At 57.9% G+C, this 130,653-nt stretch overlaps 1 pseudogene; it reads left to right on the top strand.

The window, feature by feature from the left end:
- The first annotated feature begins 44,868 nt into the window (after window positions 1–44,868).
- LOC134429061 (Fc receptor-like protein 2) lies at window positions 44,869–114,130 on the top strand (annotated as a pseudogene).
- The last annotated feature ends 16,523 nt before the right edge of the window (window positions 114,131–130,653 follow it).

Here is a 130,653-nt window from a genome sequence, read left to right as displayed (position 1 = left end):
AGGGATGGGAGTCCCAGAGGAATGTGGGCTCCAAGGATTTGAGTTCATGGGATGGGAGAATGGAGGGTCCTAGGAAGATTTCAGGGGATGGAATGAACAGGAAGGGGTTCCTTGGGAATGTGGTGCTGGGCCATGGAGATCCTAGGGAATGTCAGTGTTGGGATGGGGGCTGCACAAGCAGTGGGACATAAGGAATGGAGGTCCCATGTTTCTGTTCCCGGGGAAATGGGGGTGCCAGGGATGGGCAGTGGCTGGGTGAGCCCATGGGTTGCAGCTCCTTCCCTGGGTGCTTCAGATTTTGGGGTGACCCAGAGCCAGCACCACCCCCACGTGGTGCTGGTGTCCATGGTGTCACCCCAGACAGATTCTGAGCTGCTCTGGGTCTGTGTCCCCCAGCCTCCAGTGATTTTTCCCTCTCTTTATTCCGTTTCCATCATTTTGCCGCTCAATTTCACAAGCCCCCAGTTTGTGCCTTGATGGTCCTTGGGGGCACCTGGAGCAGGGAACAGGCTGGGGGAAGCCCAGGGTGGGGGAATCCCAGGCTGGGGAAAGCCCAGGGTGGGGGAAGCCGGGGTGAGGGGTCTGAAGGGAGGGCTGGGGAGGCTCTGGGGGATGGGGGAGTGCAGCTTTTACCCCCCAACACTTTCACTTTCTGTCTCCCGCAGAAGAAGGAAAAGGCCATTTGACACCTTTCTCACATGGGGGGGAAGGGTTCTGTCCTTAGGGGGCACATCCAGGGGGCTCCTGTCCCGGGGGGATCCTGTCCCAGGGGGGACACAGGCTGGGGAAGAGGGTCCTGTCCTGGAGCTTGGCAGCTTCAGAGGGGTCCAGACTTCTCCATTCTTGCTCGTCCCCTGCTGGATCTGAGCCAGCAAATGCAGCTGGGGAATGGAACCCTGAGCAGGAAGGAGCTCCCGAACTCCTGCTCCTTGAAGCCAGTGGCCATCCAAGGGTGGGGCCCAGCCATGGCCCAGCCCCACTGCACAGGGATGGCCATTGCCCAGCCCTGCTCTAGCCAGCCCCAGGTGGCAGCCAGCACCTGAGGGTCCCCATTGGCCCCTTGGCTTTGATTCTGGCAGCTTTAGAGCTGCTGCAGAGGTGAGAATTCTGTGGGTAGAAACAGGCCTGCCTGTGGTTTGCTCAGCCCTGCAAGAAGCACCAACACCAAAAGGAGCCCAAGCAGTGGCTCTGTGAGGGCCTTTGATGGTTTTCAGAGCAGGGCTGGCTGGAAACCGCCCCTGCAGGGGCAGCTGTGGGGGAACCAGTCTGGAAATGCAGCAATTGATCATTTTGTGCCTTTGCCCAAGGGACTGAGAGAGTCCCATAACTACTGCAAAGGCAACAACAATTGGGCTCCCTTTGGGTTTTTGTGCTGCTTTAAGGCAGCACAGGCAGGGCCTTTTCCACCCACAGAATTCTCACCTCTGCAGCAGCTCTAAAGCTGCCAGAATCAAAGCCAAGGGGGCAATGGGGACCCTCACGTGCTGGCTGCAACCTGGGGCTGGGCAGAGCAGGGCTGGGCAATGGCCATCCCTGTGCAGTGGGGCTGGGCCATGGCTGGGCCCCACCCTTGCATTGACAGGGGTCCCCAGGATGTGCCACCCCTGGGACAGGCACCCGGCCAGGAATGTGCAGGGACATTTCTGGAACTGCCACCCCCTGGACAGGACCCTCCCATGCCAGGATGTGTAACCCCCTGGGACAGGACCCTCCCATGCCAGGATGTGTAACCCCCTGGGACAGGATCCCCTCAGGACAGGACCCTCCTGGATGTGCTCCCCAGGACAGAAACTCCCCCTTTTCCCATCTGACTTTTCGCACAAATGGCCTCTTCCTTCTTGTCCAGGAAAAAGAAAGTGTAGAGAGGGCACAGCCCAATACCTCCATCCCCAAAATCTCCCCCTCCCACCCTGAAGCCCCTGCTCCGCATTTTCCCTCTCCCCTGGGTGCCCCCAACCCCTTCGTTACTCAGGTGCTCCCCTGGATTGATGAGCCAGGAACCAGGGGTGAGGGGACATGGCACAAACGTGAAGAAAAAAAGGAAAAAAGAGAAATAAAGAGAGGAAAATTCAAAGGCAGGGGAGCGCGCAGAAGCAGAGGTACCCAAGGCCCCCATGTGATGCCTGCCAGAAAAGGAGTACCCCAGGAGGGGCAGTGCTGGGCCCTCGGTCACCCCAAAATCTGAGGGATTCAGGGAAGGAGCTGAGACCCCTGTGCCCATCCAGAAACTGCTCATCCCTGGCAGCCCCCATTGCCCTGGAAACCAACCATGGGCGCCCCATTCCTTAAGTCCCACCGTGCCGGGGACCCCCATCCCAGTACTGACATTCCCCAGGATCTCCATGGCCCAGCACTCCATTTCCAAGGAACCATCTCCACTTCTTTCCATTCTCCGAAATCTTCTTTCCTCCAGGACCTTGATTCTCCCAGGATCCCCATTCCCACGGGAGTCCCATTCCTCCAGTGACCCCATCCCATGGCCCCAAACCCCTGGAGCCCCCGTTCCCCTGGGACTCCCATCCCTGAGTCCCCCCAGCCCTGGGCACCCCCATTCCCTTGGCCCCCCCATCCCCAGTGATTCCCCCTCCTCAGGACCTCCATTCTCCAGGACACCCATCCCCACATCCTCAAACCCACCATGCCCCCCACTCCTGGGAACCCATATCGCACCTTGCCCCACCCAGCCTTGTCCCCATCCTGTCCCCAGCTTGGGGCCACCCTGCCCCCACCAAGGGCCACCTACGCGTGAGGTCGAGACCTGACCTCGCTTCCTTCCCCTTCATCCGAAGAGCCGCCAGCCAGGGGAGCGGTGGCCACAGCAGCGAGTGACAGCCAGTGCACATGGCTGGGGACACCGGGATGGCCGGGAAGGTGGCGCTGCTCCTGTGGGGTGAGTGCCCCAGGCATGGGCCTGACACCCTGGGGATGCGGAGGGGAGGGGGCACAGGGGAGCTGTGGGGGTCTCCTGACGTCCCCAATGCCAGCAGGGCACAGAGCCCAGTGTGACCAGAGTTGTGGGGTGGCTTTGGGGACAGGAACACAGAACAGGAACAAAGAACTCAGATGTGGGGACAGCGGGATGGAATGTGGGGACAAGGATGTGGCAGAAGGAACCTTGGAGCTTGAGCAGCTGTGGGGACAGGGACACAAAGATGTAGGGACAGGGACAACAGGACCGGTACCATGTGCTTGGGCCATGAGTCCAGGTGCCATTGGAATGCGATGATGGGCACAGGGCCATGGGGATGTGGGTATGGGGCTGGCAGGGGTAACCTGTGCTAGCATGGGGCCCCATGCATGAGCATGGCTTGACTGCTGTGTCCCTGTCCTTGAGACATCTGTGCCACACCAGTGCCCCCACAGAGACTGTTTGGCAACAGCCCCTAAACCCCATGCTCCTGTGCCTCTGTCCCTGCAGTGCCACCCCCACCCAGCCCTGTCCCTTCTCCCTTCCAGCCCAGACCCTCGGCCTCGCTGGTGAGTCCTCAGTGGATGCCATGGCCCCACCCTGCTGTCCCCAGCCCCACGCTGGCCCTGGCAGGCTGGTGTCCCCTGTCACCCACAGGTGCCCAGACCACCCAGCTTGTCGTGGAGATCCCCTGGAGGCCGGCGGTGCTGTGGGAGCGGGTGACACTGACCTGACAGGGCTCAGGAGCTGCTGGTGCCACCATCTGGTACAAGGATGGGCAGCGGTGGGGGCAGGAAAGGCGCGATCACTTCACTGTCACCGAGAGTGGCACCTACACGTGTGAAAGACCCGGCACCGGGCTCAGTTCTCCCGTGAGAGTCTCAGACGGTGAGGGGGATTTGGGTGTCCCAAGCCTGGCACCCACGGGTAGTCTGAGGGCTCTGCGTGGTCTGTGCTCCATGGGTCACCTGCTGTGTGACCAGAGCCTATCCCCTGCTCTTGGGAAATCCCAGAGCATCCCAGTGTAGAGGGACCCCCATGTTGGAACTGGGGACCCCTGGTGCTCTGGGTGTGACATAATGGTGGGGTCCTGGTGCCATTGGGTGTGACAGGACCCCTCTATCCCCCAGACCCGCTGGTGCTGCAGGTGCCGGCGTGGGCGCTGCTGGAGGGGGACACACTGACACTAGGCTGCCGGGGCCGGTGGAACAACATGGTCACCTCGGTGTCCTTCTACCACGAAGGGAAGAAGCTGAGGGGACTCCGTGATAGTATAAAGCTGTCCCTGTCCCCCCTGCAGCTGAGCCAAAGCGGCAAGTACAGCTGCAGGGGCTGGGTGAGATTCTGGGGGCAGCAGGAGTCACCGCAGGTGACAGTGGCAGTGCAAGGTGAGCATCCCAGAGCATGTCAGTGTGGGGGAACCCGTGTTGGAATTGGGGACCCCTTTTACACTGGGTGTGACCCAATGGGGGGATCCCCATGCAAATGGGACCGTGTTGTGACAGGACCCCCTGTCCCACAGCCCGGTTAGAGTTGCGGGTGTCAGCACGGGAGCTGCTGGAGGGGGACACGGTGACACTGCGCTGCCAGCGGTGGCGGGACTATCCTGTCACCAAGGTGCAATTCTTCCATGGAGTCAAGGAGGTGGAGGGGTCCCGTAGTGGGACCGAGCTGTTGTTGTCCCGTCTGCAGCTGCACCACAGTGGAAACTACAGCTGCAGGGGCTGGGTGGGTTCCGAAATGTCATCGTGGGCACAGTCATTGCCAGTGACAGTGACAGTGCACGGTGAGAACCCCCATGGCTGGAACTCCAATATCCTGACACCCAAAAAGCCACTTCTGAGCACACTCAGAGTCACAGTCCTCGCCTTCCCTCTCCTTCCCAGAGCTCTTCTCAGTGCCTGTACTAGAGGGTGCCCTCGAGCCCATCGTGGGGTCCCCCCTGACTCTCAGCTGCCTCAGCACCCCCAGCCCCCTGCGGCCCCGAGCCCCCCTCCTGCACGTGTTCTACCAAGATGGGCAGGTGGTGGGGGGCCCTCAGGGGTCCCCACAGCTGCTGGTGCCCACCGTGGGGGTCTCCAACTCGGGGAATTACAGCTGCCATGTGCACTCTGAGGGGGGGTCCGTGCGAAAGAGCAGCGCCTGGATCCACATCACAGTGCGCAGTGAGTGTGGGGATGGGCACAGGAAGCCCACAGAGACTCCCCGAGTGCCTTTGTTGGAGACCTCCAGGTCTCCCTGACACCTTTCTTGGGTCCCTCCACCTCTCTCCTGTGTCCTTCACCCCTCCCTGATGTGACCCCATCCCCAACATCCCCCATCCCCTTGTCCCTATCCCCCCATACCAGGTGCCAGCCCCTCCCTGTGGCCTCAGCCCTGTCTTTGTCCCCACAGTGCCTGTGGCCAATGCCACCATCACCCCCGGTCACCTGTCACACCAGATACATGCAGGTGACAACGTGACCCTGCACTGCTCGGTGCAGGTGGGCTCAGCCCCTGTCACCTTCACCTGGCTGCACAACGGGCAGGATGTGGCCTGGGGTCCCCTCCTGGAGCTCAGGGACATCGATGTGGGACATTCAGGCACCTACCAGTGCGTGGCCACCAACCAGCTGGGACAGGACGGGCACCGCGTGTTCCAGGCCTTCAGCCCTGAGCTGGCACTGGAGGTGACACCTGGCTCACCCTGGGTCATAGGTGGGTTCACACAGGGTCACCAGGGAGTGCAGGACCCCTGGGGTGATGGGTGATCCTGATGTGTCCCCCTCTGTTTCTTGCATTGGCTGCAGGGTTCGGTGGGGCCCTTTTGTTCCTGCTCCTGCTCGTGGCTGCCGTTGTGACCTGGCACCGGAGGCACCGTGTGGGTGGGTAACAATGGGGGTATGGGTGTCCCAGGGAGCTGAATAGGCCCCCAGATTTTGGGAACGATAGGGAAGCACGCACAGCCTAAAAATTGTGACCTTGTCTGGGCATTCTGTAGAGTATGGTTAGGTGCTGGAGAGTCCTGCATGGATGTTGGGGTTCTTTCAGGGGCCCTGAGGGTGATGGGTTTTCCTGTCCCTGAACAGCCTCGCGTTCTTGAAGCTGACTTGGGTGGGGGGGTTTGGAGAGGTCCATGATTTCTGGGGGGCATTGGGGATGATTGCAGGCCCCATGGGAGTTCAGGAATCCTGAGAGGGTTCAGGGTCCTGGGACCCCACAGTCACCTGTCCACTCCTTCCTTTGAAGCTGCCAGGAAGAACCAAGAAAGGTGAGTGGGGAGCTCAAACCACAGTCTTCCATTTTACCCCAATCCCCAAGACTCTCATTCCCTCCCCCACATTCCATTTATTCCCTCAGTGCTCCCCCGGATCCCCTGGCCCCCCCAGAGGAGGGGGAGGTGCTGTACACCCACGTCGTGGTCACCAAGAGGGCAGGGGGTGAGTACAGGGGGGACACACACAGAGGGACATGTCACCCACCAGTGTCACCCCACCTGACTCCGACAGCCCGTGTCTCTCGCAGCGTCCCCCCGTGCCACCACCCTACAGGATCCCCAGGTGACCTACGCGGAGCTGCGGGGACCCCAGGGGCGACCGCTGGAACCTGGTGACATCTACGGGAATGTGCTCTGACACTGGGGAGAACTGGGGGGCATTGGGGGTCCCCACCCATGGGCACCCACTCGTGTGTGTGCTGTCACCAAAACTGTCCCTCTCCCTCCTTGTGGAAGCACAAGGATCCCAAAGGGCTGAGAGAAGAACAATTTCCTGAAACAGCAAGGAGAGAGAATAAAACCAACAGCAACAGCAACAAGGTTCCGAGTCCAAGTGGTCACACAAGGAATGATTTCCAGGGAAAGCCACAACAAGGAACAAACCCCAGATATTTCCCTCAGCATGGCCTGGACCTTCCTTGCTCTGAGGGCCAAAGTGGCCTTCAGGAGGCTCTGGATTCTCTTGTTCCCTGTCCCAAACCCCTCCTCTGCCATGTTCCCCTACACGATGATGCCACAAAGGTCCTGCGGGGGTTGCGGAGCCTTGCCCTTTTCCCAGGGCAGTCGGGATCAGGCCATGGCACAGGGTGGGCTGCCAGAGACAAGAAAAGTTTGATGTCTGAAGACATTTTGGAACAGCTGTGTGTGGCAGGGGTGGGTCAGGCTTTGCTTTCGGTGAGACAGGGCCCTGTCCGTCCATCAGTCTGTCAGCCATGACACACTGGGGACAGTGTGATGCTCTGCCAAAGCCAGCCTCTGAGTGGACGTGTGACCAAAAGTGCCACCTGTGGAGAGGGCTCTTGGTGGCCCAACTGGCTTAAAAGGCAGAGTGTGAGGTGACTAAGTCCCTGACCCTGTCTTCTCTTGAGGGGTCGGACCTGGAACTCAGGTTTTGGCAACTCGTTTAAATGAGAAATATCTACCAAGGAAAGTGGGAACGTTCCTGGAATGGATAGAACACCCATCTCTAAATTTTTTTTTCATTTCAAAAATGATTTGGCTTTCAGACCAAAAGTGTAGGAAAAGGACTACCAGCTCTTCACGGGGAAATTTATAAACCAGAACAGAGCAAACAACAAAAACCCAGAACTTTCCCTCTCTCAGCACTGTTGGTTTTTGTGGCAGTTATAACCGCAGCCAGCAGGGGGCGCTGCAGGGAGCACTCCCGGCCAGCAAGGGGCGCCCCGGTCCAGCTCCATCCCCTCAGGGACCATGGCGGCCTTGGACGGGAGGCAGGAGGGGAAATCGCTCCTTTTGCAAACTCGCGGCCACCAATCGGTCCCGGCACCACCACGGGCAGCGGGCAGAAGGCGCCAAGGCAGCAGGTTGGATCCCAGTGCCCACTGGCAGCGGAGCAGTGTCCCGGGGTCAGGCACATGCCCTGCAAAACAGCCCGCAACCACTGTCTATGATCCTGAATGGAAGGAAGGCAACACCTGACCCCAGGCAGGTCTCGGGTCCACAGCAGAACCTCTGGTGGCTTTACACCACTATTCATTCAAATCCTCAGCATTTCACCCCCTTTTCCTCTTTCAGCCCTGTCACATCCACTCTGGAAATGTTGAATTGCCCTGGAATATTGAGGAAAGCTGGTGCTCAGTGCTGGCTCTGCCTGGGCTCCTCAGGGGCCTCCAGAGCGCATTTGGCATTCCTGCTCATCCTGGGCCACTGCTGGTCCCCACACAGCATCTGCAGAGGGAGGAAGAGGAGATGGAGAGCAGAGCCGCAGCTCCAAGGGCTCTGCAGCTGCCGCTGGAGTGCAGGGACAGCCTTGGCCGGGAGCTGTGCCTTGGGAGGGAAAAATGGGAAGAAAACTGGAGCTGGTTGCGCTAATGCCCCTGTTCTGCTCTGGGACCTGCAGGCCACTAAGGAGGTGCTATAATTGGTGCTGGGGTTCCTCAAGTTCAGCCGGGCTTCTAAAACATCCCTGTGCACAAACACAGGGTTCTGCTGCCTCTCCCAGGGATTTTGGGATCCTGCAGCTGAGGCAGCAGCATCTGGAGCAAGTGGGCCACTGGAACAGCACCTGGCCATGGAGAGGAGCAGGAGTGCCGGGAATTCCACAGGGTGCTCAGAAGAGGGCCAAAGGGCACCGCTTGCCATGCCTGCTTCCCCCAGATTTTGGGACAGAGCAGTGACACCCATCTGGCTCCCAAACCCCTCCGGGCTTGGGCACAACCTCACAGGAGGTCCCGGCCAGGCCTTGGGGATGATTTGGGTGCTCCAGGGATTGTTCCCAACAAAGGGCAGCGCTCCAGGAGCAGTGGGCACATCCCGAAGGAGCAGCCCGGGGCTGCTGGAGCCCGAGTGCTGTGGTGTGAGGGAGCCGGGCCCCGCTGAGCCGGCACTGCCCCAGGAACGTCTCATCCTGCAGGGGCTCGGCAGCCTCTGCTGGTGCCGGCCCCGGGGCTGTCGGGGGGCGCGGCCGGAGGGGCCGGGGGGCAGTGGGTGGGAGGGGCCGGGATGGAGGGACCGGGACCCCACTGGGAAGCCCCGAGCATGGAGGGAGCGAAACGGCGGAGGGGAGATCCCGGGACAGGGGGGAGCAGAGACCCTGCGGTGGGGTCTGTGGAAAGGGGGGACAGCAATGGTGGTCCTGGAGCACCAGGAAGGGGCCCAGCTGCCATCGCGCTGCGAGTGTCGGGACGGTCACAGGGTGTCTGAATCGACTGTGACAGCGTGTCCAAAGCCACTGTCGTGATGTGTTGGGACTGAGCGTTGCCAGGGTAAGGCCCCCACAGCTCCGGGAAGTGGAGGGGTACCCTGGAAGGTGTGCAGCAGGGGTGGGGCAGAGCTCTGTCTATTCTCTATGCCCTGTGCAGGTGAGGAGAGCAGGGATGGAGCAGCTTTGGGAACACCTGGAATCGGGATAGGGTCCCTTCCCACCACGGCCGCAGGTTAAAACCCCTGCTCGACATTTCCATCCTTTTCTCTCTTGTCTAAAGACTGAGCCATAACCCAAAAATACTTTTTGGGATGTTCTAAAGGGCTGCAGGTTTGAGACAGGAAGGAGGAGGAGGGTCCTGGTCAGATTGTTGAGCAGATGGTTGTTGTCTTTGCAGGATTTTCGGGTCTCTTCCAGTCCCTTGCCTAGAAGGACAAAGTGATCAATTGCTGCATTTCAGGACTGGTTCCCCCGCAGCTGCCTTTGTAGGGGAGTTTCCAGTCAGTCCTGCTCTGAAAACCACCAAAGGCCGCCTCAGAGCCACTGCTTGGGCTCCCTTTGAGGTTTGTGCTTCTTGCAGGGCTGAGCAAACCACAGGCAGGCCTTTTTCCCCCACAGAATTCTCATCTATGCCATATGTGAAAAACATGTTCTCTCTCCTGTGAAAATTTTTGAAGTTTAAAAAAGGACAATAGGAGGCAAGGACCATAGAACAAAGAGTAAAGGTTGTTATGAGCGGGTGCATTTTGGCACTCAGCCAAGAGCACACTGTTCTCTTCAGTGATACCTCTTAGATACCTTTTCCCTTACATCAGCCTGTTGCATATTCATCTACACTTTGTCATGGTTTTGGCCTGGCACAGAGCCAGTGCCCCCATGAGTATACCTTCTCCCTGGTGTCTGCTGTGAGAGTTGACCAGGAATAAGCAAAGCAGGCTCCAGCTTAAACATAAAGAAAACTTTATTGCCTAAAGTACACGAAAAGAAAAAAAAAAACAAAACTATAAGATAAAAAATTGAAAGCCTTACAAAAATCACTTTCCTCCTTCCCACCACCAAAATTTCCCAATCCGATACATTCCCCCAAATCACCAACTGCCCGGTCTGGCACCACCCTTTAGAATACTCAAACTTCAGTCCATGAAGAGGAGAGGAGTCTTTCTTGCACCATAGGCTTCCCCTGGAAACACGTTCAAACCTCGTGTGCTTCCATGTCACTCGGAACCCCCTGGAAAAAGTCTTTTTGCCGCTTGTGACATCTTCCTTCCGTGCCCAGTGCTCTCACCACTGTGCATGGACCAGAGTCGCTTTTAGAGTTGTCTTTTAAGGATGCCTTCTCTCACTCCAAAAAGGCACAGTCTCTGCTTTGGGACATCTGTCCCCCCCAATTTTTTCCAACCACCTGGGGCCGAGGGGTCCCCACAATGAACCCTCCTGGTTCTGAGGCACTGCCTCCCCCTAAGTGCAGTCTCTGTGTCACAGGAATAAAACTGAGTCTGTGGCTACACAAGAAAAGTCCAGCCAAAAGGCCACTCCAATCATCTCTCTCTCCACTCAGCCAGCCTTCTCCACGTCCTTCGGGCCAGGTCCTTGGTTATCTCATCTCTCATCTCTCTTCTTATCCAGCTCTGAGGAGTATCAGCATTTTTGCAAGGTCCCAGTCATGAAAGAAAGGGGTTAAAAATTCAGTCTCTGCCTGTCCCAGAGCTCCGGCACTCCCACACTTGCTGCTGCTCCGGCCGGGCACCTCCTCCCTCGCTGCATTTCCCCCCTTTCTCCTCCTGGGCTGGCTGCTATCACATTCGTCCTCACTGGCTGTCCCTCTCTCTCTCCTGGGGGGGGTACTGCCCGATGTCTCCTGAAGCTCCTCCACCCTTCCATCCTCAAGGGCCTCCTCCCCCCCCATCTCTGTCCAGGCCCAGGCCTACCACATGGCTGCCCCTCCCCCGCCCAGCAGCAGTGGCTGGACGGGGGAGGGCGATCCGTCCTCTTTGCCTCGAAGTCCCAAGAGAGCCTCCCAGGGCTGAAGCTCTGGTGTTAACCCCTGTGTGTTCTCGGAGGTGTGTCCAAACCCAACTGACCACCACAGGTGCCAATATCAAAATCCGAGCACCCATTGGTTTGACCACAGCATCCCAGAATTCCCACTTCTTCCTGGTCAAACCATCACACACTTATGCATAGAAAACTTTTTCCCCAAACTAATTTACATTCCAAGAATTGTTTAGCATGGCTCATCCTTGGATCCGCCTTTTTAGAGCATTATTCCTTGGTTGTGCTTTTAGCCGTTTCTTATCATCATCTTCATTTGTGGGCCTGGGTCCACACTGTCTTCGGTCGGTGAGTGCTGACGGTTGGCATATCTGTAGCAGGTGTCCTCATCCTGTGCTCATCAGATGTTATCCCATCCAAGCAGGCATTTGAACACAAGCATCCTTATATCAGCTATTTCACAAAGCTTAATTAACAACAGAAATAAATACTATATCTTTGTAAGAAAGTTACTTTAACATTACAGATATAAATTCCATTTTAACATTTGTGAAAATCCAGTAATATATCTATGTATTTCCAATACTTGGTGTGCTGGTTTGACCAGGAAGAAGTGGGAATTCTGGGATGCTGTGGTCAAACCAATGGGTGCTCAGATTTTGATATTAGCACCTGATGTGGCCAGTGGGGTTTGGACACACCTCCGAGAACACACAGGGGTTAAAACCAGAGCTTCGTTCCTGAGAGTTTCTCTTGGGACTTTGAGGCAAAGAGGTCGGATCTCCCTCGCCCGTCCAGCTGCTGCTGCTGGGTGGGGGAGGGGCAGCCATGTGATAGGCCTGGGGCTGGACAGAGATGGGGGGGGTGAGGAGGCCCTTGAGGATGGAAGGGTGGAGGAGCACCAAGAGACATCGGGCAGCAGACCCCCCCCCCCCCCCCCAGGAGAGAGGGAGGGAGAGCCGGCGACGGAATGTGATAGCAGCTGGCCCAGGAGGAGAAGGGGGGAGTGCGGTGAGAAGGTGCCCGGCAGGGCAGTGTGGGTGTGCCGGGGCTCTCCGAGAGAATGAAATTTTTAACCCTTTCCTTACATGATTGAGACCTTGCAAAAATGCTGATCCTCCTGGAGCTAAATAAGAAGAGAGATAAGAGATGAGGTAACAAAGACTAGGCCCGAGGGAAGTGGAAAAGACTGGCTGAGTGTAGGGAGAGATGACGGAGTGGCCTTTTGGCTAGACTTTTCTTGTGTAGCCATAGACTGAACCATTCTTATTCCTTTGACACAGAGACTGCATTTAGAGGGAGGCAGTGCCTCAGAACCAGGAGGATTCAGTGTGGGTACCCCTCGGCCCCAGGTGGTTGGAAAAAAATGGGGGGGACAGATGTCCCAAAGCAGAGACTGTGCCTTTTTGGAGTGAGACAAGGCATCCTTAAAAGACAACCCTAAAAGCAGCTCTGGTCCATGCACAATGGTGAGAGCACTGGGCATGGAAAGAAGATGTCACCATGGCAAAAGGACTTTCCAGGCGGTGCTGAGTGACATGGAAGCACATGAGGTTTCAGCATGTTTACAGGAGAAGCCTATGGTGCAAGAAGGACTACTCTCCTCTTCATGAACTGAAGATTGAATGTTCCAAAGGGTGGTGCCGGACTGAGAGTTAGTGATTTGGGAGAATGTATTGCATTAGGGAATTTGGTGGGGGGGGGGAGGAGGAAAGTGCTTTTGTAAGGTTTACATTTTTTTTTCCGTTAAAGTTTTTTCCCTCTTCTTTTCTTGTAGTTTAGTTAATAAAGTTTTCTTTATTTCAAAGCTGGAGCCTGCTTTGCTTATTCCTAGTCACATCTCACAGCAGACACTAGAGAGAAGGTATTCTGGTAAGAACACTAGCTTTGTGCCAAGCCTAAACCATGACACTTGGTGAGAGGGACAAAGTGATCAATTGTTGCATTTCTGGACTGGTTGCATGACAGCTGGCCCTGCAGGGGGGCTTTCCAGCCCGCCCCGCTCTGAAAACCATCAAAGGCCCTCACAGAGCCATTGCTTGGGCTCCCTTTGGGGTTTGTGCTTCTTGCAGGGCTGAGCAAACCACAGGCAGGCCTTTTTCCCCCAGAGAATTCTCACCTCTGCAGCAGCTCTAAAGCTGCCAGAATCAAAGCCAAAGGGGCAGGAGGGACCCGCAGGTGCTGGCTGCCACCTGGGGCTGGGCAGAGCAGGGCTGGGCAATGGCCATCCCTGTGCAGTGGGGCTGGGCCATGGCTGGGCCCCACCCTTGGATGGCCCCTGGCTTCAAGGGGCAGGAGTTTGGGAGCTCCTTCCTGCCCAGGGCTCCATTCCCCAGCTGCTCTTGCTGGCTCAGATCCTGCAGGGGACAAGCAAGAATGGAGAAATCTGGAAACACCAGGAGCTGCCATCCTCCAGGACAGGAGCCCCTTCCCCAGCATGTGTCCCCCCTGGGACAGGATCCCCCCAGGACAGGAGCCCCCTGTATTTACCCCCCGCCAGGGTAGAACCCTCCTCCCATGTGACACTCAGCACAAACGGCCTCTTCCTTTTGCTACAGGAGAGAGAAAGTGAAAGTGTAGGCAGGGGGAAAGCTGGACTCCTCTAAACCCCACAGCCTCCCCAGCCCTCCCTGCAGATGCCTCACCCCTGCTTCCCCCACCCTGGGCTTCCCCCAACTCATTCCCTGCTCAGGAGCTCCCCAGGATCATCAAGGCATGAACTAGGAGGTTGTGAAATTGAGGGATAAAAGGAAGGAAATGGAAATGAAGAACGGGAAATGCCCCTGGAGATTGTGCTGGCACAGACCCAGAGCACCTCTGAATCCCCTCTTGTTGCCCCCCCAAATCACGGGCAACCCAGCAGGCAGCGCCAGCCCCTGAGCCTTCCCAAAGTCTGAGGCACCCAGGGAAGGAGCTGTGACCAACATGCACATCCCATCACTGTCCATCCCTGGCAAACTCATTCCCCTGGGAAGCTGACCATGGGACCCCCATTCCTTCTCTCTCCCCTTCCCTGGGACCCCTATACTGGAGCTGTCATTGCCCAGGATCTCCATGGCCCAGGACCCCATTCCCAAGGAACCCTCTCCCATTTATTCCTTCCCCTGAAATCCCCCTTTCTATTGGGACCTTCATTCTCCCAGGTGCCCCCATTCCCCCTGCACCCCATCCCTGGAACAAAAATCCCCTGATGAAGGATTTATTACTAATAAATGTATTACAATTAAAATGTTTTCTATATACACTTTTAAACTTTTTAATCTACTTTACCTTTCTCCTAGTCTCATCTCAAAACAAAAAAGAAATAAATACTTTCTGATAAATGCCCTAATAATTAACTAACACTAAACCCACAACATTAATTATTACATTAACTGAAATATCTCAAATTAGCAAACGAAAACCATGACACCAAATCCCTGAAGCCCACCTTCCCCTGGGATTCCCATCCCTAAGTCTCCCCAGCCCTGGGGACCCCCATTCCCATGGCACCCCAACCCCCGTGACTCCCCCTCCTCATGACCCCAATTCCCCATGGACCAATTCCCTGGACCCCCATTTCCTGGACTCCCCATTCCTCTGGACACCCATCCCTGGCTCCCCAAACCCCCTGAGACCCCTGCTCCTGGGAAGCCCATGTCCCACTGACCCAGAGACAGCCTTGTTCCCAGCATGTCCCCACCCTGCCCAGAGCCTGTCACCAGCTTATGGCCACCCTGCCCCCACTAGGTGCCACCTACACATGGGGACAGACGTGACCTCGCTTCCTTCCCCTTCATCCGAAGAGCAGCCAGCCAGGGGAGCGGTGGCCACAGCAGCGAGTGACAGCCAGTGCACATGGCTGGGGACACCGGGATGGCCGGGAAGGTGGCGCTGCTCCTGTGGGGTGAGTGCCCCAGGCACAGGCCGCACTGGTAGTACCCCGGGGATGGGCGCTGGTGAGGCAGAGAGTGGTGGGGAGGGGGCACAGGGGAGCTGCAGGGTTCCCTGAGGTTCCCAATGCCAGAGGAGCCAGAGCATGAAGTGACCGGGCTCATGGGGTTGCCGTGGGGACAGGAGAGGGTGAACAGGGCTGGAGGGATAGGAATGTGGGCAGAGGCATCCTGGGGTTGGGGCAGCTGTGGGGACAGGGACACAGGGATGCAGGGATGCAGGGACAGGGAGAAGAAGACAAGCACAATGTGGATGGGCCATGGAGACAGAGGCCATGGGGCTGGCGGGGGAGACCAGTGCTAGCAAAGAGTCTCCATTGGGACATCTGTGCCACACCAATTCCCTCCGGGGGACAGTTCAGGGGCAGTCCCCATGCCCATTCCACAGTGAGTGTGGCATAACTGTCCCCATGGTGCCACACTCACTGAGCCCTGTCCTTTCTCCCTTCCAGCCCAGACCCTTGGCCTCGCTGGTGAGTCCTCGGGGGAGGCCATGGCCCAACCCCACTGTCCCCAGCCCCACACTGGCCCTGGCAGACTGGTGACCTATGTCACCTGCAGGTGCCCAGACCACCCAGCTCCTGGTGGAGCCCCCTGGAGGCCGGCAGTGCTGTGGGACCGGGTGACACTGACCTGCCAGGGCTCGGGGAACACTGGTGTCACCACCTGGTACAAGGACGGGCAGCGCTGGAGACAGGAGAGACACAACCACCTCACTGTCACTGAGAAAGGCAACTACACGTGTGAGAGACTGGGCTCAGCCCTCCTGTGACAGTCTCAGATGGTGAGGGGAGTTTGGGTGTCCCTATCCTGGCACCAACATTGACCCCGCGGCTCTGGGTGGGCTCTGCTCCATGGGTCACCTCCTGTGTGACCAGAGCCTGTCCCCTACTCTGGGGGCATCCCAGAGCATCCCAGTGCTGGCAGACCCTGTTTGTGGATTTGGGGATCCCTGGTATGCTGTGTGTGAGCCAATATGGGGGTTGCGATGGCATTGTGTCCCGCCAGGTCCCCGCAGTGTAACAGGACCCCTGTGTCCCACAGCCCCTTTGGTGCTGCAGGTGCCGGCACAGGCACTGCTGGAGGGGGACACGGTGACACTGCGCTGCCGGCGCTGGCGGGACAACCCGGTCAGCTCAGTGTCCTTCTACCACGAGGAGAAGAAACTGCAGGAGCTCCGCGATGGGACTGAGCTGTCCCTGTCCCCTCTGCAGCTGCAACACAGCGGCCGCTACAGCTGCAGGGGCTGGGTGAAATCCACGGTATCACGAGGATGGGAGAAGTCAGAATCAGTGACAGTGACAGTGCATGGTGAGCATTCCACAACTGTCACTCCAACCCCCCCACAGCCCGTCCCTAGGTACTCGGGCTTGCAAATCTCCCTCCCCTCTCCTTTCCAGAGCTTTTTATGGCGCCGGTGCTGGAAGTTAACTCTGAGCCCACCAATGGTTCCCCCCTGACTCTCAGCTGCCTCAGCACCCCCAGCCCCCTGCGGCCCCGAGCCCCCCTCCTGCACGTGTTCTACCGGGACGGGCAGGTGGTGGGGGGCCCACAGAGGTCCCCACAGCTGCTGTTTCCCGCTGTGGGGGTCTCCCACTCGGGGAATTACAGCTGCGAGGTGCGCTCCGAGGGGAGTGCCGTGCGGAAGAGCAGCGCCCAGCTCCATGTCACGGTGCGCAGTGAGTGTGGGTATGGGCACGGGGAGCCCTCACTGCCTCCTCGGGTGCCCTGCCTGGGTACCTCCATTACTACCCCATTCCCCCCATCCCTCACTGCGTCCATTCACCCATCTCTGAGTCAACCCCACCCCTCTCTGCTGTTTCCCTGCAGTCCCCAAGTCCCACCATACCCTCTCTGGGTCTCCATACCCGCACTGGTGTCCTCTCATCTTCCGCTCCACGTGTCCTGTCATTAAACCACCCATCCTTCCTTGGGATACCTATCCAACACCCCCCCGCCCCAGCTCTGCACCTCCTCTCCTCTCCCTCACTGGGCTCTCCCTGCCCCTCCCTTAGCTCCATCCAAGTCCCTCAATATCCCATGGTGTCACCCCCTCCAGCAGGGGTTCCACTCTCGGGGGTGTCCCTGTCAGCGCAGCCTTGTGCTGAGCTGCACGGTGGCCACATGGACAGGTCACCTGTCCATTTCCTGGTGCCCGGGAGGGCTCGGGGGCACCGCTTGGCACTGGCCCTGCCTGGAGCTGCACCACACTGGGGACAAGGGCAGCGGCCACTGCCAGTGCGGGGACAGCATGGCTGAGAGTGTCCCCCTGAATGTCAGTGTCCTTTGTAAGCGGGGCCCTCAGACTGGTGGTGACCCCAACCACAGCACTCCCATCCCACCTCACCAAGGTGCCAGCCCAGTCTGTGTCCCCACAGTGTCCGTGGCCAATGTCACCATCACCCTCAGTCCCCTGTCACTTCAAGTGCATGCAGGTGACCCCATGACCCTGCGGTGCTCGGTGCAGGTGGGCTCAGCCCCTGTCACCTTCACCTGGCTGCACAACGGGCAGGCGGTGGGCCAGGGTCCCCTCCTGGAGCTTGGAGCTGTTGATGTGGGACATTCGGGCACCTACCAGTGCATGGCCACCAACCAGCTGGACGGGCACCAGGCACACAGCCCAGAGCTGGCCCTGGAGGTGACAGAACACACACCCTGTGTCACAGGTGAGATAACACATGCTCGCCAGGGAGTGCAGGAACCCTAGGGTGATGGGTGACCCTGATGTGTCCCCCTCTGTTTCTTGCAGTGGCTGCAGGGGTCGGTGAGGCCCTTTTGTTCCTGCTCCTGCTCGTAGGTTTCATTGTGGCTTGGCACCGGTGGCACCATGTGGGTGGGTGACAATGGGGGGACAGGGTTCATGTAGAGAGGTGGGAAGGACGCCAGGGAAGTGGGGCCATAGGGCAGCACCCACAGCCCTTGACTTGGGAGGGGCTGAGTCCTCAGTGACAATGGCTCAGAGCTGTTGGAGGGTCCTGCAGGGATGTTGGGGGTTCTGTCAGGGGTCCCAATCCCTGCCAGGGTCGGGGCTCTGAGGGCTCAGGGTGTTGGTGCATGTGGGGTGGGTCAGGGATACTGGGGGGGCATCAGGGATACTGGGGTGCCTGGGGAGAATTGTGTGTCTGGTGGTGGTTCAGCATTCCCAAGGGTGGATGGGAGCCCCTGGGTCTCCAAAGTCACCCCTCCAGTTTTCCTTTGCAGATGCCAGGAATCACCAGGAAAGGTGAGTGCAGCCTCCAGCCATGATACACCTTTTACCCAAATTCCCAGCACCTCCCATCCCCTTCCACACACCCCCTTATTCCCAAAGGGCCCCCCCAGACCCCCTGGCACCCCCAGTGGAGGATCCTCAGGCGACGTACATGGAGCTGCAAAGGGAACCGTGGGAACCCAGTAACATCTATGACAATCTACACAAAATGTTGTGATGCTCTGGGAAGCGGGAGGCACTGGGTGACACTGGGGGTGCTCCCTCCATGGCTCCTGTGGTTGCCCATCCTTCCAAGGGAGGTGCTCATGAGTCAGGGGGAGGCTACACAGGGCACCCTGTGCTCCCCATTTCCTCTCCCTGTACCCCCAAGGGCTCCCCCATTCCTTTCCTTGTACCTGTCGGGGCTCCCCAGCCCCATCCAAGTGCCCGAGTACCGTCAGGGACTGCCCCATTCTCTCCCCACAGTGCTTGCAGTACACCCAGGGCTTCCCCATTCCCCCTCCCACTACCCCTGTCCCATCCCGCTGGAAAACGGGGAGTTGGGGAGGATTCTTGCTGTAAGGTTTCTAAGGTGAAAATGAAGCACAAATATGGCAATATTATATCAGAGAACTGTTTATTGATAAAGGAGGGTAAGTGTTCTTACTGAATGTGGAGAGAAAGGAGTAGAAAGGGACAAGGATAGAGAGAGAAACAGCAGACAGGGACAGCATTACCGCAAGGAGCCCGGGCACTCTGTGGGCATCAGCTCGGCAGATGGAGTGTGTGTGCTGCAAGCCAGGGCGAGCCCAAATGGCTTTTGTGAGTGGCTGGGCGTGATTTCCAAGGACGGCACCTGCATGTCTCTGGCATGGGCAAGCGATGGCTGCAGGCTGGCTGCTGCGGGCTGGCTGCGGGCTGGTGCTGCGGCACTGGTGGCTCTGGGCTGGCTGTCGCGGGCTGGGGCTGCGGTGGGCAGGTGCAGCAGGCTCGGTGCTGTGGGCAGCATGGGAAACACGGCAGAGGCAGTGGGTGGGTGCAGGCAGCATCTGCTCCATTGGGGAGTAATGAAGGAACACCCAGGATGAGCAGGAATGAGCTGCCTCATGGAAGCAGCGAAGCAGGGAAGAACGAGTGCGGACAGGGAAGAAGGAGCACCGGGAGGAAAAGGCGGTGTGGGGGTAGTATCAGTGGTATTTTTGCCCAACGACCGGGAGGAATGATGCATCTGACTCCATCTTTTCAGAAGCCTAATTAATTACTTTATTATACTATATTATTTTATATTATATTACATTACATCTAAACTGAATCTGCCAAGCACTCAGCTGCACTCCACTGCACACAATCTCATGACTGTCAGCCAACAGTCCCCACACACACACACCTGGATTCAATTGGTCAGTGAATCAAAACACTCACACCAGAATCCAATTACCAATTCCCTTCAGGTAAACAATCTTCCACCACGCATTCCACGTGTGAACAACACAGTAGCAGTAAATGAGAGAAGATTTATTTGGATCATTCTTTGCTTCTCTCACTGCTTCTCTCAGGTTCAGAGAATGTGAATCCCACAGGGGATGAGGGCCAAACTGACCCTCTGTGCAAGCCCCTGATCCCTGCAAGAAACCTAAAGCAAAATGCTCCTGTTGTGTCACAGTTTGCTGCTTTTATTTGCAAAGTCTCTTCTCACAGCCTGATTTCCTGGGCACTTTTTCCCATACATTTTTCCCAGGCTTCTGTCCCACCAGCCAGTGGGTGTCACTCACAGCCCGATCACTGAAGGTTTCTCTCTCCTGATCATCTGTTGCCTGAAGCCTCACCAGGGACAGGGTTCCCAGCACATGTACAACCACAGAGTCATTTTTCACCTCATGTGTAGCATATGTTGAGACATAAATCAAAATCAGATTTGTTCCTCTTAACCCCCATGTGCTTAGTGGCTCTGCAATCTCCCTCCCAGTGCTCCCACTAAAGTGGCTCACAGGTGCCCATCCCAGTTCCAAGGGGGCACAGGACCTGGTCCCTGCTCCTGGGACAAAAATGCAGCTCTTTGGTTAAACTGGCAGAAATGGTGTTTCTCCTTTAAGCTCAGTCAAGGAGGTGGGAACCTCCCTTGGAATGGAAAGTATGACCCCCTTCTCTCTGACCTATTATAACTTTGAAATTATGGGGCTTTTAGGCAAAGATGTGGGAGGAGGAATAACAGTTCTTTACTAGTATATATTGAAAGAAACAAGATATTGGAAGTTGTTTTTCACTAAATATTACATGAATTGATAATATGTTATTGATTATACTGTTTATTAAATATTGCAATATTGTTCGGATAGTGAAAAGTATTGTGGAGTGGCAGATGTTGTTGTTGTGGCCATCCAAGGGTGGGGCCCAGCCATGGCCCAGCCCCACTGCACAGGGATGGCCATTGCCCAGCCCTGCTCTGGCCAGCCCCAGGTGGCAGCCAGCACCTGAGGGTCCCTCCTGCCCCTTTGGCTTTGATTCTGGCAGCTTTAGAGCTGCTGCAGAGGTGAGAATTCTCTGGGGGAAAAAGGCCTGCCTATGGTTTGCTCAGTTCTGCAAGAAGCACAAAGCCCAAAGGGAGCCCAAGCAGTGGCTCTGTGAGGGCCTCCAATGGTTTTCAGAGCAGGGCTGGCCAGAAATCGCCCCTTGCAGGGGCAGCTGTGTGAGAACTAGTCCAGAAATGCAGCTATTGATCATTTTGTCTCTTGCGCAAAGGGTCTGAGACAGCCCCAAAAACCTTGCATATCTTGCAGCAATCCGCTCAACAACCTGACCGGTCCCTCCTCCTTCCTGCCTCAAACTTGCAGCCCTTTAGAATGGCCTGGGAAGAGTGTTTGGCTTTTGGGCGTGGCTGCCAGACAAGAGGGAAAAGTGTGGAAATATTGAGTTGTGGCTCTGGCTGCAGATGTGGTGGGGCTGTGGGGAGTAATCCTCTGTGAATTCCAGGTTTCCCCAAAGCTCAATCCCTTCCCTCCTCACCTGAGCGAGAGGGTGAGGGTTTGCAGGAATTGTTGTGTAAAGCCACCAGAGGTGCTGCTGTGGACCTGAGAACTGCCTGGGGTCAGGTGCTGCCTTCCTTCCATTGGGGATCATGGAGAGCAGTCACGGGTGTTGCGCAGGGCGTGTGTGCCTGGCCCTGGGACACTGCTACGCTGCCAGAGGGCACTGGGATCCAACCTGCTGCCTTGGCGGCTTCTGCCCACTGCTGGTGGTGGTGCCGGGAGCGATTGGTGCCCAGGAGTTTTCAAAAGGAGAGATTTCCCCTCCTGCCTCCCGTCCGAGGCCGCCATGGCCCCTGAGGGGATGGAGCTGGACTGGGGCGCCCCCTGCTGGGCAGGAGCGCTCCCTGCGCCGTCCCCTGCTGGCCGGGAGTGCTCTCTGCAGCCCCCCCTGCTGGCCACGGTTATAACTGCCACAAAAATCTATAGTCCTGAGCCGGGGGCATAAGAGCTGGGTTTGTGCGGTGTGTTCTGCTGTTTTATAAATTTCCCAGGAAAGAGCTGTTATTCCTTTTCCTTCACTTTTGCCTGGAATCTCCATTATTTTGGAAATCAAAAAACGTTTTAGGCATGGTTCTTTTGTCTGTTCGAGCAATATTCCCATTTTCCTTTGCAGACATTTCTCATTTAAATGAGTTGTAAACTCCTGGGTTCCAGAGCGGATAGGACAGGCACCCCAAGAGGAGACATGGTCAAGGCCTTGGCCATGTTATGCTCTGCCTTTTAAGCCAGTTAGGACATCAAGGGCCCTCTCCCCAGGTGGCACTTCTGGTCACACAGACGCTAAGGAGATGGCTTTTGCAGAGCATCACACTGTCAGTGTGCCATGGCTGGCAAACTTATGGACGGACAAGGCCCTGTCTCACCAAAAGCAAGGCCTGACCCACCCCTGCCACACACAGCTGTTCCAAAATGTCTCCAGACATCAAAGTTTTCCTGTCTCTGACACCCCACCCTGTGCCATGGCCTTATCCTGGCAAAGGGCAGGGGCTGGCAAAGTGAGAGGCTTTGGAACCCCACAGGGCCATTGTGACATCTTCGTGTGGGGAACACAGCAGAAGGTGGTTAAGGATAGGGGACCAGAGAGTCCAAAACCTCCTGAAGGCCACTTTGGTCATCAGAACAAGGTAGGTCCAGGACCCTGCAGGTGGAGAAAAGATGGCGGTACAGTCATCTGGGATTTGCCTCTGTTTTGGGGGCTTTCCCAGGAAATCATTCATTTTCTGACCCTTAGAACTCTGAACCTTGTTGCTGTTGCTTTTGGTTTTATTCTCTCTCATTGCTGTTTTAGGAAATAGTTGTCCTTTCAGCCCTTTGAATATTTGTGCCTCCATGGGGAGGGAGTCGGGCAGTTTTTGGTGGCAGCACACACACGAGTGGGTGCCCATGGGTAGGGATCCCCAGTGCTCCCCAGTTCCCCCCAGTGTCACAGCACATTCCCGTAGATGTCACCAGGTTCCTGCGGTCGCCCCTGGGGCTCCCACAGCTCTGTGTAGGTCACCTGCGGATCCTCGAGGATGGTGGCACGGGGGGACACTGCAAGAGACACAGGCTGCGGGGACTGGGTGGGGTGACACTCGTGGGTGATGTTTCCCTCTGCATGTGTCTCCTCCGTACTCATCCCCTCTCCTCTTGGTGACCATGACGTGGGTGTACAGCATCTCCCCTTCATCTGGGGGCGGGGGGGGGATCTGGAGGGGGGCCTGAGGGAATAAAGGGGATGTGAGGGAGGGAATGGGAGGTCTTGGGGGTTGGGGTAAAAGGGGAGAGTGTGGTTTGAGCCTCCCACTACCCTTTCCCATTCCTTTCTGGCAGCTGAAGGGAAGTGAGGGTAGGGGTGACTGTGGGGTTCCAGGGCCCTGACCCATCTCAGGATTCCTGAACTCCCATGGGATGCCCAAACATCCCTGAAGCACCACAGAATTTATTAACCTCGCCAGTTCCCCCAACCAACTCAGCCTTAAAAACCCAAACCCAGCTGGGACAGAGACCCCCCAAACACCTCCAAGGCCCTTGACAGAACCCCCAACAGCAACTACCCAAACCCTATAGGGCCCCCAGCCAAGGTCACAATATTGGGGCTTTGGGTGCTGTCCTATCGTTCCCCAACTCTGGGGGCCTCTGAATCTCCCTGGGACCCCCATCACCCCATTGTCACCCACCCACACTGTGCCCTTAGTGCCAGGCCACAATGGCACCCACAAGCAGGACCAGTAACAAAAGGGCCCAACCGACCCATGAGGCCACTGCAAGAAACAGAGGGAGACACATCAGGATCACCCATCACTCCAGGGCTCTTGCACCCCCGAGTATCCCATTGACCCTGTGTGTCTCTGTGTCCTGTGCTGTCACCTCCAGAGCCAGCTCTGGGCTCAGTGCCCAGAACACGCAGTGCCCGTCCTGTCCCAGCTGGTTGGTGGCCATGCACCGATAATTGACTGAATGTCCCACATCATTGTTCCTGATGTCCAGGAGGGGACCCTGGGCCACCTCCTGGCCATTGTTCAGCCAGGTGAAGGTGACAGGGGCTGAGCCCACCTGCACTGAGCAGCGCAGGGTCACGTTGTCACCTGCACACACCTGGTGTGCCAGGGGACTGGGGGTGAAGGTGACATTGGCCACGGGCACTGTGGGGACAGGGGTGGCACTTGGCAAGGTGGGATGGGGGTGCAGTGGGTGGGGTCACCACCAGCCTGAGGGTCCCGCTCACCCAGGATGGTGACATTAAGGGGGTCACTCCTGGTCACACTGACCAGTACCATTTTGGACTTGGCATTGGTACTGGCCACTGTCACTGTCCCCAAAGTGGCGCAGCTCCAGGTGGGATCTGGTGCCCAGCAGTGCCCCCGAGCCCTCCTGGTGCCAGAAGAAGGACAGAGGACCTGTCCCCACGGCCACCTCACAGCTCAGCACCAGGCTGTCCCCAAGTGCCACTTGTCCCCTGGGGGGCTGCACTGACAGGGACACCCCCGAGAGTGGGACCCCTGCAGGAGCGGGGAAAGAGAAGGAGACAGTGAGGGACCCAGAGATCAATGAGCAGGACAGGGATCCCAGTGAGGGAGAGGGGGTGCAGGGATTGGGAAGGCTTGAAAGCGACTCCAAGGAAGGACTAGGGGTTCAGGGAGGGGACACCTGGTGAAGGAGGGGGCTGACACTGGAGAGGGTACAGGAATCCAAAGGAGGGGACGGTGAGTCCTGGGGAATGTGATGGGACTACAGATAGGGGTGAGGTGACCTAGGGAGGTATAAGGGACTCAGTGTGGGATGGGGTCTCCTGGGACAGATGGAGGTCCCCAGATGGTGATGGGGGACCCTAGCAGACTGTGAGGGCTTCCCGTGCCCATCCCTGCACTCACTGTGCACCCTGACATGGAGCCAGGCTCTGCTCTTCTGCATGCCCCCCCACCTCCCACCTGCCCATCCCGGTAGAACACGTGCAGGAGGGGCGCTCGGAGCCGCAGGGGCCTGGGGGGACTGAGGCAGCTGAGAGTCAGGGGGGACCACTCGGTGGGCATGGGGGGACCCTCCAGAATCAGTGCCATGAAGAGCTCAGGGAAGGAGAGGGGAGGTGAGGACTGTGACTCTGAGTACGCTGGGTAGGGGCTTTGCAGGTGTCAGGAGATTGGAGTTCCAGCCTTGGGGGTGCTCACTGTGCCCTGTCATTGTCACTGCTGCTGACCGTGACATAAAGAACCTCATCAAGCCCATGCAGCCGTAGCGACTGCTGTGGTGCAGCTGCAGAGGAGACAGCAAAAGCTCGGTTCCCCTGAGGGAACCCCTCAGATCCTTCTCCACATGGTAAAATCGCACCCTGGTGACTGTGTTGTCCTGCTGGTCCCAGCAGCGCAGTGTCACCGTGTCCCCTTCCAGCAGTGCCCATGCTGACACCTGCAGCACCAGCTCATCTGTGGGACAGGAGGGTCCCATCTCACCGAGGGGCTTGAGACAGGTCCAAGAAGGGTGCCCATGGCACTGGGAACATGTGGGTGCACTGGGATGAACTGGGATGTTACTGTGTGCCGTGCACCACACAAGGGGTGTGAGGCCGCCCATGGAGTGGAGCCCACCCCGATATATCAGCGGCCACCCAGATGATTTAAGATCTCCACTCACCATATAAGACTCTAAAGGGGGGCCTACACCCACTGCCAGGTCTGTAATATGTGTAGATGCCATGCTTAGTGACAGTCAGGTGGTTGTGTCCCTGCTGCCCCCAGCACTGCCCATCCTTATACCAAGTTGCGGGACTGGCGGTCCCTGAGCCCTGGCAGGTCAGTGTCACCCGGTCCTGATAGTGGAACCCTGGAAAAAGTTAAAGATAGAATCTAAAATGTTAGACTTTGTCCTTTCCCAGATCAACTGCACCTGCGTAAGCAGTATGATAAATTATATAATTGTTAGATGTGATGATTGTTTAGTAATTAAATGTAATTACTATATAACCATAAGAAGAATAGTGAGAAACTATGTTGGAAATTCAGAGAGGGGCTAAATTTATGTATACAATAGAACAATATAAGTTTAATAATTAACAAGAAAGTTATGTAACGATAGAGTATAAAACATGATCATTTCAGATGTATGGTCGGAGTCAGATTGGGGTTGAATATACCCCGATTCCCAGAGCTCTTAATAAAAAGCACCGCATATAATGGCTCCGTGATTATGTGTTTTTGAACGCTAACAGTCCCACAGCACCACCGGCCTCCAGGGGGGCCCCACAAGGAGCTGGGTGGTCTGGGCACCTGTGGGTGACAGGGGACACCAGCCTGCCAGGGCCAGTGTGGGGCCGAGAACAGCAGGGTGGGGCCATGACATCCCCTGAACACTGACTAGCGAGGCCGAGGGTCTGGGCTGGAATGGGGAGGGGACAGGGCTAGGTGGGGGTGGCACAATGGGGACAGAGGCACACCAGGTTCCAGGGTGTGGGGGCTGTCCCGAAACTGTCCTTGTGTGACATGGACACCTTGGGGTCAGGAAAACCTCAACCACCCCTTATTCAGGCACGACACAGGGACACTGTGGACACCCCTGAACTGGGGACGCTACGGCCACCCCGTGCTGGCACAGGTCACCCCCACCAGCCCCATGATGCCACCCCAAATCTCGGTCCTCCTATTATTGTCCCCACATTCCTCTCTCCTCTCTCCTGTCCCCACAGCCATGCCATGGCTCCGGTCACCTCATTCTCTGCACTGCTGGCGTTGGGGAGCTCATGGGACCCCACAGTCCCCCTGTGCCCCCTCCCCATCCCCAGGGCGTCAGGCCTGTACCCGGGCCACTCACCCCACAGGAGCAGCGCCACCTTCCCGGCCATCCCGGTGTCCCCAGCTATTTTCACTGGCTGTCACTCGCTGCTGTGGCCTCCCCTGGCTGGTGGCTCTTTGGATGAAGGGGAAGGAAGCGAGGTCACGTCAGTCCCCACGTGTAGGTGGCCCTTGGTGGGGGCAGGGTGGCGACAAGCTGGGGACAGGCTGGGGACAAGGGTGAGTGGGACAAGGTGGGACATGGGGTTCCCATGAGTGGGGGACTCAATGGGTTTGGGGAGCCTGGGATGGGTGTCCAGGGGAATGGGGGGTCCCAGCGATGGGGTCCCTGAGCAATGGGGGTCCTGAAGAGAGGGAGTCACCTAGGATAGGGCGAGGGGGGGGGGCATGGGAATGGGGATCCCCAGAGCTGGGGAGACTCAGGGATGGGAATCTCAGGGGAACGTGGGCTCCAGGGATTTGGGGTCATGTGGTGGGGGTTGTCCGGATGTGGCAGGTTGGGGAATGGGGGTCCTGAGAGAATGAAGGTCCTGGGGGAAGGGAGAATTCAGGGGTTGGAATGAACAGGAGAGGGTTCCTTGGGAATGGGGTCATGGGCCATGGAGATCCTGGGGAATGTCAGTACAGGGATGGGGCACTCAGGCAAGGTGGGACATACGGCATGGGGGTCACATGGTGGGGTTCCCAGGGGAACGGAGGTTCCAGGAATGGGCAGTTGCTCGATGGACACAGGGATCTCAGCTCCTTCCCTGGGTGTCTCAGATTTTGGGGTGACTAAGGGCCAAAGACTATTGGATAAAAAAGCTCCCAATATTATCAGTTAGATTGTGCCTGGGCCAGTCTGACCCTCGCTGCCGGGCCAAAGGCAGCAACTGCGGTGTATCACCCCAGAGATACCTTGGCTTGCTGGTGGTTGCAGCTGGGCACTGAACAAGTCCAGGCTTGTAAGGAACCCGGTTTACCTCAGGAGGATAGCTTCAGGCGATGGTGAAGAGAAAAAGGAGATGGATTCTGCTGGAGGGTTTAATGTCCAGAGGTTTATTCCATGGTTACAGAGGTCTGAACGTGAGCAACTGCTCCAACAGAATAGGGACCGCATGCTCTGATCACCTTTTTAAGCTCAGGGACAGGGGGAGGGGAGGTACAGGTGAGCCACCAACCAGGTGAGAGGGGCAGGGTCTCAGGGGAAGATGACACCCAGACAGGCCAATGACCTCTGGGCATAGGGGCATCCTTTGAACTTGACCAACCACACGATGCCTTGCTGGAATGCTAAGTCTGACTGACAGGACTCACTCAGCATGGGGGTAAGAGGGAAGGCAAAGAGTATAGGCACACATGGGAAAGTGACCTGGAAGGCCAAAATGGGACATCACAGCACACCACCACAAAAGACTGTCCCCCTGGGGTGCTCATTTCATTGGTAGGCATCACATGGGGGTCCTGGATAGATCTGCCTCTGTGCCCTCCCCTGCCCTTGAAATTTTCCACTCTTTATTTCTTTTTTTTCCTTATTTTTCTCACTTTGAGCCAGTTCCCCTCACTCCTGGTTCCTGGATAAGCAGTCCTGGAGAGCACCTGAGCAGGGAATGGATTGGGGGGAGCCAGGGCAGGGGGAAAATGGGGAGCAGGATGGGAAGGGTGGGGAGGCTGTGGGGGAAGGAGGTGTTGGGCTGTGCCCCCTCAACCCTTTCACTTTCCTTTTCCTGAACAGGAAGGAAGAGGCTGTTTGTGCTGAGAGTCAGATGGGAAAGGGAGGGTTCTGTCCTGGGGAGGCACATCCAGGGGGGTCCTGTCCTGGGAGGAACCTGTGCCAGGGGGTGACACATCCTGGCATGGGGAGTCCTATCCAAGAGGGGGACGGTTCCAGAAATGTTCCTGCACATTCCTGGCTGGGTACCTGTTCCAGGGATTGGCACATCATGGGGACCTCTGTCAATGCAAGGGTGGGGCCCAGCCATGGCCCAGCCCCACTGCACAGGGATGGCCATTGCCCAGCCCTGCTCTGGCCAGCCCCAGGTGGCAGCCAGTACCTGAGGGTCCCCCCTGCCCCCTTGGCTTTGATTCTGGCAGCTTTAGAGCTGCTGCAGAGGTGAGAATTCTGTGGGGGAAAAAGTCCTGCCTGTGGTTTGCTCAGCCCTGCAAGAAGCACAAAGCCCAAAGGGAGCCCAAGCAGTGGCTCTGTGAGGGCTTTTGATGGTTTTCAGAGCAGGGCTGGCTGGAAATCCCCTCTGCAATGGCAGCTGTGAGGGAACCAGTCTAGAAATGCAGCAATTGATCATTTTGTGCCTTTACCCAAAGGACTGAGAAAACCATAAAACTTCTACAAATTTAACAACAATCTGCTTAACAACCTGACCTGGACCGTCTTTCTTGAGGGAAACTCCCAGAGAGAATGTTTGTGTCCTGCATGCGCACACTAGAAGAGAGGGAAAAGGGGCTGCTCATGAGTGGCTGGGAAACAGGGGTGTCACAGCAGGAGCAGGGAGTGCCCCGGCAGGGGAATTCAGGGCAGGCTGGAGTGGATTTACCAGGGAATCAGACCCTGAGGCACACAGGGGCATTTCCACAGATTCCTGTGTACTGTCCCAAGGATGGACAGTGCCTCCCTTTCTCCCTTCCTCCATGGGAATTCAGTCAAGTTTCAGTGTGGGAATGAGAAAAATGGGAAGAGTTCCTAAATGTGGCCCCAATAAAAAGCTTTCTTTAAGGCTGGGTTACTGCCAAGCAGGCAGGGAACAATCCCATGGGGCTGTTGGACACTCAGGGAGATTCCACACTCTGTGTTATCCACAAGCAAACACTGCTGTGGGATGTACCAATGGGCTCCTAAAGGGAACAAGAAAGTCTCATATTTTTGGGATTTGTTTTTGTGTATATTGTGCTAGATTGGTCAGGAAAGTAATGGATTCTCTAAACCAGAGCATTTTATACCTTGTCAGTTTTATTTTTGCTGAGTTTGTTCTTTATTGGGAAAATAATGGTGAGGGAAACATTTTTGCTTTTATTCTATGGATGTGTAATTTTGTGTCAAGCAATTGGGCATCCAATGTTTCATGGGATGGCTGACTCAGGAAATGAGGGGACCTTACCCAGAGGTGTGTGGGGCAGGAACACAGAGACTCCCAGGGCAGCCCTGGGGTGCCCTAGTCTGGGGACTGTGCTGGGCTCTGGGTCATCCCAAAATCTGAGGCATCCCATGAAGGAGCTGTGACCCCTGTGCCCACCCAGCTGCTGCCCATCCCTGGCACCCCCATTCTCCTGGGAACTCAACTTGGGACCCCCATTGCCTTGGTCTCTCCTCCCTGGACACCCCTATCCCAGGACTGCCATTCCCCGCTACCACCATTGCCTTGATCCCATCCCATGGGCTGCTTCTTCCCCCACAACCCCTATTCCCTAAGGTCCTCTTTTTCCCCCTGCACTCCCAACCCTGGCACCCACCTGCCATGACCCCAAATCCCTGGGGACCATGTTCCCACAGCACCCCCATCCCTGAATGTCCCCAGGCATGGAGAACACAATTCCCCTGGACCACTATTCTCCTGGACACCCATCCTTGGTTCCCCTCGATCCCTGAGACCCCTACTCCTGGTTGCACCAACCCCAACCATGTCCCCTGACTATCCCAACATGTCCCCAGCCTGTACCCAGCTTGTGGACACCCTGCCCCCACCAAGGGCCACCGTCACATGGGGACGGACGTGACCTTGCTTCCTTCCTTTTCATCTGAAGAGCTGCCAGCCAGGGGAGCGGTGGCCACAGCAGTGAGTGACAGCCAGTGCACATGGCTGGGGACACCGGGATGGCCGGGAAGGTGGCGTTACTCCTGTGGGGTGAGTGCCTGGGGAACGGGCCTGACACCCCGGAGATGGGGAGGGGAGGGGGCACAGGGTGGCTGTGGGGTCCCCTGAAATCCCCAATGCCAGCAGAGCATGGAGACCAGTATGACCAGAGTTGTGGGGTGGCCGAAGAGCAACAGGAAGAGTGGAACCGAGATGTGAGGACAGGGAGAGGAGGATGGAGTTGTGAGGACAAGGATGGGGCAGAAGGAACCTTGGGGCTGGGGCAGCTGCGGGGACAGCGACAGGGACAGGCATGCAGGGGCAGGGACAAGGGGACAAGTACCATGTGTTTTTACCATGTGACAGGTGCCAATGGAATTGGACCATGGGCACAAGGCCATGGGTGTGTGGCTGTGGCGCTGGTTGGGATAACGTTTGTGAGCATGGGGAACCCATGCCTTAGTATGGGTTGGCTGCTGTGTCCCTGTCCTTGAGACATCTGTGCCACACCAGTGCCCCCACTGAGACCTTTCAGGGGCAGCCCCCATGGCCAGGTTCCCCATGCTGCTGTCTCTGCAGTGCCACCCCCACTGAGCCCTGTCCCTTCTCCCTTCCAGCCCAGACCCTTGGCCTTGCTGGTGAGTCCTCGGGGGATGCCATGGCCCCACCCTGCTGTCCCCAGCCCTGCACTGGCCCTGGCAGGCTGGTGTCCCCTGTCACCCACAGGCACTCAGAACACCAAGATCCTCGTGGAGCCCCCCTGGACACCACCTGTGCTTTGGGACCGGGTGACACTGACCTGCCAGGGCTCAGGGACTGCCAGTGCCACCACCTGGAACAGGAATGGGAAGCGCTGGTGGGAACCAGGACTCGACCGCCTCACTGTCACCCTGAGTGGCACCTACACTTTTGACAGACCCGGCAGTGCGCTCAGCCCCCCTGTGAACATCTCAGATGGTGAGGGTGTTTGGGTGTCCCCAGCCTGGCACCCACGGGGACCCCGAGGGCCCTGGATGGGCACCACTCCATGGATCACCTCCTGGAGTTACCAGAGCCCGTCCCCTGCCCTGAGGACATTGCAGAGCTTCCCAGTGTGGGGAAAACCATGTGGGAAGTGGGGTCCCCTGTGTGACCTAATGGGGGCGTCCCAGTGCCAAGAAGTGTGACAGGACCCCTCTGTCCCCCAGACTGGCTGGTGCTGCAGGTGCTGCTGGAGGGGGTCACGGTGACACTGCGCTGCCGGGGCTGGCGAAACAACCCAATCACCTCAATGTCCTTCTATCATGAGGAGAAGGAACTGCGGGTGGTCTCCAATGGGACTGAGCTGTCCCTGTCCCCTCCGCAGCTGAACCACAGCGGCCGCTACCACTGCAAGGGCTGGGTGAATCCCTGGTGGTGGCAGGAGTCAGCACCAGTGACAGTGACAGTTCAGGGTGAGCACCCCACACCCCCCACCCCGACACCCCCAGAGCCCCTCCTCAGGCACTCGGGATCATCAATCCCCCTCCCCTCTCCTGCCCTGAGCTCTTCCTGGTGCTGGAGGGTCCTCCCAACCCCTCTCAGTGGTCCCCGTCTTAATCTCAGCTGCCTCAGCACCCCCAGCCACCTGCGGCCCCGAGCCTCCCTCCTGCGCGTGTTCTACCGGGATGGGCAGGTGGTGGGAGGCCTGGGGGGGTCCCCGCAGCTGCTGGTGCCCACCGTGTGGGTCTCCCCCTCAGGGAATTACAGCTGCCAGGTGCGCTCCGAGGGTGGGGCCGTGTGGAAGAACATCACCCGGCTCTACGTTGTGGTGTGCTGAGAGTGCAGGACTGGGCACAGAGAGCTCCCACAGCCTCCTTGAGTGCCCTGCCTGGGCACATCCATGTCCCCCAGACACCTTTACCAGGTCCTGCCATCACTCCCTGTGTGCCCTCGCTCCTCCATGATGTGACGCCATCCCGGACATCCCCACCACACCCATCCCCCGTTCACTATTATCCCATTCCTGGCTGCCAGCCCCTCCTTGTGGCATCAGCCCTGTCTGTGTCCCTGCAGTGCCTGTGGACAATGCCACAGTAACACCTGGTGTCCTGGAGGTGACACCGCCGGAAACTGCAACACACAGGGACACAGGTGGGGTCACACAGGGTCACCAGGGTGTGCAGGACCCCTGGGGTGATGGGTGACCCTGATGTGTCCCCCTCTGTTCTTGCAGTGGCTGCAGGGGTCGGAGGGGCCCTTTTGTTCCTGCTCCTGTTCATAGGGGTCATTGTGTCATGGCACCGGTGGCACCGTGTGGGTAGGTGACAATGAGAGGACAGGGATCATGGAGAGAGGTGGGAAGGCCCCCAGAGAAGGGGGGCCAAAGGGCAGCACCCACAGCCCCTGACTGGGGCAGGGCTCAGCCCCCAGTGACCATGGCTCAGAGACCTGTGGAGCTGTTGGAGGGTCCTGCAGGGATATTGGGGATTCTATCAGGGGTCCCCCTCCCTGCTGGGCTCGGGGTTCTGGGGATTCAGGGTGTTGGTGTAAGTGGGGTGGGTTAGGGATACTGGGGGGGCATCAGGGATACTCGGGTGCCTGGGGAGAATTGTGTGTCTGGTTGTGGTTCAGCATTCCCAAGGGTGGATGGGGGCCCCTGGGTCTCCAAAGTCACCCCTCCAGTTTTCCTTTGCAGATGCCAGGAATCACCAGGAAAGGTGAGTGCAGCCTCCAGCCATGATACACCTTTTATCCAAACTCCCAGCACCTCCCATCCTTTTCCACACACCCCCTTATTCCCATAGGACCCACCCAGTCCCCCTGGCATGCACAGTGGAGGATCCTCAGGCGACGTACACGGAGCTGCAAAGGCACCCATGGGAATGCAGCAACATCTATGACAATCTACACCAAAAGTTGTGATACTCTGGGAAGCGGGAGGCACTGGATGACACTGGGGGTGCTCCCTCCATGGCTCCTGTGGTTGCCCATCCTTCCAAGGGAGGTGGTCATGGCTCAGGGGGAGGCTACACAGGGCACCCTGTGCTCCCCATTTCCTCTCCCGGTACCCGCAAGGGCTCCCCCATCCCTTTGCTCGTACCTGCAGGGGCTCCCCAGCCCCATCCAAGTGCCCAAGTACCCTCAGGGACTGCCCCATTCTCTCCCCACAGTGCTTGCAGTACACACAGGACTTCCCCATTCCCCCTCCCACTAGCCCAGTCCCATCCCGCTATAAAATGGGGAATTGGGGAGGATTCTTGCTGAAAGGTTTCTTGGATGAAAATGAAGCACAGACGTGGCAGTATTACATGAGAGAACTGTTTATTGAAAAAGGAGGGTAATGGTTCTTACCAAAGGGGGAGAGAAAGGAATAGAAAGGGAAAAGGATAGAGAGAGAAACAGAAGCCAGGGACAGCGCTACCAAAAGAAGCCTGGGTGCTCTGTGGCCATCAGCTGGGCAGATGGGGTGTGTGTGCTGCAAGCCAGGGCGAGCCCACATGGCTTTTGTGAGTGGCTGGGCATGATTTCCAAGGACAGCACCTGCGTGTCTCTGGCATGGGCAAGTGATGGCTGCAGGCTGGCTGCTGCGGGCTGGCTGCGGGCTGGTGCTGTGGCACTGATGGCTCTGGGCTGGCTGCCGTGGGCTGGGGCTGTGGTGGGCAGGCGTAGCAGGCTCAGTGCTGTGGGCAGCACGGGAAACGCGGCAGAGGCGGCGGGTGTGTGCAGGCAGCATCTGCTCCATTGGGGAGCAATGAAGGAACGTCCCGGATGAGCAGGAATGAGCTGCCTCGGGGAAGCAGCGAAGCAGGGAAGAACAGATGCGGATAGGGAAGAAGGAACACCGGGAGGAAAAGGCGGTGGGTGGGGAGTGTCTGTGATATTTTTGCTGGATGACTGGGAGGAATGATGCATCTGACTTCATCTTATCAGAAGGCTAATTAAGTACTTTATTATACCATATTAGTCTATATTATATTCCATTACATCTAAACTGAATCTGCCAAGCACTCAGCTGCACTCCACTGCGCACAATCTCATGACTCAGCCCACAGTTTCCACACACACACACCTGGATTCAATTGGTCAGTGAATCAAAACACTCACACCAGAATCCAATTAGCAATTCCCTTCAGGTAAACAATCTTCCACAATGCATTCCCTGTGTGAAAAACACAGGCACAGAAAATGAGATGAGAATTTATTGGAGTAGTCTTTGCTTCTCTCACTGCTTCTCCCAGGTTCAGAGAATGTGCATCCCACAGGGAAAGAGGGCCAAACTGACCCTCTGTGCAAGCCCCTGATCCCTGCAAGAAACCCAAAGCAAAACGCTCCTGTTGTGTCACAGTTATCTGCTTTTATTTGCAAAGGCTCCTCCCACAGCCTAATTTTCTGGGCATTTTTTCATAGATATTTTTTCTCGGGCATCTGTCCCACTAGCCAGTGGGGGTTACTCATAGCCTGACCAGCTTTCTCTTCCCTGATTGTCTGTTGTGTGAAGCCTCGCCTAGGACATGGTTCCCAGCACATGTACAACCACAGAGTCATTTTTCACCTCAGATGTAGCATATGTTGAGACATAAATCAAAATCAGATTTGATCCTCTTAACCCCAGTGTGCCTAGTGGCTCTGCAATCCCCCTCCCAGTGCTCCCAATGAGACGGCTTACTGGTGCCCATCCCAGTTCCAAGGGGGCACAGGACCTGGTTCCCTGCTCCTGGGACAAAAATGCAGCTCTTTGGTTAAATTGGCAGAAATGGTGTTTCTCTGTTCAGCTCTGTCAAGGAAGCTGGACAAGGCGGGAACCTCCCTTGGAATGGAAAATACAATCCCCTTCTCTCTGAACTATTATAATTTTGAAATTATAGGGCTTTTCGGTAAAGATGTGGGAACAGGAATAACAGTTCTTTACTGGCATATATTGACAGAAACAAGTTAATGGAAGTTGACTTTTACTGGATATTATATGAATTGATATTACATTATTGATTATACTGTTGATTAGATACTGCGATGTTGTTCAGATAGTGAAAAGTATTGTGGAGTGGCTGATGTTGTTGTGGTGGCCATCCAAGGGTGGGGCCCAGCCATGGCCCAGTCCCACTGCACAGGGATGGCCATTGCCCAGCCCTGCTCTGGCCAGCCCCAAGTGGCAGCCAGCACCTGAAGGTCCCTCCTTCCCCCTTGGCTTTCATTCTGGCAGCTTAAGAGCTGCTGCGAAGGTGAGGATTCTGTGGGGGGAAAAAGGCCTGCCTGTGGTTTGCCCAGCCCTGCAAGAAGCACAAAACCCTAAGAGAGCCCAAGCAGTGGCTCTGTGAGGGCCTCTGATGGTTTTCAGAGCAGGGCTGGCTGGAAATCCTCCCCTGCAGGGGCAGCTGTGCAATAAACCAGTCCACAAATGCAGCAATTGATCATTTTGTCCCCTGCAGCAAAGGTCTGAGATAGCCCCAAAAGCCTTGCATATCCCGCAACAATCTGCTCAACAACCTGGCCGGGTCCCTGCTCCTTCCTGTCTCAAACCTGCAGCCCTTTAGAATGGCCTGGGAAGAATGTTTGGATTCTGGCCGTGGCTGCCAGACAAGAGGGAAAAGTGTGGAAATATGCATCTGTGGCTCTGTCTGCAGCTGTGGTGGGGCTGTGGGGAGTGATCCTGTGTGGATTCCAGGTTTCCCCAAAGCTTCTCCATCCCTGCTCTCCTCACCTAAGCGAGAGGCTGAGTGTTTGCAGGAATTGTGGTATAAAGCCACCAGAGGTGTGCTGTGGACCTGAGATGAGCCTGAGATCAGGCGCTGCCTTCCTTGCATTCAGGATCATGGAGAGCGCTCGTGGGTGTTGGGTAGGGCATGTGCCTGGCCCCGGGACACTGCTCCGCTGCCAGTGGGCACTGGGATCCAACCTGCTGCCTTGGCGGCTTCTGCCCACTGCCAGTGGTGGTGCCGGGACCGATTGGTGCCCAGGAGTTTGCAAAAGGAGCGATTTCCCCTCCTGCCTCCCGTCCGAGGCCGCCATGGCCCCTGAGGGGATGGAGCTGGACTGGGGCGCCCCCTGCTGGCTGGGAGTGCTCCCTGCAGCGCCCCCTGCTGGCTGGGAGTGCTCCCTGCAGCGCCCCCTGCTGGCCGCGGTTATAACTGCCACAAAAACCAACAGCGCTGAGCGGGAGGGAAATTTCTGGGTTTGTGTTTTTTGTTCTGTTCTGGTTTATCAATTTCCCAGGAAAGAGCTGGTATTCCTTTTCCTTCACTTTAGCCTGTAAGCCAGAACATATTTGAAATTAAAAAAAATTTGGAGATGGGTTTCTTTCCATTCTAGGATTTTTTCCCAGTTTCCTTTGCAGATAATTCTCATTTAAATGAGTGGCCAACTTCTGGGTTCCAGCGTGGAGGTTACAGTTACCCCATGAGCAGATAGGGTCAGGGACTTGGCTACCTCATGCTCTGCCTTTTAAGCCAGTTGTGTCACCAAGGGTCCTCTCCCCAGCTGGCACTTCTGGTCACCTGGCTACTCAGGAGCTGGCTTTGTCAAAGCGTCATGCTGTCCCCAGTGTGCCATGGCTGACAGATGATGGACAGAAGGGACCCTGTCTCACCAAAAGCAAAGCTTGACCGACCCCTGCCACACACAGCTGTTCCAAAATGTCTCTAGACTTCAAATTTTTCCTGTCTTTGGCACCTCACCCTCTGCCATGGCCTGATCCCAAATGCCCTGGGCAAATGGGAGGCTCAGGAACATCCTCAGGGCCTTTGTGACATCCTGGTGTGAGGAACATGGCAGAGGAGGGGTTTGGGACAGGGGACAAGAGAATCCAGAGCCTCCTGAAGGCCACTTTGGCCATCAGAGCAAGGAAGTTCCAGGACTCTGCCAGATTCCTCTGGTGGAGGAAACGTGATGCAGGGGAAGTGTTTGGGGATTGTTCTTTGTTGGTGGCTTTCCCTGGAAATCATTCATTGTGTGACAATTTGGCCTTGTTGCTGTTTCTGTTGGTTTTGTTCTTTCATTACTGATTCAGGAATTGTCAGACTGTTGGGATCTTTGTGCCTCCATGGGGAGCGGTAGGGAAAGGGGCAGCAGCCCTTGGTTTTAGTGGCAACCCAGAACTGGAGAATCCCATTCCTAAAGCCCCACAAAGCTGAACAAACACCATCTCTGCCAGTTTAACCAAACAGCTGCATTTTGGACCAAATACAAAGGAAATGGGTCCAGTGTCCCCTGGCACTGGGAGGAGCCTGGGGAGCCATGGGTGTACTGGGAGCACTGGGAGGGGGAAAGGGGAGCACTGGGTGCCCTGTGCAGCCCCCCCTGACTTGTGGTCATCACCCCAGGCCGGATGGGCCACCACGGGAGCCATGGGATGGCGACACCCAGTTTCCCATATTGTCACAGCACGTTCCCATGGATGTCACCGGTGTCCTGCAGTCGCCCATGTGGTCCTGGCAGCTCTGCGTGTGTCACCTGGGGGTCCTTGGGGGGGACAGTAAGAGACACCTGGCTTGGTGTGACACGCATGGGTGACATGTCCATGTCCCCACCCATCCCCCATACTCACCCCCTGAGCCCTCATGTCCAGCCCCTCCCCCACCTCCAGGGGATAAGGGGGTTCTGGGGGGCCCTGTGGGGATAAGGGGGGGTCTGAGGGGTGTCTGGGGAGGGGGTCAGGCAGAGTCATGGCTGGAACTCCCCACTCACCTGTCCTGGGATTTCCTGAGAGCTGCAAGAAAAAGAGGATGGGGAGATCATGGGGTGTCCCCTGGGCCCCAACCCCACCTGGGACCTTTAAATGCGCACTGGAGCCCTGAGCCTCCACCAGACACTGATTTCTACTGGACTGCCAGGCCCCTGCACCCCAAAGCACCCCTGAGGAGCCCCAGAACACCTGAGGCACCCAGGTACTCCAACCCCCTCCCCAGGAACCCTGAACCCCTGAGCACCCCTCAAGCCTCAAGGAACCCCAAGAATGGAATGCAGAGAAGCCTCCAAACTGCTTCAGAATCCCTGAGGAGCTCTTAACATCCCTGCACAACTCTCCAACACCTCCCTAAAAGCCCCCAGGAGATCCCAGTGTCACCCCAATATTCCTCAAGGCCCTTCCTGGAACAGCCCAGGACCCTCCAAAAGACCCCCAAGCAAAGGTCACTGGGGGCTCAGCTTCCTCCATATCTGAGGCTTTGGGTGATGCCCCAACTGCCGCCCCCAGTGTGTGGGGCTTCCCCCCAGTCTCTGTAGGACCTTGTGTCACCCCCATTGTCACCCACCCCGGCGGTGCCACCAGTGACAGCCCCCGATGACAGCCAGGAGCAGGAGCAGGAACAGGAGGGTCCTGCCGACATTCACAGCCACTGCTGGGGACAGAGGGGACACACTGGGTTCATCCTGAACTGCAGGAGTCCTGAACACCCTGGTGACTCCATGTGACCCCACCTGTGATCCAGGTTGAGCCAGGTGTCACCTCCAGGGCCAGCTCAGGGCTGAGTGCCCGGAACACGCGGTGCCCGTCCTGTCCCAGCTGGTTGGTGGCCACGCACTGGTAGGTGCCCGAATGTCCCACATCGATGTACCTGAGCTGCAGGAGGGGACCCCGGGCCACTTCCAGCCCATTGTGTAGCCAGGTGAAGGTGACAGGGGCTGAGCCCACCTGCACTGAGCAGCGCAGGGTCACGTTGTCACCTGCATGCACCTGGTGTGGCAGCGGGCCAGGGGTGATGGTGGCATTGGCCACGGGCACTGTGGGGACACAGACAGGGCTGGCACCTGGTGAGTTGGAATGGGGTGCTGTGGGTGGGGTCATCCCCAGCCCGAGGGTCCTGCTCACCCAGGACGGTGACATTCAGGGGGTCACTCTCGGCTACGTTGTTCCCGTCACTGACCCGGCACCGGTACTGGCCGCTGTCATTGTCCCCAACGTGGTGCAGCTTCAGGTGGGGGCCGGTTCCTGGAAGTGCCCCCGAGCCCTCCCGGTGCCAGGAGAAGGACAGGGGACCTGTCCCCGTGGCCACCTCACAGCTCAGCAACAGGCTGTCCCCGAGTGCCACCTGTCCCCCCAGGGGCTGCACTGACAGGGACACCCCCGAGGGCGGGACCCCTGCGGGAGAGTGGGACACCAGGGGATAGTGAGGGACCCGGGGGTGTGTCAAGGAGGGGCAGGGGAATTCCAGTGAGGGAGAGGGGGTGCAGAGATTGGGGGAGGGAGGGTGCAGAGATTGGGAGAGGGGGGCTTAGAAATGAACACCGAGGGATGATAAGGGGGTCAGGGAAGGAACACCTGGAGAGGGAGGTGGGCAACACCAGGAATGGTACGGGGACCATGGCAGGGAATGGTGAGACTTGGGCAATGTGCAGAGACCTCAGAGAGGGGTGGAAGGACCCAGGGATAAGGGCGGGGACCCAACGAAGGATGGAGGGAAACACAAGCCAGGAATGGGGGGACCTTAGGAGCAACCCGGGGCAGGGATGGCAGGACACAGAAAATGCACCAGGGAAGGATGAGGGTACCCATGTACGGATTGGGGGTCCTGGGGAGAGACGCGAGAAAGGATGGGGGGGGCAGGGAGGGATCTGGAAAAGGTTGGGTGCCCCAGAGCAGGCGTCAGGGAGGGCTGGAGGGTGCCAGGCAGTGTGGGGGACCCGAGGCATCTAGGGGGGCTCCCCGTGCCCATCCCCACACTCACTGCTCACCGTGATGCGGAGCCGGTTGCTGCTCTTGTGCACGGACCCCCCTTCGGAGCGCACCTCACAGCCATAATGCCCCGAGTGGGAGACCCTCACAGTGGGCACCAGCAGCTGCGGGGACCCCTGCGGGCCCCCCACCACCTGCCCGTCCCGGTAGAACACGTACAGGAGGGGGGCTCGGGGCCGCAGGGGGCTGGGGGTGCTGAGGCAGCTGAGAGTCAGGGGGGACCCCTCAGTGAGCTCACGGGGACCCTCCAGCTCTGGGACCGAGAAGAGCTCAGGGCAGGAGAGGAGAGGTGAGGACTGTGAGTCTGAGTGCACTGGAAGTGGCTTTGGGTTTGTCAAGATATTGGAGTTGCAGCCGTGTGGGTGCTCACCTTGCACTGTCACTGTCACTGCTGCTGACCGTGACTGCCAGGACCCCACCAAGCCCTCACATCTGTAGCGGCCGCTGTGGTGCAGCTGCAGAGGTGAAAGGGACAGCTTGGTCCCCCTGTGGGACCCCCTGATTTCCTTCTCATCCCGGTAAAATCGCACCCTGGTGAGATGGTTGTCCTGCCGGCAGCGGCAGCGCAGTGTCAAGGTGTCCCCCTCCAGCAGTGCCCGCGCTGGCACCTGCAGCACCAGTGGGTCTGTGGGACAGGAAGGTCACATCTCACTGATGAGACTGTTCTGAGGTGGGTGCCCATAGCACAGGGGACATGTGGGTGCCCTGGGGTGCTCTGGGGTGCCCTGGGATGTCCCTGTGTGCAGGGGACTGGCTCTTGTCACACGAGGGGTGTGAGGCCACCCACGGAATGGAGCCCACCCTTACTGCTCTGGGGCCCCCATGATCATTAAAGAACCCCCCTCACCATCTAAGACTGTCACGGGGGGGCTGCGCCCAGTGCCGGGTCTGTCACATGTGTAGGTGCCACTCTCGGAGACAGTGAGTCGGTCCTGTCCCTCCTGCCACCAATACTGCCCGTCCTTGTACCAGGTGGTGGCACCGGCAGTCCCTGAGCCCTGGCAGGTCAGTGTCACCCGGTCCCACAGCACCGCCGGCCTCCAGGGGGGCTCCACCAGGAGCTGGGTGGTCAGGGCACCTGCGGGTGACAGGGGACACCAGCCTGCCAGGGCCAGCGTGGGGCTGGGGACAGCGGGGTGGGGCCATGGCATCCCCTGAGGACTCACCAGCAAGGCCGAGGGTCTGGGCTGGAAGGGAGAAAGGACAGGGCTCAGAGGGGGTGTCACCATGGGGACAGAGGCACATGGGGTACAGGGTGTGGTGGCTGTCCCCAAACTGTCCCCATGGGGACAGATGCTCTTGTGGGAAAGTGTGTGGGTGGTCCCCAAAAGTCTGGACAGGCAGGGGGACATGTCTGTGTCACAGCCACCCGTGTACCACATCCATGCGACACAGACACCTTGGGAACAGGGGCGCCGAGGCCACCCCGGGTTGAGGCAGAACATGGGGACACTGAGAACACCCTGGGCACGAGGACACCACGGACACAGCCCATGCTGGCCCAGGTCATCCCCACCAGCTCATGATCCCATCCCCATGACCCCATCCCCATGGCCACATCCTCACTGTTCTCGTCCCCTTCTGTCCCTGCATCCCAGTTCCCTTGTCCCTATCCCTGAAGCTGCCTGAGCCAAAGGTGCCAGTCCCCACATTCCTGTCCCCACATCCCCATCCCCAAATTCCTGCCCCCTCTGTCTGTCCCTAAAGCCACCCTACATCCCCAGTCACACCCAGGTCCACTGTGGGTAACATGGACTGGCTCTGCTGGCATTGGGGACCTCAGGGGACCCCACAGCTCCCCTGTGCCCCCTCCCCTCCCCATCCCTGGGGTATCAGGCCTGTGCCCAGGGCACTCACCCCACAGGAGCAGTGCCACCTTCCCAGCCATCCCGGTGTCCCCAGCCATGTGCACTGGCTGTCACTCGCTGCTGTGACCACCGCTCCCCTGGCTGGCGGCTCTTTGGATGAAGGGGAAGGAAGCGAGGTGACGTCTGTCCCCACTTGTAGGTGGCCCTTGGTGGGGGCAGGGTGGGGACAGGCTGGGGACATGGGTGGGTGGGACAAAATGTGTCATGGGGTTCCCAGGAGTTGGGAACTCGGTGGGTTTGGGGAGGCAGGAATGGGGTCACTGGTAAATGGGGTCCTGAGGAGGGGGAATATCCAGCAATGGGGGTGCCATTGGAATGAACGTCTCCATACCTGGGGGGACTCAGGGATGGGAGTCCCAGGGGAATGTGGGCTCCAAGGATTTGAGTTCATGGGATGGGAGAATGGTGGGTCCTAGGAAGATTTCAGGGAATGGAATGAACGGGAAGGGGTTCCTTGGGAATGGGGTGCTGGGCCATGGAGATTCTAGGGAATGTCGGTGTTGGGATGGGGGCTGCAGAGAGAGTGGGACATAAGGAATGGAGGTCCCATGTTTCTGTTCCCGGGGGAATGGGGGTGCCAGGGATGGGCAGTGGCTGGGTGAGCCCATGGGTTGCAGCTCCTTCCCTGGGTGCTTCAGATTTTGGGGTGACCCAGAGCCAGCACCACCCCCACATGGTGCCGGTGTCCAGGGGGTCACCCCAGACAGCTTCTGAGCTGCTCTGGGTCTGTGTCCCCCAGCCTCCAGTGATTTTTCCCTCTCTTTATTCCATTTCCATCATTTTACCCCTCAATTTCTCAAGCCCCCTGTTAGCGCCTTGAGGATTCTGTGTAGCTCCTGAGCAGGGAACAGGCTGTGGGAAGCCCAGGGTGGGGGAAGCCCAGGGTGGGGAAAGCCCAGGGTGGGGAAAGCCCAGGGTGGGGGAAGCAGGGGTGAGGGGTCTGCAGGGAGGGCTGGAGAGGCTGTAGGGGATGGGGGAGTGCAGCTTTCAACCCCCAAACACTTTCACTTTCTTTCTCCCACAGAAGAAGGAAAAGGCCGTTTGACACCTTTCTCACATGGGGGGAGTATGGTTCTGTCCTTAGGGGGCACATCCAGGGGGCTCCTGTCCCGGGGGTATCCTGTCCCAGGGGGGATACAGGCTGGGGAAGAGGGTCCTGTCCTGGAGCTTGGCAGCTTCGGAGAGGTCCAGAGTTCTCCATTATTGCTTGTCCCCTGCTGGATCTGAGCCAGCAAGAGCAGCTGAGGAATGGAACCCTGAGCAGGAAGGAGCTCCCGAACTCCTGCTCCTTGAAGCCAGTGGCCATCCAAGGGTAGGACCCAGCCATGGCCCAGCCCCACTGCACAGGGATGGCCATTGCCCAGCCCTGCTCTGCCCAGCCCCAGGTTGCAGCCAGCACCTCAGGGTCCCCCCTGCCCCCTTGGCTTTGATTCTGGCAGCTTTAGAGCTGCAGCAGAGGTGAGAATTCTGTGGGTGGAAAAAGGCCTGCCTGTGGTTTGCTCAGCCCTGCAAGAAGCACCAACGCCAAAGGGAGCCCAAGCAGTGTCTCTGTGAGGGCCTTTGATGGTTTTCAGAGCAGTGCTGGCTGGAAATGCCCCTGCAGGGGCAGCTGTGGGGGGACCAGTCTGGAAATGCAGCAATTGATCATTTTGTGCCTTTGCCCAAGGGACTGAGAGAGTCCCATAACTACTGCAAAGGCAACAACAATTGGGCTCCCTTTGGTATTTTGTGCTGCTTTAAGGGATGAGGAAACCACAGGCAGGGCCTTTTTCCCCTCACAGAATTCTCACCTCTGCAACAGCTCTAAAGCTGCCAGAATCAAAGCCAAGGGGGCAGGGGGGACCCTCAGGTGCTGCCTGCCCCCCGGGGCTGGGCAGAGCAGGGCTGGGCAATGGCCATCCCTGTGCAGTGGGGCTGGGCCATGGCTGGGCCCCAGCCTTGCATTGACAGGGGTCCCCAGGATGTGCCACCCCTGGGACAGGCACCCAGCCAGGAATGTGCAGGGACATTTTTGGAACAGCCACCCCTTGGGACACGACCCTCCCATGCCAGGATGTGTAACCCCCTGGGACAGGATCCCCTCAGGACAGGACCCTCCTGGATGTGCTCCCCAGGACAGAAACTCCCCCTTTTCCCATCTGACTTTTCGCACAAATGGCCTCTTCCTTCTTGTCCAGGAAAAAGAAAGTGTAGAGAGGGCACAGCCCAATACCTCCATCCCCAAAATCTCCCCCTCCCACCCTGAAGCCCCTGCTCCGCATTTTCCCTCTCCCCTGGGTGCCCCCAACCCCTTCGTTACTCAGGTGCTCCCCTGGATTGATGAGCCAGGAACCAGGGGTGAGGGGACATGGCACAAACGTGAAGAAAAAAAGGAAAAAAGAGAAATAAAGAGAGGAAAATTCAAAGGCAGGGGAGGGCGCAGAAGCAGAGGTACCCAAGGCCCCCATGTGATGCCTGCCAGAAAAGGAGTACCCCAGGAGGGGCAGTGCTGGGCCCTTGGTCACCCCAAAATCTGAGGGATTCAGGGAAGGAGCTGAGACACCTGTGCCCATCCAGAAACTGCTCATCCCTGGCAGCCCCCATTGCCCTGGAAACCAACCATGGGCGCCCCATTCCTTAAGTCCCACCGTGCCGGGGACCCCCATCCCAGTACTGACATTCCCCAGGATCTCCATGGCCCAGCACTCCATTTCCAAGGAACCATCTCCACTTCTTTCCATTCTCCGAAATCTTCTTTCCTCCAGGACCTTGATTCTCCCAGGATCCCCATTCCCACGGGAGTCCCATTCCTCCAGTGACCCCATCCCATGGCCCCAAACCCCTGGAGCCCCCGTTCCCCTGGGACTCCCATCCCTGAGTCCCCCCAGCCCTGGGCACCCCCATTCCCTTGGCCCCCCCATCCCCAGTGATTCCCCCTCCTCAGGACCTCCATTCTCCAGGACACCCATCCCCACATCCTCAAACCCACCATGCCCCCCACTCCTGGGAACCCATATCGCACCTTGCCCCACCCAGCCTTGTCCCCATCCTGTCCCCAGCTTGGGGCCACCCTGCCCCCACCAAGGGCCACCTACACATGAGGTCGAGACCTGACCTCGCTTCCTTCCCCTTCATCCGAAGAGCCGCCAGCCAGGGGAGCGGTGGCCACAGCAGCGAGTGACAGCCAGTGCACATGGCTGGGGACACCGGGATGGCCGGGAAGGTGGCGCTGCTCCTGTGGGGTGAGTGCCCCAGGCATGGGCCTGACACCCTGGGGATGCGGAGGGGAGGGGGCACAGGGGAGCTGTGGGGGTCTCCTGACGTCCCCAATGCCAGCAGAGCACAGAGCCCAGTGTGACCAGAGTTGTGGGGTGGCTTTGGGGACAGGAACACAGAACAGGAACAAAGAACTCAGATGTGGGGACAGCGGGATGGAATGTGGGGACAAGGATGTGGCAGAAGGAACCTTGGAGCTTGAGCAGCTGTGGGGACAGGGACACAAAGATGTAGGGACAGGGACAACAGGACCGGTACCATGTGCTTGGGCCATGAGTCCAGGTGCCATTGGAATGCGATGATGGGCACAGGGCCATGGGGATGTGGGTATGGGGCTGGCAGGGGTAACCTGTGCTAGCATGGGGCCCCATGCATGAGCATGGCTTGACTGCTGTGTCCCTGTCCTTGAGACATCTGTGCCACACCAGTGCCCCCACAGAGACTGTTTGGCAACAGCCCCTAAACCCCATGCTCCTGTGCCTCTGTCCCTGCAGTGCCACCCCCACCCAGCCCTGTCCCTTCTCCCTTCCAGCCCAGACCCTCGGCCTCGCTGGTGAGTCCTCAGTGGATGCCATGGCCCCACCCTGCTGTCCCCAGCCCCACGCTGGCCCTGGCAGGCTGGTGTCCCCTGTCACCCGCAGGTGCCCAGACCACCCAGCTTGTCGTGGAGATCCCCTGGAGGCCGGCGGTGCTGTGGGAGCGGGTGACACTGACCTGACAGGGCTCAGGAGCTGCTGGTGCCACCATCTGGTACAAGGATGGGCAGCGGTGGGGGCAGGAAAGGCGCGATCACTTCACTGTCACTGAGATTGGCACCTACACGTGTGAAAGACCCGGCACCGGGCTCAGTTCTCCCGTGAGAGTCTCAGACGGTGAGGGGGATTTGGGTGTCCCAAGCCTGGCACCCACGGGTAGTCTGAGGGCTCTGCGTGGTCTGTGCTCCATGGGTCACCTGCTGTGTGACCAGAGCCTATCCCCTGCTCTTGGGAAATCCCAGAGCATCCCAGTGTAGAGGGACCCCCATGTTGGAACTGGGGACCCCTGGTGCTCTGGGTGTGACATAATGGTGGGGTCCTGGTGCCATTGGGTGTGACAGGACCCCTCTATCCCCCAGACCCGCTGGTGCTGCAGGTGCCGGCGTGGGCGCTGCTGGAGGGGGACACACTGACACTAGGCTGCCGGGGCCGGTGGAACAACATGGTCACCTCGGTGTCCTTCTACCACGAAGGGAAGAAGCTGAGGGGACTCCGTGATAGTATAAAGCTGTCCCTGTCCTCCCTGCAGCTGAGCCAAAGCGGCAAGTACAGCTGCAGGGGCTGGGTGAGATTCTGGGGGCAGCAGGAGTCACCGCAGGTGACAGTGGCAGTGCAAGGTGAGCATCCCAGAGCATGTCAGTGTGGGGGAACCCGTGTTGGAATTGGGGACCCCTTTTACACTGGGTGTGACCCAATGGGGGGATCCCCATGCAAATGGGACCGTGTTGTGACAGGACCCCCTGTCCCACAGCCCGGTTAGAGTTGCGGGTGTCAGCACGGGAGCTGCTGGAGGGGGACACGGTGACACTGCGCTGCCAGCGGTGGCGGGACTATCCTGTCACCAAGGTGCAATTCTTCCATGGAGTCAAGGAGGTGGAGGGGTCCCGTAGTGGGACCGAGCTGTTGTTGTCCCGTCTGCAGCTGCACCACAGTGGAAACTACAGCTGCAGGGGCTGGGTGGGTTCCGAAATGTCATCGTGGGCACAGTCATTGCCAGTGACAGTGACAGTGCACGGTGAGAACCCCCATGGCTGGAACTCCAATATCCTGACACCCAAAAAGCCACTTCTGAGCACACTCAGAGTCACAGTCCTCGCCTTCCCTCTCCTTCCCAGAGCTCTTCTCAGTGCCTGTACTAGAGGGTGCCCTCGAGCCCATCGTGGGGTCCCCCCTGACTCTCAGCTGCCTCAGCACCCCCAGCCCCCTGCGGCCCCGAGCCCCCCTCCTGCACGTGTTCTACCAAGATGGGCAGGTGGTGGGGGGCCCTCAGGGGTCCCCACAGCTGCTGGTGCCCACCGTGGGGGTCTCCAACTCGGGGAATTACAGCTGCCATGTGCACTCTGAGGGGGGGTCCGTGCGAAAGAGCAGCGCCTGGATCCACATCACAGTGCGCAGTGAGTGTGGGGATGGGCACAGGAAGCCCACAGAGACTCCCCGAGTGCCTTTGTTGGAGACCTCCAGGTCTCCCTGACACCTTTCTTGGGTCCCTCCACCTCTCTCCTGTGTCCTTCACCCCTCTTTGATGTGACCCCATCCCCAACATCCCCCATCCCCTTGTCTCTATCCCCCCATACCAGGTGCCAGCCCCTCCCTGTGGCCTCAGCCCTGTCTGTGTCCCTGCAGTGCCTGTGGCCAATGCCACCATCACCCCCGGTCACCTGTCACACCAGATACATGCAGGTGACAACGTGACCCTGCGCTGCTCAGTGCAGGTGGGCTCAGCCCCTGTCACCTTCACCTGGCTGCACAATGGGCAGGATGTGGACTGGGGTCCCCTGCTGGAGCTCAGGGACATTGATGTCGGACATTCAGGCACCTACCAGTGCATGGCCACCAACCAGCTGGGACAGGACAGGCACCGCGTGTTCTGGGCACTCAGCCCTGAGCTGGCCCTGGAGGTGACACCTGGCTCACCCTGGGTCACAGGTGGGGTCACACGGGGTCACCAGGGAGTGCAGGAACCCTGGGGTGATGGGTGATCCTGATGTGTCCCCCTCTGTTTCTTGCTGTGGCCGCAGGGTTTGGTGGGGCCCTTTTGTTCCTGCTCCTGCTTGTGAGTGCCATTGTGGCCTGGCACTGGAGGCACCGTGTGGGTGGGTGACAATGGGGGCACAGGGCAGCACCCACAGCCCTTGACTTGGGAGGGGCTGAGTCCTCAGTGGCCATGACTCAGAGCTGTTGGAGGGTCCTGTCGGGATGTTGGGGGTTCTGTCAGGGGTCCCAATCCCTGCCAGGGTTGGGGCTCTGAGGGCTCAGGGTGTTGGTGCAAGTGTGGTGGTTCAGGGATACTGGGGGGGCATCAGGGATACTGGGGTGCCTGGGGAGAATTGTGTGTCAGGTGGTGGTTCTGCATTCCCAAGGGTGGATGGGGGCCCCTGGGTCTCCAAAGTCACCCCTCCAGTTTTCCTTTGCAGATGCCAGGAAGCACCAGGAAAGGTGAGTGCAGCCTCCAGCCATGATACACCTTTTACCCAAACTCCCAGCACCTTCCATCCCCTTTCCCACACCCCCTTATTCCCACAGGCCCCCCCAAGACCCACTGGCACTCCAAGTGGAGGATCCTCAGGCGTTGTACGTGGAGCTGCAAAGGCAACTGTGGGAACCCAGTGACATCTATGACAATCTACACCAAAAGTTGTGATGCTCTGGGAAGCGGGAGGCACTGGGTGACACTGGGGGTGCTGTCTCCATGGCTCCTGTGGTTGCCCATCCTTCCAAGGGAGGTGGTCATGGCTCAGGGGGAGGCTACACAGGGCACCCTGTGCTCCCCATTTCCTCTCCCAGTACCCCCAAGGGCTCCCCCATTCCTTTCCTTGTACCTGCAGGGGCTCCCCAGCCCCATCCAAGTGCTCAAGTACCTTCAGGGAGTGCCCCATTCTCTCTCCACAGTGCTTGCAGTACACCCAGGGCTTCCCCATTCCCCCTCCCACTACCCCTGTCCCATCCCACTGTAAATGGGGGAGTCGGGGAGGATTCTTGCTGAAAGGTTTCTCGGGTGAAAATGAAGCACAAAAGTGGCAATATTATATCTGAGAACTGTTTATTGATAAAGGAGGGTAAGTGTTCTTACTGAATGTGGAGAGAAGGGAGTAGAAAGGGACAAGGATAGAGAGAGAAACAGCAGACAGGGACAGCGTTATTGCCAGGAGCCCGGGCGCTCTGTGAGCATCAGCTGGGCGGATGGAGTGTGTGTGCTGCAAGCCAGGGCGAGCCCACATGTCTTTTGTGAGTGGCTGGGCGTGATTTCCAAGGACGGCACCTGCGTGTCTCTGGCATGGGCGAGCGATGGCTGCAGGCTGGCTGCTGCGGGCTGGCTGTGGGCTGGTGCTGTGGCACTGGTGGCTCTGGGCTGGCTGCTGCGGGCTGGGGCTGCGGTGGGCAGGTGCAGCAGGCTCGGGGCTGTGGGCAGCACGGGAAACGCGGCAGAGGCGGCGGGTGGGTGCAGGCAGCATCCGCTCCATCAGGGAGGAAATGAAGGAATATCCAGGACAATCTGAAATGAGCTGCCTTGGGAAAGCAGCGAAGCAGGGAAGAATGGATGCGGACAGGGAAGAAGGAACAACCGGGAGGAAAAGGCGAGTGGGGGTAGTATCGGTGATGTTTTCCCAACATCTGGGAGGAATGATGCATCTGACTGCATCTTATCAGAAGGCTAAATAAATACATTATTATACTCTATTATTCTATATTATATTACATTACATCTAAACTGAATCTGCCAAGCACTCAACTGCATCCACTGCGCACAGTCTCATGACTGTCAGCCCACAGTCCCCACACACACACACACACCTGGATTAAATTGGTCAGTGAATCAAAACTGTCACACCGGAATCCAATCAAAAATTCCCTTCAGGTAAACAATCTTCCACAATGCATTCCTCGTGTGAACAACACAGGAGCAGAAAATGAGATGAGAATTGTTTAGATCATTCTTTGCTTCTCTCACTGCTTCTCTCAGGTTCAGAGAATGTGAATCCCACAGGGGAGGAGGGCCAAACTGACCCTCTGTGCAAGCCCCTGATCCCTGCAAGAAACCCAAAGCAAAACACTCCTGTTGTGTCACAGTTATCTGCTTTTATTTGCAAAGTCTCCTCCCACAGCCTAATTTCCTGGGCATTTTTTCATAGATATTTTTCCTAGGGCATCTGTCCCACCAGCCAGTGGGGGTCACTCATAGCCTGATCACTGAAGCTTTCTCTCCCCTGATTCTCTGTTGTGTGAAGCCTTGCCAGGGACAGGGTTCCCAGTACGTGTACAACCACAGAGTCATTTTTCACCTCATGTGTAGCATATGTTGAGACATAAATCAAAATCAGATTTGATCCTCTTAACCCCAGCGTGCTTAGTGGCTCTGCAGTCCCCCTCCCAGTGCTCCCAATGAGGTGGCTTACTGGTGCCCATCCCAGTTCCAAGGGGGCACAGGACCTGGTTCCCTGCTCCTGGGACAAAAATGCAGCTCTTTGGTTAAACTGGCAGAATTGATGTTTCTTTGATCAGCTCTGACAAGGAAGCTGAACAAGGGGGGAACCTCTCTAGGAATGGAAAATACCACCCCCTTCTCTCTGAACTATTATAATTTTGAAATTACAGGGCTTTTAGTTAAAGATGTGGGAACAGGAATAACAGTTCTTTACTGGTATGTATTGTGAGAAACAAGGTAATGGAAGTTGACTTTTACTGGATATTATATGAATTGATATTACATTATTGATTATACTGTTGATTAAATATTGTGATGTTGTTCAGATAGTGAAAAGTATTGTGGAGTGGCTGATGTTCTTGTGGCCATCCAATTGTGGGGCCCAGCCATGGCCCAGCCCCACTGCACAGGGATGGCCATTGCCCAGCCCTGCTCTGGCCAGGCCCAGGTGGCCAGCCAGGACCTGAGGGTCCCTCCTTGCCTTCTTGGCTTTGATTCTGGCAGCTTAAGATCTGCTGCGAAGGTGAGGATACTGTGGGGGGAAAAAGGCCTGCCTGTGGTTTGCCCAGCCCTGCAAGAAGCACAAAACTTTAAGGGAGCCCAAGCCGTGGCTCTGTGAGGGCCTCTGATGGTTTTCAGAGCAGGGCTGGCTGGAAATCCTCCCCTGCAGGGGCAGCTTTGCAAGAAACCAGTCCACAAATGCAGCAATTGATCATTTTGTCCCTTGCAGCCAGTGTCTGAGATAGCCCCAAAAGTCTTGCATATCCCACAACAAACTGCTCAACAACCTGACCGGGTCCCTGCTCCTTCCTGTCTCAAACCTGCAGCCCTTTAGAATGGCCCAGGTAGAATGTTTGGATTCTGGCCGTGGCTGTCAGACAAGAGGGAAAAGTGTGGAAATATGTAGCTGTGGCTCTGGCTGCAGCTGTGGTGGGGCTGTGGGGAGTGATCCTGTGTGGATTCCAGGTTTCCCCAAAGCTGCTCCATCCATGCTCTCCTCACCTGAGCGAGAGGCTGAGTGTGTGCAGGAATTGTGGTGCAAAGCTACCACAGGTGCTGCTGTGGACCTGAGATGAGCCTGAGATCAGGCGCTGCCTTCCTTCCATTCAGGATCATGGAGAGTGGTCGCGGGTGCCTGGCCCCGGGACACTGCTACGCTGCCAGTGGGCACTGGGATCCAACCTGCTGCCTTGGCGGCTTCTGCCCGCTGCCGGTGGTGATGCCGGGACCGATTGGTGCCCGTGAGTTTGCAAAAGGAGCGATTTCCCCTCCTGCCTCCCGTCTGAGGCTGCCATGGCCCCTGAGGGGATGGAGCTGGACCGGGGCGCCCCCTGCTGGCCGGGAGTGCTCTCTGCAGCGCCCCCTGCTGGCCGGGAGTGCTCCCTGCAGCGCCCCCTGCTGGCCGCGGTTATAACTGCCACAAAAACCAACAGCGCTGAGCGGGAGGGAAAGTTCTGGGTTTTTGTTGTTTGTTCTGTTCTGGTTTATCAATTTCCCAGGAAAGAGCTGGTATTCCTTTTCCTTCACTTTGGCCGGGAAGCTAGAACATATTTGAAATAAAAAAAAGTTTCTGAGATGGGTTTCTTTCCATTCCAGGAATTTTCCCCAGTTTCCTTGGTCGATATTTCTCATTTAAATGAGTTGCCAACTACTGGGTTCCAGCGTGGAGGTGACAGTTACCCCATGAGCAGATAGGGCCAGGGACTTGGCTACCTCATGCTCTGCCTTTTAAGCCAGTTGTGTCACCAAGGGTCCTCTCCCCAGCTGGCACTTCTGGTCACCTGGCTACTCAGGAGCTTGCTTTTTCAAAGTGTCACACTTTCCCCAGTGTGCCATGGCTGACAGATGATGGACAGATGGGGCCCTGTCTCATCGAAAGCAAGGTCTGACCCACCCCTGCCACACACAGCTGTTCCAAAATGTCTCCAGACTTCAAATTTTTCCTGTCTTTGACACCTCACCCTGTGCCATGGCCTGATCCCAAATGCCCTGGGCAAATTGGAGGCTCAGGAACATCCTCAGGGCCTTTGTGACATCCTGGTGTGGGGAACATGGCAGAGGAGGGGTTTGGGACAGGGGACAAGAGAATCCAGAGCCTCCTGAAGGCCACTTTGGCCATCAGAGCAAGGAAGGTCCAGGGCTCTGCCAAATTCCTCTGGTGGAGGAAACGTGATGCAGGGGAAGTGTTCGGGGTTTGTTCTTTGTTGGTGGCTTTCCCTGGAAATCGTTCCTTTTGTGACAATTTGGACTCTGAACCTTGTTGCTGTTGCTGTTGGTTTTGTTCTTTCCTTACTGATTCAGGAATTGTCAGACTTTAGGGATCTTTGTGCCTCCAGGGAGCGGTAGCGAAAGAGGCAGCAGGCCGTGGTTTTAAGTGGCAGTGCAGAACTGGAGAATCCCAATCCTAAAGCCCCACAAAGCTGAACAAACACCATCTCTGCCAGTTTAACCACACAGCTGCATTTCGGACTAAATAAGAAGGAAATGGATCCTGTGTCCCCTGGCACTGGGAGGAGCCTGGGGAGCCACGGGTGTACTGGGAGCACTGGGACGGGGAAAGGGGAGCACTGGGGGCCCTGTGCAGCCCCCCTTACTTGTGGCCATCACCCCAGGCAGGATGGGCCACCACGGGAGCCATGGGATGGGGACTCCCAGTGTCCCATATTGTCACAGCACGTTCCATGGATGTCACTGGTGTCCTGCAGTCGCCCATGTGGTCCTGACAGCTCTGTGTGGGTCACCTGGGGGTCCTTGGGGGGGACAGTAAGAGACACCTGGCTTGGGGTGACATCCATGGGTGACATGTTCATGTCCCCACCCATCCCCCATACTCACCCCCTGCCCCCTCATGTCCAGCCCCTCCCTCACCTGCAGGGGATAAGGGGGTTCTGGGGGGCCCTGTGGGGATAGGGGGGGTCTGAGGGGTGTCTGGGCAGGGGGTCAGGGAGAGTCATGGCTGGAACTCCCCACTCACCTGTCCTGGGATTTCCTGAGAGCTGCAAGAAAAAGAGGATGGGGTGATCATGGGGTCCCCTGGGCCCCAACTCCACCTGGGACCTTTAAATGCCCACTGGAGCCCTGAGCCCCCACCAGACACTGATTTCTACTGGACTGCCAGGCCCCTGCACCCCAAAGCACCCCTGAGGAGCCCCAGGACACCTGAGGCACCCAGGTACTCCAACCCCCTCCCCAGGAACCCTGAACCCCTGAGCACCCCTCAAGCCTCAAGGAACCCCAAGAATGGAATGCAGAGAAGCCTCCAAACTGCTTCAGAATCCCTGAGGAGCTCTTAACATCCCTGCACAACTCTCCAACACCTCCCTAAAAGCCCCCAGGAGATCCCAGTGTCACCCCAATATTCCTCAAGGCCTTTCCTGGGACAGCCCAGGACCCTCCAAAAGACCCCCAAGCAAAGGTCAATGGGGGCTCAGCTTCCTCCAGCTCAGGGGCTCTGGGTGATGCCCCAACAGACTCCCAGTGCGTGGGGCTTCCCCCCAGTTCCTGTAGGACCTCGTCCCCCACCCATTGTCACCCACCCCGGTCGTGCCAGCAGTGACAGCCCCCGATGACAGCCAGGAGCAGGAGCAGGAACAGGGGGGTCCTGCCGACATTCACAGCCACTGCTGGGGACAGAGGGGACACATTGGGGTCACCCTGAACTGCAGGGGCGCTGAACATCCCAGCAAGCCTGTGTGACCCCACCTGTGACCCAGGGTGAGCCAGGTGTCACCTCCAGGGCCAGCTCTGGGCTGAGTGCCCGGAACACGCGGTGCCCGTCCTATCCCAGCTGGTTGGTGGCCACGCACTGGTAGGTGCCCGAATGTCCCACATCAACGGCTCCGAGCTCCAGGAGGGGACCCCGGGCCACCTCCTGCCCATTGTGCAGCCAGGTGAAGGTGACAGGGGCTGAGTCCACCTGTACTGAGCAGCACAGGGTCACGTTGTCACCTGCACTCACCTGGTGTGACAGGGGACTGAGGGTGATGGTGGCATTGGCCACGGGCACTGTGGGGACACAGACAGGGCTGGCATCTCGCTAGGTGAGAAGGGGGTGCCGTGGGTGTGGTCACCCCCAACCCGAGGGTCCTGCTCACCCAGGACGGTGACATTCAGGGGGTCACTCTCAGCCACGCTGTTCCCGTCACTGACTCGGCACCGGTACTGGCCGCTGTCATTGTCCCCAACGTGGTGCAGCTCCAGGTGGCGGCTGGTGCCCAGCAGTGCCCCCGAGCCCTCCCGGTGCCAGGAGAAGGACAGGGGGCCTGTCCTCATGGCCACCTCACAGCTCAGCACCAGGCTGTCCACGAGTGCCACCTGTCCCCCGGGTGGCTGCACTGACAGGGACACCCCCGAGAGTGGGACCCCTGTGGATGGACACAGAATGGATTGGGGACCCAGGAAGGGTGGGAGACACAGGAGGGGAAAGAGGGGATTAGAAGGGCACAGACAGGATCCCAGTTAGCAGAAGGGGACCCTGGGAGTCATGTTGGGACCTAGGGACAATGGTGAGACCCCATGGAAAGGTGCAGAAACCCAGGCAGGGATGGGGAACCACAAGAGAGACTGAGGAGTCTCAGGGAATGATTTGGGGTTTATAGATAGGCCGGAGGACCCATGGAAGGAAGGGACAGCGACGGTGGAGCAGAGACCTTGGAAAGTGTGGGGAATCAAGGGAGGGATCGGAAGGACAAAGTGAGGGATGAGGGATCAGGAGGGGGAACCGGGCAGTCATGGGGGAAACCAAGAGGGACTTGGGAAATTTTGGGTGACTCAGGGAGGAGAAAAGGGAGGGATGAAGGATTCAGGCAGTGACAGGAAATCCTTGAAGGATGTCGGGCTTCCCTGTCCCCATCGTTGCACTCACTGTGTACTGTCACTGTAACCCTCTTTGACACGCTCCACTCTGACACCCCTTTTCTCACCCAGCCCTCACAGTGGTAGTCGCTGCTGTGATGCTGCTGCAGAGGGGACAGGGACAGCTCGGTGCCATCACGGAGTCCCTCCGGTTTCTTCCCCTCAGGGTAAAATGACACCGAGGTGACCGTGTTGTTCCGCCAGCTCCGGCAGCGCAGTGTCACTGTGTCCCCCTCCAGCAGTGTCCCTGCTGGCACCTGGAACACCAGCCCTTCTAGGGGACAGAGGGGTCCTGTCATACCTGATGGCACCAGGATCCCCCCATTGGGTGCACCAGGAGTCCCCAATTCCAAAAAAGTGTTCCCCCAAAGTGGGATGTTCTGGGATGTCCCCACAGCAAAGGACAGGCTCTGGCCACACAGGAGGTGACCCATGGAGCGGAGCCCACCCAGAGACCTTGGGGTCCCTGCAGGTGCCAGCCTGGGGACACCTGAAGCCCCCTCACCATCTAAGACTCTCAGAGCAGGGCTAAGCCCGGTGCCGGGTCTGTCACAGGTGTAGGTGCCACTCTCGGTGACAGTGAGGCGGTTAGGTCCCTGCTGCCCCCAGCGCCATCCATCCTTGTACCAGGTGGTGGCACTGGCGGGCTCTGAGCCCTGGCAGGACACTGTCACCCGGTCCCACCACAGAGCCGGCCTCCAGGGGGGCTCCACCAGGAGCTGGATGGTCTGGGCACCTGCGGGTGACAGGGGACACCAGCCTGCCAGGGCCAGTGTGGGGCTGGGGACAGTGGGGTGGGGCCATGGCATCCCCCGAGGTCTCACCAGCGAGGCCGAGGGTCTGGGCTGGAAGGGAGAAGGGGCAGGGCTCAGTGGGGGTGGAACTGCAGGAAAAACAGCACAGGGGCAAGGGGTGTGGGGGCTGTCCTCAAACTGTCCCTCTGGGGACAGCAGTTCTTGTGGGAAAGTGTGTCTGCGTGGTCCCCAAAAGATTTGGAGAGGCAGGGGGACATTTCTGTGTCACAGCCACCCGTGCACCACATCCCTGTTCCACAGACACCTTGGGAACAGGGACACCAAGGCCACCCTTGGCTGAGGCAGAACATGGGGACACTGTGGATACCCCAGGAACGAGGACACCACAGACACAGCCCATACTGTCCCGGGTCACCCCCACCAGCTCATGATCCCATCCCCATGATCCCATCCCCATGGCCACATCCTCAGCGTTCTTGTCCCCTTCTGTCCCTGAATCCCAGTTCCCTTGTCCCTATCCCCGGAGCTGCCTGAGCCCAAAGGTGCCAGTCCCCACATTCCTGTCCCCACATCCCCATCCCCAAATTCCTGCCCCCTCTTCCTGTCCCCAAAGCCACCCTACATACCCAGTCACACCAAGGTCAGCTGTGGTTTACATGTACTGGCACTGCTGGCATTGGGGACCTCAGGGGACCCCACAGCCCCCCTGTGCCCCCTTCCCTCCCCATCTCTGGGGTGTCAGGCCCGTGCCTGGAGCACTCACCCCACAGGAGCAGCGCCACCTTCCTGGCCATCCCGGTGTCCCCAGCCATGTGCACTGGCTGTCACTCGCTGCTGTGGCCACCGCTCCCCTGGCTGGTGGCTCTTCGGATGAAGGGGAAGGAAGCGAGGTCACGTCTGTCCCCATGCATTGGTGGCCCTTGGTGGGGGCAGGGTGGCCACAAGCTGGGCAAAGGCTGGGGACAAGGCTGCATAATCTGGGGAAATGGTGGGGGATGGTGTTGCCAGGAGTAGGGGGCTCAGGCGATGTGGGGAAGCAAAGATGGGGCTCCAGGAGAATGGGGGTCCAGGAGAATGGGGGTCCAGGATAAATGGGGTCTCCATGCCTGGGGGGATTCAGGGATGGGGGTGCTGTGGGAACACGGTCCCCAGAGATTTGGGGTCATGGCATGTGGGTGTTACGGTTGGGGTGTAGGGGGAAAAAGGGGACCCTCGGGAATAGGAGTTCTGGGGGAAGAAGCAGCCCATGGGATGGGATCAAGGCAATGGTGGTGCTGGGCAACGGCAGTCCTGGGATGGGGGTCCCCAGCGAGGAGAGACCAAGGCAATGGTGTCCCATGGTTGGATTGCCAGGTGAATGGGGGTTTCAGGGATGGGCAGTGGCTGGGTGAGCACAGGGGTCACAGCTCCTGCCCTGGGTGCCTCTGATTTTGGGGTGACCCACAGCCTAGCAAAGCCAACCTGGGGTGCTTGTTTCCTTTGCAGCCATCACATGGAGGGTCCTGGATAGCTCTGCCTCTGTGCCCTCCCCTGCCCTTGAATTTTTCCTCTCCTTATTTCTCTTATTTCCTTATTTTCCTCACTTTTGTGGCAGAGGCCCTCATCGCCAGTTCCGGGCTCAGCAATCCCAGGGAGCACCTGAGCAGGGAGTGGGTTGGGGGGAGATAGGGGAGGGGAAAAATTGGGTTTAGGGTGTGCCAGGAAGGGTGGGGAGGCTGTGGGTGGTGGAGGTGTTGGGCTGTGCCCTCTCAACAGTTTCACTTTCTTTTCCTTGGAAAAGAAGGAAGCGGCCGTTCGTGCTGAGAGTCAGATGGGGAAGGGAGGGGGTTCTCCTGGGTGGGGGGGCACATCCAGGAGGATCGTTTCCTGGGAGGATCCTGTCTTAGGGAGTGACACATCCTGGCATGAGGGGACCTGTCCTGGGGGTGGCACTTCTGGAAATGTCCCTGCACATTCCTGGCTCTGTACATTCCTGGCCGGGTGCGCGTCCCAGGGGTGACACATCCTGGGGTCCCCTGTCAATGCAAGGGTGGGGCCCAGCCATGGCCCAGCCCCACTGCACAGGGATGGCCATTGTCCAGCCCTGCTCTGCCCAGCCCCAGGGGGCAGCCAGGACCTCAGGGCCCCCCATTTCCCCCTTGGCTTTGATTCTGGCAGCTTTAGAGCTGCTGCAGAGGTGAGAATTCTGTGTAGGCGGAAAAGGGCTGCCTGTGGTTTGCTCAGCTCTGCAAGAAGCACAGAGCCCAAAGGGAGCCCAAGCAGTGGCTCTGTGAGGGCCCTTGATGGTTTTCAGAGCAGGGCTGGCTGTAAACCACCCCTGCAGGGGCAGCTGTGGGAGAACCAGTCTGGAAATGCAGCAATTGATCATTTTGTTCCTGTCCCCAAGGGACTGAGGAGCCCAAGAACTACTGCAAATCCCACAACAATCTGCTCAACAACCTGACCTGGACCCTCCTCCTCCTCCCTGCCTTGCCATGGATGGACAGTGGCCGCATGCCCCGCACCCACCACAGCCGCTCTCTCACTGCCCTCCACACCTGGATGGGGAGAGAAAATTGAGCAAAGGGTTGAGACATGGTCTAGGAGAGATCACTCATCAAAGCCTATCATGGGTAAAACTGCTTATGATTTAGAGATATGAATTGAATTTATTGCTGTCAAAATCAGAACAAGATATGGATAAGTCAAATAAACCCTTCAATACACCTTCCCCCTGTTAAGAATAACTATGTAGCCATTGGTTTTCTCTATTATTTTGGGTTTTTTGCAAATTATTTTGATACAATACAGTTTGTAATCACTTTTTAACTGTTTTTGATACACCACAATTTGTCAGCCCTTTTACCCTAATCCTTGTGTAGATCATATATTTTAGTGTGATAAATAATAGAGGTTAGGCTCTAAAAGATCATGATAGAGACAAAAGATCAAGATAGAGACAATGTGCTGTGTATTACAGCATTAACTGTTGCAGAAGTAGCTAAAGCCTTTATTTGTGTAACTGAGTGACAATGGTGAGAATAACTCAGATAACTTTGTGAAATAGCTAATGTTGATTTAATGTACTGGTGAGGTATCTCATCTGTATGAGAAGAACACATTGAAAAGTAGCAGGTAAATAAACATCAAAAGAACGAATGCAAAGAGGAATTTACCACTGACTCTTCCGTTATCAAGAACTGTCAAACCACAGAACAGGGGGGCCTTGTGAGGACATAAACTATGTAAATTTAATCTGCAGTATGGCATGTACTTTATGAAAATGAATCAAGGGTCAAACCAAGCATAAGGATTCATGGAACATGTGAACTGGAAGGAATGTTTGAATATGTATAATCCTCCTGAGTATGTATTTAACCAATACAATGAAAAGGTATGTAAGGGGAATTGTTGTAGTTAACAGTGTGCCTCTGGCAGTTGCCAAGCACCCAGCAGGCTGTTTACTGTCCCTTTTATCACTTATTAAAGCACTGGGAGGGTAAATGAAGAGCCCTGTGGGGCGCTGTGAGGAGGAAGAAGAGACCCCTGAGGGGAATCGATGCCCCCCAGTGCCCTGCAGTGCCCCCCAGTGCCCCCTGTATCACACCACGCCATCGTATTTACGGGGATCCCTCTGTCCCTCCTGGGGTCCCGACAGCTCCGTGTTGGTCACTTGTGGATCCCGAGGTGGGGCAGGGCTGGGGGACACACGCTGGGGCCCTGAGAGTGACACTGGTTGTGGGGACCTGGGTGGGGGTGACACATGTAGGTGATGTGCCCCAGTCCCCCCTTGTACTCAACCTCTGTCCACTCGGTTCACAGCCCCCTCCTCTGGGGGAGTGGTCTAAGGGGGATGGGGAGGGGGAAAGGGGGAGTCCCAGGCAGAGTCCCCCACTCACCTGTCCTGGAGCTTCCTGGTGGCTGCAAGGGAAAGGGCAGGAGGTGACCAGGGGGAGCCCAGAATCCCTGAACCTTCCTGGGACCTCAGTAGCTCCAACCACCTATGGGTCCCCCAAAATCCCACTGTAGCCCCAATTCCCAATGGACCCCTGATTCCCCCTGAACACTCTGATCACCTCTGAATCTCCCAGAACTTCAGCATCACTGCAGTTTCCCCCTGTTGCCCACAACCCTCTGTGTCCTGAGAACCCCAAGCCTGGCAGGGAGGGGGACCCCCAAAACACCACCAGGACCCAAAAAGATCCTCCAACATCCCTGCACAGCCCTACAGCACCTCCCCAAACACTCCAGGAGCTCCCAATGCACCACAATGTTCCTCAAAGTCCATCTGGGGATGGCCCTGGAGCCCAACCAAGACTCTCCAAATACACCCCAAATCCCTCTGGACCCCCATCCGCAGTCACTGCGGGCTCAGTGTCCCCCAGCTCAGGGGCCCTGGGTGCTGCTGATCTCTGTCCCCACTCTGGGGGCTTCCCCTCACTCCAGGACCCCCGTCCGCCATTGTCACCCACTCCGGTGGTGCCACCAGTGACAGCCCCCGATGACAGCCATGAGCAGGAGCAGGAACAGGAGGGTCCTGCTGACATTCACAGCCACTGCTGGGGACAGAGGTGGACACACTGGGGTCACCCTGAACCATGGGGGTCAGTAACACCCCGGTGACCCTGTGTGACCCCACCTGTGACCCAGGATTAGCCAGGTGTCACCTCCAGGGCCAGCTCAGGGCTAAATGCCCCGAACACGCGGTGCCCGTCCTGTCCCAGCTGGTTGGTGGCCACGCACAGGTAGGTGCCCGAATGTCCCACATTGATGTCCCTAAGCTCCAGGAGGGGACCCCGGGACCCCCAGGGCTGGCACTGGGCAAGGTAGGATGGAGATGGGGGTACTGTGGGAGCAGTCATCCTCAGCCCAAGGGTCCTGGTCTCCCAGGACGGTGACATTCAGGCAGTAACTCTCAGCCAAGCTGTCCCCGTCACTGTACCCACACTGGTACTGGCCGCTGTCACTGTCCCCAGCATGGCACTGCTCCAGTTGGGGGGTGGTGCCCAGTGGTGCTCTCGAGCCCTCCCAGTGCCAGGAGAAGGACATGGGACCTCTCCCCGTGGCCACTGCGCAGCTCAGCACGAGGTGGTGCCCCAGTGCCACATGTCCCCTGGGGGGCTGCACCCACAGTGAGAGCGGGACCCATGCAGGAGGGGGTGACTGCAGGGGACAATGGGGGAGCTGTCGGGGGCAGGTGGGAGAGGGGAAGGGGGACCCCACTGAGGGAGAGTCGGTGCAGAGATGGAAAGGGGCTTGGAAATGCACCCCAAGGAAGGATGGAGGGTTCAGGGATCTGTCATCTGGAGAGGAAGATGGGGAGACCCCAGGAAGGAAGGGTATGTAAACCCAGGGAGGGAATGGTGAGACCTGAGGACCATGGGGGGAGATCAGAGAGGGCTGTGGTTGAACCAGGGAGAGATGAAGGGATCCCAGTGAGGAATGGGGGGACACAGAGGGTGATCCCAGCAGGAATGAGAGGATGTGGAAAAAGATTGCAATGGAATTGGGGGTACCCACATAGAGGTTAGGGGATCCGGAGAGATAACCAGGAAAGGATGGGGACCCTGGCATTTATGGGGGAACCCAGGCAGTGTAGGGGACCCAGGGAGGCTGTGGGGGCTCCCCGTGCCCATCCCCACACTCACAGCACACCGTGATGCGGAGCCGGGAGCTGCTCTTCTGCACGGCCCCACCATCGGAGCGCACCTGGCAGCTGTAATTCCCCGAGTGGGAGACCCCCACAGCGGGCACCAGCAGCTGCGGGGACCCCTGCGGGCCCCCCATCACCTGCCCATCCCAGTAGAACACGTGCAGGAGGGGGGCTCGAGGGCTGCAGGGGGCTGGGGCTGCTGAGGCAGCTGAGAGTCTGGGGGAAACCCACGGTGGGCTTGGGGGGACCCTCCAGCACCGGCACCGAGAACAGCTATGGGAAGGAGAGGGGAGGGAGATTTGTGAGCCCGAGTCTCTGGGGAGGGGCTGTGGGGATGTCAAGGTGGCAGCTGTGTGGTGCTCTCCGTGCACTGTCACTGTCACTGGATCCGAGAGTGCCCACGGTGCCACCTTGGAGTCCACCTGGCCCCGGCAGCTGTAGCGGCCACTGTGGTTCAGCTGCAGAGGGGACAGGGACAGCTCGGTCCCACTGAGGGACCTCCCCACCTCCTTGTCCTCATGGTAGAATTGCACCCCAGTGACCGACATGTTCTCCCAGCGCCGGCAGCGCAGTGTCACCGTGTCCCCCTCCAGCAGCTCCTGCGCCGGCACCTGCAGCACCAGTCGGGCTGTGGAAGATGGGAGTCTTAGGATACCTGGGGCATTCCATTTTCTCAAAGAACCCACAAACTGGAACATATCCATTGCACCAGCAGTCCCTGAATCCAGAACTGGGGTCCGTCTGCTCTGAGATGATCTGGGATGTCCCCGTGTACAGGTGATGGGCTCTGGTCACACCAGGAGGTGACCCATGGAGCAGAGCCCACCCAGAGCCCTCGGGATCTCCGCAGGTGCCAGGCTGGAGACACCCAAATCCCCCTCACCATCTGAGACTGTCACAGGGGGCTGAGCCCGGTGCCAGGTCTGTCACATGTGTAGGTGCCTCTCTCAGTGACAGTGAACTGATCACGTCTCTCCTGCCTCCAGCGTCGCCCGTCCTTGTACCAGATGGTGGCTGTCCCAAAGCCCTGGCAGGTCAGTGTCACCCGGTCCCACAGCACTGCCGGCCTCCAGGGGGGCTCCACGACAAGCTGGGTGGTCTGAGTGCCTGTGGGTGACAGGGGACACCAGCCTGCCAGGGCCAGTGTGGGGCTGAGAACAGCAGTAAGGGCCATGGCATCCCCTGAGGACTCACCAGCAAGGCCAAGGGCCTGGGCTGGAAGGGAGAAGGGACAGGGCTGGGTGAGGGTGGCATCACAGGGACATTGGCAGGGAGGGACTGGGTGTGGGAGCTGTCCATAAACTGTCATAATGTGGCAAGGACCACTTGGGGACAGACACACACCGGCTAGCCCTTGCTCAGTTAGGACATTGGACACCCGGAAATGGAAACTCAGTAGTGGTTGCAGTGGTCACCCCCACCAGCCCCATGATAGTTCCCCAAATCCCTGTCCTCCCATTATTGTCCCCCCTCTCCTGTCCCCACAGCCCTGGTCACCTCATGCTCTGTCTCTGCGGCCTTTCAGGACCTCAGGGGACCCTGCAGCTCCCCTGTGTCCCCTCCCCACCAGTCTCTGCCTCACCAGGGGCCATCCCCAGCGTGTCAGGCGCATGCCCGGGGCACTCACCCCACAGGAGCAGCGCCACCTTCCCGGCCATCCCAGTGTCCCCAGCCATGTGCACTGGCTGTCACTCGCTGCTGTGGCCACCGCTCCTCTGGCTGGCGGCTCTTCGGATGAAGGGGAAGGAAGCGAGGTCGCATCTCGTCCCCATATGTACGTGGCCCTTGCAGTGGGCAGGGTGGGGACAGGATGGGGCAGGGTGGGGACCTTGTGGGACATGGTGGGGCCAGAATTTGGAGCCTGAGGTGGTGTAGGGAGCCAGGGATGGGTGTCCAGAGGAATGGGGTGCCCCGGGATGGGGTCCCATGGAAATGGGGGTCCCAGTGGATGGATGGACTCAGACTTGGGGATGAAGGTGCCAGAACAATATAGCCTCCTGGGATTTGTGATCATGGGATGGGGGCCAAGGGATGGGGGTGGCAGGGGAAAGGGGAACCCTGTGAGAATGGGGGCCCTGGTGGAATCAATATCCCCAAGGGAATGGGGCTCCCAGGGACTGGAATTACCAGGATGGGGTTCTTCGGGGTCAGAGATTGTGAGGAACTGCAGTCCAGGGAAGGGGTCTTAGGGAAGGAGGGACAAAAGGAAATCAGATTCCCATGATTGGGGTCCCAGAGGAATGGGGGTGTCAGGGATGGGCAGTGGCTGGGGGGGCATGGGGGTCACAGCTCCTTCTCTGGGTGCCTCAGTTTTTGGGGTGACCCGTGGCCAGGTGCTGCCCCCTTGGGATGCTCATTCCTTGTGCAGGTATCACATGGGGGTCCTGGGTAGCTCTGCTTCTGTGCCCTCCCCTGCCCTTGATTTTTTCTTTCTTTATTTCTATTTTTTTCCTTATTTTCCTCACTTTTATGCCATGTCTCCTCAACCCCAGTTCCTGGCTCAGCAATCCCAGAAATCACCTGAGTGGGGAACGCATTGGAGGGAGCCAGGGGAGGGGGATAATTGGGAGTAAGGAGAGCAGGGAGGGATGGGGAGGCTGTGGGGGATGGAGGTGTTGGACTGCGCCCCCTCAACACTTTCACTTTCTTCTTCCTGGACAAAAAGGAAGAGGCTGTTTGTGCTGAGAGTCAGAGGGCAAAGGAAAGCAGTGTCTGTCCTGGGAGGGCACATCCGGGAGGGTCCTGCCCTGTGAGGTCCCTGTTGTGGGGTTGATCTGGGGGAAACCAGTCCGGGAGGTGACACATCCTGGCATGGGAGGGTCCTGTCCAGGGGGTGGCAGTTCCAGAAATGTCCCTGCACATTCCTGGCCGGGTGCCTGTCCCAGGGGTGGCACATCCTGGGGACCCCTGTCAATGCAAGGCTGGGGCCCAGCCATGGCCCAGCCCCACTGCACAGGGATGGCCATTGCCCAGCCCTGCTCTGGCCAGCCCCAGGTTGCAGCCAGCACGTGAGGGTCCCCATTGCCCCCTTGGCTTTGATTCTGGCAGCTTTAGAGCTGCTGCAGAGGTGAGAATTCTGTGGGTGGAAAAGGCCCTGCCTGTGGTTTGCCCAGCTCTGTAAGAAGCACAAACTCCAAAGGGAGATCAAGCAGTGGCTCTGTGAGGTCGTTTGATGGTTTTCAGAGCAGGACTGGCTGGAAACTCCCCATGCAAGGGCAGCTGTGGAGGAACCAGTTCGAAAATGTGACCATTGGTCATTTTGTCCCTCTCGGCAAGGGACTGTGAGAGCCCCAGCACTACTGCAAATTCCACATCAACCTGCTCAACAACCTGACCTGGACCCTCCCTCTTGAACAAAACCTGCAGCCCTTTGGTACCTCCAAGAAAGAATGTTTTTTATCTGGATGTGCACAGCAGAAGAGAGGGGAAACTGTGGCAATATTGAGCAGGGGCTGCACACAAGGGGCTGGGGAGCAGGGGTGTCACAGCAGGAGCAGGGAGTTCCCAAGCAGGGGAATTCAGGGCCGGCTGGAGTGGATTTACCGGGGAATCAGACCCTGAGGCACACCCTGGGTCACCCCGAGCCCGATGGTCCCGCTCACCCAGGACGGTGACATTCAGGGGGTCACTCTCGGCCACACTGTCCCCGTCGCTGACTCGGCACCGGTACTGGCCGCTGTCATTGTCTCCAACACCACCAGGCAGGGGCTGGTGCCCAGCAGTGGTGCCCCCAAGCCCTCCCGGTGCCAGGAGAAGAACAGGGGATCTGTCCCAGCAGCCACCTTACAGCTCAGCATCTGGCAGTGCCCGAGTGCCACCTGTCCCCGGGGAGCTGCGTCCAAAGTGACACCCCCGAGAGATGAACCCCTGCAGGAGGGGGGGGGACAGGAGGGGACAATGAGGGACCTGGGGGGGTCGGGGAGGGGCAGGAGGATCACAGTGAGGGAGAGGAGGCACAGAGATTGGGGGACTTGGAAAAAGGGAGATAGAGGGTTCTGGGAGGGGACACCTGGAGAGGGAGGGGGGCGACACCAGGAAGGGTATGGGGACCCAGGGAGAGGATGGTGTGACCTGAGGAATGTGTGGGGACCTCAGAGAGGGGTGGGGGGATGCAAAGAGGAGTGAAGGGACTTGGTGAGCGATAGGGAGACACGGGCCAGGAATGGAAGACCTGGGGAGGGACCCGGGGCAGGAATGGCAGGACAGAGAAGAGGTGTTGGGGAGGATGGGGGTACACATGTAGGGCTGGGGTACCCGGGGAAAGACCCGAGAAATACTGGGAGAGGCAGAGATGGATCTAGGAAAGGTTGGGGACCACAGGGCAGGTGTCAAGGAGGGCTGAAGGTACATAGGCAGTGCTGGGGTAGCCAAGGAGGCTGTGGGGACTCCCCATGCCCACCCCACACTCAGCAGTGCGCACCATGATACAGAGCCGCCCCCTCAGAGCGCACCTGGCAGCTGGAATTCCCCAAGTGTGAGACCCCCACGGCGGGCACCAGCAGCTGCAGGGACCCCTGTGGGCCCCCCACCACCTGCCCGTCCCGGTAGAACACGTGCAGGAGGAGGGCTTGGGGCTGCTGGGGGCTGGGGCTGCTGAGGCAGCTGAGAGTCAGGGGGGACCCATTGGTGGGCTCAGAGGGACCCTCCAGCACCGGCACTGAGAAGAGCTCTGGGAAGGAGAGGGGAGGTGAGGACTCTGACTTTGAATCTGCTGGGAAGTGGCTTTTGGGGTTGTCAGGAGTTTGGAGTTCCAGCCATGGGGGTGCTGACCATACACTGCCACTGTCACTGGCACCGACTGTGCCCACATTGACATTTCAGCCTCCAGCAAGCCCCTGCAGGTGTAGTGGCCACTGTGGTTCAGCTGCAGAGGGGACAGGGACAGATTGGCCCCATAGCGGGACCTCCCCACCTCCTTGTCCTCATGGTAGAATCGCACTCCGGTCCCACCAGCACCGGCAGCGCAGTGTCACCGTGTCCCCCTCCAGCAGCTCCCGTGCCGGTACCTGCAGCACCAGCCAGTCGGGGTGACATGGGTGTCCTGTAACACTGGGGGTCCCATTTTCATAGGGATCCCCTCACTGGATCACACCCAGCGCACCAGGAGTCCCCAACTCCAACACTGGGATTCCCCCACTCTGGGAGGTCCCTAGAGCAGGGAATGGGCTCTGATCACACGGGAGGTGACCCATGGAGCAGAGCTCACCCAGAGCCCTTGGAGTTCCCGTGAGTGCAAGCCTGGGGAGACCCAAAGTCCCCTCACCGTCTGGGACTGTCAATGGTGGGCTGCACCCACCATTGTGTGCCGGTGCCGGGTCAGTCACACACGTAGGTGCTTTTCACGTGGGCAGTGAAGTGGTCACGCCCCTCCTGCCCCGAGCGCTGCCCATCCTTGTACCAGATGGTGTCATCGATGGTCCCCAAGGCCTGGCAGGTCAGTGTCACCCGGTCCCACGGCACCGCCGGCCTCCAGGGGGGCTCCACGAGGAGCTGGGTGGTCTGGGCACCTGTGGGTGACAGGGAACACCAGCCTGCCAGGGGCAGTGTGGGGCTGGGGAAAGCAGATCCTGTGGGAAAATGTGTCTGGGTGGTCCCCAAAATACATTTGGCAAAGCAGGGGGACATGTCTGTGTCACAGCCACCCGTGCACTGCATCTGTGTGGCACAGACACCTTGGCACCATGGACACTGAGGCCACCCTGGGCTGAGGCATATCTCACCTCATGAGGCATACTCACCCCATGATGCATATCATGGGGACATGGGTAGACATCCTGGGCATGAGGACACCACAAACACTGCTCATGCTGGCCCAGGTCACCCCCACCAGCTCATGATCCCATCCCCACGATCCCATCCCCATGGCTGCATCCTCACTATTCTTGTCCCCTTCTGTCCCTGAATCCCAGTTCCCTTGTCCCTATGCCCAGAGCTCCCTGAGCCTAAAGGTGCCAGTCCCCACATTCCTGTCCCCACATCCCCATCCCCAAAGCCCCTGTTCCTGTCCCCAAAGCCACCCTACGACCCCAGTCCCACCCAGGTCCACTGTGGGTAACATGGACTGGCTCTGCTGGCAGTGGGGACCTCAGGGGACCCCACAGACCCCCTGTGCCCCTCCCCTCTCCATCCCTGGGGTGTCAGGTCCGTGCCTGGGGCACTCACCCCACAGGAGCAGCGCCACCTTCCCGGCCATCCCAGTGTCCCCAGCCATGTGCACTGGCTGTCACTTGCTGCTGTGGCCACCGCTCCCCTGTCTGGCAGCTCTTTGGATGAAGGGGAAGGAAGCGAGGTCAGGTCTCATCCCCGTGTGTAGGTGGCACCTGGTGGGGGCAGGGTGGCCACAAGCTGGGCACAGGCTGTGGGCAGGGTGGGGACAGGATGGGGACAAGCCTGGGTGTGACACAGTGGGACATGGGGTCTCCAGGAGTGGGGGGCTCAGGGTTTTTGGGGATGTGGGGATCGGTATCCAGGGGTATTGGCGGTCCCAGGGATGGGGTCCCTGGGAATGGGGGTGCTGAGGAGGGGGAGACACTGGGAATGGGGGTCCCCAAAACTGAGGGGTCTCGGATGGGAGTGCCAGAGCAATGTGAGTTCCAGGGATTTGGGGTCATGGGGTGGGGATGCTGGGGGAATGGGGGATCCTGTGGGAATGGGGGTCCTGTGAAAATCAAGGTCCTGTGGGAAAGGAATTTTAGGGATGGAATAAAGAGCAGAGGGTTCCTTGAGTATGAGGGCTCCTGGGCCATGGAGATCCTGGGGAATGTGAGTACTGGGATATGGGTTCCACAGAGGGTGGGGACATAAGATATGTGGGTACCCTTGATTTGATTTCCAGGGGAATGGACGAGCCAGGGACGGGCAGTGGGTGGGTGGGCACACAGGTCCCAGCTCCTTCCCTGAGTGTGTCAGATTTTTTGGTGACCCAGAGCCCAGCACAGCCCCCACAAGGTGCCTGCAGCCTGGGCATCATCCTAGACAGATTCTGAGGGGCTCTGGGTGTGTGGAGCTGTCGCCGACCGACACGAAAGAACACACACACCACCGCTTTCAGGTGAAGGGAAAAAAGGGAAAGTTTTATTCTCTGACTCCACTATTTATAGTTTTACAAGAGTGACAGTGGATTGGAAGGTGACAGTGACACCTCTGCAATGCCACAGGTCAAACCAACCATCCATCAACTCTCTCCTCCTCCATAAAGGAATGAAAAAACAATGAGTTGTTTACAGAAAGTGTGTGGGAAAGTTCACTACAAGAATGTCAACATCAGAAGGCTTAGAAAATCCTAGAAAACCAGGGCGACATGGAGCTACTGCAGAGGTGAGAATTCTGTGGAGGAAAAAGGCCTGCCTGTGGTTTGCCCAGCCCTGCAATAAGCACAAAACTACAAAGGCAGTCCAAGCAGTGGGCTCTGCTATGGGAGGGCCTTTGATGGTTTTCAGAGCAGGCCTGGCTGGAAACCCCCCCCGGGAGGGGCAGCTGTGAGGGAACCAGCCTGGAAATGTAGCAATTGATCATTTGTTCCTCTTTGTAAGGGACAGAGAGAACCACAAAACTACTGCACAATCCACAACGTTCTGCTCAACATCCTGACCTGGACCCTCCTTCTTGAACAAAACCTGCAGCCTTCTGGAACCTCATGGAAAGAATGTTTGGGTTCAGGATGTGTCTGCCAGATATGAGGGAAAAGTGTGGAAATACCAAGCAGGGGCTCTGCCCACAGCTGTGCTTGGGTGGTGAGTGACCCTGTCTGGATTCCCAGTGTCCCCAAAGCTCAATCCCTGTCTTCCTCACCTGAGTGAAAGGCTGAGGCTTTGCAGGAATTATGGTGTAAATCCAGCAGAGGTGCTGCTGTGGACCCAAGACCTGCCTGGGATCAGGTGCTGCCTTCCTTCCATTTGGGATCATGGAGAGCAGTCGCGGGTGTTGCGCAGGGCGTGTGCCTGACCCTGTGACACTGCTACGCTGCCAGTGGGCACTGGGATCCAACCTGCTGCCTTGGCGGCTTCTGCCCACTGCCGGTGGTGGTGCCGGGAGCGATTGGTGGCCGTGAGTTTGCAAAAGGAGCGATTTCCCCTCCTCCCTCCCATCTGAGGCTGCCATGGTCCCTGAGGGGATGGAGCTGGACCGGGGCATCCCCTGCTGGCCGGGAGTGCTCTCTGCAGCGTCCCCTGCTGGCCGCGGTTATAACTGCCACAAAAACCCAACAGCGCTGAGTGGGAGGGAAAGTTCTGTGTTTGTGTTGTTTGTTCTGTTGTGGTTTATCAATTTCCCAGTAAAAAGCTGTTATTCATTCTCCAACACTTTGGTATCCCCATAAACTTGGAAATTAAAAGGAGGTTTAGAGATGTGTCGTCTTTCCATTCCAGGAACATTCTCACTTTCCTTGGCAAATATTTCTCATTTAAATGAGTTGCCAACTCCTGGGTTCCAGCAGGGATGCGACAGACACCCCAAGAAGGGACAGGATCAGGGACTTGGGCACCTCATGCTCTGCCTTTTAAGCCAGTTGGGGCACCAAGGGCCCTCTCCTCAGATGGCACTTCTGGTCACCCGACCAATCTGGAGCTGGCTTTGGCAGACCACACTGTCCCCAGTGTGCCACAGCTGACAGACTGATGGAAAGATGGAGCCCTGTCTCACCAAAAGCAAGGCCTGACCCATCCTTGCCACACACAGGTGTTCCAAAATGTCTTCAGACATGGAACTTTTCCTGTCTCTGACACCCTACCATGTACCATGGCCTGAACCCGACTGCCCTGGCAAAAGGGGAGGCTCTGGAACCTTCACCGGGCCTTTGTGACATCCTCGTGTAGGGAACATGGCAGAGGAGGGGTTTGGGACAAGGGACAAGAGAATCCAGAGCCTCCTGAAGGCCACTTTGGCCATCAGAGCAAGGAAGGTCCAGAGCCCTGCCAGGTTCTTCTGGTGGAGGAAACGTGCCAGGGGGACTGTTTGCGGTTTGTTCCTTTTAGTGTTCTTTCTCTGGAAATCGTTCCTTGTGTGACAATTTGGACTCTGAACCTTGTTTCTGTTGTGTTGGTTTTATTATCTCTCCTTGCTGTTTCAGGAAATTGGTCTCTCAGCCCTTTGGGATCCTTGTGCCCCCACAGGGAAGCAGAGGGACAGTTTTATTTGCAGCACACACACGAGTGGGTGCCCATGGGTGGGGACACCCAGTGTCCTACCAGTGTCACAGCACATTCCCGTAGATGTCACCGGGTTCCCGTGGTTGCCCCTGGGTTCCCCTCAGCTCCGTGTAGGTCACCTGGGGATCCTGGAGGGTGGTGGCACAGGGGGACACTGCAAGAGACACGGGCTGTGGGATCTGGGTGGGGTGACACTCATGGGTGATGTGTTTCCCTGCGTGTGTCCCCCCTGTACTCACCCCCTGGCCTGTTGGTGATCATGACGTGGGTGTACAGCACCTCCCCCTCCTCTGGGGGGGCTGGGAGATCCGGGAGGGCCCTGAGGGAATAAAGGGGATGTGGGGGGGGGGGGGATGGGAGGTCTTGGGGGTTTGGGTAAAACAGGAGAGTGTGGTTTGCGCCCCCCACTCACCTTTCCTGGTTCTTCCTGGTGGCTGCAATAGAAGAAGGGGAGGAGTGACTGTGGGGTCCCAGGGCCCTTAACCCTCTCAGGATTCCTGGACCCCTTCAAGACCTCCCAGTATCCCTGAAGCCCCCCAGAATCCATGAGCCTCCCCAGTGTCCCCAGACAACTCACACTCAAGAACCCAAATCCCAGGAGGGACAGAGACTTCCCCAAAAACACCCAGGGCCTTAGAAAGAATCCCCAACATCCCTGCAGGACCATCCAGCACCTCCTAAAACCCTACAAGATCTCTAGCCAAAGTCACAATTGTGGTGCTGTGGGTATTTCCCTATGGTTTCTCCAATTCTGTGGGCCTCTACAGCTCCCTGGAACCCCCATCCCCGCATTGTCACCCACCCACACTGTGCCACCGGTGCCGGGTCACAATGAAAACCACGACCAGGAGCAGGAACAAAAGGGCCCCACCGACCCCTGTGGCCACTGCAAGAAACAGAGGGGGACACATCAGGGTCACCCATCACCCAATGGGTCCTGCACTGCCTGGTGATCTCACTTGTGTCACCCCACCTGTGACCCAGGATGAGCCAGGTGTCACCTCCAGGGCCAGCTCTGGGCTGTGTGCCCGGAACACGTGGTGCCCGTCCTGTCCCAGCTGGTTGGTGGCCACGCACTGGTAGGTGCCCGAATGTCCCACATCGATGTCCCTGAGCTCCAGGAGGGGACCCCAGGCAACCTGCTGCCCATTGTGCACCCAGGTGAAGGTGACAGGGGCTGAGCCCACCTGCACTGAGCAGCGCAGGGTCATGTTGTCACCTGCACGCACCTGGTGTGTCAGGGGACGATGGCTGATTGTGGCATTGGCCACGGGCACTGTGGGGACAGAGACGGTGCTGGCACCTGGTGATGTGGAATGGGGTTGCTGTGGGTGGGGTCACCCCCAGCCCGAGGGTCCCACTCACCCAGGACGGTGACATTCAGGGGGTCACTCTCGGCCACGCTGTTCCCGTCACTGACCCGGCACCGGTACTGGCCGCTGTCATTGTCCCCAATGTGGCGCAGCTCCATGTGGGGGCCGGTGCCCAGCAGTGCCCCTGAGCCCTCCCGGTGCCAGGAGAAGGACAGGGGACCTGTCCCTGTGGCCACGGCACAGCTCAGAACCAGGCTGTCCCCGAGTGCCACCTGTCCCCCAGGGGGCTGCGCTGACAGGGACACCCCCGAGGGCGGGACCCCTGCGGGAGAGTGGGACACCAGGGGACAGTGAGGGACCCGGGGGGTGTCAAGGAGGGGCAGGGGAATTCCAGTGAGGGAGAGGGGGTGCCGAGATTGGGGGAGGGGGGCTTAGAAAGGAACCCCGAGGGATGATAAGGGGGTCAGGGAGGGAACACCTGGAGAGGGAGGTGGGCAACACCAGGAAGGGTACGGGGACCATGGGAGGGGATGGTGAGACTTGGGCAATGTGCAGAGACCTCAGAGAGGGGTGGAGGGACCCAGGGATGGGGGAGGGGACCCAACGAAGGATGGAGGGAAACACAAGCCAGGAATGGGGGACCTTAGGAGCAACCCGGGGCAGGGATGGCAGGACACAGAAAATGCACCAGGGAAGGATGGGGGTACCCATGTACGGGCTGGGGGTCCCGAGGAGAGACCCGAGAAAGGATGAGGGGGGGGCAGGGAGGGATCTGGAAAAGGTTGGGTGCCCCAGAGGCGGCGTCAGGGAGGGCTGGAGGGTGCCAAGCAGTATAAGGGACCCGAGGCATCTGTGGGGGCTCCCCATGCCCATCCCCACACTCACTGCACACCGTGATGCGGAGCCGGTTGCTGCTCTTCCGCACGGACTCCCCCTGGGAGTGCACCTCACAGGCATAATTCCCCGAGTGGAAGACCCTCACAGTGGGCAGCAGCAGCTGCGGGGACTCCTGTGGGCCCCCCACCACCTGCCCATCCCGGTAGAACACGTGCAGGAGTGGGGCTCGGGGCCGCAGGGGGCTGGGGGTGCTGAGGCAGCTGACAGTCAGGTGGGACCCCTCAGTGAGCTCGCGGGCACCCTCCAGCTCTGGGACCGAGAAGAGGTCTGGGAAGGAGAGGAGAGGTGAGGACTGTGAGTCTGAGTGCACTGGGAAGTGGCTTTGGGGTTGTCAAGATATTGGAGTTGCAGCCGTGTGGGTGCTCACCTTGCACTGTCACTGTCACTGCTGCTGACCGTGACTGCCAGGACCCCACCAAGCCCTCACATCTGTAGCGGCCGCTGTGGTGCAGCTGCAGAGGTGAAAGGGACAGCTTGGTCCTCCTGTGGGACCCCCTGATTTCCTTCTCATCCCGGTAAAATCGCACCCTGGTGAGATGGTTTTCCTGCCGGCACCGGCAGTGCAGTGTCAAGGTGTCTCCCTCCAGCAGTGCCTGTGCTGGCACCTGCAGCACCAGTGGGTCTGTGGGACAGGAAGGTCACATCTCACTGATGAGACTGGTCTGGGGTGGGTGCCCATAGCACTGGGGACATCTGGGTGCTCTGGGGTGCTCTGGGGTGCACTGGGATGTCCCTGTGTGCAGGGCACTGGCTCTTGTCACACGAGGGGTGTGAGGCCATCCAAGGAATGGAGCCCACCCTTAACGCTCTGGGGCCCCCATGATCATTAAAAGTCTCCCCTCACCATCTAAGACTGTCACGGGGGGGCTGCGCCCAGTGCCAGGTCTGTCACGTGTAGGTGCCACTCTTGGTGACAGTGAGGCGGTCCTGTCCCTTCTGCCACCAACACTGACTGTCCTTGTACCAGGTGGTGGCACCGGCAGTCCCCGAGCCCTGGCAGGTCAGTGTCACCCGGTCCCAAAGCACCGCTGGCCTCCAGGGGGGCTCCACCAGGACCTGGGTGGTCTGGGCTCCTGCGGGTGACAGGGGACACCAGCCTGCCAGGGCCAGTGTGGGGCTGGGGACAGCGGGGTGGGGACATGGCATCCCCTGAGGACTCACCAGCAAGGCCGAGGCTCTGGACTGGAAGGGAGAAGGGACAGGGCTCAGTGGGGGTGTCACCATGGGGACAGAGGCACATGGGGTATGGTGGCTGTCCCCAAAATGTCCCCGTGGGGACAGATGCTCTTGCGGGAAAGTGTGTGGTGGTCCCCAAAAGTCTGGACAGGCAGGGGGACATGTCTGTGTCACAGCCACCCGTGTACCACATCCCTGTGGCACAGACACTTTGGGAACAGGGACGCCGAGGCCACCTTGGGCTGAGGCAGAACATGGGGACAGTGTGGACACTCTGGGCATGAGGACACCACAGACACAGCCCATGCTGGGCCAGGTCACCCCCACCAGCTCATGATCCCATCCCCATGATCCCATCCCCATGGCCACATCCTCACCGTCCTTGTCCCTGCATCCCAGTTCCCTCGTCCCTATCCCCGGAGCTGCCTGAGCCCAAAGGTGCCAGTCCCCACATTCCTGTCCCCACATCCCCATCCCCAAATTCCTGCCCCTGTTCCTGTCCCCAAAGCCACCCTACATCCCCGGACACACCCAGTTCCACTGTGGGTAACATGGACTTGCTCTGCTGGCATTGGGGACCTCAGGGGACCCCACAGACCCCGGTGCCCCCTTCCTTCCTGATCGCCAGGGTATCATGCCTTTGCCCGGGGCACTCACCCCACAGGAGCAGCGCCACCTTCCCCGCCATCCCGGTGTCCCCAGCCATGTGCACTGGCTGTCACTCGCTGCTGTGGCCACCGCTCCCCTGGATGGCGGATCTTCGGATGAAGGGGAAGGAAGCGAGGTCAGGTCTCGACCTCATGCGTAGCTGGCCCTTGGTGGGGGCAGGGTGGGGACAGGCTGGGGACACGGGTGGGTGGGACAAAATGGGTCATGGTGTTCCCAGGAGTTGGGAATTTGGTGGTTTTGGGGAGGCAGGAATGGGGTCACTGGTAAATGGGGTCCTGAGGAGGGGGGATATCCGGCAATGGGGGTGCCATTGGAATGGGCGTCTCCATACCTGGGGGGACTCAGGGATGGGAGTCCCAGGGGAATGTGGGCTCCAAGGATTTGAGTTCATGCGATGGGAGAATGGTGGGTCCTAGGAAGATTTCATGGGATGGAATGAAGGAGAAGGGGTTCTTTGGGAATGGGGTGCTGGGCCATGGAGTTGCTAGGGAATGTCAGTGTTGGGATGGGGGCTGCAGAGAGAGTGGGACATAAGGAATGGAGGTCCCATGTTTCCGTTCCCGGGGGAATGGGGGTGCCAGGGATGGGCAGTGGCTGGGTGAGCCCATGGGTTGCAGCTCCTTCCCTGGGTGCTTCAGATTTTGGGGTGACCCAGAGCCAGCACAAGCCCCACATGGTGCTGGTGTCCATGGTGTCACCCCAGACAGATTCTGAGCTTCTCTGGGTCTGTGTCCCCCATCCTTCAGCGATTTTCCCCTCTCTTTATTCCATTTCCATAATTTTACCCCTCAATTTCACAACTCCCCAGTTTGTGCCTTGATGGTCCTTGGGGGCACCTGGAGCAGGGAACAGGCTGGGGGAAGTAGGGGTGAGGGGTCTTCAGGTAGGGCTGGGGAGGCTGTGGGGGATGGGGGAGTACAGCTTTTACCCCCCAACACTTTCACTTTCTGTCTCCTGCAGAAGAAGGAAAAGGCCATTTGACACCTTTCTCACATGGGGGGGAAGGGTTCTGTCCTTAGGGGGCACATCCAGGGGCCTCCTGTCCTGGGGGTATGCTGTCCCATGGGGGAACACATGCTGGGGAAGAGGGTCCTGTCCTGGAGCTTGGCAGCTTCGGAAGGGTCCAGACTTCTCCATTCTTGCCCGTCCCCTGCAGGATCTGAGCCAGCAAGAGCAGCTGGGGAATGGAACCCTGAGGAGGAAGGAGCTCCCAAACTCCTGCTCCTTGAAGCAGTGGCCATCCAAGGGTGGGGCCCAGCCATGGCCCAGTCCCACTGCACAGGGATGGCCATTGCCCAGCCCTGCTCTGGCCAGCCCCAGGTGGCAGCCAGGACCTGAGTGTCCCCATTGTCCCCTTGGCTTTGATTCTGGCAGCTTTAGAGCTGCAGCAGAGGTGAGAATTCTGTGTGGGCAGAAAAGGCCCGCCTGTGGTTTGGTCAGCTCTGCAAGAAGCACAAAACCCAAAGAGAGCTCAAGCAGTGTCTCTGTGAGGGCCTTTGATGGTTTTCAGAGCAGGGCTGGCTGGAAAACCCCCACTGCAGGGGCAGCTGTGGGGGAACCAGCCTGGAAATGCAGCAATTGATCATTTGTTCCTCTTGGTAAAGGACAGAGAGAACCACAAAACTAGTGCAAATTGCACAACAATATGCCAACAACCTTCCTGGGATCCTCCTTCTTGAACAAAATCTGGAGCCTTGAGGCACCTCATGGAAAGAATGCTTGGATTCCGACTTTGCCCACAAAAATAGAGAGAAAAGTGTGGATGTATCGGTCAGTGGCTCTACCCATGGCCATGGTGGGGCTCGGTGGAGTGATCCTGTGTGGATTCCAGGTGGCCCCAAAGCTGCTCCATCCTTGCCCTCCTCACCTGAGTGAAAGGCTGAGGGTTTGCAGGAATTGTGGTGTAAAGCCACCAGAGGTGCTGCTGTGCACTCAAAACCTGCCTGGGGTCAGGTGCTGCCTTCCTTCCATTGGGGATCATGGAGAGCGGTCATGGGTGTTGTGAAGGGCATGGGTCTGGCCCCGGGACTCTGCCAGTGGGCACTGGGATCCAACCTGCTGCCTTAGTGGCTTCTGCCCACTGCCGGTGGTGGTGCTGGGACCGATTGGTGCCCGTGAGTTTGCAAAAGGAGCGATTTCCCCTCCTCCCTCCCGTCCAAGGCCGCCATGGCCCCTGAGGGGATGGAGCTGAACCGGGCCGCCCCCTGCTGGCCGGGAGTGCTCCCTTCCGCGCCCCCCGCTGGCCACGGTTATAACTGCCACAAAAACCAACAGCGCTGAGCGGGAGGGAAAGTTCTGGGTTTGTGTTGTTCATTCTGTTGTTCATTCTGTTCTATTCTGCTTTATAAATTCCAGAGTAAGGAGCTGTTATTCCTTTCCTTGCACTATTGCCTTGAAGCCCCATGATTTTTGAAATTTAAAAAATTTTAGAGATAGGTTTTCTTTCTATTCCAGGAATGCTTCCAATTTCCTTTGAAGCTATTTTTCATTTAAATTAGTTGTCAAATCCTTACTTCCAGACTGGATGGGACAGACACCTTTAGAGCAGGCATGGTCAGGGACTTGGCCACCTTTTAAGTCAGCTGGGCCACCAAGGGCCCTTTAACCAAATGGCACTTCTGGTCATGTGATTGCTCAGGAGATGGCTTTGTCAGAGGGCACACTGGCCCCAGTGTGCCATGGCTGACAGACTGGTGGACAGAGAGGGCCCTCTCTCGCCAAAAGCAGGGACTGGCCCACCCCTGCCACACACAGGTGTTGCAAAATGTCTCCAGATATTAAACTTTTCCTGTCTCTGACAACCCAACCTGTGCCATGGCCTGATCCCAACTGCCCTGTTAAAGGCAGAGTCTCATCAACACCAACAGCGCCTTTGTGCCATCATCTTGTGGGAAACAGGGCAGAGGAGGTATTTGGGACAAGAGAATCCAGAGCCTCCTGAAGGCCACTTTGCCAATCAGAGCAAGGAAGGTCCAGGGCCTTGCCAGGTTCCTCTTGTGGAGGAAACATGCTGGGGACAGTGTCTGGGATTTGTTCCTTTTTAGTGGCTTTCCCTGAAAATCGTTCCTTGTGTGACAATCTATACTCTCAACAAGGTAGCTGTTGCTGTTGGTTTTATTCTCTCTCATTGCTGTTGGGATCTTTGTGCCTCCATGGGGAGTGGTAGGGGCAGTTTATTCTGACAGCACACACATGAGTGTGTGCCCATGGGTGGGGACCCCCAGTGCCCCCCAGTTCCCCCCAGTGTCACAGCACATTCCCATAGATGTCACTGGGTTCCTGCAGTCGCCCCTGGGGTCCCCACAGCTCTGCGTAAGTCACCTGGGGATCCTGGAGGGTGGTGGCATGGGGGGACGCTGCGAGAGACACGGGCTGTGGGATCTGGGTGGGGGACACTCGTGGGTGACGTGTCCCACTGCTTGTGTCCCCCCTGTACTCAACCCCTGCCCTCTTGGTGACTATGATGTGTGTGTACAGCACCTCCCCCTCCTCTGGGGGGGTCAGGGGATCTGGGGGGGCCCTGAGGGAACACAGGGGATGTGGGGAAGGGAATGGGAGGGTTTGGGAGATTGGGATATAAAAAAGAGAGTGTGGTTTGATCCCCCCACTCACCTTTCCTGCTGCTTCCTGGCAGCTGCAGAGGAAAGAGGGGCGGGGTGACTGTGGGGTCCCCAGGGCTCTAAATCCTCTCAGGATTCCCAAACTCCCATGGGACCCTCGATTTCTCACAGGACCCCCAAGCTTCTCTGAAGCCCTCAAGAATTCATGAACCTCCCCAGCGCCCCCGACAAACTCAGCCTCGAGAACCCAAAGCCCGGATGGGACAGAGACCCCCAGACATGCCCAGGGCCCCTGAAAGAACCCCCAACATCCCTGCAGGACCCTCCAGTGTCCCCCCAAACCTTTCAGGACCCCCAGGCAAGGTCACATCTCTGGGGCTGTGGGTGCTGCCCTATCGTTCCCCAACTCTGGGGGCCTCTACAGCTCCCTGGGAGCCCTGTCCCCCCATTGTCACCCACCCACACGGTGCCACTGGTACCAGGCCACAATGACACCCACAAGCAGGAGCAGGATGAAGAGGGCCCCACTGACCCCTGCGGCCACTGCAAGAAACAGACTCTGATGTGTCCCCCATTCCCCCATGGGTCCTGCATTCCTGGTGACCTTGTGTGATCCACCTGTCTCCCTGTAACACTGTGTTTTCACCGTCAATTCCAGCTCAGGGCTGAGTGCCCGGAACACGCGGTGCCCGTCCTGTCCCAGCTGGTTGGTGGCCACGCACTGGTAGGTTCCCAAATGTCCCACATCGATGTCCCTGAGCTCCAGGAGGGGACTCTGGGCCACCTCCTGCCCGTTGTGCAGCCAGGTGAAGGTGACAGGGGCTGAGCCCACCTGCACCGAGCAGCGCAGGGTCACATTGTCACCTGGGTGCACCTGGTGTGACAGGGGACCAGGGGTGATGGTGGCATTGGCCACGGGCACTGTGGGGACACAGACAGGGTTGAGGCCATAGGGAGAGGTTGGCAGCCAGTGAGGGGGGATAGGGACAATGGGGAGGGGGGTGATGGGGAATGTTGGGGATAGGGTCACATCAGGGATGGGTGAGGGGACTGAGGCAAAGGTGGGGGCACACAAGAAAGGGGATCATGGACGTCCCCAGCCATGGAACCCGAGGCATCTCTGGGGGCTCCCCATGCCCATCCCCGCACTCACTGTGCACAGTGACGTGGAGCCGGGCGCTGCTCTTCTGCATGGCCCCACCCTTGGAGTGCACATGGCAGCTGTAATTCCCATAGTGGGAGACCCCCACGGTGGGCACCAGCAGCTGCAGGGATCCCTGCAGGCCCCCCATCACCTTCCTGTCCCTATAGAACACATGCAGGAGGGGGGCTTGGGGCCGCAGGGGGCTGGGGGTACTGAGGCAGCTGAGAGTCAGGGGGGACCCCTCAGTGGGCTGGGAGGCCCCCCCCAGCGCTGGGACCATGAAGAGCTCAGGGAAGGAGAGGGGAGGTGAGGACTGTGACTCTGAGTCCATTGGGAAGTGGCTTTGGGGGTGTCAGAAGATTGAAGTTGCAGCCGTGGGGGTGCTCACCACGCACTGTCACTGTCACTGGTGCCGACTGTGCCCACGGTGACACTTTGGAGTCCACCCAGCCCCTGCAACTGTGGGGGCCACTGTGGTGCAGCTGCAGGGGGGACAGTGACAGCTCCATCCCATTGAGGGACCTCCCCACCTCCTTGTCCCAGTGGTAGAATTGCACTCCAGTGACCGGCATGTCCCGCCAGCGCCGGTGTCACTGTACACCCCTTCAGCAGCTCTCACGACGACACCTGCAGAACCAACCGGGCTGCCAGACACGGGGGTCCTGTCACACCGGGGGTCCCATTTTCATGGGGATCCCCCCATGGGATCACACTCAGAGCACCAGGGATGTCCAATTCCAACATGGGTTCCCCCACACTGGGATGATCTGGGATGCTCACCATGCACTGTCCCTGTCACCGGTGCGGACTCCTCCCACTCCAAATATCCCACCTGGCCCTTGCAGTTTTATCGGCCACCGTGGTTCAGCTGCAGAGGGGAGAGGGACAGCTCAGTCCCATTGTGGAGCCCTTCCAGTTCCTTCCCCTCACGGTAGAAAGACACTGAGGTGACCGGGTTGTTCCATTGACCCCGGCAGCGCAGTGTCACCGTATCCCCCTCCAGTAGTGCCCGTGCTGGCACCTGTAGCACCAGGCAGTCTGGGGGACAGAGAGGGCCTCTCAGACCTGATGGCACTGGGATCTCCCTATTGTGTCATAACCAGTGCATCAGGGGTTCCTAATTACCACATATTTTACCCAACTCTGGGATGGCCTGGGATGTCCCCAGAGCAGGGGACAGGCTCTGGTCACACAGGAGGTGACCCATGGAGCAGAGCACACCCAGAGCCCTTGAGGTCTCTGTGGGTGCCAGGCTGGAGACACCCAAACCCTACTCACCGTCTAAGAAGTTCACAGGTGGGCTGAGCCCAGTGCCGGGACTGTCACACCTGTAGGTGCCACTCTGGCTGACAGTGACGTGGTCCTGTCCCTGCTGCCCCCAGCGCCGCCCATCCTTGTACCAGGTGATGGCTTTGGCAGTCCCCAAGCCCTGGCAGGGCAGTGTCACCCAGTCCCGTAGCACTGCCGGCCTCCAGGGGGGCTCCACCAGGAGCTGGGTGGTCTGGGCACCTGTGGGTGACAGGGGACACCAGCCTGCCAAGCCCAATGTGGGGCTGGGGACAGCGAGGTCGGGCCATGGCATCCCCTGAGGACTCACCAGCGAGGCCGAGGGTCTGGGCTGGAAGGGAGAAGGGACAAGGCTCAGTGGGGATGGCACCATGGGGACAGCATTTCTTGCGGGAAAGTGTGTGTGGGTGGTTTCCAAACAATTTTGAGTGGAGGGGGACATGCATGTGTCACAACAACCTGTGCCCCACATCCCTGTGGCACAGACATCTTGGGAACAGGGACACTGAGGCCACCCTGGACTGAGGCAGAACATGGGGACACTGTGGACACCCTGGGCACAAGGACTCCACAGACACATCCCATGCTGGCCCAGGTCACCCCCACCAGCTCATGATCCCATCCCCATGATCCCATTCCCATGGCCACATCCTCACTGTTCTTGTCCCCTTCTGTCCCTGCATCCCAGTTCCCTTGTCCCTAACCCCGGAGCTGCCTGAGCCCAAAGGTGCCAGTCCCCACATTCCTGTCCCCCCATCCCCATCCCCAAATTCCTTCCTCGCTGTTCCTGTCCCCAAAGGCACCCTATATCCCTAGTTCCACCCAGGTCTGTGTGTAACATGGACTGGCACTGCTGGCTTTGGGGACTGCAAGGCACCCCATAGGCCCCCTGTTCCCCTCCCCTCCCTATACCTGGGGTATCATGCCTGTGCCTGGGGCACTCACCCCACAGGAGCAGCGCCACCTTCCCGGCCATCCCGGTGTCCCCAGCCATGTGCACTGGCTGTCACTCCCTGCTGTGGCCACCACTCCCCTGGCTGGCGGCTCTTCGGATGAAGGGGAAGGTATGGAGGTCACATCTCAACCTTATGTGTAGGTGGCCCTTGGTGGGGGCAGAGTGGGGACAGGCTGGGGACACGGCGGGGACCATGCTGCGTAGTCTGAGGACATTATGGGGGATGGTGTTGCCAGGAGTGGGGGGCTCAGTGGATGTGGGGAACCAAGGATGGGTGTCCAGGAGAATAGGGCGCCAGGGGAATTGGGTCTCCATGCCTGGGTGTTTCCAGGGCTGGAGGTGGTGTGGAAACATGTTTCCTAGGGATTTGGGGTCATGGCATGTGGGTACCAGGGTTTGGGGTTCAGAGGGAAAAGGAGATCCTCAGGAACAGGGGTTCTGGGGGAAGAAGTAGCGCATGGGATTTGTGATCATGGGATGGGGACCAAGGAATGGGGGTGCCAGGGGAAAGGATAACCCTGTGAGAATGGGGGCCCTGGTGGAGTCAATGTGCCCAAGGGAATGAGGCTCCCAGGGACTGGAATTACCAGGATGGGGTTCTTTGGGGTAGGAGATTGTGAGGAACTGCAGTCTAGGGAAGGGGTCTTCAGGGACAAGAGACCAAGGCAATGGGGATCCCATGGTTGGGTTCCCAGGAGAATGGGGGTGCCAGGGATGGGCAATGTCTGGGTGGGCACAGGGATCAAAGCTGCTTCCGGGATTGCCTCAGATTTTGGGGTGACTCAGAACCCAGCACATTCCCCACAGTGATCATGGCCAGGGGGGCAACCAAAGGTTGTCCTGGGAGGTTCTCAATCTCTGCCCCACACATTCCTGGGCTTTTTCCTGTCACTCCCATTTCGTGGCTCAGCGACCTCAGCAAACATGTGCTGACCATTTGGCTGAGACAAAATTACACATCCGTAGAATAAAGGCAAGAATCTTTTCCCATACCATTATTTTCCCAATACAAAATAAATCAAACTCACAAGGTAAAAAATTAGCTGGTTTATAGAATATTTTGAATCATTGCTTTCCCAACAAGTCACTCACAATGAAAACACAAACAAATCACAAAGAAATGAGATTTTTTTTTCTCCCTGTAGGAGCCCCTTGCTGCATCCAACAGCAGCATTTGCTTGTGGATACCACAGAGTGCGTGGAATCTCCCTGAGTATCCAACAGCACCACGGGATTGTTCCCTGCCTGCTTGGCAGTAACCCAGCCCTTAAGGAAGCCTTTTGTTGAGCTGTATTTAGGAATTATCCCAGTTTATCTCATTCCCACCCTGAAACTTGAATGACTTCCCATGGATTCAGCTGACAAAAGGGGAGAAGCTCTGCCCATTCTTGGGACAGTGTACAGGAATCTGTGGAAATGCCCCTGTGTGCCTCAGGGTCAGATTCCCTGGTAAATCCACTCCAGCCTGCCCTGAATTCCCCTTGCCTGGACACTGCCTGCTCCTGCTGTGACACGACTGTTCCCCAGCTCCTCGTGTGCAACCCCTGCTCAATATTTCCACACTTTCTCCTCTCTGCTGGTGTGCACATCCAGAATGCAAACATTCTTTCTTGGAGGTCCCAAAGGGCTGCAGGTTTTCTTCAAGAAGGAGGGTCCAGGTCAGGTTGTTGAGCAGATTGTTGTTGTCTTTGCAGTAGCTCTGGGGCTCTCTCAGTCCCTTGCTGAGAGGGAAAAAATGATCAATTGCCACATTTCTGGACTGGTTGCCACACAGCTGCCCTTGCATGAGTGTTTCCAGCCAGTCCTGCTCTGACAACCATCAAAGGCCCTCACAGATCTTGTTTGATCTCTATTTGGGTTTTGTGCTTCTTGCAGGGCTGAGCAAACCACAGGCAGGCCTTTGTCTACCACAGAATTCTCACCTCTGCAGCAGCTCTAAAGCTGCCAGAATCAAAGCCAAGGGGCCAGGGGGGACCCTCAGGTGCTGGCTGCCACCTGGGGCTGGGCAGAGCAGGGCTGGGCAATGGCCATCCCTGTGCAGTGGGGCTGGGCCATGGCTGGGCCCCATCTTTGCATTGACAAGGGTCCCCAGGATGTGCCACCCCTGGGACAGGCACCCAGCCAGGAATGTGCAGGGACATTTCTGGAACTGCCACACCAGGAACAGGACACCCCATGCCAGGTTGTGTCACTCCCTTGACTGGTTTCCCCCAGGTCATCCCCACAACAGGGACCTCACAGAGCAGGGCCCTCCCGGATGTGCCCTCCCAGGACAGACACTGCCTCCCTTTGCCCTCTGACTCTCAGCACAAACAGCCTCTTCCTTTTTGTCTAGGAAAAAGAAAGTGAAAGTGTTGAGGGGGCGCAGCCCAACACCTCCATCCCCCACAGCCTCCCCATCCTTCCCTGCAATCTTTGCTCCCAATTATCCCCCTCCCCTGGCTCCCTCCAATGCGTTCCCGGCTCAGGTGCTTCCTGGGATTGCTGAGCCAGGAACTGGGGTTCAGGGGACATGGCATAAAAGTGAGGAAAATAAGGAAGAAAACAGAAATAAAGAAAGAAAAATTCAAGGGCAGGGTAGGGCACAGAAGCAGAGCTACCCAGGACCCCCATGTGATACCTGCACAAGGAATGAGCATCCCAAGGGGGCAGCACCTGGCCACGGGTCACCCCAAAAACTGAGGCATCCAGGGAAGGAGCTGTGACCCCCATGCCCCCCCAGCCACTGCCCATCCCTGGCACCCCTATTCAGTTGGGACCCCAATCATGGGAATCTGATTTCCTTTTGTCCCTCCTTCCCTAGAACCCCTTCCCTGGACTGCAGTTCCTCATGATCTCCTACCCCAAAGAACCCCATCCTGGTAATTCCAGTCCCTGGGAGCCCCATTCCCTTGGGGACATTGATTCCACCAGGGCCCCCATTCTCACAGGGTTCCCCTTTCCCCTAGCACCTCCATCCCTTGGCCCCCATCCCATGATCACAAATCCCTGGAGGCTATGTTGTTCTGGCACCCTCATTCCCAAGTCTGAGTCCATCCATCCACTGGGACCCCCATTCCCATGGGACCCCATCCCTGGTTACACCATTCCTCTGGACACCTATTTCTGGCTCCCTACACCACCTCAGGCTCCAAATTCTGTCCCCACCATGTCCAACCATCACCCCCATGTCCCACAAGGTCCCCACCCTGCCCCCATCCTGTCCCCAGCCTGCCCCCCCCCCCAAGGGCCACCTACATGTGGGGACGGACGTGACCTCGCTTCCTTCCCCTTCATCCGAAGAGCCGCCAGCCAGGGGAGCGGTGGCCACAGCAGCGAGTGACAGCCAGTGCACATGGCTGGGGACACCGGGATGGCCCGGAAGATGGCACTGCTCCTGTGGGGTGAGTGCCCTGGGCACGGGCCTGACACCCTGGGGATGGGCCCTGGTGAGGCAGAGACTGGTGGGGAGGGGGCATAAGGGGGCTGCAGGGTCCCCTGAGGTCCCAAAAGGCCGCAGAGCCAGAGCATGAGGTGACCAGGGCTGTGGAGACAGGAGAGGGGGGACAATAACGGGGGGACAGGGATTTGGGGAACTATCTTGGGGCTGGTGGGGGTGACCACTGCTACCACTACTGAGTTTCCATTTCTGGGTGTCCAGTGTGTCCCCATATCCTAACTGTGCAAGGGCTAGCCAGTGTGTCTCTGTCCCCAAGGGGTCCTTGCCACACTATGACAGTTTATGGACAGCCCCCACACCCAGTCCCTCACTTTCAATGTCCCTGTGATGCCACCCTCATCCAGCCCTGTCCCTTCTCCCTTCCAGCCCAGACCCTCGGCCTCACTGGTGAGTCCTCGGGGGATGCCATGGCCCCACCCCGCTGTCCCCAGCCCCACATTGTCCCTGGCAGGCTGGTGTCCCCTGTCACCCACAGGTGCCCAGACCACCCAGCTCCTGGTGGAACCCCCCTGGAGGCCAGCGGTGCTGTGGGACCGGGTGACATTGACCTGCCAGGGCTTGGGGACTGCCCGTGCCACCATCTGGTACAAGGATGGGCAGCGCTGGGGGCAGCAGGGACCAGACCACTTCACTGTCACCGAGAGTGGCACCTACACGTGTGACAGACCTGGCACCGGGCTCAGCCCCCCCATGAAAGTCTCAAATGGTGAGAGGGGTTTGGTTGTCTCCAGCCTCGCTCCTGCAGGGACCTCAAGGTCTCTGGGTGTGCTCTGCTCCATGGGTCCCCTCCTGGTGTGACCAGAGCCCATCCCTGTACACGGGGATATCCCAGAGCATCTCAGAGTGGAGGGATCCCAGTTCTGGATTCAGGGAACCCTGCTGCACTGGATGTGTTCCAGTTCGAGGGTCCTTGAGAAAATTGAATGCCTGAGAAATTGAATGCCTGAGAAATGAGAAAATAGGTGTCCTAAGACTCCCATGTTCCACAGCCCGACTGGTGCTGCAGGTGCCGGCACAGGAGCTGCTGGAGGGGGACACGGTGACACTGCGCTGCCGGCGCTGGGAGAATATGTCGGTCACTGGGGTGCAATTCTACCATGGGGACAAGGAGGTGGAGAGGTCCCTCAGTGGGACCGAGTTGTCCCTGTCCCCTCTGCAGCTGAACCACAGCGGCCGCTACAGCTGCAGGGGCCGGGTGGACTCCAAGGTGGCACTGTGGGCGCACTCGGCTTCAGTGACAGTGACAGTGCACGGTGAGCATCCCACAGCCACCACCCTGACACCCTCACAGTCCCTCCCCAGGGATTCAGGCTCACAAATCTCCCTCCCCTCTCCTTCCCAGAGCTCTTCTCAGTGCCGGTGCTGGAGGGTCCCCCTTATCTTATTGTGGGATCCCCCCTGACTCTCAGCTGCCTCAGCACCCCCAGCCCCCTGCGGCCCCGAGCCCCCCTCCTGCACGTGTTCTACTGGGACAGGCAGGTGGTGGGGGGCCCGCAGGGGTCCCCGCAGCTGCTGGTGCCCACCGTGGGTGTGTCGCACTCGGGGAATTACAGCTGTGACGTGCAATCCGAGGGGGGGGCCGTGCGGAAGAGCAGCAACAGGCTCCGCGTCACGGTGTGCAGTGAGTGTGGAGATGGACACGGGGAGCCCCCACAGCTTGCTCAGGCTGCCCCGTCTGGGGATCCCCATAACTACCCGGGTCCCCTATCCTTTCCTGGGTACCTCACCAGATCCGCCAGCCCTATGTGGGTACCCCCATCTTTCTGCTAATCTTTTTCCACATCCCCTCATTCCTGCTGGGGCCACCCTCTGTGTCCCCCCATTCCTCACTGGGATCCCTTCATCTGTCCCTGATTCAACCTCAGCCCTCTCTGATCTCCCTCCAGGGTCCTCAAGTCTCACCATTCCCTCCCTGGTTTTACATACTCTTCCTGGTGTCTCCCCATCTTCCTCTCCAGGCCTCCATCATTCCTTGGGGTCCCGTTCCAAGCCCCCCTCCTATCTCTGTGCCTCCTTTTCCTCACTGGGGTCCCACTTCCCCTCTCCCATCCCTCCCCACCACGGGTCTCTCACTGTTCCCTGGTGTCCCCCCATCCAAGGGGTCCCACCCTTGGGGGTGTCCCTGTCAGTGCAGCCCCCAGGGGACAGGTGGCATGCAGGGACTGACTGGTCCTGAGCTACGTGGTGGCTGTGGGTCCCCTGTCCTTCTCCTGGCACCGGGAGGGCTTGGGGGCACTGCTGGGAACAGGCCTGGAGCTGTGCCATGCTGGGGACAATGACGGCGGCCAGTACCGGTGCCGGGTCAGCGACAGGGACAGCGTGGCTGAGAGTGACCCCCTGAATGTCACCATCCTGGGCAAGCAGGACCCTTGGACTGGGGGTGACCCCTCCCATGGCACCCCCATCCCACCTGCCCAGTGCCAGCCCTGTCTCTGTCCCTGCAGTGCCCGTGACCAATGCCACCATCACCCCTGGTCCCCTGTCACACCAGGAACATGCTGGTGACCCCATGACCCTGCGCTGCTCAGTGCAGGTGGGCTCAGCCCCTGTCACCTTCACCTGGCTGCACAACGGGCAGGAGGTGGCCCGGGGTCCCCTTCTGGAGCTTGGAGCTGTTGATGTGGGACATTCGGGCACCTACCAGTGCGTGGCCACCAACCAGCTGGGACAGGACGGGCACCGCGTGTTCCGGGCACTCAGCCCAGAGCTGGCCCTGGCTGTGACAGGGCATAGAAACAGGGACACAGGTGGGGTCACACTGGGTCACACGGGGGGTGCAGGACCCCTGGGCTTCTGGGTGACACCAATGTGTCCCTCTCTGTCCCCAGCAGTGGCTGTAGGGCTCAGTGGGTCCCTGCTGTTCCTGCTCCTGCTCCTGGCTGTCATCGGGGGCTGCTACCAGTGGCACTGCTGTGGTGGGTCACAATGCGGGGGGATGGGGTTCCCAGGGATTGGGGTGAAGACCCCCCAGGGTATGGGAGCCATAGAGTGTCACCAACAGCTCCTGACTTGGGAGAAACTGAGCCTGTAGAGACCTAAGCTTGGGGTCCTGGGTGATTTGGGGAGGTTGTGTGGGGTTGTGCAGGGAAGTTGGGGGTTCTGTCAGGGGTTTTGGGGGAGTTCTTGGGACTCTGAGGTCTCAGTGGTTTGAAAGGTTGGTTTAAGGTATTTTGGGACTTTCAAAGATGCTTGAGGGTCCCAGGGACAGTCAGGGGTCCCGATGGTGTTCAGAAGCCCTGAGAACCCCAGAGTCACCCCTCATGCTTTTCTTTTGCAGCCCTCAGGAAACAGCAAGAAAGGTGAGTGAAGGACTCCAGGTTTGAACCTCCATTTTACCCCCACAACAAAACCCTCCCATGCCCACAGACGCCCATTTATCCCTGCAGGCCTCCCCCAGAGCCCGCGGCCCCCCCAGAGGTGGTGGAGGTGCTGTACAGTGATGTCGTGAGCACCAAGAAGGCAGGTGGTGAGTACAGATGGGACACGGGGGACATCACCCATGGGTGTCACCCACAATCCAGGTCCCACAACCGGCATCTCTCACAGGGGCCCCCTGTGCCACATCCCCCCAGGTGACCTACGCAGAGCTGCCAGGACCCCACAGGAGGCAGCAGGACACCAGTGAAATCTGCGAGAACGTGCTGTGACACTGAGGGCACAGGGGGCACTGGGGTCCCTGTCCAAGGGCATCCCCAGCTCCCATGGGTGCCCATCATGCCCAGGGAGTGGCCATGAGTGGGGGCTCCCATGTGGGGCTGCCAGGCTCCCTGTTCAAGTGCTCCCAGTGCTCCCAGTACCCCCAGGGGCTCCTCATTTCCTCCTCTGCTACCAGGAGGCACAGGACCCTTGTCCCTTTTACTGGACCCAAATATCAGCTTTTTGATTAAACCAGAAGAAACGGTTTTTGTTTGTTTAGCTCTGCCCTGTTTGGCTCAGGAAGGAGGAGGGTCCCGCCTGGTTGTTGAACCAATACTTCTCAGTTCTCAAGATTCAGAATTCAAAGGGTCACAAAAGGAACAATTTCCAGGGAAAGCACCCAACAAGGAACAAACCCCAGAGGTTGCCTCTGGCACGATTCCTCCACCAGGAGGAACCTGGCAGGTCCCAGAACTTCACTGCTCTGATGGCCAAAGTGGCATTTACGAGCCTCTGGATTCTCTTGTGCCCTGTCCCAAACCCCTCATCTGCTGTGTTTGCCCAACAATGATGTCAGAAAGGCCCTGTGGGGGTTCCAGAGCCTCCCCCTTTTCCAGGGCAGTCAGGATCAGACCATGGCAAAGGGTGGGGTGTCAGAGACAGGAAAAGTTTGATGTCTGGAGACATTTTGGAACACCTATGTCTGGCAGGGGTGGGCCAGACCTTGCTTTTGCTGAGACAGGGCCCCATCTGTCCATCAGCCTGTCAGCCATGGCACACTGCGGACATTGTGACACTCTGCCAAAGCAAGCTTCTGAGTGGCCAGGAGACCACTGTGTCACCATGTGCCAGCTGGGGAGAGGGCGCTTGGTGGCCCAACTAGCTTAAAGGGCAGAGCATGAGGTTGCCTAGTTCCTGACCCTGTCTTCAGTTGAGGTCTCTGTCCCATCCACACTGGAACCCAGGATTTGACCACTCGTTTAAATGAGAAATATTTGCCAAGGAACGTGGGAATCTTCCTGGAATGGAAAGAAGACCCATGCCTAAAACTTATATTAATTTCAAAAATGATGGGTCTTCCAGGCCAAGGTGTTGGAGAATGAATAACAGCTCTTTACTGGGAAATTTATAAACCTGAAGAGAACCAACAACACAAACCCAGAGCTTTCCTTCCTGCTCAGCACTGTTGGTTTTTGTGGCAGTTATAACCGCAGCCAGCAGGGGGCGCAGCAGGGAGCACTCCCGGCCAGCAGGGGGCGCCCCGGTCCAGCTCCATCCCCTCAGGGGCCATGGCGGCCTCGGACGGGAGGGAGGAGGGGAAATCGCTCCTTTTGCAAACTCCTGGGCACCAATCGGTCCCGGCACCACCACCGGCAGCGGGCAGAAGCCGCCAAGGCAGCAGGTTGGATCCCAGTGCCCACTGGCAGTGTAGCAGTGTCCCGGGGTCAGGCACGTGCCCTGCACAACACCCGCAACCACTGTCTATGATCCCGGAGGGAAGGAAGGCAGCGCCTGACATGTCTCAGGTCCACAACATCACTTCTGATTGCTTTACAGCCTTTCATTCCCTTTTCCTCCTTCAGCCTGGGCACAGCAGCTCTGGGAATGTTGAATTTCCCTGGGATGCTGAGGAAAGCTTGTGCTCAGTGCTGACTCTGCCAGGGCTTCTCAGGCGGCTGCAGAGTGCATTTGGATTTCCTGCTCCTCCTGGGCCCCTGCTGGTTCTGACACAGCCGCTGCAGGACAGGAAGAGGAGAGCAGAGGCACAGCCCTGAGGGCTCTGCAGCTGCAGCTGGAGCACAGAGATAGCCAGGGCTGGGAGCTGTGCCTTGAGAGGGCAAAATGGGGCTAAATTGGAGCTGTTTGGGCCAATGATCCTGTTCTGCTCCAGACGCTGCAGACCCTTCAGGAGGTGTTGTAATTATTGTTGGGATTCCTGAAGGTCTGCTGTGTTTCTAAAGCATCCCAGTGCACAAACAGAGGGCTCCGCTGCGTCTCCCAGGGATTTTGGAATTCTGTGGCTGAGGCGGGAGCGGCTGGAGCAGGTGGCCCACAGGAGCAGCACCTGGCCCTGCAGGTAGAGCAGGAGTTCCAGGAATTTCGCAGGGTGCTCAGGTGAGGCCCATGGGGGCTGGGCCATGGTGGGACACAACTTGCCATTCCTGCTCCCTCCAGATTTTGAGACAGAGCAGTGACACCCATAAGTCTCCGAAACCCCACAGGGTCTAGGCGCAGCCTCAAAGGAGTCCCAGCCCAGGCCTTGGGGATGATTTGGATACTCCCGGGCTCATTCCTGACAAACAGCAGTGCTCCAGGAGCAATCAGCACATCCCGAAGGAGCAGCCTGGGGCTGCTGGAGCCCGAGTGCTGTAGGCAAGGATGGCGTGAGGGATCCGGGCCCCGCACAGCTGGCGCTGCCCCAGGAATATCTCATCCAGCAGGAGCTCGGCAGCCTCTGCCGGTGTCGGCCCCGGGGCTGTCGGGGGGCGCGGTCGGAGGGGCCGGGGGGCAGCGGGTGGGAGGGGCTGGGATGGAGGGACCGGGACCCCACTGGGGAGCCCCAGGCGTGGAGGGAGGGAAACGGTGGAGGGGAGACCCCGGGACAGGGGGGAGCAGAGACCCTGCGGTAGGGTCTGTGGAAAGGGGGGACAGCAATGGTGGTCCTGGAGCACCAGGAAGGGGTCCAGCTGCCATCGCGCTGCGCGTGCCGGGACGGTCACAGGGTGTCTGAATCGACTGTGGCAGCATGTCCAAAGCCACTGTCACGATGTGTCGGGACCAAGCGTTGCCAGGGTAAGGCCCCCACAGCTCCGGGAAGTGGAGCGGTACCCTGGAAGGTGTGCAGCAGGGGTGGGGCAGAGCCCTGTCTATTCTCTATGCCCTGTGCAGGTGAGGAGAGCAGGGATGGAGCAGCTTTGGGAACACCTGGAATCCAGACAGGGTCCCTTCCCACCACGGCCGCGGGTTAAAACTCCTGCTCGACATTTCCATCCTTTTCTCTCTTGTCTAAAGACTGAGCCAGAACCCAAAAATACTTTTTGGGATGTTCTAAAGGGCTGCAGGTTTGAGACAGGAAGGAGGAGGAGGGTCCTGGTCAGACTGTTGAGCAGATGGTTGTTGTCTTTGCAGGATTTTCAGGTCTCTTCCAGTCCCTTGCCTAGAAGGACAAAGTGATCAATTGCTGCATTTCAGGACTGGTTCCCCCACAGCTGCCTTTGTAGGGGAGTTTCCAGTCAGTCCTGCTCTGAAAACCACCAAAGGCCGCCTCAGAGCCACTGCTTGGGCTCCCTTTGAGGTTTGTGCTTCTTGCAGGGCTGAGCAAACCACAGGCAGGCCTTTTTCCCCCACAGAATTCTCATCTTCGCCATATGTGAAAAACATGTTCTCTCTCCCGTGAAAATTTTTGAAGTTTAAAAAAGGACAATAGGAGGCAAGGACCATAGAACAAAGAGTAAAGGTTGTTATGGGCGGGTGCATTTTGGCACTCAGCCAAGAGCACACTGTTCTTTTCAGTGATACCTCTTAGATACCTTTTCCCTTACATCAGCCTGTTGCATATTCATCTACACTTTGTCATGGTTTTGGCCTGGCACAGAGCCAGTGCCCCCATGAGTATACCTTCTCCCTGGTGTCTGCTGTGAGAGTTGACCAGGAATAAGCAAAGCAGGCTCCAGCTTAAACATAAAGAAAACTTTATTACCTAAAGTACAAGAAAAGAAAAAAAAAAACCCAAAAAACTATCAGATAAAAAATTGAAAACCTTACAAAAATCACTTTCCTCCTTCCCACCACCAAAATTTCCCAATCCGATACATTCCTCCAAATCACCAACTGCCCAGTCTGGCACCACCCTTTAGAATACTCAAACTTCAGTCCATGAAGAGGAGAGGAGTCTTTCTTGCACCATAGGCTTCCCCTGGAAACATGTTCAAACCTCGTGTGCTTCCATGTCACTCGGAACCCCCTGGAAAAAGTCTTTTTGCCGCTTGTGACATCTTCCTTCCATGCCCACAGTGCTCTCACCACTGTGCATGGACCACAGTCGCTTTTAGGGTTGTCTTTTAAGGATGCCTTGTCTCACTCCAAAAAGGCACAGTCTTTGCTTTGGGACATCTGTCCCCCCCATTTTTTTCCAACCACCTGGGGCCGAGGGGTCCCCACAATGAACCCTCCTGGTTCTGAGGCACTGCCTCCCCCTAAGTGCAGTCTCTGTGTCACAGGAATAAAACTGAGTCTATGGCTACATAAGAAAAGTCCAGCCAAAAGGCCACTCCAATCATCTCTCTCTCCACTCAGCCAGCCTTCTCCACGTGCTTCGGGCCAGGGATGGTTATCTCATCTCTCATCTCTCTTCTTATCCAGCTCTGAGGAGGATCAGCATTTTTGCAAGGTCCCAGTCATGAAAGAAAGGGGTTAAAAATTCAGTCTCTGCCTGTCCCAGAGCTCCGGCACGCCCACACTCGCTGCTGCTCCGGCCGGGCACCTCCTCCCTTGCTGCATTCCCCCCCTTTCTCCTCCTGGGCTGGCTGCTATCACATTCCGTCGCTGGCTCTCCCTCTCTCTCTCCTGGGGGGGGGTACTGCCCGATGTCTCCTGAGGCTCCTCCACCCTTCCATCCTCAAGGGCCTCCTCCCCTCCCATCTCTGTCCAGGCCCAGGCCTACCACATGGCTGCCCCTCCCCCGCCCAGCAGCAGTGGCTGGGCGAGGGAGGGCGATCCGTCCTCTTTGCCTCAAAGTCCCAAGAGAGCCTCCCAGGGCCGAAGCTCTGGTTTTAACCCCTGTGTGTTCTCGGAGGTGTGTCCAAATCCAACTGGCCACACCAGGTGCCAATATCAAAATCCGAGCACCCATTGGTTTGACCACAGCATCCCAGAATTCCCACTTCTTCCTGGTCAAACCACCACACACTTATGCATAGAAAACTTTTTCCCCAAACTAATTTACATTCCAAGAATTGTTTAGCATGGCTCATCCTTGGATCCGCCTTTTTAGAGCATTATTCCTTGGTTGTGCTTTTAGCCGTTTCTTATCATCATCTTCATTTGTGGGCCTGGGTCCACACTGTCTTCGGTCGGTGAGTGCTGATGGTTGGCATATCTGTAGCAGGTGTCCTCATCCTGTGCTCATCAGATGTTATCCCATCCAAGGAGGCATTTGAACACAAGCATCCTTATATCAGCTATTTCACAAAGCTTAATTAACAACAGAAATAAATACTATATCTTTGTAAGAAAGTTACTTTAACATTACAGATATAAATTCCATTTTAACATTTGTGAAAATCCAGTAATATATCTATGTATTTACAATACTTGGTGTGCTGGTTTGACCAGGAAGAAGTGGGAATTCTGGGATGCTGTGGTCAAACCAATGGGTGCTCAGAATTTGATATTGGCACCTGATGTGGCCAGTGGGGTTTGGACACACCTCCGAGAACACACAGGGGTTAAAAGCAGAGCTTCGGCCCTGTGAGGCTCTCTTGGGACTTTGAGGCAAAGAGGTCGGATCTCCCTCCCCCGTCCAGCTGCTGGTGCTGGGCGGGGGAGGGGCAGCCATGTGATAGGCCTGGGGCTGGACAGAGATGGGGGGGGTGAGGAGGCCCTTGAGGATGGAAGGGTGGAGGAGCACCAAGAGACATCGGGCAGCCAGCCCCCCCCCACCAGGAGAGAGAGAGGGAGAGCCGGCGACGGAATGTGATAGCAGCCGGCCCAGGAGGAGAAGGGAGGAGTGTGGTGAGAAGGTGCCCGGCAGGGCAGTGTGGGAGTGCTGGAGCTCTCCGAGAGAATGAAATATTTAACCCTTTCCTTACATGATTGAGACCTTGCAAAAATGCTGATCCTCCTGGAGCTAAATAAGAAGAGAGATAAGAGTTGAGGTAACAAAGACTAGACCCGAGGGAAGTGGAAAAGACTGGCTGAGTGTAGGGAGAGATGACGGAGTGGCCTTTTGGCTAGACTTTTCTTGTGTAGCCATAGACTGAACCATTCTTATTCCTTTGACACAGAGACTGCATTTAGAGGGAGGCAGTGCCTCAGAACCAGGAGGATTCAGTGTGGGTACCCCTCGGCCCCAGGGGGTGAAAAAAATTGGTGGGGACAGATGTCCCAAAAGAGAGACGGTGCCTTTTTTTGGAGTAAGACAAGGCATCCTTAAAAGACAACCCTAAAAGCAGCTCTAGTCCATGCACAGGGGTGAGAGCACTGGGCATGGAAAGAAGATGTCACCATGGCAAAAGGACTTTCCAGGTGGTGCTGAGTGACATGGAAGCACATGAGGTTTCAGCGTGTTTACAGGAGAAGCCTATGGTGCAAGAAGGACTACTCTCCTCTTCATGAACTGAAGATGCCGTAATGGGAGTTAGTGATTTTGGAGAATGTATTGCATTAGGAAATTTGGTGGGGGGGGAGGAGGAAAGTGCTTTTGTAAGGTTTACATTTTTTTTTTCCGTTATAGTTTTTTCCCTCTTCTTTTGTTGTAGTTTAGTTAATAAAGTTTTCTTTATTCAAAGCTGGAGCTTGCTTTGCTTATTCCTAGTCACATCTCACAGCAGACACCAGAGAGAAGGTATTCTGGTAAGAACACTAGCTTTGTGCCAAGCCTAAACCATGACATCTGGTGAGAGGGACAAAGTGATCAATTGCTGCATTTCCGGACTGGTTGCATGACAGAGGCCCTGCACGGGGCCTTTCCAGCCAGCCCCACTCTTAAAACCATCAAAGGCCCTCACAGAGCCGTTGCTTGGGCTCCCTTTGGGGTTTGTGCTTCTTGCAGGGCTGAACAAACCACAGGCAGGCCTTTTTCCCCCACAGAATTCTCACCTCTGCAGCAGCTCTAAAGCTGTCAGAATCAAAGCCAAGGGGGCAGGAGGGACCCTCTGGTCCTGGCTACTACCTGGGGCTGGCCAGAGCAGGGCAGGGCAATGGCCATCCCTGTGCAGTGGGGCTGGGCCATGGCTGGGCCCCACCCTTGGATGGCCACTGGCTTCAAGGAGCAGGAGTTTGGGAGCTCCTTCCTGCCCGGGGCTCCATTCTCCAGCTGCCCTTGCTCGCTCAAATCCTGCAGGGGACGAGCAAGAATGGAGAAATCTGGAAACACCAGGAGCTGCCATCCCCCAGGACAGGAGCCCCTTGTCCAGCATGTGTCCCCCCTGGGACAGGATCCCCCCAGGACAGGAGCCCCCTGTATTTGCCCCCCCCCAGGGCAGAACCCTCCTCCCATGTGACACTCAGCACAAACGGCCTCTTCCTTCTGCTACAGGAGAAAGTGAAAGTGTAGGCAGGGGGAAAGCTGACTCCTCCATCCCCCACAGCCTCCCCAGCCCTCCCTGCCGACACCTCACCCCTGCTTCCCCCACCCTGGCTTCCCCCAACTCATTCCCTGCTCAGGAGCTCCCCAGGATCATCAAGTCATGAACTGGGAGGTTGTGAAATTGAGGGATAAAAGGAAGGAAATGGAAATGAAGAACGGGAAATTCCCCTGGAGATTGTGCTGGCACAGACCCAGAGCACCTCTGAATCCCCTCTTGTTGCCCCCCCAAATCACGGGCAACCCAGCAGGCAGCTCTAGCCCCTGAGTCTTCCCAAAATCTGAGGCACCCAGGGAAGGAGCTGTGACCCACATGCACATCCTGTCACAGTCCATCCCTGGCAAACTCATTCCCCTGGGAAGCTGACCATGGGACCCCCATTCCTTCTCTCTCCCCTTCCCTGGGACCCCCATACTAGAGTTGTCATTGCCCAGGATCTCCATGGCCCAGGACCCCATTCCCAAGGAACCCTCTCCCATTTATTCCTTCCCCTGAAATCCCCCTTTCTACTGGGACCTTAATTCTCCCAGGTCCCCCGATTCCCCCTGCACCCCATCCCTGGAACAAAAATCCCCCGATGAAGGATTTATTACTAATAAATTTATTACAATTAAAATTTTTTCTATATACCCTTTTAAACTTTTTAATCACTTTACCTTTCTCCTAGTCTCATTTCAAAACAAATAAGAAATAAATACTTTCTGATAAATGCACTAATAATTAACCAACACTAAACCCACAACATTAATTATTACATTAACTGAAATATCTCAAATTAGCAAACGAAAACCATGAAAACCAAATCCCTGAAGCCCATCTTCCCCTGGGACTCCCATCCCTGAGTCCCCCCAGCCCTGGGGACCCCCATTCCCATGGCACCCCAACCCCCGTGACTCCCCCTCCTCATGACCCCAATTCCCCATGGACCCATTCCCTGGACTTCCCATTCCCCTGGACACCCATCCCTGGCTCCCCAAACCCCCTGAGCCCCCCTGCTCCTGGGAAGCCCATGTCCCACCGACCCAGAGACAGCCTTGTCCCCAGCATGTCCCCACCCTGCCCAGAGCCTGTCACCAGCTTATGGCCACCCTGCCCCCACTAGGTGCCACCTACACATGGGGACGAGATGTGACCTCGCTTCCTTCCCCTTCATCCGAAGAGCCGCCAGCCAGGGGAGCGGTGGGCACAGCAGCGAGTGACAGCCAGTGCACATGGTTTGGGACACTGGGATGGCCGGGAAGGTGGCGCTGCTCCTGTGGGGTGAGTGCCCTGGGCACAGTCCGCACTGGTAGTACCCCGGGGATGGGCGCTGGTGAGGCAGAGAGTGGTGGGGAGGGGGCACAGGGGAGCTGCAGGGTTCCCTGAGGTTCCCAATGCCAGAAGAGCCAGAGCATGAAGTGACCGGGGTCATGGGGTGGCCGTGGGGACAGGAGAGGGTGAACAGGGCTGGAGGGATAGGAATGTGGGCAGAGGCATCCTGGGGCTAGGGCAGCTGTGGGGACAGGGACACAGGGATGCAGGGATGCAGGGACAGGGAGAAGAAGACAAGCACAATGTGGATGGGCCATGGAGACAGAGGCCATGGGGCTGGCAGGGGAGACCTGTGCTAGCACAATGTCTCCATCGGGACATCTGTGCCACACCAATTCCCTCAGGGGGACAGTTCAGGGGCAGCCCCTATGCCCATTCCACAGTGAGTGTGGCATAACTGTCCCCATGGTGCCACACTCACTGAGCCCTGTCCCTTCTCCCTTCCAGCCCAGACCCTTGGCCTCGCTGATGAGTCCTCGGGGGATGCCATGGCCCAACCCCGCTGTCCCCAGCCCCACACTGGCCCTGGCAGACTGGTGACCTATGTCACCTGCAGGTGCCCAGACCACCCAGCTCCTGGTGGAGCCCCCCTGGAGGCCGGCGGTGCTGTGGGACCAGGTGACACTGACCTGCCAGGGCTCGGGGAACACTGGTGTCACCACCTGGTACAAGGACGGGCAGCGCTGGAGGCAGGAGAGACACACCCGCCTCACTGTCACTGAGAAAGGCAACTACTTGTGTGAGAGACCCGGCACTGGGCTCAGCCATCCTGTGACAGTCTCAGATGGTGAGGGGAGTTTGGGTGTCCCTATCCTGGCACCAACATTGACCCCGGGGCTCTGGGTGGGCTCTGCTCCATGGGTGACACAACTCCTGTGTGACCAGAGCCTGTCCCCTACTCTGGGGGCATCCCAGAGCATCCCAGTACTGGCAGACCCTGTTTGTGGATTTGGGGATCCCTGGTGTGCTGTGTGTGAGCCAATATGGGGGTTGCGATGGCATTGTGTCCCGCCAGGTCCCCGCAGTGTAACAGGACCCCCGTGTCCCACAGCCCCATTTGTGCTGCAGGTGCCGGCACAGACACTGCTGGAGGGGGACGCGGTGACACTGCGCTGCCGGCGCTGGCGGGACAACCCGGTCAGCTCAGTGTCCTTCTACCACGAGGAGAAGAAACTTCAGGAGCTCCGTGATGGGACTGAGCTGTCCCTGTCCCCTCTGCAGCTGCAACACAGCGGCCGCTACAGCTGCAGGGGCTGGGTGAAATCCACGGTATCACGAGGATGGGAGAAGTCAGAATCAGTGACAGTGACAGTGCATGGTGAGCATTCCACAACTGTCACTCCAGTCCCCCCACAGCCTGTCCCTAGTGACTCGGGCTTGCAAATCTCCCTCCCCTCTCCTTTCCAGAGCTTTTTATGGCGCCGGTGCTGGAAGTTAACTCTGAGCCCACCAATGGTTCCCCCCTGACTCTCAGCTGCCTCAGCACCCCCAGCCCCCTGCGGCCCCGAGCCCCCCTCCTGCACCTGTTCTACCGGGACGGGCAAGTACTGGGGGGCCCACAGAGGTCCCCACAGCTGCTGGTGCCCGCCGTGGGGGTCTCCCACTCAGGGAATTACAGCTGCGAGGTGCGCTCGGAGGGGGGGACCGTGCGGAAGAGCAGCGCCCGGCTCCGTGTCACGGTGCGCAGTGAGTGTGGGTATGGGCACGGGGAGCCCTCACTGCCTCCTCGGGTGCCCCGCCTGGGTACCTCCATTACTACCCCATTCCCCCCATCCCTCACTGCGTCCATTCACCCATCTCTGAGTCAACCCCACCCCTCTCTGCTGTTTCCCCGCAGTCCCCAAGTCCCACCATACCCTCTCTGGGTCTCCATACCCGCACTGGGGTCCTCCCATCTCCCGCTCCATGTGTCCCCTCATTAAACTCCCCATCCTTCCTTGGGGTACCTATCCAAGTCCCTCCCCCCCCGCAGCTCTGCACCTCCTCTTGTCTCCCTCACCGGGATCTCCTTGCCCCTCCCTGACCTTCCCCCAAGTCCCTCAATGTCCCTGGTGTCAACCCCTCCCGCAGGGGTTCTGCCCTCGGGGGTGTCTCTGTCAGCACAGCCTTGTGCTGAGCTGCACGGTGGCCACAGGGACAGGTCACTTGTCCATTTCCTGGTACCCGGGAGGGCTCAGGGGCACCACTTGGCATGGGCCCCACCTGGAGCTGCACCACACTGGGGACAAGGGCAGCGGCAACTGCCAGTGCGGGGACAGCATGGCTGAGAGTGTCCCCCTGAATGTCAGTGTCCTTTGTGAGCGGGACTCTCAGACTTGGGTGACCCCACCCATGGCACCCCCATCCACCTCACCAGGTGCCCTCAGCCCTGTCTCTGTCCCCACAGTGCCCGTGGCCAATGCCACCATCACCCTCAGTCCCCTGTCACACCTGGTGCGCTCAGGAGACAACGTGACCCTGCGCTGCTTGATGCAGGTGGGCTCAGCCCCTGTCACCTTCACCTGGCTGCACAATGGGCAGGCGGTGGCCCAGGGTCCCCTCCTGGAACTCAGGGCAGTCGATGTGGGACATTCGGGCACCTACCAGTGCATGGCCACCAACCAGCTGGTGGGACATGATGGGGTCCGTGTGTTCCGGGCACTCAGCCCTGAGCTGGCCCTGGAGGTGACAACTGGCTCACCCTGGATCACAGGTGAGGTCAGAGGTGGGGTTACCAGGGAGTCCAGGACCCCCGGGGTATTGGGCGATCCTGATGTGTCCCCCTCTGTTTCTTGCAGTGGCCGCAGGGGTCGGTTGGGCCCTTTTGTTCCTGCTCCTGCTCGTGTGTGTCATTGTGGCCTGGCACTGGTGGCACTGTGTGGGTGGGTGACCATGGGGGGATGAAGGTTGTGTAGAGAGGTGGGAACGCGCCCAAGAAGGGGGGCCATAGGGCGGCACACAGAGCCTGTAAACTGGGAGAGGCTGAGCCCGCAATGACCATTGCTCAGAGCCCTGGGAGCTGTTGGAGGGTCATGCAGGGATGTTGGTGAATCTATCAGGGGTCTCCCTCTCTGCCAGGCTCATGGTTCTCGGGGCTCAGGGTGTTGGTGCAAGTGGGGTGGGTCAGGGATACTGGGGGGGCATCAGGGATACTGGGGTGCCTGGGGAGAATTGTGTGTCTGGTGGTGGTTCAGCTTTGCCAAGGGTGGATGGGGGCCCCTGGGTCTCCAAAGTCACCCCTCCAGTTTTCCTTTGCAGATGCCAGGAAGCACCAGCAAAGGTGAGTGCAGCCTCCAGCCATGATACACCTTTTACCCAAACTCCCAGCACCTCCCATCCCCTTCCACACACCTCCTTATTCCCACAGGGCCCACCCAGACCCCCTGGCATGCACAGTGGAGGATCCTCAGGCGACGTACATGGAGCTGCAAAGGCAACTGTGGGAATGCAGCGACATCTATGACAATCTACACCAAAAGTTGTGATGCTCTGGGAAGTGGGAGGCACCTGGTGACACGGGGGGTGGTCCCTCCATGGCTCCTGTGGTTGCCCATCCTTCCAAGGGAGGTGGTCATGGCCCAGGGGGAGGCTACACACAGGGAACCCTGTGCTCCCCATTTCCTCTCCCTGTACCCCCAAGGGCTCCCCCATCCCTTTGCTCGTACCTGCAGGGGCTCCCCAGCCCCATCCAAGTGCCCAAGTACCCTCAGGGACTGCCCCATTCTCTCCCCACAGTGCTTGCAGTACACCCAGGGCTTCCCCATTCCCCCTCCCACTACCCCTGTCCCATCCCGCTGTAAAAGGGGGAGTCAGGGAGGATTCTTGCTGACAGGTTTCTCAGATGAAAATGAAGCACAAACATGGCAATATTACATGAGAGAACTGTTTATTGAAAAAGGAGGGTAAATGTTCTTACCAAAGGGGGAGAGAAAGGAGTAGAAAGGGAAAAGGATAGTAAGAGAAACAGAAGACAGGAACAGCATTACCGCAAGAAGCCCGGGCGCTCTGTGGGCATCAGCTGGGCAGATGGAGTGTGTGTGCTGCATGCCAGGGCGAGCCCACATGGCTTTTGTGAGTGGCTGGGCGTGATTTCCAAGGACGGCACCTGCGTGTCTCCGGCATGGGCGAGCGATGGCTGCAGGCTGGCTGCTGCGGGCTGGCTGCGGGCTGGTGCTGCGGCACTGGTGGCTCTGGGCTGGCTGCCGCAGGCTGGGGCTGTGGTGGGCAGGTGCAGCAGGCTCGGTGCTGTGGGCAGCATGGGAAACGTGGCAGAGGCGGCAGATGGGTGCAGGCAGCATCTGCTGCATCAGGGAGGAAATGAAGGAATATCCAGGACCATCAGAAATGAGCTGCCTCGGGGAAGCAGCGAAGCAGGGAAGAATGGATGCGGACAGGGAAGAAGGACCACCGGGAGGAAAAGGCGAGTGGGGGTAGTATCGGTGATATTTTCCCTACATCTGGGAGGAATGATGACAAAAATGCAGCTTTTTGGTTAAACTGGCAGAAATGGTGTTTCTTTGTTCAGCTCTTTCAAACAAGCTGAACAAGGTGGGAACTTCCCTTGGAAGGGAAAATACGACCCCCTTCTCTCTGAACTATTATACTTTTGAAAAACAGGGCTTTTAGGTAAAGATGTGGGAACAGGAATACCAATTCTTTACTGGCATATATTGACAGAACCATGTTAATAGAAATTGACTTTTACTGGATATTATATGAATTGATATTACATTATTGATTATAATGTTGAATAAATATTGCGATGTTCAGATAGTGAAAAGTATTGTGGAGTGGCTGATGTTGTTGTGGCCATCCAAGGGTGGGGCCCAGCCATGGCCCAGCCCCACTGCACAGGGATGGCCATTGCCCAGCCCTGCTCTGGCCAGCCCCAGATGGCAGCCAGGACTTGAGGATTTCCCTGCCTCCTTGGCTTTGATTCTGGCAGCTTTAGAGCTGCTGCAAAGGTGAGAATTCTGTGGGAGAAAAAAGCCTCCCTGCGGTTTACTCAGCACTTCAAGAAGCACAAAACCCAAAGGGAGCCCAAGCAGTGTCTCTGTGAGAGCCTTTGATGGTTTTCAGAGCCGGGCTGGCTGGAAATCGCCCCTGCAGGGGTAGCTGTGTGGGAATCAGTCCAGAAATGCAGCAATTGATCATTTTGTCCCTTGCAGCAAGGGTCTGAGATAGCCCCAAAAGCCTTGCATATCCTCCAACAATCTGCTCAACAACCTGGCCGGGTCCCTCCTCCTTCCTGCTTCAAACCTGCAGCCCTTTAGAATGGCCTAGAACGAGTGTTTGGCTTTTGGACATGGCTGCCAGACAAGAGGGAAAAGTGTGGAAATATTGAGCTGTATCTCTGACTGCAGCTGTGGTGGGGCTGTGGGGAGTGACCCTCTCTGCATTCCAGGTGTCCCCAAAGCTGCTCAATCCCTGCCCTCCTCGCCTGACTGAAAGGCTGAGGGTTTGCAGGAATTGTTGTGTAAAGCCACCAGAGGTGCTGCTGTGGACCCCAGACCTGCCTGGGGTCAGGTGCTGCCTTCCTTCCATTTGGGATCATGGAGAGTGGCCATGGATGTTGTGCAGGGCGTGTGTCTTGTCCTGGGACACTGCTACGCTCCCAGTGGGCACTGGGATCCAGCCTGCTGCCTTGGCGGGTTCTGCCGGTGGTGGTGCCGGGACCGATTGGTGCCCGTGAGTTTGCAAAAGGAGCGATTTCCCCTCCTGCCTCCCGTCCGAGGCCACCATGGCCCCTGAGGGGATGGAGCTGGACTGGGCTGCCCCCTGCTGGGCGGGAGTGCTCCCTGCAGCGCCCCCTGCTGGCCGTGGTTTTAACTGCCAGAAAAAGCAACAGCGCTGAGCGGGAGGGAAAGTTCTGGGTTTGTGTTGTTTGTTCTATTCTGGTTTATCAATTTCCCAGAAAAGGGGTGGTATTCCTTTTCCTACACTTTGGCCTGGAAGCCAGAATATATTTGAAATTAAAGACAGTTTCTGCGATGGTTTTCTTTCCATTCCAGTAACTTTTCCCAGTTTCCTTGACAGATATATCTCATTTGTATGAGTTGCCAACTTCTGGGTTCCAGTGTGAAGGGGACAGACACCCCAAGAGCAGATAGGGTCAGGGACTTGGCCACCTCATGCTCTGCCTTTTAAGGCAGTTGAGCCACCCTGGGCCCTCTCCCCAGCTGGCACTTCTGGTCACCTGGCCACTAAGGAGCTGGCTTTGTCAAAGCGTTGCACTTTCCCCAGTGTGCCACAGGTGACAGACTGATGGACAAATGGAGCCCTATCTCTTCAAAAGCAAGGCCTGACCCATCCCTGCCACACACAGGTATTCCAAAATTTCTCCAAACTTCAAACTTTTCCTGTCTCTGACACCACACCTTTTGCCATGGCCTGATTCCAAATGCCCTGGGCAAATGAGGAGGCTCAGGAACCTACTCAGGGACTTTGTGAGATCCTGGTGTGGGGAACATGGCAGAGGAGGGTGTTGGGACAGGGGACAAGAGAATCCAGAGCCTCCTGAAGGCTGATTTGGCCATCAGAGCAAGGAAGGTCCAGGGCTCTGCCAGATTCCTCTGATGGAGGAAACGTGATGGGGGGGAAGTGTTCAGAGATTGTTTGTTGGTGGCTTTCCCTGGAAATTATTCCTGTGTGACAATTAGGACTGTGAACCTTGTTGCTGTTGGTCTTGTTCTTTCATTGCTGATTCAGGAAATTTTTCTTCTCTTAGACTTTTGGAATCTTTGCGCCTCCATGGAGAGCAGTAGGGAAAGGGGCAGCAGCCCCTGGTTTTTAGTGGCAACCCAGAACTGGAGAATCCCATTCTTGAAGTCCAAGAAAGCTGAACAAACACCATCGCTGCCAGTCTAACCAAGCACCTGCATTTTGGACTAAATAAGAAGGAAAGGGTCCTGTGCCCTCTGGCACTAGCAGGAACCTGGGGAGCATGGGTGTACTGGGAGCACAGGGAGGGGGAGAGGGGAGCACTGGGTGCCCTGTGCAGCCCCCCCTGACTCGTGGTCATCACCCCAGGCAGGATGGGCCACCATGGGAGCCATGGGACGGGGACTCCCAGTGTCCCATATTGTCACAGCACGTTCCCATGGATGTCACTGGTGTCCTGCAGTCGCCCATGTGGTCCTGGCAGCTCTGTGTGGGTCACCTGGGGGTCCTTGGGGGGAACAGTAAGAGACACCTGGCTTGGGGTGACACCCATGGGTGACATGTCCATGTCCCCACCCATCCCCCATACTCACCCCCTGCCCCCTCATGTCCAGCCCCTCCCCCACCCCCAGGGGATAAGGGGGTTCTGGGGGGCCCTGTGGGGATAAGGGGGGGGTCTGAGGGGTGTATGGGCAGGGCGTCAGGCAGAGTCATGGCTGGAACTCCCCACCCACCTCTCCTGGTATTTCCTGAGAGCTGCAAGAAAAAGAGGATGGGGTGATCATGGGGTGTCCCGTGGCCCCAAACCCACCTGGGACCTTTAAATGCCCACTGGAGTCCTGAGCCCCCACCAGACACTGATTTCTACTGGTCTGCGAGGCCCCTGCACCCCAAAGCACCCCTGAGGAGCCCCAGAACACCTGAGGCACCCAGGTACTCCAAACCCCTCCCCAGGACCCCTGAACCACCTCAGGACCCTGATTCTTTACACAGCTCCCCAAAGCCCCCCTCAAGTCTCAAGGAACCCCAAGAATGGAATGCAGGGAAGCCTCCAAACTGATCGAGAATCCCTAAAGAGCTCTCAACATCCCTGCACAACTCTCCAATACCTCCCAAAAAGCCCCCAGGAGATCCCAGTGTCACCCCAATATTCCTCAAGGCCCTTCCTGGAACAGCCCAGGACCCTCCAAAAGACCCCCCAACCTGTGAGCACCCCAAGCAAAGGTCACTGGGGGCTGAGCTTCCTCCAGCTCAGGGGCTTTGGGTGATGCCCCAACAGACTCCCCTGTGTGTGGGGCTTCCCCCCAGTTCCTGTAGGACCTCGTCCCCCACCCATTGTCACCCACCCCGGTCGTGCCAGCAGTGACAGCCCCCGATGACAGCCAGGAGCAGGAGCAGGAACAGGAGGGTCCTGCTGACATTCACTGCTGGGGACAGAGGGGACACATTGGGGTCACCCTGAACTGCAGGGGCCCTGAACATCCCAGCAAACCTGTGTGACCCCACCTGTGACCCAGGGTGAGCCAGGTGTCACCTCCAGGGCCAGCTCAGGGCTGAGTGCCCGGAACACGCGGTACCCGTCCTGTCCCAGCTGGTTGGTGGCCACGCACTGGTAGGTGCCCGAATGTCCCACATCGACTGGCTCCGAGCTCCAGGAGGGGACCCCGGGCCACCTCCTGCCCATTGTGCAGCCAGGTGAAGGTGACAGGGGCTGAGCCCACCAGCACTGAGCAGCACAGGGTCGCATTGTCACCTGCACGCAACTCGTGGGACAGGGGACTGAGGGTGATGGTGACATTGGCCACGGGCACTGTGGGGACACAGACAGGGCTGGCATCTCGCTAGGTGAGAAGGCGGTGCCGTGGGTGGGGTCACCCCCAACCCGAGGGTCCCGCTCACCCAGGACGGTGACATTCAGGGGGTCACTCTGGGCCATGTTGTCCCCGTCGCTGACCCGGCACCGGTACTGGCCGCTGTCATTGTCCCCAACGTGGTGCAGCTCCAGGTGGGGGTGGTGCCCAGCAGTGCCCCCGAGCCCTCCCGGTGCCAGGAGAAGGACAGGGGGCCTGTCCTCACAGCCACCTCTCAGGTCAGCACCAGGCTGTCTCCCAGTGTCACCTCTCCCCCAGGGGGCTGCACTGACAGGGACACCCTTGGGAGTGGGACCCCTGTGGATGGCCACAGAAGGGATTGGGGACCCAGGAAGGGTGAGAGACACGGCAGGGAAAGGAAGGGATTGGAGGGAAGCAGAGAGGATCCCAGTTAGCAGAAGGGGACCCTGGGAGGCATGTTGGGACCTAGGGACAATGGTGAGACCGCATGAAAAGGTGCAGAGACCCAGGCAGGGATGGGGAACCACAAGAGAGACTGAGGAGTCTCAGGGAATGATTTGGGATTTATAGATAGGCCGGAGGACCCATGGAAGGAAGGGAGAGCAGAGGGTGGAGCAGGGACCTTGGAAAGGGTGGGGAATCCAGGAAGGGATGGGGAGGACAGAGAGAGGGATGAGGGATCAGGAGGGGGAACTGGGCAGTCATGGGGGAAACCAAGAGGGACTTTTTGGGTGACCTAGGGAGGAGTAAAGGGAGGGATAAAGGATTCAGGCAGTGATAGGAAATCCTTGAAGGATGTTGGGCTTCCCTGTCCCCATGGTTGCACTCACTGTGTACTGTCACTGTCATCGTCTTCGACACGCTCCACTTTGACACCACTTTGCTCACCCCGCCCTCACTTGGAGATGCCGCTATGGTGCAGATGCAGAGGGGACAGGGACAGCTCGGTGCCATTGTGGAGCCCCTCCAGTTTCCTCCCCTCAGGGTAAAATGACACCGTGGTGATCGTGTTGTTCCGCCAGCTCTGGCAGCTCAGTGTCACCGTGTCCCCCTCCAGCAGCGTCTCTGCTGGCCACTGCAGCACCAGCCCGTCTAGGGGACAGACGGTCCTGTCCTACCTGATGGCACCGGGATCCCCCCATTGGGTGCACCAGGGGTCCCCAATTCCAACAAAAGGTTCCCCCACAGTGTGATGCTCTGGGATGTCCCCACAGCAGAGGACAGGCTCTGGCCACACAGGAGGTGACACATGGAGCGGAGACCACCCAGAGCCCGTGGGGTCCCCGCAGGTGCCTGGCTGGGGGACACCTGAAGCCCCCCCACCATCTAAGACTCTCACAGCAGGGCTACGCCCGGTGCCAGGTCTGTCATAGGTGTAGGTGCCACTCTTGGTGACAGTGAGGCGGTCAGGTCCCTGCTGACCCCAGCGCCGTCCCTCCTTCTACCAGGTGGTGGCACTGGTGGTCCCCGAGCCCTGGCAGGACACTGTCACCCGGTCCCACAGCACCGCCAGCCTCCAGGGGGGCTCCACCAGGAGCTGGGTGGTCTGAACACCTGCGGGTGACAGGGGACACCAGCCTGCCAGGGCCAGCGTGGGGCTGGGGACAGCAGGGTGGGGCCATGGCATCCCCCAAGGACTCATCAGCGAGGCCGAGGGTCTGGGCTGGAAGGGAGAAGGGACAGGGCTGGGTGGGGGTGGCACTGCAGGGAAAAGAGCACAGGGGCATGGGGTGTGGCGGCTGTCCCCAAACTGTCCCTCTGGGGACAGCAGTTCTTGTAGGAAAGTGTGTCAGAGTGGCCCCCAAAAGATTTGGAGAGGCAGGGGGACATGTCTGTGTCACAGCCACCTGTGCACCACATCCCAGTGCCACAGACACCTTGGGACCATGGACACTGAGGCCACTCTGGGCTGAGGCAGAACATGGGGACACTGTGGACACCCTGGGCATGAGAACACCATGGACACAGTCCATGCTGGCCCAGGGGCCCCCCACCAGCTCATGATCCCATCCCCATGATCCCATTCCCATGGCCACATCCTCACTGTTCTTGTCCCCTGATCTGTCCCTGCAAGTTCCCTTGTCCCTATTCCCAAAGCTACCTGAGCCCAAAGGTGCCAGTCCCCACATTCCTGGCAACACATCCCCATCCCCAAATTCCTGACCCCTGCTCCTTTCCCCAAAGCCACCTCAACATCCCTTTTCCCACCCAGGTCCCATGTGGGTAACAAGGACTGGAACTGCCGGCATTGGGGACCTCAAGGTACCCAAAAGGCCCCCTGTGCCCCCTCCCCTCCCCATCCCAGGGTGTCAGGCCCGTGCCCGGGGCACTCACCCCACAGGAGCAGCGCCACCTTCCCGGCCATCTGGGTGTCCCCAGCCATGTGCACTGGCTGTCACTCGCTGCTGTGGCCACCGCTCCCCTGGCTGGCGGCTCTTTGGATGAAGGGGAAGGAAGCGAGGTCACGTCTGTCCCCATGTGTTGGTAGCCCTTGGTGGGAGCAGGGTGGCCACAAGCTGGGGACAGGCTGGGGACAAGGCTGCATAATATGGGGACATGGCGTAGATGATGTTGCCAGGAGTAAGGGGCTCAGGGGATGTGGGGAACCAAGGATGGGTGTCCAGGAGAATGGGGGTCCAGAGGAATTGGGGTCTCCATGCCTGGGGACATTCAGGGATGGGGGTGCTGTGGGAACATTGTCCCCCTGAGGGACTTGGGGTCATGGAATGTGGGTCCAGGGGTCGGTGGTGCAGGGGGAATAAAGGGGACCTTAGGAATAGGGGTTCTGGGGGAAGAAGCAGCCCATGGGATGGGATCAAGGCAATGGTGGCGGGCAATGGCAGTCCTGGGATGGGGGTCCCCAAAGAGGGGAGACCAAGGCAATGGGGGTCCCATGGTTGGGTTCCCATGGGAATGGGGGTGCCAGGGATGGGCAGTGGCTGGGTGGGCATGAGGGTCACAGCACCTTTCCAGAGTGCCTCAGATTTTGGGGTGACTCAGAGCCCAGAAAGCCCTATCCCTGAAGCACCCCAGGGCTGTCCTGGGAGTCTCTTTGTCTCTGCCCCCACACACCCCCAGGTCAGGTCCCCACATTTCCTGGCTCAGCAATCCCAGGCAATACTTGAAGACCAGTTGGTTCAGACCAAACCCATAGAATACAGCCAAAAATCTTTCCCACACCATTATTTTCTCAATATGTAAAAACTCAGTGAAAATGCAACTGGCAAGGTATAAATGCTCTGCTTTATAGAATCCATTGCTTTCCCAATAAGTCACTCACAAAAAAACCGCAAACAAATCACAATGAAATGAGAGTTTTCAGTTCTCTTTAGGAGCCATTGGTACATACTAAAGCAGCATTTGCTTGTGGATAACACAGAGTGTGGAATCTCCCTGAGTGTCCAACAGCTCCATGGGATTGTTCCCTGCCTGCTGGGTAGCAATCCAGCCCTGAAGGAAGCCTTTTCTTGGGCCATCATTAGGAACTCTCCCCATTTTGCTCATTCCCACCCTGAAACTTGATTGACTTCCCTTGTAGGAAGGGGAAAAGCTCTGTCCATCCATGGGACAGTGCACAGGAATCTGTGGAAATGCCTGTGTGTGCCTCAGGGTCCAAATGATCAATTGATGCATTTCTGGACTGGTTCTCTTGCAGGTGCCCCTGCAAGGGTTTTTCCACCCAGCCCTGCTCTGAAAACCATCAAAGGCCCTTGCAGAGCCACTGCTTGGGCTGTCTTTGGGGTTTTGTGCTTCTTGCAGGGCTGAGCAAACCACAGCTCAGCTCATCCTGTGGGGGGGGCCTTTTTCCACCCACAGAATTCTCACCTCTGCAGCAGCTCTAAAGTTGCCAGAATCAAAGCCAAGGGGGCAAGGGGGACCCTCAGGTGCTGGCTGCTACCTGGGGCTGGGCAGAGCAGGGCTGGGCAATGGCCATCCCTGTGCAGTGGGGCTGGGCCATGGCTGGGTCCCAGCCTTGCATTGACAGGGGTCCCCAGGATGTGCCACCCCCTGGGACAGGCACATAGCCAGGAATGTGCAGGGAAATTTCTGGAACTGCCACCCCCGGGACAGGACCCCCCATGCCAGGATGTGTCACCCCTGGGTCAGGATCCCCCAGCTGAACTCCAGATGAGAGACCTTTGAGGACAGAAGCCCCCTGTATGTGCCCCCCTAGAAATGGAGAATGACCCCTTTTCCCATCTGACTCTCAGCACAAACAGCCTCTTCCCTCTCCTCCAGGACAAAGAAAGTGAAAGTGTTGAGCAGGCACAGCCCAGCACCTCCATCCCCCAAAGCCTCCTCACCCTTCCCTGCACCCCCTGCTCCCCATTTCCTCCCTCTCCTGGGTCCCCCAACCCGTTCCCTGCTCAGGTGCACCCCAGGATTGCTGAGCCACGAACCAGGGGTGAAGGGATATGGCAAAAAGTAAGAAGAATAAGGAAGAAAGGGAAATAAAGAGAGGAAAAAGTCAGGGGCAGGCGAGGACACAGAGGCCGAACTACCCAGGACCCCCATGCAATGCCTGGCCAGGAAACGAACACCCCAGGGGTGATTATGCAGGGCCTAGCCTCACCCAAAAATCTGAGGCACCCAGGGAAGGAGCTGTGACCCCCATGTTCCCCCCCACACTGCCCAACCCTGGCACACCCATTCCTCTGGCACCCCAACCTTGGAACCCAATTTCCTTCTGCCACCCCTTCCCTGAGACCCCCATCCCTGAACTGTAATTCCCCAGGATCTCCAACCCCAAGGAACACCATCCCAGTAATTCCAGACCGTGAGACACCACTGCCCTTGGAGACCTTGATTCCCCCAGGACCACCATTCTCACAAGGTCCCCCTTTCCCCTGGCACCCCCATTTCATGATGACAAATCCCAGGAGGCCACATTGTTCTGGGACGCTCATCCCCAAGTCTGAGTCTACCCAATCCTTGGGACACCCATTTACCTGGGACCCCAACCCTGGGTACCCCCAGGGTACTAGAAACAGCCCAGGCTCCCTCCACAGCCTTAGACTCCAAATTCTGACAATAGAATGTTCCCATCATGTCCCACCATCCCCCACCATGTCCCCAGACTATGCAGCCTTGTCTCCAGCCTGTCCCCAGCTTGTAGCCACCCTGCCCCCACCAAGGGCCACCTACACGTGGGGACAGATGTGACCTCGCTTCCTTCCCCTTCATCCGAAGAGCCGCCAGCCAGGGGAGCGTTGGCCACAGCAGCGAGTGACAGTCAGTGCACATGACTGGGGACACCGGGATGGCCGGGAAGGTGGCGCTGCTCCTGTGGGGTGAGTGCCCTGGGCACGGACCTGACACCCGTGGGATGGGCTGTGGTGAGGCAGAGAGCGGTGGGGAGGGGGCACAGGGGGGCTGTGCGGTCCCCTGAGGTCCCCAATGGCAGCAGAGGCAGAGCAGGGCATGGAGCTCAGTGTGAGCAGAGATTTAGGGTGGCTTTAGGGACAGAAATAGGGGAACTGGGATGTGGAGACAGGAAGAGGGGGATAGAGATGTGGGGACAAGTATGTGGCAGAAGAAGCCTTGGGGCTTGGGGACTGTGGGGATAGGGACAGGGGAACAGGGATACTGGGACATGGAATGGGGCCATATAACAATGCAGATGTCACCTGGCCATGGGGAAAGGTGCCATTGGAATGGGATCATGGGCACAGGACCATAGGACTTGGCTGTGGGGACAGGTGCTGTAGGGCTGGTGGAGGTCGGCAGTGCAAACATAGGGTGTCCACAGTGTCCCCATGACCCTCACCCAGCCCTGTCCCTTTTCCCTTCCAGCCCAGACCCTCGGCCTTGCTGGTGAGTCCTGAGGGGATTCCATGGCCCCACCCTGCTGTCCCCAACCCTGCAATGGCCCTTGCAGGCTGGTGTCCCCTGTCACTCACAGGTGCCCAGACCACCGAGCTGCTGGTGGATCCCCCCTGGAGGCCGGCGGTGCTGTGGGACCGGGTGACACTGACCTGCCAGGGCTCGGGGACTGCTGGTGACACCACCTGGTACAAGGATGGGCAGCGCTGGGGTCAGGAGGGAGGCAACAACTTCACTGTCACTGAGAATGGCACCTACACGTGTGAGAGACCTGGAAGTGGGTGCAGCCCACCCGTGATTGTCTCAGAGGGTGAGGGTTGTTTGTGTCCTCAGCTTGGCACCCACGGGAACCCCGGGGATGCTGGATGAGCTCTATTCCATGGGTCACCCTCTGGTGTGACCAGAGCCTGTCCCCTATAGAGGGGGACATCCCAGAGCATCCCACTATGGGGGGACACTCGTGTTGAAATTGGGGAAACCTTGTGTGCTGGCTTTGATCCAATATGGGATATCATCAGGACCCTCCAGACCCCTGTGATGTGACAGCACCCCTCTGCCCCACAGACCAGGTGGTGCTGCAGGTGCCAGCGCGGACACTGCTGGAGGGGGAAACGCTGACACTGCGCTGCCGGTACAGGCAGGAAAAGTCGGCCACTCCGGTGTTCTACCGCGAGGAGACAGAACTGAGAGTGCTCCACAATGGGACCGAGCTGTCCCTGTCCCCTCTGCAGCGGAACCACAGTGGCCGCTACCACTGCAAGGCCTGGGTGAACAACAGTGTATCATGGGTATGGCAGGAGTCAGTGCCGGTGACAGTGACAGTTCATGGTGAGCACCTCACAGCCGCCACCCCGACAGCCCCATAGCGCCTCCCCAGGGATTCGGGGTCACTGTTTCCAAAGCCCCCATTTCCTGCCCTGAGATTGTCCAGGGACCAGTGCTGGAGGGTCCCCCCGAGCCCACCCAGGGGTCCCCCCTCACTCTCAACTGCCTCAGCACCCCCAGCCCCCTGCGGCCCTGAGCCCCCCTCCTGCACGTGTTCTACTGGGATGGGCAGGTCGTGGGGGGCCTGCAGGGGTCCCCGCAGCTGCTGGTGCCCGTTGTGGGGGTCTCCCTCTCAGGGAATTGCAGCTGCCAGGTGCACTCCCAGGGGGGCCGTGCGGAAAAGCATCGCCCAGCTCCGCATCACGGTCCGCAGTGAGTGCAGGGATGGGCACGGGGAGCCCTCACAGCCTCCTCTAGTCTCCTTTCCTGGTCATGTCCATGTCCCCCGGACACCATGCTTGTGTCCTCCGCCTCTGCTCTGTGTCCCCTCACCCCTCTGTGGTGTGACCCCGTCCCCAACATCCCCCATCACACCCACCCCCCTTGTCCCTACCCACCCACACCAGCTGCCAGCCCCTCCCTGTGCTCTCAGCCCAGTCTCTGTCCCCACAGTGCCCGTGGCCAATGCCACCATCACCCTTGGCAGCCTATCACACCAGGTGTGTGCAGGTGACCCCGTGACCCTGCGCTGCTTGGTGCAGGTGGGCTCAGGCCCTGTTGCCTTCACCTGGCTGCACAATGGGCAGCAGGTGGCCCAGGGTCCCCTCCTGGAGCTCAGGGCAGTCGATGTGGGACATTCAGGCACCTACCAGTGCATGGCCACCAACCAGCTGGGACAGGACAGACACCGTGTGTTCCGGGCACTCAGCCCTGAGTTGGCCCTGTTGGTGACACCATGGGGACACAGGGACAAAGGTAAGGTCACACAGGGTCATTCGGGGTCGAAGGATCCTTGAGGTTCTGGGTGACCCTGATGTGTACCCCTCTGTTTCTTGCAGTGGCCGCAGGTGTTGGTTGGGCCCTTTTCTTGCTGCTGCTGCTCGTGGGTGTCATTTTGGCCTGGCACCGGTGGCACCATGTGGGTGGGTGACAATGGGGGTACAGGGGGTCCTAGGGAGCTGTAGAGGGCCCCAGAGTGTGGGCATGATAGGACAGCACCCATAGCCCCAGACCTCTCACCTTGCCTGGGGGTCCTGTAGGGTTTGGGGAGGTGCTGGAGGGTCCTGCAACGATGTTGGGGGTTCTTTCAGGGGCCCTGGCAGTCTTTGGAGCATGTCTGTCCCTGCTGGGCTTTGAATTCTTGAGGCTGAATTGGCCCAGGGCACTGGGGAGGCTCATAAACTGGGGGGCTTTAGAAATGCTTGGGGGTCGTGAGAGGAATTGCGGGTCCTGTGGGGGTTCAGGAATCCTGAGAGGGGGCAGGGTCCTGGGACCCCACAGTCACCATTACCCTCTTTCCTTTGCAGCTGCCAGGAAGCAGCAGAAAAGGTGAGTGGGTTCTTCAACCATGAGTCCCCTTTTTCCCGCATGTCCCAAGTCTCCATCACCTCCCACACATTGTCTTTTTCCTCACAGCCCCCCCCCTGAACCCCTGGCCCTCCCAGAGGAGGGAGAGGTTGTGTACACCCACGTTGTGAGCACCAAACATGTGCAGCGTGAGTACTGTGGACTGGGGGGACAGTGACAGTGGTGACACCCTTTCCCCTTTGGTCCCCCCAACCGTTCTGTCCTGCAGGGCCCTCAGGCATCACCGACCACCAGTAACCCTGAGTGGCCTACGTGGAGCTGCGGGGATCACAAGGGCGACCAAGAAATCCCAGTGACATCATTGAGGTTGTGCTGTGACACTGGGGGCAACTGGGGGGCACTGGGTGTCCCCACCCATGGGCACCCACTCGTGTGTGTGCTGCCACTAAAAACTGCCCCTCCCTGTGGAGGCACAAAGATCCCAAAGGGCTGAGAGAAGAACAATTTCCTGAAACAGCAAAGAGAGAGAATAAAACCAAAAGCTACAGCAACAATGTTTAGATTCCAAATTTTCACAAAAAGATCAATTTCCTTGGGAAGTCCCCCAAAGGAACAAACTGTGAAAACTCTCCCCTTCACAATTCCTCCACCAGAGGATCCTGCAACTTGCAACTTCCTTGCTCTGATGGCCAAAGTGGCCTTCAGGAGGCTCTGGATTCTCTTGTACCCTGTCCCAAACTCCTCCTCTGCCTTGTTGCACCCACGAGGATGTCACAAAGCCCTGTGGGGGTTCCAGAGCCTCCCCCTTCTTCAGAGCAGGTCAGGATCCGGCCATGGCACAGGGTGGGATGTCAGAGACAAGAAAAGTTTGATGTCTGGAGACATTTTGGAACAGCTGTGTGTGGCAGGGATGGGTCAGACTTTGCTTTTAGTGAGATAGGGCCCCGTCTGTCCATCAGTCTGTCAGCCGTGGCACACTGGGGACAGTGTGAGGCTCTGCCAAAGCCAACTCCTGAGTGGCCGGGTGACCAGAAGTGCCACCTGGAGAGAGGGCCCTTGGTAGCTAAACTGGCTTAAAACGCAGAGCATGAGGTTGCCAAATCCCAGACCCTGTCTTTCTTGGAATGTCTGTCTCATACCCAGAGTTGACAACTCATTTAAATGAGAAATGTCTGCCAAAGAAAGTGGGAACTGTCCTGGAATGCAAAGAAGACCCATGCTAAAACTTTTATTGATTACAAAAATGATGGGGCTTCCAGGCCAAATTGTAGAAAAAGGAATACCAGCTCTTTCCTGGGAAATTGATAAACCAGAACAGAACAAAAACCACAAACCCAGAACTTTCCCTCCCGCTCAGCGCTGTTGGTTTTTGTGGCAGTTATAACCGCGGCCAGCAGGGGGCGCTTCAGGGAGCACTCCCGCCCAGCAGGGGGCGCCCCGGTCCAGCTCCATCCCCTCAGGGGCCATGGTGGCCTCGGAAGGGAGGCAGGAGGGGAAATCGCTCCTTTTGCAAACTCGCGGCCACCAATCGGTCCCGGCACCACCACCGGCAGCGGGCAGAAACCGCCAAGGCAACAGGTTGGATCCCAGTGCCCTCGGGCAGTGTAACAGTGTCCTGGGGCAGGCACACACCCTGCACAACACCCACAACCACTCTCTATGATCCTGAATGGAAGGAAGGCAGCACCTGACCCCAGGCAGGTCTCAGGTCAACAGCAGCACCTCTGGTGGCTTTACACCACAATTCCTGCAAACCCTCAGCCTTTCACTCAGGTGAGGAGGGCATGGATGGAGCAGCTTTGGGACCACCTGGAATCCAGACAGGGTCACTCCCCACAGCCCCACCATTGCTGTGGGTGAGCCCCTGTTCGATATTTCCACACTGTTCCCTCATGTCTAGCAGCCATGGTCAGAACCCAAAAATTCTTCTCAGGCTGTTACAAAGGGCTGCAGGTTTGAGACAGGAAGGATAATAGACCTGATCAGGTTTTTGAACAGATTGTTGTTGCCTTTGAAGGGTATTTGGGGCTCTCTCAGAACCTTGGGCAAAGGGAGAAAATGATCAATTGCTGCATTTCTGGACTGGTTCTCCTGCAGGTGCCCCTGCAGGGGCGGTTTCCAGCCAGGCCTGCTCTGAAAACCATCAGAGGCCCTTGCAGAACTGCTGCTTGGGCTCCCTTTGGGTTTTGTGTTTCTTGCAGGGTTGAGCAAACCACAGACAGGCCTTTTTCCCCCACAGAATTCTCACCTCTGCAGCAGTTCCACAGACTCAGAGCCCCTTGGAATCTGTCTGTGGTGATGCCCTGACTGCCGGCACCTTGTGGAGGCTGTGCTGGGCCACGAGTCTCCCAAAAATCTGAGGCACCCAGGGAAGGACCCTGAGACCCATGGGTCCACCCAGCCACCGCCCATCCCTGGGACTTCCATTCCCTTGGAAATCAAATCATGGGTGTCCCATTCCTATATGTTCTGCATTGCATGGGACCTCTACCCCATTCCCCAGGATCTCTATGGCCCAGTATCCCATTCCAAAAGAACCCTCTGCTATTCATTTCATCCCCTGAAATCCTCCTTTCCCCAGGACCTTGATTCTCCAAGGACCCCAGTTCCTACGGGACCCCACATTCCCCCACCATCCCAATTGCATGAACCCCAAATCCCTGGAGCCCACATTCCCCTGGGACTCCCATCTCTGAGTCCTCCCAGCCCTGGGTATCCCCATTCCCATGGCACCCCCTGTCCCTGGTGATTCCCCCTCTTCAGGATCCCCATTCCCAGGGCCCCCATCCCTGGGACCCCCCATTCCCCTGGACACCCAGCCCTGGCTCCCAAAACTCTCTGAGCCCCCCACTCCTGAGAACCCCATGTCCCACTGTGTCACATCCAAACTTGTCCCCATCCTGTTCCCGCCCTGCCCACAGACTGTGCCCAGCTTGTGGCCACCCTGCCCCCAACAGAGGCCACCTACACATGAGGATGAGACCTGACCTCGTTTCCTTCCCCTTTGGCCAAAGAGCCACCACCCAGGGGACAGCCACCCCCAGCAGCAAGTCACAGCCAGTGCACATGGCTGGGGACACAGGGATGGCCGGGAAGGTGGCACTGCTCCTCTGGGGTGAGTGCCCCAGGGTCTGGCAGCCCAAGGATGGGGAGGAGAGGGGGCACAGGGAGGCTGTGGGGTCCCCTGAGGTCCCCAATACCAGCAGAGCCAGTTCATGGTACCCACAGTGGACCTTGGTGGGGCTGGGGATGTAGGGTGGCTTTGGGGACCGGAAGAAGGGGCAGGAATTTGGGGATGGGGATGTGGGGACAGGAATTTGGGGACTAGCACTTTTGGGCTTAGGGAGCTGTGGGCATAGGGACAAGGGAATTGGGATGCAGGGACAGAACGGGACAAGAACGGTGAAGATGTGGCCATAGAGATGGGATCATGAGCTGGTGGGGGTGACCTGGGCCAGCATGGGCTGTGTCCGTGGTGTCCTCATGCCCGGGGTATCCACAGTGTCCCCATGTTCTGCCTCAGCCAAGGGTGGCCTTGGTGTCTCTGTTCCCAAAGTGTCTGTGGCACAGGGATGTGGTGCACGGGTGGCTGTGACACAAACATGTCCCCCTGCCTCTCAAAATGTTTTGGAGTCCACTCACACACATTTTCCCATAAGAACTGCTGTCCCCACGGGGACAGTTTGGGGACAGCCCCCACCCCCTGTGTCCCATGTGTCTCTATCCCCACGGAGGTACCCCCACTGATCACTGTCCCTTCTCCCTTCCAGCCCAGACCATCGGCCTCACTGGTGAGTCCTCAGGGGATGCCATGTCCCCACCTCGCTGTCCCCAGCCCCACTCTGGTCCTGGTAGTCCCCAGCGTGGGGCTGGGGACAGCAAGGTGGGACATGGCAGTTTTCCCCTGTCACCAACAGGTTCCCAGATCACCCAGCTCCTGGTGGAGCCCCCCTGGAGGCCGGCGGTTCTGTGGGACCGGGTGACGCTGACCTGCCAGTTCTCGGGGACCACCAGTGCCACCACCTGGTACAAGGACGGGCAGCACTGGGGGCAGGGACATGACAACGTCACTGTCACCGAGAGTGGCACGTACAAGTATGACTGACCTGGCACAGGGCACAGTTCCCCCGTGAGCATTTTATATGTTGAGAGGATGTTTGGGTGTCTCCAACCTGGAAACTGTGGTGACCCCGAGGGTTCTAGGTGGGCTCCTCTGCATGGGTCACCTCCTGTGTGACCAGAGCCCATCCACTGCTCTGGGGACAGCCGAGAGCATCCCAGTGGGGGGGGATCCCCTTGTTGGATTTGGGGATCCCTGGTGCTCTGGGTGTGACCCAATGGGGAGTCCTGGTGCCATCAGGTGTGTCATCCCTCTGTCCCCCAGACTCGCTGGTACTGCAGGTGCTGTTGGAGGCGCTACTGGAGGGGGACATGGTGACACTGCACTGCCGGTGTTGGCAGAACCGCACGGTCAAATTGATGTCTTCTACCACGAGGGGAAGAAACTGGAAGGGGCTCGGTGATGGGACCAAGGTGTCTCTGTCACGTTTGCAGCTGAACCACAATGTCCACTATCGCTGCAGGGGCTGGGTGAGGTCCTGGTTCTGGGAGGTTCAGTGCCGGTGACAGTGACAATGCAGGGTGAGCATCCCAGAGCATCTCAGTGTGGAGGACTCGTGTTGTAATTGGGGATCTCTGGTGTGCTGCATGTGACCCAATGCGGGGATCCCCATGAAAATGAGATCCCCAGTGTGACAGGACACCCATGTCCCACAGTCTGGTTGGTGCTGCAGGTGTTGTCGTGGGAGCTGCTGGAGGGGGACACGGTGACACTGCGCTGCTAGTGCTGGCAGGACATGTTGGTCACTGGAATGCAATTCTACAGTGGGAACAAGGAGGTGGGGAGGTCCCTCAATGGGAATGAGCTGTCACTATCCCACCTGCAGCTGCACCACAGCGGTGCTACAGCTTCAGGGGGCTTGGTGGACTCTGAAATGTCACCATGGGCACAGTCGGCACCAGTGAAAGTGACAGTGCATGGTGAGCACCCCCACGGCTGGAACTCCAATCTCCTGACAACCCCAAAAGCCACTTCCCAGCAGATTCAAAGTCAGAGTCCTCACCTCCCCTCTCCTTCCCAGAGCTCTTCTCAGTGCCGGTGCTGGAGGGTCCCTCTGAGCCCACCAATGGGTCCCCCCTGACTCTCAGCTGCCTCAGCAGCCCCAGCCAACTGTGGCCCCGAGCCCCCCTCCTGCACGTGTTCCACCAGGACGGGCAGGTGGTGGGGGTACCGCAGGGGTCCCCACATCTGCTGGTGCCCGCCGTGGGGGTCTCCCACTCAGGGAATTACAGCTGCCAGGTGCCCTCTGAGGGAGGGGCCACGCGGAAGAGCAGCGCCCGGCTCTGTGTCACGGTGTGCAGTGAGAGCAGGGATGGGCACGGGGAGCTCCGACAAGCACACTGGATCCCCTGCTTGGGCACCTCCATGTCCCCCTGACACTTTTTGGGGTCCCTCCACCTCTGCCCTGTGTCCTCTCACCCCATCCCCAACATCCCCCATCACACCCATCCCCCCCACCCCTATCCCCCCACACCGGCTGCCAGCCCCTTCCTGTGGCATCAGCCCTGTCTCTGTCCCCACAGTGCCCGTGGCCAATACCATCATCGCACCCATACCCCTGGCACACCAGGTGCATGCAGGTGACAACGTGACCCTGCACTGCTCAGTGCAGGTGGGCTCAGCCCGTGTCACCTTCACCTGGCTGCACAACGGGCAGGAGGTGGCCCAGGGTCCCCTCCTGAACCTCAGGGACATCAATGTGGGACATTTGGGCACTTACCAGTGCATGGCCACCAACCAGCTGGGACAGGATGGGCACCGCGTGTTCCGGGCACTCAGTCATGAGCAGGCCCTAGAGGTGACACGTGGGTCACCCTGGGTCACAGGTGGGGTCACACAAGGTTGCTAGGGTGTTCAGGGCCCCTGTAGTTCAGGGTGACCACAGTGTGTCCCCCTCTGTCCCCAGCAGTGGCTGTGAATGTCAGCAGGACCCTCCTGTTCCTGCTCCTGCTCCTGGCTGTCATCGGGGGCTGTCACTGGTGGCATCACCGGAGTGGGTGATAATGGGGGTGATGGGAGCCCTGGAGTGATGGGGAGCTCCAAGAGTGGGGGCAGAAATCAGCAGCACCCAGGGCCCCTGAGCTGGGGGACACTGAGCCTGCAGTGACCTTGGCTGGGGGTCCTGGGGAATTTGGGGCATATTTGGAGAGTCTTGGTTGGGCTCCAGGGCCATCCCTGGCTGGGCTTTGAGGAAATTGTGGTGCACTGGGAGCTCCTGGAGGGTTTGAGAAGCTCCTGTAGGGCTGTGCAGGAAAGTTGGAGGATCTTTTGGGATCCTGGGGGAGTTTGGGGATGCCCCTCCCTGCCAGGCTTGGGGTTCTGAGGACAAAGAGGGTTGGGTGCACCAGGGGGTTGGGGCCCTGCGGTGGTGCAGAAGTTCCGGGGGCTTCAGGACCGTGCTGTGACACTGGGGGCACTGGGGGGAACTGGAGGGTACTGGGGGTCATTGGGGGCATCGTTTTTCCTCAGGGGTCTCTTCTTCCTTTTCACTGCACCCCATGGAGCTCCTCATTCCCCCTCCCAGTTTTGAACGAGCACACAACATTTTTCCGTCTTATTGTACTCAAAATTTTTTGGTCAAACTGTGTGAGAAACAAGGCTCACTCTGTAAATTTCTTAAATGTTTAATAAGGGATAAAAGGGTCAGTAAACAGCGTGCTGGGTGCTTGGCAGCTGCTAGAGGCACAGGGATAACTACAGCAATTCTTCTTACATACCTTTTCATTGTATTGGTGAAATACATACTCAGGAGTGTTATACATATTCAAACATACTTTCCAGTTCACATGTTCTGGGAATTCTTATGCTTGGTTTGATCTTTGATTCATTTTCATGAAGTACATGCCTAAGTGCAGATTAAATTTATATATTTCATGTCCTCACAAGGCTCCCCTGTTCTGTGGTTTGACAGTTCTTGATAGCCCAAGAGTCAGTGGTAAGTTCCTCTTTGCATTCTCTTTTTGGATGTTTATTTATTTGCTACTTTTCAATGTGTTCTTCTCATACAAATGAGATACTCCAGCAGTACCTTAAATGAACAATATCTATTTCAAAAATTATCTGAGTTATTCTCACCGTTGTCACTTAGTTACACAAAAAAAGGCATTAACTACTTATGCAACAGTTAATGTTGCAATGCGCATTGTCTCTATCTTGATATTTTGGGAGAGCCTAAACTATAATGTATTTATCACACTAAAATATATGTTCTACACAGGGATTAGGGTAAACAGGCTGACAAATTGTCAAATCAAAAGCAGTGAAAAACTGATTACAATCTGTATTATATCAAAATAATTTGGAAAAACCAATAGAATAGGGAAAGCCAATGACTACATTGTTATTCACAACAGGCAGAAGGTGTATTGAAGGGTTTATCTGACTTCTCCTTATCCTGCTCTGATTTTGTCAGCAATAAATTCAATTCATATCTCTAAATCATAAGCAGTTTTGCCCGTGACAGGATTTGATGAGTGATCTCTCCTGGTCCTTGTCTCAACCCAGGAACCCTTTGCTCAATTTTCTCTCCCCATCCAGGTGTGGAGGGCAGTGAGAGAGCGGCTGTGGTGGGTGCAGGGCATCCGGCCACTGTCCATCGACAGCAAGGCAGGGAGGAGGAGGAGGGTCCAGGTCAGGATGTTGAGCAGATTGCTGTGGGATTTGCAGTTGTTTTGTGGTACTCTTAGTCCCTTTTCAAGAGGAGCAAATGATCAATTGCTGCATTTCCAGACTGGTTCCCTCACAGCTGCACCTGCAGGGGGGCGTTTTCAGCCAGCCTTGCTCTGAAAACCATCAAAGGCCCTCACAGAGCAACTGCTTGGGCTCCCTTTGGGTTTTGTGCTTCTTGCAGGGCTGAGGAAACCAGAGCCAGGCCTTTTTGCCCCACAGAATTCTCACCTCTGCAGCAGCTCCACACACCCAGACCCCCTAGGTATCTGTCTGGGGTGACCCCCAGGCCACCAGCACCTTGTGTGGGCTGTGCTGGGCCCTGGGTCACCCCAAAATCTAAGGCAGTCTGGGATGAAGCTCGGACCTATGGGCCCATCCAACCACTGCTCATCCCTGGCACCACCATTCTCCTTGAAATCAAATCATGAGTACTCCATTTCTTATGTCCCCACCCTCTCTGAAACCCATATCCCAGTAGAGATATTCCCCAGGAACTCCATGGCCCAGGAGCCCTCATTCCCAAGGAACCCTCTCCTACTCATTCCATCCCCTGAAATCCTCCTTTCCCCAAGACCTTGATTCTCTCCGGAACCTCCCATTCCCATGGGAACTCCCATTCCCCCAGCATCTCCATCCCATGACCCCAAATCCCTGGAGCCCACGTTCCCCTGGGACTCCCATCCCTGAGTCCCCTCAGCCATGGCAACCCCATCCCCAATGACTCCTCCTCCTCAGCTCCCCCATTTCCAAGGACCACAATTCCTTAGGGACCCCCCATTCCCCTGGACACCCATTTCTGGGACCCCAAACCCCCTGAGCCCCACCCTCCTGGGAACCCCATGTCCCACTGTGTCACCTCCAGCTTTGTCCCCTTCCTCTTCCCTCCCTGCCCACAGCCTGTGCTCAGCTTGTGGCCACCCTGCCCCCACCAAGGGCCACCTACGCATGACATGACCTCGCTTCCTTCCCCTTTGGCCAAAGAGCCACCACCCAGGGGACAGCCACCCCCAGCAGTGTGTGACAGCCAGTCCACATGGCTGGGGACACCCCGATGGCTGGGAAGGTGGCACTACTCCTGTGAGGTGAGTGCCCCGGGCACAGACATGACACCCCAGGGATGGGGAGGAGAGGGGGCACAGAGTGGCTTAGCGGTCCCCTGAGGTCCCCAATGCCAGCAGTGCCAGTCCATGTTACCCACAGTGGACCTTAGTGGGAACAGGGATGGAGGGTGGCTTTGGAGACAAGAACAGGGAGGTAGGAATTTGGGGATGGGGATGTGGGGCCAGGAATGTGGGGACTGGCACTTTTGGGCTCAGGTAGCTCGGCGGATAGGGAGAAGTGAATGGGAATGCAGGGACTTGAGGGGACAAAAACAGTGAGGATGTGGCCATGGGGATGGTATCATGGGGATGGGATCATGAGCTGGTGGGGGTGACCTGGGCCAGCATGGGCTGTGTCCGTGGTGTCCTCATGCCCGGGGTGTCCACAGTGTCCCCATGTTCTGCCTCAGCCCAGAGTGGCCTCGGTGTCCCTGCTCCCAAGGTGCCTGTACCACATGGACATGCATGGGTGGCTGTGAAGCAGACATGTCCCCTTGCCTCACTAACTCTTTAGGAGAGCACCACCATGCACTTTCCAACAAGAACCTCTTTCTTCACGGGGACAGTTTGGGGACTGTCCTCACACCCTGTACCCCTGTGCTGCTGTCTCCCTGGTTCCACCCTCACCCAGCCCTGACCCTTCTCCCTTCCAGCCCAGACCCTCAGCCTCACTGGTGAGTTTTCGGGGAATGTCTGGCCCACCCCGCTGTCCCCAGCCCCACACTGGCCCTGGCAGACTGGTGTCCCCTGTCACCCACAGGCACCCAGACCACCCAGCTCCTGGTGGAGCCCCCCTGGATGCCAGCGGTGCTGTGGGTCTGGGTGACACTGACCTGCCAGGGCTTGGGGAGCACCGGTGCCACCACCTGGTACAAGGTACAGGCAGCATTGGTGGCAGGGACACAACACTGTCCGTGTCACTGAGAGTGTCAACTACAAGTTTGACAGACCCGGCAGTGGGCTCAGCCTCCCCGTGAGAGTCGCAAACAATGAGGGGATGTTTGGGTGTCCCCAGGCTGGCACACGCAAGGACCCCGAGGGCTCTGAGTGGGCTTCGCTCCATGGGTCACCTCATGTGTCACCAGATCCTGTCCCCTGGTCTGGGGACATCCCAGAGCATCCAAGTGTGGGTGGAACTCATTTTGGAATCGGGGAGCCTGGTTCACGGCGTGTGACCCAATGGGGGTGTTGTGGTGCTCTCCCCCAGACTGGCTGGTGCTGCAGGTGCTGGCACAGGCACTACTGGAGGGGGACACGGTGACAGTGTGCTGCCGGGGCTGGTGGGACAGCACGTTTTCCTCGGCGTCCTTCCACCGAGAGGAGATGGAACTGGGGGGGTCCTCTGCGGTGGGACCAAGCTGTCCCTGTTCCCTTTGCAGCTGCACCACAGTGGCCACTAAAGGTGCAGGGGCTGGGTGGGATCCTGGGGGTGGCAGGAGTCAGCACCAGTGACAGTGACAGTGCACGGAGAGCACCCTACAGCCCCCAACCCAACACCCCCACAGCCCCTCCTCAGACACTCGGGTTCTCAAATTCCCCTCTCCTCCCCTTCCCAGAGCTCTTCTCGGTGCCGGTGTTGGAGGGTCCCCCCGAGCCCACCGTGGGGTCCCCCCTGACTCTCAGCTGCCTCAGCACCCCCAGCCCCCTGCGGCCCCGAGCCCCCCTCCTTCACGTGTTCTACCGGGACGGGCAGGTAGTGGGCGGCCCTCAGGGGTCCCTGCAGCTGCTGGTGCCCGCTATGGGGGACCGCATCTCGAAGCCTGACAGCTCCGAGGGCGTGGCCATGCCGAACAGCAGCGCCCGGCTCTGCATCACGGTGCCCAGTGAGTGTGGGGATGGGCATGGGGAGCACCCAGAGACCCCCCAGGTCCCCTGGTTGGGAACCTCCATGTCACCCTGAAATATTTCTTTTGTCTCCCCACATCTGCCCTGGGTCCCCTCACCCCTCTGTGGTGTGACCCCATCTCCAACATCCACCCCCACACCCATCCCCTTCGTCCCTATCCCCTCACATTTGCTGCAAGTCCCTCCCTGTGGCCTCAGCCCTGTCTGTGTCCCCGCAGTGCCCGTGGACAATGCCATCATCACCCCCAGTGTCCTGGAGGTGACACCGCCGGAGACAGGGACACAGAGGGACACAGGTGGGGTCACTCAGCGTTACCAGGGAGTGCAGGACCCTTGGGGTGATGGCAGACCCTGATGTGTCCCCCTCTGTTTCTTGCAGTGGCCGCAGGGGTCGGTGGGGACCTTTTGTTCCTACTCCTGCTTGTGGGTGTCATTGTGGCCTGGCACTGGAGGCACCGTGTGGGTGGGTGACAATGAGAGGATGGGGATCAGGGAGAGAGGTGGGAAGGCTCCCTGAGAAGGGGGGCCATAGGGGGGCACCCACAGCCCCTGAATTGGGCAGGGCTCAGCCCCCAGTGACCATGGCTCAGAGCCCTGGGAGCTGTTGGAGGCTCCTGCAGGGGTGTTATGGGTTCTGTCAGGGGTCCCCCTCCATGCCAGACTCGGGGATCTGGGGGCTCAGGGTGTTGGTGTAAGTGTGGTGGTTCAGGGATAGTGGGAGGGCATCAGGGATACTGGGGTGCTTGGGGAGAATTGTGTGTCTGGTGGTGGTTCAGCATTGCCAAGGGTGGATGGGAGCCCCTGGGTCTCCAAAGTCACCCCTCCAGTTTTCCTTTGCAGATGCCAGGAAGCACCAGGAAAGGTGAGTGCAGCCTCCAGCCATGATACACCTTTTACCCAAACGCCCAGCACCTCCCATCCCCTTCCACACACCCCCTTACTCCCACAGGGCCCCACAAGACCCCCTGGCACCCTCGGTGGAGGATCCTCAGGCGACGTACATGGAGCTGCAAAGGCACCCATGGGAACCCAGTGACATCTATGACAATCTACACCAAAAGTTGTGATGCTCTGGGAAGCGGGAGGCACTGGGTGACACTGGGGGTGCTCCCTCCATGGCTCCTGTGGTTGCCCATCCTTCCAAGGGAGGTGGTCATGGGTCAGGGGAAGGCTACACAGGGCACCCTGTGCTCCCCATTTCCTCTCCCCGTATCCCCAAGGGCTCCCCCATCCCTTTCCTTGTACCTGTAGGGGCTCCCCAGCCCCATCCAAGTGCCCAAGTACCCTCAGGGACTGCCCCATTCTCTCCCCACAGTGCTTGCAGTACACCAAGGGCTTCCCCATTCCCCCTCCCACTACCCCTGTCCCATCCCGCTGTAAATGGGGGAGTCGAGGAGGATTCTTGCTGAAAGGTTTCTAAGATGAAAATGAAGCACAAAAGTGGCAATATTATATCTGAAAACTGTTTATTGATAAAGGAGGGTAAGCATTCATACCAAAGGGGGATAGGAGGGAGGAGAAAGGGACAAGGATAGAGAGAGAAACAGAAGACAGGGACAGCGTTACCACAAGGAGCCCGGGCGCTCTGTGGGCATCAGCTGGGCAGATGGAGTGTGTGTGCTGCATGCCAGGGCGAGCCCACATGGCTTTTGTGAGTGGCTGGGCGTGATTTCCAAGGACGGCACCTGCGTGTCTCTGGCATGGGCGAGCGATGGCTGCAGGCTGGCTGCTGCGGGCTGGCTGCGGGCTGGTGCTGCGGCACTGGTGGCTCTGGGCTGGCTGCCGCGGGCTGGGGCTGCGGTGGGCAGGTGCAGCAGGCTCGGTGCTGTGGGCAGCATGTGAAATGCGGCAGAGGCAGCGGGTGGGTGCAGGCAGCATCTGCTCCATTGGAGAGCAATGAAGGAATGTCCAGGAGGAGCAGGAATGAGCTGCCTCGGGGAAGCAGCACTACAGGAAAGAATGGATAGAGGCAGGGGAGAAGGACCACTGAAAGAAAAGGCAAGGGAGGGGATTGTCGATGGTATTTTTACCGGATGTCCAGGAGGAATGATGCATCCGACCCCATCTTATCAGAAGGCTTATTAAGTACTTTTTAATACCATATTAATCTATATTATATAACATTACATCTAAACTGAATCTGCCAAGCACTCAGCTGCACTCCACTGAACACAATCTCATGACTGTCAGCCGACAGTCCCAACACACACACACCTGGATTCAAATGGTCAGTGAATCAAAACTCTCACATCAGAATCCATTCACCGATTCCCTTCAGGTAAACAATCTTCCACAATGCATTCCGCATGTGATCAACACAGGAGCAGAAAATGAGATGAGAATTGTTTGGATCATTCTTTGCCTCTCCCACTACTTCTCTCAGGTTCAGAGAATGTAAATCCCACAGTGGAGGAGGGCCAAACTGACCCTCTGAGCGAGCCCCTGATCCCTGCAAGAAACCTAACGCAAAACGCTCCTGTTGTTTCACAGTTATCTGCTTTTATTTTCAAAGTCTCCTCCCACAGCCTGATTTCCCGGGTGTTTTTTCACAGATATTTTTCCTCAGGCATCTGTCCCACCAGCCAGTGTGGGTCACTCATAGCCCGATCACTGAAGCTTTCTCTCCCCTGATTCTCTGTTGTGTGAAGCCTCGCCAGGGACAGGGTTCCCAGCACATGTACAACCCACAGAGTCATTTTTCACCTCATGTGTAGCATATGTTGAGACATAAATCAAAATCAGATTTGATTCTCTTAAGCCCAGTGTGCTTAGTGGCTCTGCAGTCCCCATCCCAGTGCTCCCAATGAGGTGGCTTACTGGTGACCATCCCAGTTCCAAGGGGACACAGGACCTGGTTCCCTGCTCCTGGGACAAAAATGCAGCTCTTTGATTAAACTGGCAGAAATGGTGTTTCTTTGTTCAGCTCTGTGAATGAAGCTGAACGAGTTGGGAACCTCCCTTGGAGTGGAATATACGATCCCCTTCTCTCTGAACTATTATAACTTTGAAATTACAGGGCTTTTAGGTGGGAATACGAGTAACAGTTCTTTACTGGTATATATTGACAGAAACAAGTTGATGGCAGTTGACTTTCACTGGATATTATATGAATTGATGTTATATTATTGATTATACTGTTGATTAAATATTGCCATGTGCAGATAGTGAAAAGTATTGTGTAGTGGCGGATGTGGTTGTGGTGGCCGGGAGTGCTCCCTGCAGCGCCCCCTGCTGGCCGCGGTTATAACTGCCACAAAAACCAACAGCGCTGAGCAGGAGGGAAAGTTCTGGGTTTGTGTTGTTTGTTCTGTTCTGGTTTATCATATTCCCAGCAAAGAGGTGTTATTCCTCTTCCTACACTTTCGCCTGGAAGCCAGATCATCTTTGAAATTAAAAAACTTTTCTGAGATGGGTTTCTTTCCATTCCAGGAATTTTCCCCAGTTTCCTTGGCTGATATTTCTCATTTATATGAGTTGCCAACTTCTGGGTTCCAGCGTGGAACAGACACCCCATGAGCAGATAGGGCCAGGGACTTGGCCACCTCATGCTCTGCCTTTTAAGCCAGTTGGGTCACCAAGGATCCTCTCCCCAGCTGGAACTTCTGGTCGCCTGGTTACTCAGGACCTGACTTTGGCAAAGCGTCACACTGTCCCCAGTGTGCCATGGCTGACAGATGATGGACAGACGGGGCCCTGTCTCAGCAAAAGCCAGGTCTGGCCCACCCCTGCCACACACAGCTGTTCCAAAATGTCTCCAGACTTCAAATTTTTTCTGTCTTTGACACCCCACCCTGTGCTGAAGCCCTAAAGCAGATAGCCTTCCAGAAGTAATGGGTTAAAACATGGAATGTGAGGCATGTAAAGCAGGGCCTAGCACTAGAACACACGGAGAAAGCACAGCACTAGGAAAACAGAGCAATGAATTAAATAAGAGGTAGAGCATCATGACAGGGGAAGAGATAAGTATAGGAGAAACTAATGGGCTAAGCAGGTTTAGAGCCAGCAATGTCGAAACGACCCTAAGGGTTTTGCCAAGCCACGGGATCTAAGCCAAGTACACCGGGAATTGACCAGATTAGGAAAGGAGTTCAAAAGTTTAAAGAGGAAGACTCATCGGAAAGACCCCGTCTATGATGAAGGCAACAGGAATGACCACCTGAGAATCCCCCAAAAGAGATGTCTCCACCTACACTCCGCCCACGCTCCGCCTACACCACGCCCCATATGAATATGCATGATTATGTATCTGATCTGATGTAATCCTATACCCAAAAATGTATATAAGGCTTGCTTTTGCTATGTGAACTCAGAAATCCATTTTGTGATTTCTCCGACGCGTCGCTAATAAAAATACCTCCTGCTTAATTGACTTAAGCTGAGTCTGATTAGGCAGTCACTCTGCCTGTTTGGGGCAAAATTCGGCATCATTTCCATGGCCTGATTCTGACTGCCCGGGAAAGGGGGAGGCTCAGGAACCTCCTCAGTGCCTTTGTGAGATCCTCGTGGGGGGAACATGGCAGAGGAGGGGTTTGGGACAGGGGACAAGAGAATCCAGAGCCTCCTGAAGGCCACTTTGGCCATCAGAGCAAGGAAGGTCCAGGACCCTGCCAGATTCCTCTGATGGAGGAAACTTGATGGGGGAGGAAGTGTTCGGGGATTGTTCTTTGTCGGTGGCTTCCCCTGGGAATCGTTTCTTGTGTGACAATTTGGACTCTGAACCTTGTTGCTGTTTCTGTTGGTTTTGTTCTTTCATTGCTGATTCAGGAAGTTTTTCTTCTCTCAGCCCTTTGGGATCTTTGTGCCTCCATGGGGAGTGGTAGGGAAAGGAGCAGAAGCCACTGGTTTTAGTGGCAACCCAGAACTGGAGAATCCCATTCGTAAACCTCAACAAAGCTGAACAAACACCATCTCTGCCAGTCTAACCAAGCACCTGCATTTTGGACTAAATAAGAAGGAAATGGGTCCAGTGTCCCCTGGCTATGGGAGGAGCCTGGGGAGCCATGGGTGTACTGGGAGCACTGGGAGGGGGAAAGGGGAGCACTGCGTGCCCTGTGCAGTCCCCCCTGACTTGTGGCCATCACCCCAGGCAGGATGGGCCACCATGGGAGCCATGGGACGGGGACTCCCAGTGTCCCATATTGTCACAGCACGTTCCATGGATGTCACTGGTGTCCTGCAGTTGCCTGTGTGGTCCTGACAGCTCTGCGTGGGTCACCTGGGGGTCCTTGGGGGGGGACAGGAAGAGACACCTGGCTTGGGGTGACAGCCATGGGTGACATGTCCATGTCCCCACCCATCCCCCATATTCACCCCCTGCCACCTCATGTCCAGCCCCTCCCCCACCTCCAGGGGATAAGGGGGTTCTGGGGGGCCCTGTGGGGATAAGGGGGGGGTCTGAGGGGTGTCTGGGGAGGGGGTCAGGGAGAGTCATGGCTGGAACTCCCCACTCACCTGTCCTGGGATTTCCTGAGAGCTGCAAGAAAAAGAGGATGGGGTGATCATGGGGTCCCCTGGGCCCCAACTCCACCTGGGACATTTAAATGCCCACTCGAGCCCTGAGTCCCCACCAGACACTGATTTCTACTGGACTGCCAGGCCCCTGCACCCCAAAGCACCCCTGAGGAGCCCCAGAACACCTGAGGCACCCAGGTACTCGAACCCTCTCCCCAGGAACCCTGAACCCCTGAGCACACTCAAGCCTCAAGGAACCCCAAGAATAGAATGCAGGGAAGCCTCCAAACTGCTTCAGGATCCCTGAGGATCTCTTAACATCCCTGCACAACTCTCCAACACCTCCCTAAAAGCCCCCAGGAGATCCCAGTGTCACCCCAATATTCCTCAAGTCCCTTCCTGGGACAGCCCAGGACCCTCCAAAAGACCCCCAAGCAAAGGTCACTGGGGGCTCAGCTTCCTCCAGCTCAGGGGCTTTGGGTGATGCCCCAATGGCCCCCCCCAGTGTGTGGGGCTTCCCCCCAGTTCCTGTAGGACCTTGTCACCCCCCATTGTCACCCACCCCGGCGGTGCCACCAGTGACAGCCCCTGATGACAGCCAGGAGCAGGAGCAGGAACAGGAGGGTCCTGCCGAC

Source organism: Melospiza melodia, chromosome 25 (genome assembly GCF_035770615.1).
Source record: "Melospiza melodia melodia isolate bMelMel2 chromosome 25, bMelMel2.pri, whole genome shotgun sequence".
In the NCBI taxonomy this organism is placed as follows: Eukaryota; Metazoa; Chordata; class Aves; order Passeriformes; family Passerellidae; genus Melospiza; species Melospiza melodia.
The sequence above is the reverse complement of the archived record's forward strand: the minus strand, read 5'-3'. Positions and strand labels throughout refer to the sequence as shown.